Here is a 144,179-nt window from a genome sequence, read left to right as displayed (position 1 = left end):
TACGATCGATTGTAGTACACGTTTATAATAACTCTGCCGATACAGGCCCGATTAACTGCAGCGCCATCCGAGCTGCGGCGTCGGGACGATACATTCATTGTACGGTCACATCACGCACTTACGGGCACGCCCATGGGCCCATGGGCACGCCCATGCATGCATGGGCGAAGACATTTTTTTTTTTTTTTTGGCAAGGAACGGGCACCCACGTACGGGCACGTCCTAGTATATATAGATGATGATATACCAGGTTCCGCCTCAAGGCTAAAGCCCGAAGTACTCATCTTGCTGACCTAGATTTTGACACACACACACACACACACACACACACACACACACACACACACACACACACACACACCTCTGAGCTGTTTAGCCTGGGTTTGAATCCTGCCCCAGTTATAAAATATCTCACGCTATCTTGGAATTATTTCAAGGAATCTTGGAATTTCTTGGAATTCTTTCTTGGAATCTTGGAACTTGGAATCTCCTGGAATCTTGGAATTTCTTGGAATCTTGGAATTCTTTCAAGGACTCTTGGAACTTGGAATCTCCTGGAATCTTGGAATTTCTTGGAATCTTGGAATTCTTTCAAGGAATCTTGGAACTTGGAATCTCCTGGAATCTTGGAATTTCTTGGAATTCTATCTTGGAACTTGGAATCTCCTGGAATCTTGGAATTTCTTAGAATCTTGGAATTCTTTCAAGGAATCTTGGAACTTGGAATCTCCTGGAATCTTGGAATTCTTTCTTGGAATCTTGGAACTTGGAATCTCCTGGAATCTTGGAATTTCTTAGAATCTTGGAATTCTTTCAAGGAATCTTGGAAGTTGGAATCTCCTGGAATCTTGGAATTTCTTGGAATTCTTTCTTGGAATCTTTGAATTTCTTAGAATCTTGGAATTCTTTCAAGGAATCTTGGAACTTGGAATCTCCTGGAAACTTGGAATTTCTTTCAAGGAATCTCGGAACTTGGAATCTCCTGGAATCTTGGAATTTCTTGGAATTCTTTCTTGGAATCTTGGAACTTGGAATCTCCTGGAATCTTGGAATTTCTTGGAATCTTGATGTCAAGCTTTCTTGGAATGTGTTAGAACTCCCAAGATAATCTGAATAACGCAGAAGGAAGCAATTAGGTTTTGTAACAATGTTAACATTTCATGAAGCACAATAAAAACTGATCCCAATCAAACGCACAAACTTCAGCAAAGCGATTCACCTGTAAAAGTATATTCACTGTTACGCCATAAATCTTCTTCTTCTTTTTTACGATTTTGACATTATCATGGAAAAGTTTTAATCTCCGATTGTAATTAGGAAGTGTTTATTTAAATCTGGCGATTTATTTCTCATTCTTTTTGTGAACGAGTGCTGGCACAGCGCAGGGTTCGAGTTCCTCCCTCTTGCTCCGTGCGTGTGAAAAAGGATGCGGACTCGTGACGTCAAGCGGAGCCTCGAAAGGGCGGGAAACGCAGTGTGCGCGTCACGCCCAGAATACAATGGCAACGACGGAGGAAACGCGTGATGGGGGAACACGTACAGACTTTGAGTGGCGGGGATGGAGAGAGTGACAGAGAAAGGAGCCGAAGAAGGAGTGCGAGATAAGAAGAGAGGATGGCGACGGCGTTGACTTTTGACGGTGTGAGGCAGAGTAATGGCGGAGGTACCGGTAGTGTACAAATAAATAAATAAACAAGAGAAGTACCTCTGTCCAGATTCCAGGAGGAAGAAAGAGAAAGTTCGAGAAGCAGGAAATACTTCATGCTGCGATGAAACGGCAAACAAATCACCTTTGCAAAAGAAAGAGCAAAAGGCGAATCGAGGAGAAAAAGACGCGAGTTAAATAACAGGAAGTCTTTTCGTTAACGGCAACAATGGCCACTCACCTGAGGAACAAAAACCCGAAAAAGTAAAATAGTTTAAAAAAACAACAGAAAGCAAACAAACACGGAGCAGACAAAGGTTAGGTTCGGGTTTGTGTGAAAACGTGAAATGTCAACGGGGATCGCGTGTTGCTAAGGATGTTCTTTACGCTTCGGGAGGCTGTCGGCCCGACGGTACGTGAGGAAAAGCGTTTTTCTTTTTCTTATCAAATATTTGAAATCTGCGATTGAAAAGGTTTTCTTATTAAGGATTCTTTTACATTTAGACCTTATTTCTGTCTTTCCATTGGAACTGAAGGTTGATGCAACGGCCGCAGGTTATCAATGACCAGTCAAGGCAACCTGAGCCGACAATACAAAGCTGGACCCACCAACCTGGAGTCGACCAACCCAGGACAACAAATCGGGGTCAACCAATCCGGGCCCACCAATTGGGGTCAACCAATCCGGGCCCACCAATTGGGGTCAACCAATCCGGGCCCACCAATTGGGGTCAACCAATCCGGGCCCACCAACCCAACAACCTGGGGAGTATTCACCTTTGCAAACGTATCATTAGGTCTTCAATACGTGCGTAGAAAGACCTTAAGATTTCACTCAGCAGGAATCGACAAGCCCCCAAGCACTTGCCCAAGGAAAGAGATTCCTGGGCCACGACCATTTTGCATTTCACGAACCCAGAGAGGATGTAACTGCTTTACGAATGAAGTCCCGAGTGGTCTCATCAATTCACTGCTCACATGATGCGTAGTTCAGAGTTGAAGGTCCAGTCCCCCGAGAATTTGCGACAAACCTGTGGAAAGGTTGAAGCCATCCCATCCCGTCCCATCCCATCCATGTGTGTAGCTGTCCAGAGTCTGTGGCGCCGGGAATGTTCTGTTTCAATTTTCGAAGCATTTGTTTTATTTTTTTCCCTTTTTGTTCCTCGTTCCATGTTTCCAAGGCGGGAAATGCTGGAGGTTTCCCACGACAGGAGCATCCAAGTCGTTTGTACCTCGTGGCGCCAATTCCTCCATTCTCAACAAAAATCAAGGATTACCTTTTAAAATCGCCCTTCGCTTGTAATCACCTGCAACCAACAGTGGTTTGTATATATATATATATATATATATATATATATATATATATATATATACATAACACAGGTATATACATATATACCTTGAACCAACACTGGTTTGTATATATATATATATATATATATATATACATAACACAGGTATATACATATATACCTTGAACCAACACTGGTTTGTGTGTATATATATATATATGCACCTGGCGTTGCCCAGGTTCTTTTTGAATGAATTTACCACTATAATTCAGCTTTTACCCACGGCCGCAGAAGATTGACTACTGTAATTCAGCTCAGCTTTTAATTGCGAAATGGGCCCAGAGCGGCCTCGACCGGCCTCGCCACCAAGCCTATAACCTTCCCGGGGCCCGTCCCGACGTTTTTGGTTGTTTTTTAATGAATTTACCACTATAATTCAGCTTTTACTCGCGGCCGCAGAAGATTGACTACTATAATTCAGCTCAGCTTTTAATTGCGAAATGGGCCCAGCCCGGTCGAGGTGGGCCTCGACCGGCCTCGCCACCGAGCCTATAACCTTCCCGGGGCCCGTCCCGACATTTTTTGTTTTAGAGGAGGTCCTCCTATCTTTCACCGTTCAGGAGATTAGCGTGTGCAGACAAACAAACAAACAGACAAACAAACAAGCAAACAAAAACTTTCTTTTATATATAGATAGATTGATATAAGATAGATATAAGATATATATATATATATATATATATATATATATATATATATATATATATATATATATATATATATATATATAATTATCATTCTTTGTAATCTTTCTTGAATTAAAGCATATAAAACACATAATACAGGATTTCATTGAATTTAGTGGTGATGGCCGTGCAGATGGGGGAGTGGAGGGTTGGATGTGATGGAGGGGTAGGGTAGGGGTGCAGAAAGTGTGGATTTCGGGATGGGTGGATGTGGAGTCAATGTGCTGGAGAGTTGGAAGTGAGATGTGTGGGAGAGATGGATCAATTTGTGGAATGAGTGTGCAGGAGGAAGGAGATGGGCCGGATGTGCAGGAGGGGTGGATGTGTGGGAGCAGTAAAGTGGAGGTGGGATTGATGCGTGGGAGGAGTAAAGTGGAGGTGGGATTGATGTGCGGGAGGAGTAAAGTGGAGGTGGGATTGATGTGTGGGAGGAGTAAAGTGGAGGTGGGATTGATGTGTGGGAGGAGTAAAGTGGAGGTGGGATGGATGTGCGGGAGGAGTAAAGTGGAGGTGGGTTGGATGTGTGGGAGGAGTGGAGCAGAGGTGGGATTGATGTGCGGGAGGAGTAAAGTGGAGGTGGGATTCATGTGCGGGCGGAGTAAAGTTGAGGTGGGATTGATGTGAGGGAGGAGTAAAGTTGAGGTGGGATTGATGTGCGGGAGGAGTAAAGTGGAGGTTGGATGGATGTGCGGGAGGAGTAAAGTGGAGGTGGGATGGATGTGCGGGAGGAGTGGAGCGGAGGTGGGATTGATGTGCGGGAGGAGTAAAGTGGAGGTGGGATGGATGTGCGGGAGGAGTGGAGGTGGGATTTATTTGCGGGAGGAGTGGAGGTGGGATTTATGTGCGGGAGGAGTGGGGGTGGGATTGATGTGCGGGAGGCGTGGAGTGGAGGGTGGCAATGTGGGCTTGAAATAAAAGCGATAACTTCTGAAACACCTGTGTCTTCCTGTACCGTACATACCGTATACAGTACAGTAATATAATATTGTGATGTACACAATATCTTTCCCTCCGTCACCAAAGGTGGATGGTGGTTATGTTTTCACCCCTGTCTCTGTTTGTCTGTCCGTTTGTCTGTGAACAAAATATCTCAAAAAGTTGTGGACGGATTCGGACGAAATTTGTCAGAAATGTCGCGTATGAGACAAGGACGAAATGACTAGATTTTGGTGAAGATCCGGATTGGGATCCGGATAGTATAATTTTTAAGTGATTCTTCACCATTGGGAGATAGGGACAAAAACGGTACATAGCAGGATGTCTCAAAAAGTTATGGATGGATTTAGACGAAACTTGTTGGACAGGTTGTGTGTGTGACAAGGAAGAATCTATTCAATTTTGGTGAAGATGCGGATCCGGCTAGTAGAATTTTAAAAGTGATTTTTCACCATTGAGTGATATGGCGAACCAGGTGGAGGTATGCTCTCGACTAAGTGCCGTGCTAGTTTTGTATATAAACTAGGGCATGCCCGTACTATATATATATCTAAAATTATATCCCCCCCCTCTATTTACATGAAATGGTTTGGTCCATTCGCAAAGCCAAAGCGAACGGCTTGCGAGTACGGTAGAACCCCCCCCCCCCCTCTATTTACATGAAATGGTTTGGTCCATTCGCAAAGCCAAAGCGAACGGCGAACGGCTAAATCGCCATAGCTCGGTAGCTCGCTGCTCTCTGATTGGTCGAATCGTTTTTTGGACATAGCTCGGTAACTACTTGTCCGATTAATTTCAAACCTTGAAAAGGCACATCCTCGGGTCCCCAGCAATATACCTGGCAAGTTTCAAGTATATCGGACCGGTAGTTGTCGAGAAACAGCGGTCGCATACACACAGAGATTACTGGAATTATAGATAGACTAGGGCATGCCCGTACTATATATATGCCCGTACTATATATCTATCTAAAATTATATCCCCCCCCTCTATTTACATGAAATGGTTTGGTCCATTCGCAACGCCAAAGCGAACGGCGAACGGCTTGCGAGTACAGTGACAATCCCCCCCCTCTATTTACATGAAATGGTTTCGTCCATTCGCAACGACCACAGAACCCCCCCCCTCTATTTACATGGAATGGTTTGGTCCATTCGCAACGCCGGCACACGCGATCGTTCGCTGCTCTCTGATTGGTTGAATCGTTTTTTGTACATAGCTCGGTAAGTAATTGTCCGATTAATATGAAACCTTGAAAAGGCACATCCTCGGGTCCCCAGCAATATACCTGGCAAGTTAAAAGTATATCGGACCCGTGGTTGTCGAGAAACAGCGGTCACAGACAGACAAACGTACAAACGTACAAACGTACAGAGATTACTGGAATTATAGATAGATGTCTAACCCTAACACACAAATGGAAAATGTGCAATATGGTCGAATAAACATGCTATTGTTTGTTGTACAGTATTTACTATTTAGTTTGTGAATGTTTGTTATTTATTTTCACGAGTCCGCGCGCGAAACGTAAAACAGAGTTTAAATAAATAAATATTGATTTACTTTGTCGACCTCTATGTATACCAGTCAGTCTGTTCATATGATCGAGGAAATAATTAATTTAAATTGAATTTTATATTTTAAACAATAGAACACCAACCCGCAGTATATGTACTGTACGTGCTTTGGCTGAGTTTGGCGAATTGTACGAATCTCGTCCCGATCGCGCATGCGCACACAGGGGTACGGTAATTGCTTGTCTGTCTGGGAGTCAAACAACATTTTAAATCATTCCAAACTATTTCACTGTTTTTGTTTGAAATTTTGAACTGTTTGAAATTCACTGTTTTTAGTGACGTCATAAAGGACACAAACAGGCACGAATAACTAATGTAACGTGCTAACTAAGGCGGTGTAAAAGACGGTGCATCAGCGGCGATAAAATTTGATTTAATGTTGTTGTTTTTGTGGAAATGTTTTCTTTTCAGACTTTAATGTTTGTTTGTTTTTTCCATTGAATTAAATGTTTGAACATGGTAGAACAGAAATTGCCTTGTTGACACTTCCATGAATTCCCATTATAGTAGTACTGAGGAATAATTTTACACTGTCTCGACCAATCAAATTTGCCGCACGCTCTGAGCGGAGTAACAGTAAACATGGCTGCGAGTAGCGATGCGGCCGCGCAGGTAACCCCAAAAACATCTGTTCGTTTAGTTTAATGCGTCTTTTTCTCCAAGATCGATCCAAAATCGTCAGTTTCTCTGAGAAGAGTTGGCAAAATGTTCAGCTCTTGAATTTTCCGTTTGACCCATCAGATTTGTATTGTTACCATCGCATCTGTTATTCAAAGTTCACACACAAAGCTAATAGCAATTCTAGAGGGTTCTAAAGGGTCATTTTTTCCCCCTCCACCAATCTATCCCTAGATGACGCTCAAGAAATTTCATCTTGATCCGAAGAATTTATGTACTTGTCGTTTTATGACGTCATAATGGAGGCACCTGTGACATCAGCATTAACATGTTATTTCACATGGAGAGTTCTTCACAAGGAGCCATGTCCCAATTTTTTCTATGCAGCACTTTTGGAGATAGAGGTGCAAAGTTTTTTGGATTTACAAGATGTCGCCTGTAGCACGTGACCTATGACGTCATAATTATCATTTAAAAAATTATACAGGTGGAGTTTCACCTATAGTGAAAATTTCCTGTCAATCGGACCAACGGTTGCAGAGAAAATCATATTTATTCTGTGCGGACAAACAAACAAACAGACAGACAAACAGACTCAAATGCAATACCTTCTCCTCAGGCGACGGTAATTATAGTTCATTGTATATCATGACGATGATGATGATTATGACGTATAATTTGCCATTACGTCATCTCGGTGAAATGACCTTATAAAATGGCTCGTGATGTCCGGATGTCCGTTAACTTTTTGCTATTTTTGCTCCTCCTCCCTTATCATTCGACTGGTTGTTCTGATACCTGACAAATGAATACCAGATAGTACCCCCCACAATCAGTCAGGCTTCGACTTTTCGATTTCAGATCATGGGGGCTCCCAGGTGGGAGTTCCCGCTGAAACTTCAGATCGCTACTTGTCCCGTATTTATCAAGCAATTCCTCTGAAACCCGAAACAGCTCTTCTACTCAATGGTCTAAAAGATCCCTCAGTCCTCGGTTTCTTTGATTTCGGATCAGGGGGCTCCCAGGGGTTTCCCCAAAATCAGCAGCGGTCTGAACTACAACCTCAAGAGACCGTCAGCCCACTCGGGCCTATTTTATATGATATTGGTACATATACACCAAGGGGTGCGTTCCCTTAGCAAGCACCTTTCGATCACCTGCCAAGCGGCTTCATTGATTCAAAGCAAGAACTCCAACAGAACGGAGTGCTCAGCACCGCCTAACAACATGGCAGTCTCTCTGGGCGCAGCGGCAAACAGGCTCTCTCTCTGAGTGCAGCGGCAAACAGGCTCTCTCTCTGAGTGCAGCGGCAAACAGGCTCTCTCTCTGAGTGCAGCGGCAAACAGGCTCTCTCTCTGAGTGCAGCGGCAAACAGGCTCTCTCTCTGAGTGCAGCGGCAAACAGGCTCTCTCTCTGAGTGCAGCGGCAAACAGGCTCTCTCTCTGAGTGTAGCGGCAAACAGGCTCTCTCTCTGGGTGTAGCGGCAAACAGGCTCTCTCTCTCTGAGTGCAGCGGCAAACAGGCTCTCTCTCTGAGTGCAGCGGCAAACAGGCTCTCTCTCTGAGTGCAGCGGCAAACAGGCTCTCTCTCTGAGTGCAGCGGCAAACAGGCTCTCTCTCTGAGTGCAGCGGCAAACAGGCTCTCTCTCTGAGTGTAGCGGCAAACAGGCTCTCTCTCTGAGTGCAGCGGCAAACAGGCTCTCTCTCTGAGTGTAGCGGCAAACAGGCTCTCTCTCTGAGTGTAGCGGCAAACAAGCTCTCTCTCTGAGTGCAGCGGCAAACAGGCTCTCTCTCTGAGTGCAGCGGCAAACAGGCTCTCTCTCTGAGTGCAGCGGCAAACAGGCTCTCTCTCTGAGTGTAGCGGCAAACAGGCTCTCTCTCTGAGTGTAGCGGCAAACAGGCTCTCTCTCTGAGTGTAGCGGCAAACAGGCTCTCTCTCTCTCTCTCTCTCTCTGAGTGCAGCGGCAAACAGGCTCTCTCTCTGAGTGCAGCGGCAAACAGGCTCTCTCTCTGAGTGTAGCGGCAAACAGGCTCTCTCTCTAAGTGTAGCGGCAAACAGGCTCTCTCTCTGAGTGTAGCGGCAAACAGGCTCTCTCTCTGTGAGTGTAGCGGCAAACAGGCTCTCTCTCTGAGTGCAGCGGCAAACAGGCTCTCTCTCTGAGTGTAGCGGCAAACAGGCTCTCTCTCTGAGTGCAGCGGCAAACAGGCTCTCTCTCTCTCTCTCTCTCTCTGAGTGCAGCGGCAAACAGGCTCTATCTCTCTCTCTCTCTCTCTCTCTCTCTCTCTCTCTCTTTTTTTTTTTTTGTATACTGAATCGAGGCTCGTGAAAGAGCTAACATTTATTTCACAAACAAATCAACCAGACAAACAAGATATATAAAAAGAGGGAGCGGAAGACAAGATGGGGAGAGAAGGGGAAGCACACAAACACAACATTTGAGAGCAGGGAGAAGTGTGGGAGGGAGAGGGCTTGGGGGAGGAGGCGTGGGAATGGGGGGGGGGGTGGGAGAAGTATAGAACACAAGGACACCAAGAACTTCCAGGACAGAAGTTGGTATTTCAAAAAAGTGGATTTGGGGTGAAATTAGCGGGAATAGAAAAGATCAAGGTTTTGGATGGGGGAAGATAAGAGATGGTGGTGAACAGCTGTTTTAAAGACCTGGAGGGTGGAGTGGGATTGAAGAGAGTGAGGGAGTTTGTTCCAGACTCTCTGAGTGCAGCGGCAAACAGGCTTTCTCTCTCTCTCTCTCTCTCTCTCTCTGAGTGCAGCGGCAAACAGGCTCTCTCTCTCTCTCTCTCTCTCTGAGTGCAGCGGCAAACAGGCTCTCTCTCTCTCTCTCTCTCTCTCTGAGTGTAGCGGAAAACAGGCTCTCTCTCTCTCTCTCTCTCTCTCTCTGAGTGCAGCGGCAAACAGGCTCTCTCTCTCTCTCTCTCTCTGCAGCGGCAAACAGGCTCTCTCTCTCTCTCTGAGTGCAGTGGCAAACAGGCTCTCTCTCTCTCTGAGTGCAGCCGCAAACAGGCTCTCTCTCTCTCTCTCTGAGTGCAGCGGCAAACAGGCTCTCTCTCTCTCTCTCTCTCTCTCTCTCTGAGTGCAGCGGCAAACAGGCTCTCTCTCTCTCTCTCTCTCTCTGAGTGCAGCAGCAAACTGCCCTACTTCAGCGTTTCCTGAGGCTGCTCTCAAAAGGGAAGAGCAGCATTGGGGTCTGACAGTACAACAGTACAACAGTGACAGTACAACTCCTACCCTATTCTAAATTGGCATGAATGTTGTCAAAAATTTGGAGATGTGCGGGATTTCTTTCAAAAATTTAGGCCCATGGGACACTGACGGTTATTTCCCCATATTTTCTGAGAAGATTTAAAAATACGTTACCTGAATTTGAGGCGAAACCCCCGTCTGGGGCACAACTCCTCTTTTAACCCCTTTAAATGGGTGGATCCAGATGGGGAGCACAATCCCATGAGACTGTCTTGGTGCATAGTACCAAATTTGGTCCGTATCGCTCAGGTAGTTGTGGAGAAGATGTTTTTAGTAAAAATGAGGTATTCGGTATGGGGCCCATAGGCCTTTTCCGGGGGAGATACCGCCATGCGGAACACAACTCAAGGTTAGGGCATGGTCCCGATGCCCTGTTGTGAGTTTGGTCTGGATCTGTCTGGCTGTTTCTGAGAAGATTTTTGAATGAAATACCAATATTTGAGGCAACCCCCCCTTATTCCTCCTTTTTAGGGGGCGCATCCAAATGGGGAGCACAAACCCCATAAGACCTTGCTGCCCTGATGCATCGTAATAAATTTGGTTCATGTCGGGCAGGTAGTTTGTGAGGAGAAAACATTTTAATCAAATGTGAACGTACGTACGTACAGTGCTTTCAGAAAGTATTCACACCCCTTGACCTTTTTCACATTTTGTTTTTACAGCCTGAATTTTAAATGGATTAAAATGAGATTTTTTTGCCACTGATCCACACATAATACCCCATAATGTCAAAGTGGATTTTTTAATATAAATTTTTACAAAACAATTAAAAATGAAAACCTCAAAAGTCTTGAGTCAATAAGTATTCAATCCCTTTGCTATGACTAAATTGAGTCCCTGGCTAAGTCTAAATTGAGCTCAGGTACATGCAATTTCCTTTACTCATCCTTGAGATGTCTACAACTTGATTGGAGTCGATGGCCAATTCAGGTGATTGGACATGATTTAGAAAGATACATACCTTTCTATATAAGGTCCCACAGTTGACAGTGCATGTCAGAGCAGAAACGCTACCATGAAGTCCAAGGAACTGTCCGTTGAACTCCAACGTATAATTGTGAGGAGGCATAGATATGGGGTGGAAGAGATTACTTGGTGGAAGCACCTTTGACAGCAATTGCAGCAATCCAATATTTGCCCATTCTTCTGTACAAAACTGTTCAATCCCACTCAAGTTGTGTGGGGATAGTTTATGGACAGCAATCTTCAAATCATGCCACATGGTTTTCGATTGGATTTAGGTCGGGGCTCTGACTGGGCCACTCAAGGACATTTATCTTTTTGTTCCTCAACCACTCCAGTGTAGCTTTGGCTGTGTGCTTCGGGTCGTTTTCATGTTGAAAGGCGAACTTCCGTCCCAATTTCAGCTTTCTTACAGAGGGCAGCAGGTTTTCCTCTAGGATTTTTCTGTATTTTGCTCCATCCATTTTCCCTTCTATCCAGACAAGTGCCCCAGTCCCTGCTGATGAGAAACATCCCCACAACATGATGCTGCCACCACTATGCTTCATAGTAGGGATGGTGTTCTTTGGGTGATGTGCTGTGGTGGATTTGCACCAAATGTAACATTTTGCATTTTGGCCAAAAAGTTCCATCTTGGTTTCATCAGACCTCAAAACTTTTTGCCATGTGGCTTCAGAATGTCTGGAGTGGTATTTTGCATACCTCAAATGGAACTCAAGGTGGGCTTTTTTGAGTAATGGCTTCCTTCTTGCCACCGTACCATACAGGCCAGACATATTGAGTACTTCGGATATTGTTGTCACATGCACACAGTGACCAGTCTTTGTCATAACGGCCTGTAGCTCTTAAAATTGCCATTGGCGTCTTGGTGGCCTCTCTGATCAGTCTCCTCCTTGCTTGGTCATCCAGTTTGGAGGGACGGTCTGATCTAGGCAGGGTCCTGGTGGTACCATGCACCTTCCACTTCTTAATAATCATATTGATTGTGCTCCAAGGGATATTCAAGGCCTTTGAAATATTTTTTATACCCATCCCCTGATCTGTGCTTTTCCCACAATCTCTTATCCTGGAGGTTTTTTGAAAGCTCCTTGGTGCTCATAGTTGAGTCTTTGCTGTGAAATGCACTACCCAGCAGAGGAAATCTAAAGGAACAGTTGATTTTATTTTGAAATAACCAGACTCACTACAATTTAACACAGGTGGAGGCCAATTAACTTGGTGTGTATGATTTTGAAGGTTACACCTGAGCTAATTTACAATTGCTATTATAAGGGGGGTGGACATTTATCTAACAAAGATAATCTAGTTTTGTATTTTTAATTAATCTCCCGAAATTTGTTTTTTCACTTGGAAGTTGTGGGTTACGATGTGTAAATAAAGGTGGAAAAAAGCCTGATTTAATGGATTTTAATTCCAGGCTATAATGCAACAAAAGGTGAAAATTTTGAAAGGGGGTGTAGACTTTCTATAGGCACTGTAAGGTCCCACAGTTGACAGTGCATGTCAGAGCAGAAACTCTACCATGAAGTCCAAGAACTCGGAGATAGAATTGTGAGGAGGCATATATCTGGGGAAGGGTATAAACCAATTTCGAGAGGGTTGAAAGTTCCCAATAGCACATTGATCTCCATCATTAGGAAATGGAAAGAATATGGAACTACACATTCTTCCTAGAGCTGGTCGTCCGACCAAACTGAGCAACCGGCAAGAAGGATCTTGGTAGGGAAGTGACGAAGAACCCAATGACAACCCTGACAAAACTACAGAGTTCCTTGGCTGAGTTTGGAGAACCTGCCGGAAGGACAGTTTCTGCAGCATTTCACAGGTATAGGCGTTATGGGAGAGTGGCCAGACGGAAGCCACTACTGAGAAAAAGGCACATGACAGCATGCCTGGAGTTTGCCAAAAGGCAAGTGAAAGACTCAGAGAATGAGGCAAAAGATTCTGTGGTCTGATGAGGTGAATATTGAACTTTTTGGCCTGAATGCAAAGTGCTAGGTCTGGTGGAAACAGAGCACAGCTCTAACACAATCCCTACCATGAAGCATGGTGGTGGCAGCATCATGCTATGGGGATGCTTTTCAGCGGCTGTGACTGGGATACTTGTAACGATAGAGGGGACAATGAATGGAGCCAAATACAGGAAGATCCTTGAGGAGAACCTGCTTCAGAGTGTGAAAGACCTTGTACTGTGTTCAAGATTTACATTCCAACATGCCAATGACCCCGCGAAAGACCTTGAGTGGCCCAGCCAAAGCCCAGACTTGAATCCCATTGAGAATCTGTGGAAATACTTGAAGACTGCTGTTCACCAAAACTCCCCATCCAACTTGACAGAGCTTGAGCAAATATATACGGAAGACTGGGAGAAATTCCCCAAATTGCAAAGCTGATACAGATATATCAAGAAGATTTGAAGCTGTAATCGCTGCCAAAGGCTCTTCTATGAAGTATTGACTCAAGGGGCTGAATACTTATGTAAATTAGAAAATTCTGTATTTCATTTTCAATACATTTGTAAAAATTTCTAAAAGCGTGTTTTCACTTTGTCATTATGGGGTATTTTGTGTCGATCTGTGACACAAATTTTTAATATAATCCATTTTTTGATTCAGGGGAGAAGGGGGGTGGTTAAGGGGTCAAATTTAGCTTTTTTATTCGTTTTCTCCTCAACCACTGTGGCGGTTCACATGAAACTTTCAACATAGGATCGCATACCCATTGATATTTTTTTCACAAAGTTACATGATGTATGGATTCCAAAAAGTCTATTTTCTGCAGGCATGGGTTGCAGGGTGTTTCATGTCTCAGGAATAAACGGCCTCGACCTCGTTTTGTTCGGCCTCGGACAAATTAAAAGTTCAAATTCGAACCTTAAAAAACCACAGGCCACAGGCCACAGGCCCATTCAAGGCCACTGCAAGATTTAAGATCTGCACAAACGTTTAAATCCGGAAAATATCCAAGACCGGTGTCTCCATGTCTGTTGGAAAGAGAATTGTTTTATGTCCATAATAAACCGTTTTCACAGCATCAATCCTGCTGCACATTCCCATTGAATCTGGTTGTGTCCATCTTGTCTCTTATTCTCCCTTTATTGTCTGCTCCATATTTCACGCAGTTCACGATGATGAACATGTTCTTGCAGACCAATTTGTGAGAACTCCAGTACAGTCTGCAACTACTTTTTTTTTCTTTTGTATACAAAGTCGAGGCTCGTGGAGGCCCGAGAACGTTGAATTGGTCAGGAGGTGACAGAACGAAGGGAACCATAGGAGAGAGAGAGGGAGAGAGAGAGGGGTGGGTTTACCGGGGGTGGAAGAGAACACGATTTGGATGGGGATGACCTGAGATGATTGTGAACAGCTGTGTTGAAGATCTGGAGGGAAGAGTGAGATTGAAGAGAATGTGGAAGTTCATTCCACAGGTGGGGAAAAAGAGGAACGAATGAGTGGAGGTGAGTAGTGGTCCTGGAGTTTCACCAGAATTGGGTTGATGGTGGACCGTGTGTGCCCTGCAGAAACCTGGAGGGACAAAGCACGGAAAGAACAGAGGGTGCAAGATGAGAAAGGAGGCGGAAGAAGACAGAGAGACCAGCTACCTGTCTGCGATGGCGAAGTGATAGCCTCATAGACTCAGCTTCATCACGGGAGATTCCAATGATCTCGAAGGCCTTGCTTTCCACAGGGTCAAGCTGAGCAATATGAGAGGCAGGGGAGCCAGCCCATAGGGGAGAGCAGTACTCCACCATGCTATGGATGAAGGCCTTGGAGGTGGATAGGAGTTCAAGTGTGCCAAGGAAGGACTTTGCATGACGGACTCGTTGACTGGCTTTGGGGCTCAACTTAGAAATGAGTTTTCCCAGGAGAGATCATGGCTGAGAGAGACCAAACATTTTCAGTAACTCGACTTCTTCAAGATGAGAGGATTGTTGAGAAATTAGTTGGGGGTAGATGGAGGGGTTGCCCAACCGGCCGACCTTTCTACTCTTAATGGCCCAATTGTTCTCACCTTTCCGTGGGTCAGCCAGGGAACGTTTTTGGCTGAAATCCTCCAGGAACCGGCTGGTCAGGCCAGACATTTCATTGAAGGTGATTGTGGCGAGAACTTGTAATTTGGTCATCGTGCAGGTACATAGCTCGCCTACTCTCCGCAAAAGACACCGTAGGATCTTTAACGTCCACCACCTATTGCTAGTAGACAGGAAACCAGACTTAATATCCGAGGGGTCCGAGGGGACGGCACACTTTGCTCTGCAAATTAGCGAAACACCAATCCCACAGTTTAGCGTCGGTTCTGATGAATCGAAGCCAAACTCGGTCAAAGGTTTAAATGCACGACCTACCTGTCGGACTCCCTTCCAGCTGGTTCTCTACTTTATAGGTTTAAACTCCAAGAATGGAAACATTTTGGGGATATTTGACGGTTTGCTATGGTTCTGGACATGACCGGTCTTATTAGCTAAGCTATTGTTCTTTACAACAAGGAATGTTTCTTTAAAACAAATATGGGAGTTCCTGGCAGGTTTCACTTCCAATATAGATCCCCTCACAGTTCATGGAGTAGCGGAAGTTGTAAGTTGTCCAAACTGAACATCATCCGTTAAGTTATTGAGTACGACATGGCACGACCTCGGTCACCATATGAACCCGTTACCTATTAGTAATCATACGAACCCGTTACCTGACATATTAGTAATTCCATTGCCTGCCAGGGAATTTCCCATTCGTTATTGAATCCCTAACCGTGTTCAGTGTTCTGCACTGAGTCTGCATCTTACTGTCAACGTCATAAATAAACGGCAACAACACACAAGCGTCAACGTCATAGTGAAGCCGCTTCGTCAATACACGAGTAAGAAAAATAAACGCTTTTCTCCAATGTTCTCCCTCTTTCCGCTCTACATTCTGGCTCTGCCCATCCCTCCCGGAGAAGCAGCTACATAAAGGGCTGGAGGCAGGGATCCGCACAGACGAGGATCTCCACAGGCCACGACCACCGGGGAAACACCACGAGGAACGTACACTGACGACTGCAGAACACTTTTCTGGAGCAATTGCAAAGCCTCAGGTGCACCAGGTACGTCCATGGGTGTTCTTGATTCGGGGGTGGTGGGAGAGCGCAGGTGGATACAAGCGCATGCGCAGCAAGCATTGCATTGTTGCATGTTGTGGCGAATATCGATTCGAAATCGACATCGTGGATGTAAAACCGATTTTCAAATATTGAATAATTATATAAATATTGCACTTCATTAACCTTGCAATTCCGACAGGATGGTGCAGAGGTAGCGCACCTGTAGCTTTAGAGTTTTCAAGTCTTGGTTCGATTGCCAACTCGACTCTAAACTGCCGGATTAGTGCTCCGCAGGTAGCGCCCGTTGCGCCATGAGGTATGCCGTCCCTTCCCGTGGACGTTAAGCCGTTAAGTTGCGCCATGAGGTATGCCGTCCCTTCCCGTGGACGTTAAGCCGCTAAGTTGGCAGACGTTAAATATCCCACAGTGTCTATTTGCAATGAGTGAGCAACTTATCACCGGCACGCTGAGCAAATTGCAATTTCGGGCCTGTCCAGCCAGTTCGTGAAAGACTTGGACCAAAAGTTTTCTCCGACCGACTCCGCAACATGCTATATGCGAATAATTGTGGTCATGAAAGTCGTCGTAGTAGAGTAGTAGTAGTCGGAGTGGTAGTAGTCGGAGTGGTAGTGGTAGTGGTAGTAGTACGGAGTGGTCGTAGTCGGAGTCGTGAATCAACTTGCAAAAGAGTGATTTTTTTTTTTTTTAAATAAGCGAGTTATGGCAGCTTACTTATAAATTTATCAACAATTGAAAAATGAGACTTTGTGTAATTGCACAGGGTCATTGAATGAGTGTTAATCGTAATTCCACTGGTAATCCATATTAGAGAAAGCAGGAGACATTTTAGAATTTGTATCTTTTATTTTTTGCAATTTTGCATCTATATTTTTGCCTTTTGCATCTTTTTTTCATTTTTTTTTCATTTTTTGCATTTCTTGCATCATTTATTCATTGTTTGCAAGTTTTTGCATCTTTTATTTGTAATTTTTGTATCTTTTATTTTTTGCAATTTTTGCATCTATATTTTTGCGTTTTGCATCTTCTTTTTTCTTTTTTTTTGCATTTTTTTGCATTTCTTGCATCATTTATTCATTGTTTGCACGTTTTTTGCATGTTTTATTTGCAATTTTTGCATCTTTTTATTTTTTGCATTTTTTGTATCTTTTTTCTTTTTGCATTTTTTACACCCTTTTTAGCATTTTTTGCTTTTGTTTTTTGCATTTTTGCACCCTTTTTAGCATTTTTTCTTTGGTTTTTTTTGCATTTTTTTCACCGTTTTTAGCATTTTTTGCTTCTTTTTGTTTGCATTTTTGCACTGTTTTTAGCATTTTTTTGTTTCTTTTTGTTTGCATTTTTGCACCCTTTTTAGCATTTTTTCTTTGGTTTTTTTTTGCATTTTTTTCACCGTTTTTAGCATTTTTTGCTTCTTTTTGTTTGCATTTTTGCACTGTTTTTAGCATTTTTTTGTTTCTTTTTGTTTGCATTTTTGCACCCTTTTTAGCATTTTTTCTTTGGTTTTTTTTGCATTTTTTTCACCGTTTTTAGCATTTTTTGCTTCTTTTTGTTTGCATTTTTGCACTGTTTTTAGCATTTTTTTGTTTCTTTTTGTTTGCATTTTTGCACCCTTTTTAGCATTTTTTTGCTTCTTTTTGTTTGCATTTTTGCACCCTTTTTAGCATTTTTTTTGCTTCTTTTTGTTTGCATTTTTGCACCCTTTTTAGCATTTTTTTGCTTCTTTTTGTTTGCATTTTCGCACCCTTTTTAGCATTTTTTTGCTTCTTTTTGTTTGCATTTTTGCACCCTTTTTAGCATTTTTGCACCATTTTAGCATTTGTTTCTTATTTTTTTGCATTTTTGCATCTTTTTTTTAGCATCTTCTTTTTATTGCATTTTTTTGAGGCATTTATGCACATTTAAATAAATATTAAACTTGCTCATTATATGCTTACTCTTCTATATTATTGATATTGCATTTGTTCATTCAGACACACAGGTATCCATGTACTGTATTTACCTGTATTAGCATGGTGCAGTTTGTCGAGAGAGAAAGTTCGGACGCATCTCCAAACTTCCCTGTGATGACGATTGGGATGTAGAAATTCCCTGTGTTGTGCATTTTAAAAATGACGCTTTGCATTTTGGAGTCTCGTAGTTTGCCGGATATATTTAAGAACCATCTATTTATTATGTACGAAGAATTATCAACAATATTGAACTCTCCCTTGTCCACTCGCCTTGCCTCCCTTATCCTGAACCTCAAATTATTAAATGAATTTGAACCTTCCTAATTTGCTAGGGTAGAGTTATACACACGGTTGAGGCTCATGGAAAAGCTCATTTCTCTTGGTGGTTTCCCGTTAATACTGACTGACCAACCTTATTTTGTTACCTGGCCCACAGGTTACACCGAAATGACGACTCTTCTGCTGACTTCCTGTTTCGCTTTCGTCGTCCTCATCTGTCCGAATTTTGCTCGACCTCCAACATCCGTGGATTTGACCTCTGAGCTCGCCATGACCTCTTCACAGGAAGCCAGTGGAGCTGGTAACCTCGAAAACGAGTTGCTGGCAGCCATGCTGTTACAACCGACCAATCACAGGAGCCATTTTATGAGGTGTGTTTCATGTACCTTTTGGTTTCTCCGTGTCTCTCTATCCATGGCTTTGATGCTATTTGCCCATTTTCAATCTTGATTGTGAGATGAGAGAAGACTCCAATGTAAGATATATTTGTTGGCGGGTCAAAGGGTTAAAGGATAACACTTAAGTGAGTAAAGGGAGATGTGTTGTCCATGGTCCATGGGTCCTGACCCGTTGCCTGATCTCGTCATCCAGGAAGCGAGCTGTTGCGGAGCCACATCTCGTACGAGCTCGTACCCGGGCAATGCACGACCATGCGAGGAGGCTCTGGCTGGAGGAGATGCTGCGGAATATCCACACTGGGTCTCAGTTTCCCGTCTTCCCGACTCCCAACTCTTAGTCCTTTTTTTATGCATTTTTAAAAAGTCTTTGACCGACACCCATCCCTTTGGTCCAATCTCTCCCACATTTCCCAACTTCACCACTTCCTGCTTTTAATATATACACACACATGCAGTCGAGGCTCATGGAAGAGCATGCCAAACGATAAAGAACGAAGGAAAGGGGGTGACGAACAAGTTGGGTGACGGTATTTTTTCTCCCCAAAATGGCGGCACTTTTTTCATCTGCCACTGCAGAAGCGTCGCTGGAAGACGTGTGCACTCTTCGGTTATGCACTTCACTTCGTTCCGAACAGAGTCTGCACTCTTAACGTTCACCTATAACATGGAGTACTATTATTTATGATGTTATTTATTAAAATATTTAATGCTTTCTGGGTTTTTTTCATTATTATTTATTTGCTGTCCTTCAAACCGGGCAGCCAATTGGCCCATTGGCCAGTATGACGTAACTTCCGGTAGAAGCACCATGATGACGAGAAGAGAAAATTTTCGTTTGGGTTTGATACTCAGGAAGAAAGTTGTTACAAGTTGAAATGTTGTCTGAATTATTTATTACTGATTTTATTATTTGTATTTGTGGAACGAGTGAAATAAAAGTTCTAAACTCTGAGAACTCCCATTGCATCAATCGGCCTGGGTGAAGACCCTTCGACCTCCATCCGTGGGGTGAAGGCAGGTAAGGGATTTGAGGGAAATAAAAGGTCACGAAGGGTCAATGAGGGTGTGGTGCATATGTCCGCCACAAGGGTAATAAAGATCGTGGTTCAGGGTGGGGCATGAGATGAGATGGTGCGATGCCTAATTGAAGCTCCGGAGGGAAGAGTGGGAAAGAACCAACTTCTGCAAGTTGGTTCCATAGACGGGAGAAGCGAGTAATAAAAAGGAGTCGAGATGTGCAGCCAGCCTGGGTTTTGGAAGTTTAACCACGATGCGGTTAATGGCGTTAATGGAAGAACATGTGGATCCTGGAGTTGCTGGAGGGTCGGAGGACAGAGGGAGGAATGTCGGAGAATCGACTGTTAAAACGAGAGACCATGCACCGTGCTGCCCGTTATGACGAAGCAACAAACCTTGTGCTTCAGCCTCATCACGAGAGATTCCAATAATTTTAAGAGTTTCAGATTCCACAGAATCCAGCAGAGACCGATGCAATGCTGGTGCGCCAGCCGATAATGGAGAGCGGTACTCCATTGAGCTACGGACAAAAACCTTGTAAACTGTGGAAAGAGTTGGATTTACGGAGGATGCCCAGTCTGAGGCTGACTTTGGAGGACAGTTTTGCTATGTGGTTGGCCTAAAAGAGATCATGGTTGATGGTGAGGCGAAGATGAGGCTGACTTTAGAGGACAGTTTTGCTATGTGGTTGGCCTAAAAGAGGTCATGGTTGATGGTGAGGCCAAGAGGTTCAAGAAGTCCTTGGGGACAAAACAAGCATTGCCCTCCTTCTAACCAGCCCTGACCCATGTGGGTGTAGCTTTCACTGACTAATTACAGTTGGAAATGAGACTTCGCTACCAGGGAAACGGAACACAATACAATGATATTCCTGAAAGAAAGGGCACGGTTTTGGATGGTGGAAATTTAAGATGTAATGTGTTGAGCTGTGTGTTAAAGGTTAGCATCACGTGATGTGGAGAGGCAACCCAGGGAAAATTCTCAGCTGAAAAACTTCACGAGCAGGTTGTGGAAGTGACAAGACATCCCACCACTGTAGGTAAGTCCTAAATTCTTATGATTAATGTATTGTGAACTTCTGCAGCAAATATTCCTTCATACAATCTGTGTCTCCAGCACATTTTCCCTCCCTATTTCATCTCCTTCACCCTCCTCCTTCCTCCCCCCCAATGAGGCAGTGGAAGTCTGAGATCCTCTGCATCAATGGCAACTGTGCACCAGGAGGCCGAGTCCCAGGGTCTGCTTCTCGTTCAACATGGGCGCAAGTTGGTGCTGGGCTGGCGGACAGCCTGGAGGTACACACACTCGTCTTGGAGTTGTCTAGCGTGGGTTTTAGTCCCGACCCAGATATAAAACTGCCACACTGACGTGTCATAGGCAGGGCGTGACATCAATGTGTGCGCTGTCCCTCGGATAGACAATAAACTGGGCGTCATGTCTGCTGGCGTTCGTTGATGGACGCTAAAGATCCCATGGTGTCCTTTGCCAAGAGTAGATGAGCCAAACAGTACGTAATTAAGAGACATAGTCACGTGGGTTAGTGGCTGGACATACTCCTGCTCCATTATAGATAAATAAATTGATGTCTCACTCAATAGTTATTAGCCCCCATTGGACTTGGTCCGAAACGGGGCTTATGAATTAGGTCTTGTCCGTGAGTGCGTCCGCAACCATATCTCAGACATCTATGAACCAATTTGATTCATACTTGGCACAAAGACAATACATGACAATATACATAAGCACATCATTTTGTTTCACAATGTGATCAAAGGTAGCCGACTGGCGGCCATTTTAGTTGTAAAAAACCCGATGTTGAAGACGTCCTCAACAATTTCTCAGACATGCATGGACCGATTTTGTTAAAACTTGGCAAATAGAAAATTAACGATGGCTTACATATATGCACGTTATTTGTTTTTCGACATCAAATCCAAGATGGCCGACTGGCAGCCATTTTGTTACCTAAATGTGTTCCCAACCATTTCTCGGACATGCGTGGTCCGATTTTGTTCAAACTTGGCACAGGTATGGTACATAATGGCATACACGTGCACCTCACTTTATTTTTCAATCTCATCAAAGATGGTCGACTGGTAGACTAAAGAAAATACATGAGTATACATATGCAGAGGATTTTGTTTTGTAATCCGACCAAAGATGGCCAACCTTTTACTCTGTACAGCAAAATTACTAAAACCACGGGGGTTATGACATTTTATGTATTTTTCACCTTGTTTTAAGTTAATTTTCTTTTTAAAAACTCCCTATTTAATTCTCCTTTCCTGTGGTATACAATTGTACTATTCATCAGTACTATTCATCAGTTTCATCATCAGTTTGTTTTTTTCCTCCTTCTATCCCCTCATTCCTTGTCTCTTTCTTTGTGTTCATTTCAAGTTTTGTGCCATGCCCAAGTATCCACTCTGCGACATATAGCCGGAAACATTGTTTTCATTGTGCTGGCACTTTAAATATTGATGCGGTTCAACTTTATGTGAATCAGTGGAGCCTCCATGAAAGACTTGGAGGGTAAGGGGGACTGGTACTGGGTGGACATTGTGAGGTGGTTCTTGAAATGATAAAATAATGGAATAATAGAATGAATGGCGGTTGGTGAACAAAACAAGATTGCATGTAAAGAGGACGCAAGAGTAATTGATGAATGAGGAGAGAGAGAGGGAGAGAGAGAGAGGGGGAGAGAGAGACAGAGCGAGAGAGAGAGAGCGAAAGAGAGCGAAAGAGAGCGAGAGAGAGAGAGAGAGCGAGAGAGAGAGAGAGAGAGAGAGAGAGAGAGAGAGAGCGAGAGAGAGAGAGAGATAGAGAGAGAGACAGAGCGAGAGAGAGAGCGAAAGAGAGCGAGAGAGGGCGAGAGAGAGAGAGCGAGAGAGAGAGAGAGAGAGCAAGAGCGAGCGAGCGAGAGAGGGCGAGACATAGATAGATAGATAGATGTCAACAAAGAAACAAACAAACGAGAAAAAGAGTTAGAGTAAGCAAATAAACAAGTGAAGAAAGAGGAAAGACATCATGCAAAGCACAATACTTGCAAAATCCAACCCCCCCCCCCCCCCCAAAGAGTTGCAATGGAGACATTAAATTGTCCACTTCATTAAGATTAAAACTGGGATCGTAATCATATCTCGGGTCAATCGGATGAAAATTGATTTTCAGATGAAAATTGATGATTGTAGAATTTTGACCGTGAGTTGACCTTTGACCTTTTAACTTCAAAAATAGTTGTTTTCCCAAATCAGTGATGCACTATGTCATTGCTGTTTATTTTTCCAGTTAATAGGATGAAAAATGACGATTTTTCAGATGAAAATTTATTAGAAGTTTGACCTTGAGTTGACCTTTGACCTTTTCACCTCAAAGATAGTTGATTTCCCAATTTAGTGACTCAATATGCATATGCTGTTGAAGGGGAACAAGAATGCACAGGTGCACCTCAGCTTAAGGAAAAGAGTACAGGTGAAAGGGGCTAGGTCACTGGGGAGGAAGGGGGGGGGGGGCGGAGGTTGGAGGGTAGAAATAGTGGAGGGAAGAGTATGAGCCGATAGACTCAGGTAGAATGTTCCGCATAATAATGAATGGAGGCGATTGTTAGGGTTAGACTTGGAACGGGTAACTGCAATGTAAGAGTTTGATATAATGTGTGTGACCTGGAGTGAACTAGGCAGAGATGTGAGAGCTGCCTAGCCTGGGTTTGAATCTCGACCCAGCAATAAACTCTCATCCTCGTGTTTCACAAGCAGGTGATTCATCAGTATATGTGATGGACGTCCCTCGGATGGACGTTAAACTGGACGTCACATCTGCGAACATTAGTTGGTTGATGCTGAAGACCCCGGTGTCCTTGGCGAAGAGTAGGCGAGCTATCACCGGCACCCTGAACAAATTACAAATTGCTGTCCTAACTATTGCTGGGAAGGAAATGGCAAACCACCTAGCATAACCCTTGCCAAGAAACTGCTTTGGCAGAACCGACGCTCTGTAACAGAGTAGGGCCCATCAGAATCAAAATTTGAAATTTTGAAAAAAAAAATCTGAATAAGATAATTATCTTAATCAATATATTTTGTGGCACAGAAAGAACATGTACAGATTAGGAGTTCGGTACAGAAAAGAAAATAAATGATCCATGTTGTCAATTTAATGCCGTTCTCCAATGTAATTTTAAAAGATTTATTCACATCCATAGAACACCTCCATTCAAATGTTTCACAGAACAAAATCCTGCATATGGTCTAGCTGTTACCAGCAAAGGCATTAACTTATGACATATGTATGATGAGGATTGAGGATAAGAAGGAAAGGAATGCAGGGTACTTGAGGAGGACTGGGCACACAACGAAAATATTATTTTCTTTTTGTATACTAAGTCGAGGCTCGTGTAAGAGCTAACACGTAGAAACACATAATAAAGGGAGCAGGAGACAAGAGGGAGAGAGGCAGGGAAACACAACAGTAGAGAACAGGGACATCAGGAGATCTGTGGAAGGGAGAGGGCTTGGGCGGGGTACACGGGATAAACATGCAAGATGGACACTACAAGGACTTTCAGGAAAGAAAACAGAATTTGAAGGTGTGTTTGGGGTGAATTAACGGGGGTAGAAAAGATCGAGGTTTTGGTTTGGGGAAGATAAGAGATGGTGGTGAACAGCTGTTTTGAAGACCTGGAGGGAGGAGTGGGACTGGAGAGAGTGTGGGAGTTTGTTCCAGAGGTGGGAAAAAGAGAGGAATGAAAGAGTGAAGGTGAGCAGAGAGTCTTGATTTTGGCAGTTTCACCAGAAGAGGGGTGCTGGCAGATCTTGTGCGTCCTGCAGCAATATTTGGGGGGGGGGGGGGGCAGACTGCAGATAGAGCTGGGGGAGCTAGGCCCGAGAGGAGTCGGGAGAAGACAGAAAGACCACCTACCTGCCTGTGGTGAGTGAGTGATATGCCTTCAGAATCAGACTCATCGCGGGAGATACCAATGCTCCTAAAAGCCTGAAGTCGAGAAGTCGAGCTAGGTGTGAGGCAGGAGCACCAGGCCAAAGGGGAGAGCAGTATTCCATCAAGTTGCAGATGAAAGCTTTGAATGTGGTGAGAAGCTCAGTAGTGCCCAGAACGCACTATAGAGGATGCCAAGTCGGCGACTGGCTTTGGAGGCCAGCTTGGAAATGTGGTTTTGGTACTAGATAGGAGTAAGGAAAGGAAAGGGTGTAGGCCTATGTTTGACTGTTTGTATATATATTGTTACGTTTGTGGGGGTAGGGATACTTTAGACCAGGTAGATTTGTGTAGGTAGCATGCTCCGATTGTCGTTAAGAAGAAGAACCACCACCATGTAATAAGTAGAGCACCTGTTTAGGCCGGATGTCGGATGAAGTTGTATATTTGTCCCCATCACGAGGGGGCGGGGCATGTTATTTAGCTCAGGGATTAGGTTAAGTAATTCCCTGTTCGTCGTTCCCTAATATATGTGATTTATCCTTTACCTCTTTTGGCACTGCACCATAGACACTAACACAGGAAGTGCCCGTTAAATTGCACTAATAGCAATAAAAACCAACCGGAAGCCAATTCTGAGCATTACCGATGGGACACCACCATCTACATCACCACGAAGGCCGGGCAGGCCGAAGACATGCCCAGAAGGACAGTGATTGGGTGGGAGTTGACCAACAGGAAGGCCGGGGTAAGAAGATATTCGACGATTGGTGAAGAGAAGGGCGAGCAAGAAGCAACTCGCTGATTGTTAGAAGGAAGGGTGAGTCGGACTGCATCACGAGAGTGGACTGCGTGTGGATTGGTGGAGAGCTGGACAATGTAGCGGTGGCCTGCAGGCATTGGTAGAGAGGCACAGATGACGTCATGAGACGATCAATAAAAGAAGACTCGGACCGACATTTTCTCTCTTCTTCTTGCCCCTCACCTCTCTCGCTTATTGGTTCTACTTTTGGCTCTTTGCTCTGACGGTGGTCCTTTGTTCACAGGAAAGGCTTCGTCACGGCCAGGAGTTTGACGCGCAAGGACGGCGAAGACAGGCACGGCTGGGAGAGCGAATCGCATGCCTGCTTGTTCGCTTCACGCACCGGGCCGGGAGTAAGTGGACCTTGCAGCGCTCGATTTTATTATTATTTTTTAATATACATAATCGAGGCTCGTGAAATAGCTAACATTTATCACACAAACAAATCAAACAGACAAACAAACAAAGTATATAAAAAGGGGAGCGGTAGACAAGATGGGGAGAGAAGGGGGAGCACATTTGAGACATTTGAGACATTTGAGACAACACAACATTTGAGAGCAGGGACATCAGGAATATGTGGGAGGGAGTGGGCTTGGGGGGAGGCGGCGTGGGAAAGGGGGTGGGGGGGGGGAGGCGGCGTGGGAAAGGGGGTGGGGGGGGGGAGGTGGGAGAAATATAAACACAAGGACACCAAGGACTTCCAGGAAAGAAGTTGGTATTTCAAAAAAGTGGATTTGGGGTGAAATTAGCGGGGGTAGAAAAGATCAAGGTTTTGGATGGGGGAAGATAAGAGATGGTGGTGAACAGCTGTTTTAAAGACCTGGAGGGTGGAGTAGGATTGAAAGAGAGTGAGGGAGTTTGTTCCAGAGGCGGGAGAAAAGAGGAATGAAGGAGTGAAGGTGAGCAGAGAGTCTTGATTTTGGCAGTTTAACCATAAGAGGGTTGCAGGCAGATCTTGTGCAACCTGTAGGAATATTTGGGGGGCAGAGCACAGAGAGCTGGGGGAGCAAGGCCGGAGAGGAGTCGGTAGAAGACAGAAAGACCACCAACCTGCCTGCGGTGATTAAGTGAAAGGCCCTCGGAGGTAGCTTCATCACGGGAGATTCCAATGATTCTGAACGCTTTGGTAAGAGCGGACTGTGTGTGGTCCTTTTGATTGCCTTCCGTGACTCTCCCGGTGTTAACTGAGAGCAGTCAAACGACAATATTTATGTATGTATGTATGCATCTATGTATATGGTAGGAGAGCTGGAAGTGGTGGGATTGGGGGAGGGGGGGTTGGATTATGGGTCGGGGTGAGTTAGAAAATTAATAGATTCCTTATGGATATGTATGTATGTATTATGGATAGCTTGGATTTCAATGGACATGTATCATAGTGTAAGTGTCCTGACAGGATGGTGTGGAGGTTGCATACCTACTTCTGAGCTTGGTCTGGATTCAATTCCCAGCCCAACTACAAACTGTTGGATTGGTGCTTCGCAGGCAGGAAGTTGCATCTGAAAGTTTTCCTTCTGTCGGATGGACGTTATCCATCTGCTGGATGTCCTGTCCCTCCCTCCACTTGCCAGCATTCGTTGGTGAACGTTAAAAATCTTACAGGAAGAGTAGGCAAGTTATTGCAGGCACCCTAAACTACTGGTAATTACAAATTCCAAGTCAAATGTCAAGCCCGACCAGCCTGTTTTTGAAAAAACTTGAACGACCACACAAAAATCGTGGCATAAGGCCCACGAAAGAGGGAGTATTAGGACCAGAGCAGGAGATCCAAGCACACATTTGATCCTATATTATCAAGCAATAGTTAAAACATTGAGATGAAAAAAGATTCCTCTTCTTAAAGTATGCAGGACACACTTCGAGGATTACGAATACAATCTCATAAGTGCATCATTTATTTAGAAAGGAAGATCTCTACAGGCCATTACTACCAAAAACAAGGTCGTGTTAACTTGACATCAACACCATTCATGAACAATGCAGTTTTCCTGTTGAGAAACATACTTTTTTTTTTCCTTAATTTTTTTTTGAAGAAAAGGTTTTTAAAAATCCAAACGTCATGGCCAAGCTGAACGTTATGACCACGAACAACTTGGTACTTTAACCTCAAGAGCTCGTGGTAAAGCTTGTCCAAACAATACACGTGCACCTTGACCCCCTAAGATCAAAATGTTTTGTAGCGTTACCACAAAGTTAACGTTAAACACATCATTTTAGTCTGAAAGACCAAAGTACACGATCATACAGAGTGTGTCAAACCAGTACACCTGCGTCCTGGCCATTAGAGCCACAATGCGTGGTCACACAACAGGTGCTTGCTGTTTCCGCCTGAAGATTTCATAATCTTGACAGAAATGGTGACTATAAAGTTTATGGAAAAATACCCTTAACCACAAAAGGAAGGGTGCCAAAAATAAAAAAATAATTCCGATAAAGTCAGAAATAAAAATATAAAAAGAAAAAGGAAGTGGGCAAATTAGTGGAATAGAAGAAGAAGAAGAATATATTTTAATAAGCAAAAAGAACCAGCAAAGAAATATTTTTATGGCTCGTGCATATCATTCGAGTAACGAACGAATTAACACGAGAGGTCGATTTACATATTGTAGTATTACTAAGTGCACAGTGCTGTAGATTAGGCACAAGGTACCATAAGTAGATGTCATCTGGGAAACCGGGAAGTCCATGGGAGTCAGTGCAGGCACACCTAAAGTGGCCAAGGTAAATCACTGAAGTCCACCGGTCCACCAAGGCCTGCATCAGCCTCCAATAGGCTCATGATGACTGCCATGGCTGCCTCGTCACTGCTTGGGCTGCTTGCTCCACCGGCGATGAGGTCTTCTAAAGGAGGACGATCAGGGCCTATTGGATAGATCGGAGAAACAGTGGTTGGGTGGCATTATTACAATTGGGATTTAAAGTTAGAGAGGGAGAATGGTGGGTATGGGATAAAGAAAGTCTGGGGGGAAGTTAAAGCAAATGGAAAAGTTGACAAAGAGAAGGAACATGAATGATGAGGTGACAAAAGGAAAGAAATTGTGACGGAAGTTTAATTTGACACAAACTTACTTAGGCTGCTGTTGTATGCCTCCGTGTTGGGGCTTTGAGCAAGCTGGGACAATGAGTCTAGTGCGACTGTGCATCCCTGAAAGGAAATAAAACAAAAGGTGATAAAACAGGGAAATTGTGAAAGAAAAAGAGCATTTCTGTCTCTCCTGCATTTCATCCAGCCCTGATTGGTCCCTCTAGCTTCTGCCATTTTACAATTATTAATCACTAGCAAAGGTACCCGTAAATGATGGGGGTTAGTAGATGTCTCAACTGAAATGAGCAAATTTTTTTTTGGAGTATGCAATGGTAGAAATGGGAATTCAGTGTAAATATTCAGTGAGCAGATATCACAGTGGGTGTAGCTGGTAACCACACCAACCTTGTTCCATTTCATCAGCAAAGATTTCCAATCCATGCTTGTTGTACCTCCGAAGTACGGCTCGGGAGTGAAGATGATGTTATGAAAGCTCAGCTGGGAAACCTGTTTAGGCATGTTTTGGGCCTACAGCTTGACGGAAGATCACCAAAGTTCTTTCCATACCAACCGACCACCTCCAGGCACTTATCCCTCTCCACATTGTTCCTTCAGCCCCCAAACCGCCCGCTCTCTCTATACTCCCGATAGCTTTGCTTCCGGCAATTTTCATTCGGTATGTCTCACAGCATTTCATTGTGGTTTACCATTCAATGATCCATAGATCAGTCGTTTCAGTTTCACTTTTCAACATCAGTTTTGCTTTGAAATATCCGTTTCGATTCGTCATTGACACTTGTGATGCGACGCAAATAGTGCACGGAAAGGGTCGTCAAAACCGATTTTGGGAGGATTTTTTTTGTTTTTATAAGGGTTCTATAGTGGTTTAAGTGTCTTAAGGATCATAGATGGGTCTCGAGTATTTAAAGGGTCTAAGGCTCTTAAAAAGGCCTAATGGGGTCTCAGTGGGTCTAAGGGCGAAAGAGCAAGAGGGGTCACAAGTGTCCAAAGGGTCTTAAAAAATCTATAGGTCTGAAAAGTGTCAAAGAAGGTGTATATGCTTCAATGGGTCTAAATAGGTATGAAGGTGTCTAAAAGGTGTAAAAGAGTGAAGTGGTAGTAAATAAATTGCATTGGGTTCATAAAGAGATTAACTTGGGAGTGCAACACCGCAATAACAGGCCAAATGACATCCGCATTGTGAAAGAAATGCAATAACAGGCCAAATGACATCCGCATGACTATATAAACCCCTATTCAAGTGCATCGTGGTTAAAAATCTGATCATAGAAAGTTTTGTTGCGATTACCTTTGGGAGCTAAAACCAGCAAGGTCACAAACAAAGAGCAAAGAGCATAAGCATAAAGAGCATAACATAACAAAGAGCATAACCTCCATCCACCTCACCTTATTGTGAGGTGTTTGTTGGAGGGTTACACATTGGCATGTGGCAGTTTGGCGATGGTGGCACGTGGGTTGCGTGGCAGGCTTTGTGTATATGGATCTACCCTAGCTTATGATGGCACAACTGCCCCACGAGTGCAGTAACGACTCCAAATGTCGTTTTTTCGCCCTTCTTACCTGTATCATTGAATGTGTGGCTGATTTAGCTTTTATCTAATTAATTTGTTTAATATCTACAACTTGTAATTTTTAAACTACAGGCTATACAACATATGGGAACTTATAATGGCGTGAGTTAAAAACGCAACAATTATCCCAATCACACTAGATCATTACAACTTAATTAAATGAGATATTCAAAATCTCTTTTGTTGTCAGACAATGTTTTGCACACTCAGACAAAGGTTGGCCATATCACCATACCAACTATATAGTTATACGGATCAAAATTGCTTGCTTTAAAGTTTAAACTATAGGATGCATATTTGTCGTGTATATTTGGAGGTGTATATTTTTTGAAGGTAGCTAAGGTGGTAACCTTTTTCTACAAACTCTTTCTTCACCCTTGAGAGTGATATTGTTGTTGTTGTTGTTGTTGTTGTTGTTGTTGTTGTTGTATAGCTCCAGACAGTTCTTTCAAACATGCTTGCAGCATGGAGACAGCCGATTGATCATGCAGGAGCGACCCAGAGATCCCCCACATACAGGATGGTGTACCCTCGCCTTCACAACGTCAGGGACATGGCAGAATTAGAGAGAGAGAGGGAGAGTGAGAGAGGGAGAGAAATTAAGAGAGCGAGAAGAGACAGAGACAAGAGGGGAAGGACTGGTCCATGGGGACCGAATTCCTAACCAGCAGAGGGCACTGCATCAGCAGCATAGCTGCACCCTCAGCTATTTAAGCTACCCCGCAGCCTTGTGCGACATACGAAACTAGAACGGTACTCAGTAGAGAGCATACCTCCGCATGGTTGGCCATATCACTCAATAGTGAAGAATCACTTCAAAAATTCGAACCAGCTGGATCCGGATCTAGATATTCACCAAAATTGAAGAGATTCTTCCTTGTCACACACACAACCTCTCCACCAAGTTTCGTCCAAATCCGTCCACAACTTTTTGAGATATCCTGCTATGTATCGTTTTTGGCCCTATCTCCCAATGGTGAAGTCACTTAAATAATTAAATAATTCTCATATCCGAATCCACATTCAGATCTTCACCAAAATCTAATCGAATCGTTCTTGTCAGACACCTAACCGGTCTATCAAGTTTCGTCCAAATCCATCTACAACCTTTTGAGATATCCTATGTATCCTTTTTGGCCCTATCTCCCAATGGTGAAGAATCACTTTAAAAATTCTCGTAGCCGGATCCGAAACCGGATCTTCACCAAAATCGAATCATTTCGTCCTTGTCACATACGTTACATTTCTGCCAAATTTCGTCCGAATCCATCAACAACTTTTTGAGATATTTTGTTCCCAAACGGACAGACAGACAGACAAATGGACAGACAGACAGGGGTGAAAACATAACCTCCATCCACCTTTGGTAGCGGAGGTAATAAGAAGTTGGTGGACCTTAAATATCCCATGGTGTCCTTTGAGAAGGGAAGGTGAGTCATCATGAACAAATTTAAACAGACCCGGTGGTGTAATGGTGGTGTAATGGTGGTGTAATGGTGGTGTCATGGTGGTGTAATGGTGGTGTCATGGTCGTGTAATGGTGGTGTAATGGTGGTGTCATGGTGGTGTCATGGTGGTGTAATGGTGGTGTAATGGTGGTGTCATGGTGGTGTAATGGTGGTGTCATGGTCGTGTAATGGTGGTGTAATGGTGGTGTAATGGTGGTGTAATGGTGGTGTAATGGTGGTGTCATGGTGGTGTAATGGTGGTGTAATGGTGGTGTAATGGTGGTGTCATGGTGGTGTCATGGTGGTGTCATGGTGGTGTCATGGTGGTGTAATGGTGGTGTAATGGTGGTGTCATGGTGGTGTCATGGTGGTGTAATGGTGGTGTAATGGTGGTGTAATGGTGGTGTAATGGTGGTGTCATGGTCGTGTAATGGTGGTGTAATGGTGGTGTAATGGTGGTGTAATGGTGGTGTAATGGTGGTGTCATGGTGGTGTCATGGTGGTGTAATGGTGGTGTAATGGTGGTGTAATGGTGGTGTAATGGTGGTGTCATGGTCGTGTAATGGTGGTGTAATGGTGGTGTAATGGTGGTGTCATGGTGGTGTAATGGTGGTGTCATGGTGGTGTAATGGTGGTGTAATGGTGGTGTAATGGTGGTGTCATGGTGGTGTAATGGTGGTGTCATGGTGGTGTAATGGTGGTGTCATGGTGGTGTAATGGTGGTGTAATGGTGAAAACATCTTCTCCAAAGAGTTGTAAAATGGTACGAGTGGCTTACATGCTTGAGGGTCAAAATTTAAGAGGATAGAACACGGACAAACAACCATTGGTTGGCAATAATAACATAAGCTTTGATGGGCCTAATGGCCTCCTCTTGCATTGATGTTTCTTGTTCTCATACGTTATAAATTACTAACTCCTGCCAGGACTGTGGCCTGGTCTTCTCGTACTCTAAATGACTCCACGTTACATCACTTCCTGTGTCAGAGTACGGTTGTGGAGGAGGTGTGTCAGGGAGATCAATATATATTCATTTATCATTTGAATGCGTGATGTCCTGGGAGGACCAAGTGAAGTATTTTTGTTTTTTATTCCGAGTAATCACGCATCGAGCTAAAATGACAATAAGAACATTAACAAATTAAAACATTAGCCAAGTGCGTGATTTATTTGTTTTTAATTAAGTTGAGGATGCACATTTTAGTGCAGCAGATAAACACAAAAATTGTGCATTTTATGAGAAAAGCATGAAATTTCTGACATAGTTAGTGCATACCATAAGGTTTATTTTCAGATGTGGAGGGAAGTCAGATTTGACCTCTGAGAACCGCGAGAGGTCAAATCCAAAATGGCCGCCAGTCCACCGGGTCTAATGTTCAAACGCGCTTAATTTTGGAACCAAATAGTGTAGAAAAATATTATAGGTGTCATTTCCAACTAAATTGGGGATGCCCAGAGGTGAATGATGCTTTCAATGAACTCCTAGGCATGCCAAGTGAGGTCAGTGAAGGCTCAATGTTACTGCTAGAGCGATTTGTGGTGCTGATGTACGATAGAACCAGTGAGAGCACGGAAGTGAATGATGCCAGGAAACAGCTCTTCACACAGAAGTGTAGAACTCTAGAGAACATTCCTCCAACCCAGGCAACACTCAAGCAGCACATCAAGCGCACTTGCTACCAGGCCAACTGTTGTAACCAGGCATTGGTCATGGATCCAGTGATGCCAGACCCACCTGACTGGGGCTGGACAAAGGAGACAACTGGGTGGCAGCCTCTTTGGACCACTCTTCCTGAAGCATCAAAATCGTGCCATGAATTGAACCACTGTGGCTGCAAGAAAGGACGCACTGGACGCTGCAAGTGTGCCAAAGCTGCATTCAAGTGCACTGCACTGTGCTTCTGTTCTGGAGACTGTTAGATTTAGATCATTACCAATTTTCATCATTGCACTTGATTTAATGTAAGCTTTTGTGGACATACTTGGTTAACTACAGTTATTTTTTCAGGGGTTATTGCATCATTCCTTGCAGTGTAAACACTTTTTTTTTCATCATTTCTGGTCTTTGGGTGTTCTGTACCTGTCCCTGTACCTGAAAAAATAAAATTTTAAAAGTTCAAATGAACTTTTTCCAATAGCAGTTCCAACTGCAGTATCATAAAAATAGATATTTAACGTAATTTGACCTTGACCGTGACCTAAGTGCATGTCCTTGAGTTCTGGCGATCTCAAAAGTATCACCAAATGAATGGGCATCCCAAATTTACTTGGAAATGACACCTATAAGCGCGTTTGAACATTAGACCCGGTGGACTGGCGGCCATTTTCGATTTGACCTCTCACGGTCCTCAGAGGTCAAATCTGACTTCCCTCCACATCTGAAAATAAACCTTATGGTATATACTAACTATGCTAGAAATTTCATGCTTTTCTCAAAAAATGCACAATTTGTTAAAATATGAGAGCTTATCCGCTGGACTATTTGTCTTACCTTGTGAGGTTCCGATGATGTCGCTTCAGGAGGAGGAGTCAACTGCAAGGGGGAGGATCCACAACTCGAAGGCGAAGAGCGATTCCTGGAAATCGATAAAGGGAAAACAAAAATTGAGAATTATCCATAATGTGGAAGTAGAACTATACCTGTAAATGCAGCAGGACAACAGCTGGGAGCCAGGTATCTGAGCATGTTGAATTAAGCATCTCAGATGGGGGAACACTAAGGCAAGGCAAGTTCCTTCCCAAGAGAATAAATCGGACAGCTTTAGTAATGGGGATGTTAAGTTAGATCAAATTAACATGGAGAATGGGGGTCAGTGGGCTGGCAGGATAGCCTAGAGGCAAGTTATCACTGGCACCTTAAACAAATTACTAATTCCTACTCTGACTACCATTGGGAAAGCCAAAGCAAACCACCCAGTTTGCAAACCAACAAAGCAACCCACCCAAACCACCCAGAAAGCCAAAGCAAACCACCCAAAGCAAACCACCCAAACCACCCAGTAAGTCAATGTGGTGTGGATACGCTGAGGCATGATAGTCCAAACGGCCTCCTGTAGTCTTGTAGTTATTGGCACAGTATTTGATAACTTACGGTGTTTATAATAATAACCCTGTTGGGCACTCAAAGATGACCTGCTATTAAATGTCCATGGGCACTAAATACAACGATGAAGCACAACATAGTAAAAGTAATAAAAAATATCACAAGATCAGCTGGGATAATCAACCATGAAATATTATAAGTTGTTCTGGCTTTGTGCAGACAAACAGAGAGTACTAGATCTTGCTCAGTGGTGCTTCCCTCTACAGGAGAGGTCATACTGCTGGGCCAAAGGTAGGAGAAGATTACATTCTCGACATTTTGGACCAGCTCGCCCGGGGTAGAGATTCGTACATGAATACATGTTTTAAAATTAATATTATGTCATCAATATAATTAATAATTATAAATTACTAAATTAAAAATTATATATTATTAATTTAATAATTTGATAATAAGTATTTTAACGTTCATAATTTATGAGTGCTATAATTTAAACGCTCTAACCACAAAATCATGGAGTATTACAATTTGCTATAGATGCTCTAATTGTGTTAATTAATAATTTTAGTAATTAATAATTATTTATTATTATATAATTACACAATATATAATTATATAATAATAAATGAATATTACATATTATTAAATTAATAATTATATGTTATTAATTTAATAATTATTAATAATTTAATGTTAATAATTTATGAGTGCTATAATTTAGACGCACTAACCACAAAGTCATGGAGTATTATAATTTGCTATAGACGCTCTAATTGTGTTAATTAATAATTTTTGTAATTAATAATTATTTATTATTATATAATTACACAATATATAATTATAAAATAATAAATGAATATTACATATTATTAAATTAATAATTATATGTTATTAATTTAATAATCTTACTATAATTCACCAAACATCCGTCCGTCTATCTGTCTGTCTGTTTGTTTGTCTGTTCGAAGGTACCGTAAAAACTGCTGAACCGATCGCAAAGATATTTTGGGTGGATAATCCTGGGATCTCCAGGAGTAAAATAGGCTATTTAGTTTTCCCAATTTCAGCTTTAGTCTCCAGCATTCTCAGGTTTGGACTCCCGCATAACATTTGTGTTCGCATAACGTTCATTGTTCTCATTGTGACGATGTTACTTTCCCGGGTGCCGCGCGATCGGTGCAGCCGTCTGTGCGGCACCCGGGAAAGCAACATGTCTCCATCGATTGCTAACAGATCGCTGTCTCCATCGATCTTGCCAAGGCCGTAACAGCTATCGGCTCAAAATCCTTTTAACTGTTGATTTGGTACAGTTACACGTATCGGGAATTTGGTACACGTATCGGGAGTACATACGACATAGCGATTGTGAACACGATTCACGATCACGATCATCACGATCATAGTGTATCGATCACGATTTGAAACACGATGGAATAATATTTACCGATATGAACAGTGATGTGGCTTTTATTGAAATTCTAAAGATAGTTTAGATTTTGATGATTTGCGTGTGATATGATTCAACGGATGTTTATATGAATCGTTTAAAATAAAATAAAACCTTCAATTTCTGATATTTTGCCTTTTCATTTGGGCCTCCCAATTGAAGCCCCGCCCATAGGGCAGGTACCGTTGCTAGTTATTAATAATTTAATCTTACTATAATTCACCAAATGTCCATCCGTCTGTCCGTCTGTTCGTAGGTACCATAAAAACTGCTGAACCGATCGCAACGATATTTTGGGTGGGTAATCCTCGGATTTCCAGGAGTAAAATAGGCTATATTGTTTTTCCAATTTCAGCTTTAGTCTCCAGCATTCTCAGGTTTGGACTCCCGCTTAACATTCGCGTTCGCATAACGTTCATTGTGACGATGTTTTCATTGTGACGATGTTGTTTTCCCGGGTGCCGCACAAACGGCTGCACCGATCGAACTCGGTGACCTCGGACAAAGACCTTTTATAAGGACACGGGTTGAATCCCTGCTTCAGAGAATTCTAACCCATTTCAAATGAAGGAATCACGTATCGGGAGTACATACGACATAGCGATTGTGAACACGATTATCGATCAGATCCACGATCACGATCACAATCATAGTGTATCGATCACTGTGGGACATTTGGTGAATTATAGTTTAGATTGTTTAGATTTAGATTGTTTAGATCTATGTTTAGATTTTGATGATTTGCGTGTGATATGATTTAACGGATGTTTATATGAATCGTTTAAAATAAAAAAAACCTTCAATTTCTGATATTTTACCTTTTCATTTGGGCCACCCAATTGAAGCCCCGCCCATAGGGCGGGTACCGTTGCTAGTGTTAATAATTTATGAGTGCTATAATTTAGACTCTCTAATCAAAAAGTCATGGAGTATTATAATTTAATATAGACGCTCTAATTGTGTTACTTAATAATTTGATAGTTATTAATTAATAATGATATATTATTATAGAAGGAAAGAAAAAATGCCCAAGCAATTGTTTTCTTCTTCTTTAGAACATGTCCCAAAGTAAAGGATTGGCAGCTCATTGGTGATGTAAAGTTGGTCCAAGTCTTTCATGAACTGGTTGACCAGGCCAGATGTTAGACTAGAACTGGTTAGGTGCAGGAAATTGTAACTCGTTCAGGGTACCAATGACAACTTGTCTACCATTCATCAAAATACTTTACTGGCCACCAACTAATACGAGCAGAGCCAGTCCTCGGCTTAACGTGCGCTACGTCTTCTCCATTCTGAAAGGATGATCGGGACTTTGTCTGGTGGGTGAGAGATTGAGTCCCAATATCAGGTGATATGAATTTCCGAGCCCTGGTAAGGAGTAGTTAGGTAGAGTTAGAGCTATTACCGTTGTGTGGCTTCCAAAAACTCTTCTGCAATGATTCGTCCAATCTTTCCAGCTCCCAGGCGTGTGCCAGCAGCTCCACTGGGCACCCCGGCTGAACCACGGCGGCAAGTCGTACCTGCTCCACACAATACGCAGTTACATAGATCCCATTTCAGCGCTATTTCTAATGTAGCACCTGAACTTGAAGGCTATAAGCATTTATTCTGGTGTTCTGACCCTTAAGTCCCTCACTGCCTCTGGATTACCTGGGAAGATCTTTGCTGCCACTGTATGACTGCCAGCTGTTCCCTAAGAAGAAGAAAATTCCATTCAGGTGAGCTGTTATTTTACAATACAACAGAGCTCATGTCCTTCAGTGAACAAAAGCTGATTGCCCAGAAATGCCCGAGACAAGTATGCTTTGGGCCACCTTTACCTGTTGATTTGGAAGCGGACCCAAAATGAACGCCATCACGGCAGGAAAATGTCGACACTCGTGGAGAAGCGAGAACGTAGAATGGACGAGGATATAATAGAACAAAACGGACAAACAACGTAGAAAGTAGAAAGAGAGTGGGGTACACACCTACAGCAGGGTTGAGGGACAAAAGAGAGGGAGATATGGACAAATAAGGGATGTGGGGAAGAATGCTGGGTAAAGGAGGACACATGGAGTTCACAAGATGGATAGAGAAGCAAACTCTCAGGAAGGAAAAACTCGAAACTTGGAAAGAGGTGGGTTTGGGGAGGGTTAACGAGGGTAGAAAAGATCATGGTTTTGGATGGGGAATGATCTGAGAGCAGGGGGTGGAAGACAAGAAAGAAGGAGGTAGAAGACAGATTTACCAGTGACCTGTCTGCGATGTGAGAGTAAATCAGGTTGTTCTTTGGTTTTTTTGGGCTGGCAATATGGCCTAGACATACGCACACTCACCTCTGAGCTGTCAAGTCTGGGTTTGAATCCCGACCGAGCTATAAACTGTCATCCTGGTGTTTCACAGTCTGGGCGATTCATCATTGTGTGTTCCGTCCCTCAGATTGGCATTAGTTGGTCGACGTTAAAGAGTAGCTGAGCTATCATCTGTACCATGGTCAAATGACAACTTCTTTCCCCAACTACTGCTGGGAAGGCAATGGCAAACCACCGAGTATAACCCTTGCTCAGGAAGCTGCTTCGGTGGCAACGAGGAGTATGTTACTTCAGAAAGAGAGAGAAAGCTCATTAACCCTAATATAACCCTAACAACCCTAACCCTAAACATAATCCTAACTCTAACCCTAACCCTAACAACCCTAACCCTAAACATAACCCTAACCCTAAACATAACCCTAACTCGAACCCTAACCCTAACCCTAACAACCCTAACCCTAAACATAACCCTAACCATAAAAAGTTATGCCGTGGAAAAGTTATGCCTTGGTTTGGTCTCCACATTGGTTACGCAAGATCGCTGTTCAGAGTTCACTGCAGTGCCATCATAAATGCCGTGTAAAAACATGGGTTGACATGTACGTACAGTATGTGTCTTTCCACTTCTTACCATTAACCACGGCCTAAAGCTGGCGATGAGAAAACTATCTCACATTTCAAAAAAGAAAAAAGAACAAACTTTTGTTTGAGCGTTCTGTGTTTTCGACAGTTCATTTATAAACCCAAACTCGCTCCTCCATGAGCAAGTGTTGTCACCTCTTATTTGTCAAATTATAAAATAATCCATATTGTTGTTAAAACAGCTCGACAATACTGACAATAATTGTATTCAGCTGAATGCTAAATCATCCGTTTGCATGCAGTTTCCTTTGTTCAAATATTGATGCATTCGTGTTTTTCCTGATATTTTTGAAAATCCCCCGGTGTTGCGACCCCTGATAACTGCTGAATTTGTTTTTACTAATTATGATTATTTAAATATGTAGTACATCAAAACATTCGCTTCCTCCAACTGTCCCTCTACCCTGCTGGTGCTCGGCCGCTGTGTACCATGTCTTTCTGTTCTGGTTTGTGTTCCAGCTGTGAGTATTTCGCGAGCCTCGACTTTGTATACAATTTTTTTAATGCACGTCATTTACTACTCTGCTAATTCCGAGACAGTAGATGGACAAATCCTGTCAATGTCTGTTTAGTATAAATGGATGTATCCACGATTCATTAAACAAAATATCATGACACCATCCAAAGTTACACTTCAATCCAAAGTTACACTTTGGGTGGTATGATGATATTTAGTTCTCCACAATTCCCCAAAAGTTAATATAACCATATCGTCACACACACACACACACACACACACACACACACACACACACACACACACACACACACACACACACACACACACACACACACACACACCCAAACACTCAAACACACACACACAACTAAACACTCAAACATATACAAACACACATACACATATACAAACACACACACAACCAAACACTCGAACACACACACAACCACACACATATACACAAACACACATAGACAAACACACACAAACAAACACACAAGCACACACACAAACACAAACACACAGACACATAGACAAACACACACAAAAACACAGACACATGGACAAACACACACAAACAAACACACAAAAAAAAACACACACACACAAACATATACAAACACACATATACACATGGACAAATATACACAAACAAACACACAAAAAAAACACACACAAACACACACACAAACACAAACACACAAAAACACACACACACACACACACACACACACACACACACACACACACACACACACAACCCAAACACACACACACACACACACACACACACACACAACCCAAACACTCAAACACACACACACAACTAAACACTCAAACACACACACACACACACAAACATATACAAACACACACATACACATAAACAAACACACACACAACCAAACACTCGAACACACACACAACCAAACACTCGAACACACACACAACCACACACACACACACACACACACACAACCAAACACATATACACAAACACACATAGACAAACACACACAAACAAACACACAAGCACACACACAAACACAAACACACAGACACATAGACAAACACACACAAAAACACAGACACATGGACAAACACACACAAACAAACACACAAAAAAAAACACACACACACAAACATATACAAACACACATATACACATGGACAAATATACACAAACAAACACACAAAAAAAACACACACAAACACACACACAAACACAAACACACAAAAACACACACACACACACACACACACACACACACACACACAACCCAAACACACACACACACACACACACACACACACAACCCAAACACTCAAACACACACACACAACTAAACACTCAAACACACACACACACACACAAACATATACAAACACACACATACACATAAACAAACACACACACAACCAAACACTCGAACACACACACAACCACACACACACACACACACACACACACACACACACACACACACACACACACACAACCAAACACATATACACAAACACACATACACATAGACAAACACACACAAACAAACACACAAAAACACACAAACACAAACACACAGACACACAAACAAACACACAAAAAAAACACACACACAAACATATACAAACACACATATACACATGGACAAATACACACAAAAAAACACACAAAAAAACACACACACAAACACACACACAAACACACACAAACACATCTTTTGGAAATGAACTATCTTAAGTTATAATCCAAATGTTTTTTGATTCTAGACAATGGAAAATAAGATGAAGGCAGTTATACAATTCATGAAACAAATGAGGTTGAATAAACTTGGAAGGAACTCATACGTTTTGATTATCATGGAAATGATTTTCGTTTCACCTGCCGAGTTCACCTGAAAACCCCTCATTTTATAAACACAAATAAAACGTCTTACAGTTTAAAATCGATGATTACATCAATAAAACCTCAATCTTGAAGTAAAGCGAGTTAATTGACAGGAAAGTGTCTCAACAGGTAAGTATATTGGGCACAGGTTCATTGCCCAACCCTTACAGAAGGTAGATCCACATTCACATACAATGAGGGCAACACTCAATTTCCAGACATGTATTCCCATCATCATCATCATCATCATCATCATCATCATCATCATCATCATCATCATCATCATCATCATCATCATCATCTGCCTTTGGGACAAATTTGGATGTTCTTTGGTTGCCATCTGCTTGGTTCTCACCTGTGGAGAAGAAGTTGTGGGTTGTTCCATGGATAGAGGGATGGGCCCAGATTGAGGTGTTAGGGAGGAAGAGACCTCAGATGGGCTGAGCAGGTAAAATGACAAGAAAACCATCCAAGTAACTTAGAACAGGCGGCAGATTATAAATGTGGATGAATGAATAAGTGAGGGAATGAATACATGAACAAGAAAGTGAGTACAAGTACAGAGTTTTTAGCTCTTACATGAGCCTCGATCTTGTATACAAAAAAAAAAGTAGAACGAGAGGGCATAGACTCGCCTCGCGTGTTCATACTGAACAAAAATACCATCGTTAACTGAGGCCGCCACGATTATGGCCCATATACCCATATCATCCATGCACCCTATTATATCAGATAGTTCTTGGTATGGGCTTGGTATAACATGCAATTTGGTGTTCATCGACAGTCTGTCCGTCTGACGTCGATGTATTCGGTCGTTACTTGTGCAATCTCAACCAAGTAAACCTGCTAAGGGGACTATGGGTCATATGGAAAAGGTTGTAGTGACTTCATTTCCCCCCCTCTCACCATGAGTACCGAACGTGGGATGATGAAAATTACTGTATCTTCGTAAATGTGTACAATGTATCTCCACTCCTGGTGGTGGTGGCAGAGGGTATTACGAGTGATGCTTCAGAACTCTCATTGTATCACATGTGTAATGAGCCAGATCCCAGATAAGAGGACTCTATTATTTTCACACTCGCTTAACCTTCGTTGTTTTAGACTTCACTTGACTGCAAAAAACCGGAGGAATTTCCATGTTTTATTGCCCTTTTCCCCCCTTGGAAAGGTGTGTATATAGCAGCTCGAGCGTCGTTCCACCTTATCACGGCATTTTTCCATGGCACTTCCCTTTGCACTGAGAGGGAGGCAGCATTCCCTTTGCGTTGTGTTTATCATTATCACCACTCACAAGTTGATATGTTTTGTAGGAAAAGCGAGACCAGACCCTCAGTGGCCGTCTCAAAAGATTGTGAACCACGATCGGTAATGTGTGACCCTAAAGCGCGGCGTTACGCGCGCTGCTTGTGAGCAAGGAGGAAGCGGACAAGCGGTAACATATAAACGCCTTTATTCAAGACTACACTGTAACACTGTACCGCTCCGGGCTGGGCGCCCGGTGTCTCTCATGAGGCCACGCCTACCCCTCGGACGTGGCCACCGCCCACTTGGTGCGTGGAATGATGTCACCACGCCAGTGGGCTTTTGTGTCCGCCACACGCGCCCCCCCCCAGAATTCCCGCGCACCTGGAGGGCCAGTTTGCGGGGCAGACGAATGACCCGGCCGAAGCGCCCCCTGGCGATCGGCGGCGTCCGGGGTGCAGGGATGCCAGGTGGGATGCCCCTGGCTGCTCCTGGGATGGGTGCAGGACCGGGGGGCGGCGTGGCGGCGGGGCTGGGCGGTGCCGGGGGTCCGCCCGCAGGAGGGCGGCCCCGACGTGGGGGTCGGGCCACTGGCGGTGGATGGTCCACATCGAGGTGGGCCGGCTTGAGGCGGTCTACCGAAACGCGGTCAGGAGTACCGCCGATGTCCAGGGTGAAGTGCTTTGCCCCGGTCTCCAGCACGCGGAAAGGCCCGTCGTACGGGGGCCGCAGTGGTGTCCGATGGGCATCGTGGCGGACGAAGACGTACTCCGCCGTGCGAAGCTCCGGGGCGACGTGCGTCGGTGGGTGCCCGTGGCATGCCGTTGGCACCGGGGCGAACCTCTGGGCGGTCTCTTGCAGAGCGGAGCGCTGCTGTGCCGCGGACCATGGTGCCGTGGAGTCGGGGAGGAACTCGCCCGGCACCCGCAGCGGTTGCCCGAAGACCAACTCCGCCGCGGATGCGCGCAGGTCCTCCTTGGGCGCCGTCCGGAGGCCCAGCAGGACCCAGGGGAGCCTGTCGACCCAGCCGCCGTCGCGGAGGGTGGCCCGGAGCGCGGCCTTCAATGAGCGGTGAAATCGCTCACACAGGCCGTTAGCCTGGGGGTGGTAGGCCGTGGTTCGGTGCAGCCGGACCCCGAGCCCCTGCGCAACCGCCCCCCAGAGCTCCGAGGTGAACTGGGGGCCGCGGTCGGATGAGATGTCTGAGGGGGCGCCGAACCGGGCGACCCAGGTGGCGATGAAAGCCTGCGCGACATCGGCCGCCGTTGTCGACGCCAAGGGCACGGCCTCCGGCCACCGGGTGGTGCGGTCCACCATGGTGAGGACGTGGGTGAAACCCCGCGAGGGGGGCAGAGGTCCCACCAGGTCCACGTGGACGTGGTCAAACCGGCGTTCCGGCACCGTGAACGGGGCCAACGGGGCCTGGGTGTGCCGGTGCACCTTGGCGCGCTGGCACGCGAGGCATGTCCTGGCCCAGCCGCGGACGGCCTTCCGGAGGCCATGCCAGACGAACTTGTCGGCGATCAGCCTTTGGGAGGCCCTCGCGCCCGGGTGGGACAGGCCGTGGATGGCGTCAAACACCTGGCGCTGCCAGCCCGCGGGCACAATGGGGCGAGGACGCCCGAGGGAGACGTCGCACAAGAGGGCCGCGCCCGCGCCGTCGAACGGCACCTCGGTGACGCGGAGGCCCGTGACGGCGGTCCGCAAGGCCTGGACGTCGGGGTCAGCGGCCTGGTCCGCTGACATCCGGGCATAGTCGATGCCGAGGTGGACTGCGTGGGCGACGGCCCGGGAAAGGCAATCCGCCACCGGGTTGTCCTTTCCCGCGACGTGCTGGATGTCCGTCGTGTACTCGGACACGGCCGAGAGGTGACGCTGCTGCCGGGCCGACCACGGCTCGGTGACCTTGCCCATCGCGAAGATCAGCGGCTTGTGGTCGACGAAGGCAGTGAACGCCCGGCCCTCGAGCAGATGGCGGAAGTGCCTGACCGCCAAGTGAAGTCCGAGCAACTCGCGGTCGAAGGTACTGTAACGGCGTTCGGGCGGGCGAAGCTGCCGGCTAAAGAACGCCAGCGGTTGCCAAGCTCCACGCACCCATTGCTCGTGCACCGCGCCCACCGCGTAGTCCGAGGCATCGGTGGTGAGGGCGATCGGTGCATCGGGCGCCGGGTGCGCGAGCATGGTGGCGTTAGCCAAGGCGAGCTTCGCGCCCGTGAACGCCGTGTGCATCTGCTCGGTCCAGGTAACGTCGCCTTTGCCCGGCTTACCTCGGAGAGCTTCGTGCAGGGGGCGCAGGAGCTGGGCGATACGGGGCAGGAACCGATGGTAAAAGTTCACCATGCCCAGGAACTCCTGCAGCCCTCTGATCGTGCGGGGGCGCGGAAACCCCTTCACCGCCTCCACCTTGGCCGGCAGGGGGACGGCTCCGTGCCTGGTGACACGGTGCCCCAGAAAATCGATTGTGGCGGCGCCGAACCGGCACTTTGCGGGGTTCACAATCAGGCCATGCTGGCCCAGGCGTTCGAAGAGCGTGCGGAGGTGGCGTAGGTGCTCTTCGCGGGACGCGCTGGCGACGAGGATATCGTCCAGGTAGACGTAGACAAAATCCAAGTCGCGCAGGACGCTGTCCATCAGTCGCTGGAACGCCTGAGCCGCATTCTTCAGACCGAAGGGCATGCGCAGGAACTCGAAGAGTCCGAATGGCGTGATGACCGCCGTCTTCGGGACGTCCTCCGGCCTGACGGGGACCTGATGGTAGCCGCGTATGAGGTCCACCTTCGAGAAGAAGGACCTGCCCGCCAAACGGGCGGAAAAGTCCTGAATGTGGGGGACGGGGTAGCGGTCGGGAGTCGTGGCGTCATTGAGACGGCGATAGTCCCCGCACGGTCGCCATCCCCCGCCGGGCTTCGGCACGATGTGCAGCGGCGACGCCCAAGCGCTCTCTGAGCGCCGAACGATGCCGAGTCGCTCCAGGGTAGCGAACTCCGCTTTTGCCACCGCCAGCTTCGTCGGCTCGAGGCGGCGTGCCCGGGCGTAGACCGGTGGCCCGACGGTGGGGATGTGATGGGCCACCCCGTGCTTGACGGCCCCCGCCGAGAAGGTGGGCCGCGTGAGGGCCGGGAAACCGGCGAGGAGGCGGGTGAATGCGTCCGCTGCCGGAAGCGTACAGACCAACGTGGCCGGAACCGAATCGTTCGGCAAGCCGCTTGGCAAGCCGCTCGTTGAGCTGGGCAACGCACATGCGAGCGAGCTGAACGTCTCGGCCTGGACAAGCCGTCTGCGCTTGACGTCGACCAGGAGCCCATTAGCGCACAGGAAGTCCGCGCCAAGCAGTGCCATGGGCACGTCGGCGGTGACGAACGTCCATCGGAAAACCTGCCCTCCAAACCGCAGAGAGAGGCAGCGTTTTCCGTACGTACGGATGGGCGTCCCGTTCGCAGCAAGCAGCGCGGGGCCCCCACCCGCGGCGTGCTTGTCTGACATGCCGGCGGGAATGACACTCACCTGTGCTCCCGTGTCGCACAGGTAACGGCGCCCGGAGAAGGTGTCCGTTATGAACAGCAGGCTGCTCGAACGGCCGGCGCTCATCGCCACAATTGAGCGCCGGCCCGGGCGTTTCCCGACCCGTTGAAGGAGCACGGCGGATGACACCGCCGAGCTTCGTGGCCGAACTTGGCGTGGAACCAGCACCAGGTGGTGGAGCTGGAGGAGCGCGGCTGGCTCCGCCAGGCCGGTGGAGTCGACGGGTTTCCCCGCGGTGGCGGTTTTCGCCGCGGCGGTGGGCGGGGCGTGGCGGCGTTCACGAGGTGCGTATCAGCATGCTGCTGAACCACAGCGTGCTGTAGAAGATGATGCTGTGGAACATCAGCGTGCTGTAGAAGATGATGCTGTGGAACATCAGCGTGCTGTAGAAGATGATGCTGTGGAACATCAGCGTGCTGTAGAAGATGATGCTGTGGAACAGCAGCGTCGAAGGCCGTGACGGCCACGCCAACGCTCGCCCGCGTGTCCGAAGCGGCGAAGTACTTGTCCGCCTCGGCCGCCAATGCTCGGGGTTCCGTTAGCCCGGTCCCGGCCAACGCGAGGCGAACCTGCGCTGGAAGTTGGCGACGGAAAAGCGCCCGGAATAACGAACCGGGGGCTTCGTCGCCCAACAGTGACAGCATATGGTCCATTCGGACCGACGGGCGCGTCTCACCGAGCTCGGGGAGATCCAGGAGGCGGTCGGCCCGTGCGTCGTCCGTGAGGCTGAACGTGGCTAGGAGTAGCCGCTTGAGTGCCTCGTACTTGTGGCCGTCCGGTGGGTGGCGAAGGACGGACACAACTCGAGCGGCCGTGCCGGGCCCGAGGGAGGCGACGACGTGGCAGTAGCGCGTGTCATCGCCGGTGAGGTGCCGAAGCTGAAATTGGGCTTCGGCCTGGACGAACCAGACTTCGGCCTGAGCCTCCCAAAATTCCGGAAGTTTGACGAAGGCGGCCATGGCGATGGCGTCGCGTGTGGAAGGATCGCTCCGGCAGATCCAACGTCGAGGGTCACCAATAAAGCGCGGCGTTACGCGCGCTGCTTGTGAGCAAGGAGGAAGTGGACAAGCGGTAACATATAAACGCCTTTATTCAAGACTACACTGTAACACTGTACCGCTCCGGGCTGGGCGCCCGGTGTCTCTCATGAGGCCACGCCTACCCCTCGGACGTGGCCACCGCCCACTTGGTGCGTGGAATGATGTCACCACGCCAGTGGGCTTTTGTGTCCGCCACAACCCCTTGTTATCTGGGGTGCCCGTGAAATTGCATGGGATGCATACCCCTAGTGCCGCCTCTGCGAATGGGTTATAAATATCATAAATTTAATTCGTCACTCACATCGGGTCATATATCAGATATCTGAAATTTCAGATTTTATAGATAATAGTGTCAATTAAACCAATTATGGCTGGAATATAATTGGTTGGAACAATTTTTTAATTGGTTGGTTGACTGGAACACCATTTTTCCGATGACTTCATCGTTATCACTATATACACCCCATGGGGAGTTGATGACATATGCCAAGTTTCAATTTTTTTTGTTGAGCGGTTTCGGAGAAAATGATGTCCAAATTTTTCCCTTTAATCCAATATGGCTGCCATACCATGATGTCAGAGTTAGCAATACAATATCATGCATGAGTAGTCCCTCCTATGTTTAAAATTTTGCCTCGATCGGACAAGCGGTGGTAGAGAAAACCATTTTTAAAGCGAAAATATATAGAAGCGGACACGCAGATAGACAAACAAACAGGGACATTGCAAAACTCTTGCATCCCCTTCGGGGCGAAACTAATAACAGGAGATGAGGAAAAGAGTGAAAGCAAGATGAAGAAAACAATTGCGGATGATTTGAGAAAACCCAGCATAAGAAAGGTGAAGAGTAAGATAGTTACCTAATAAGAGTATGCGTACACACAAGATACTCCACTTCTTTGGTCCAGGGATTAACAAAACTGAGCCACGTCCCCTTGAGAGTCTGGAAACCTCCGTCCCTTGCTCGCAACCTCACAGGCTTTCCGACGACCTTCTCTTTTGACTGCAGCACTGCAAGGAAAGAAAGGATAACGGAAAGAAGTCTGGAGAATTAATTCAGCGTACATGGAAAAATTGTTGTTTCTGAATCTACTTACAAATTGTGAATACTAGCGTGACTCGGCATGCTCCGCGCACCTCACCACATGTCGTTTCAGAGGGATAGACATCTTTGACCATGTCTGCCTTCTCAGGGAGTGAGGAATGGTGGGAATGGTGGGTGAGGCATGGCGGGAATGGTAGGAGGGGGATGGGGTGCATGGTGCTGGGGGTGACGGTGATGGGTGTATGGGGAATGGGGGGGAGGTCGGCCAAATATATTTTGTGCTCCGGATGAATATATACTGTAAATCAGAAATTAGAACCCAACACGTTTAAAAAAGGCGCCTGGTGTTGGCTTAGCAGTTAGGGTGCCGGCTTGGGATCCTGAGTTTGAATCCCGGTCATCACTGAATTAATGCCAGGGGGGTTGACTCAGCCTTTTATCCTTCAGAGGTCGGCAAATTGAGTACCAGCTTGCTGGGATGAATGATCTCGGTGTGTACCCCGATCTAGAATAGGGACACTGCAATCCCGACGCATCGCAAGAGGCGACCAAGGGTGGGCGTCAGGAAGGGCATCCGGCCATAAAAACATTGCTTCAAACAGGGAACCATGACAAGGCTCTTGCGGGGAACATGGCCTTAAAACGATCATTCATTCATATTCATTCACGTACAAATAAAAAGGAACTGAGAACAAATTTATATTTATTGTAAATTATCAGTTAGACCTGGAAGGAAAGGTCAACAGAAATTTATCAAAAAATGGATGGGAAACTCGAACTTCCAGCTGGCTGGGCTTCCGGCTGGGTTTTTACGACGTATCTTTTATTTTGCCCATATCACGATCTACATCTCGATTAATCAAATCAAAGTAAGAAAAAAAGTAGCGCTGATGAACACCGATAAGTCATGAATGTGTTTCTTAGGTTAGCTTTAAATATATAAATAACACAACAGATGGCGGATGCGTTGGTTTGGCGGAGGCGATGGTTTGGGGGAGGCGATGGTTTTGCGGATTCGTTGGTTTGGCGGAGGCGTTGGTTTGGCGGAGGCGTTGGTTTGGGGGAGGCGATGGTTTTGCGGATTCGTTGGTTTGGCGGAGGCGTTGGTTTGGCGGAGGCGTTGGTTTGGGGGAGGCGATGGTTTTGCGGAGGCGATGGTTTGGCGGAGGCGATGGTTTTGCGGAGGCGATGGTTTGGCGGAGGCGATGGTTTGGGGGAGGCGATGGTTTGGCGGAGGCGTTGGTTTGGCGGAGGCGTTGGTTTGGCGGAGGCGTTGGTTTGGGGGAGGCGATGGTTTTGCGGAGGCGATGGTTTGGCGGAGGCGATGGTTTGGGGGAGGCGATGGTTTTGCGGATTCGTTGGTTTGGCGGAGCGATGGTTTGGCGGAGGCGTTGGTTTGGCGGAGGCGTTGGTTTGGCGGAGGCGTTGGTTTGGCGGAGCGATGGTTTGGCGGAGCGATGGTTTGGCGGAGGCGATGGTTTGGCGGAGGCGATGGTTTGGCGGAGGCGATGGTTTGGCGGAGGCGATGGTTTGGCGGAGGCGTTGGTTTGGCAGAGGCGTTGGTTTGGCGGAGCGATGGTTTGGCGGAGGCGTTGGTTTGGCGGAGGCGATGGTTTGGCGGAGGCGATGGTTTGGCGGAGGCGTTGGTTTGGCGGAGGCGATGGTTTGGCGGAGGCGTTGGTTTGGCGGAGGCGATGGTTTGGCGGAGCGATGGTTTGGCGGAGGCGTTGGTTTGGCGGAGGCGTTGGTTTGGCGGAGGCGATGGTTTGGCGGAGGCGATGGTTTGGCGGAGGCGATGGTTTGGCGGAGGCGATGGTTTGGCGGAGGCGATGGTTTGGCGGAGGCGATGGTTTGGCGGAGGCGATGGTTTGGCGGAGGCGTTGCTTTGGCGGAGGCGTTGGTTTGGCGGAGGCGATGGATTGGCGGAGGCGATGGTTTGGCGGAGGCGATGGTTTGGCGGAGGCGATGGTTTGGCGGAGGCGATGGTTTGGCGGAGGCGATGGTTTGGCGGAGGCGATGGTTTGGCGGAGGCGTTGGTTTGGCGGAGGCGATGGTTTGGCGGAGGCGATGGTTTGGCGGAGGCGATGGTTTGGCGGAGGCGATGGTTTGGCGGAGGCGATGGTTTGGCGGAGGCGATGGTTTGGCGGAGGCGATGGTTTGGCGGAGGCGATGGTTTGGCGGAGGCGATGGTTTGGCGGAGGCGTTGGTTTGGCGGAGGCGATGGTTTGGCGGAGGCGATGGTTTGGCGGAGGCGTTGGTTTGGCGGAGGCGTTGGTTTGGCGGAGCGATGGTTTGGCGGAGGCGTTGGTTTGGCGGAGGCGATGGTTTGGCGGAGGCGATGGTTTGGCGGAGGCGATGGTTTGGCGGAGGCGATGGTTTGGCGGAGGCGATGGTTTGGCGGAGGCGTTGGTTTGGCGGAGGCGTTGGTTTGGCGGAGCGATGGTTTGGCGGAGGCGTTGGTTTGGCGGAGGCGATGGTTTGGCGGAGCGATGGTTTGGCGGAGGCGTTGGTTTGGCGGAGGCGTTGGTTTGACGGAGGCGATGGTTTGGCGGAGGCGATGGTTTGGCGGAGGCGATGGTTTGGCGGAGGCGATGGTTTGGCGGAGGCGATGGTTTGGCGGAGGCGATGGTTTGGCGGAGGCGATGGTTTGGCGGAGGCGATGGTTTGGCGGAGGCGTTGCTTTGGCGGAGGCGTTGGTTTGGCGGAGGCGATGGTTTGGCGGAGGCGATGGTTTGGCGGAGGCGATGGTTTGGCGGAGGCGATGTTTTGGCGGAGGCGATGGTTTGGCGGAGGCGATGGTTTGGCGGAGGCGATGGTTTGGCGGAGGCGTTGGTTTGGCGGAGGCGATGGTTTGGCGGAGGCGATGGTTTGGCGGAGGCGTTGGTTTGGCGGAGGCGATGGTTTGGCGGAGGCGATGGTTTGGCGGAGGCGATGGTTTGGCGGAGGCGATGGTTTGGCGGAGGCGATGGTTTGGCGGAGGCGATGGTTTGGCGGAGGCGATGGTTTGGCGGAGGCGATGGTTTGGCGGAGGCGTTGGTTTGGCGGAGGCGATGGTTTGGCGGAGGCGATGGTTTGGCGGAGGCGATGGTTTGGCGGAGGCGATGGTTTGGCGGAGGCGTTGGTTTGGCGGAGGCGATGGTTTGGCGGAGGCGATCGTTTGGCGGAGGCGATGGTTTGGCGGAGGCGATGGTTTGGCGGAGGCGATGGTTTGGCGGAGGCGATGGTTTGGCGGAGGCGATGGTTTGGCGGAGGCGTTGCTTTGGCGGAGGCGTTGGTTTGGCGGAGGCGATGGTTTGGCGGAGGCGATGGTTTGGCGGAGGCGATGGTTTGGCGGAGGCGATGGTTTGGCGGAGGCGATGGTTTGGCGGAGGCGATGGTTTGGCGGAGGCGATGGTTTGGCGGAGGCATTGGTTTGGCGGAGGCGATGGTTTGGCGGAGGCGATGGTTTGGCGGAGGCGATGGTTTGGCGGAGGCGATGGTTTGGCGGAGGCGATGGTTTGGCGGAGGCGATGGTTTGGCGGAGGCGATGGTTTGGCGGAGGCGATGGTTTGGCAGAGGCGTTGGTTTGGCGGAGGCGATGGTTTGGCGGAGGCGATGGTTTGGCGGAGGCGATGGTTTGGCGGAGGCGATGGTTTGGCGGAGGCGTTGGTTTGGCGGAGGCGATGGTTTGGCGGAGGCGATGGTTTGGCGGAGGCGATGGTTTGGCGGAGGCGATGGTTTGGCGGAGGCGTTGGTTTGGCGGAGGCGATGGTTTGGCGGAGGCGATGGTTTGGCGGAGGCGATGGTTTGGCGGAGGCGTTGGTTTGGCGGAGGCGATGGTTTGGCGGAGGCGATGGTTTGGCGGAGGCAATGGTTTTGCAGATTCGTTGGTTTGGCGGAGGCGATGGTTTGGGGGAGGCGATGGTTTGGCGGAGGCGTTGGTTTGGCGGAGGCGATGGTTTGGCGGAGGCGATGGTTTGGCGGAGGCGATGGTTTGGCGGAGGCGTTGGTTTGGCGGAGGCGATGGTTTGGCGGAGGCGATGGTTTGGCGGAGGCGATGGTTTGGCGGAGGCGTTGGTTTGGCGGAGGCGATGGTTTGGCGGAGGCGATGGTTTGGCGGAGGCGATGGTTTGGCGGAGGCGATGGTTTGGCGGAGGCGATGGTTTGGCGGAGGCGATGGTTTGGCGGAGGCGATGGTTTGGCGGAGGCGATGGTTTTGCGGAGGCGATGGTTTGGCGGAGGCGATGGTTTGGCGGAGGCGATGGTTTGGCGGAGGCGATGGTTTGGCGGAGGCGATGGTTTGGCGGAGGCGATGGTTTGGCGGAGGCGATGGTTTGGCGGAGGCGATGGTTTGGCGGAGGCGATGGTTTGGCGGAGGCGATGGTTTTGCGGAGGCGATGGTTTTGCGGAGGCGATGGTTTTGCGGAGGCGATGGTTTGGCGGAGGCGATGGTTTGGCGGAGGCGATGGTTTGGCGGAGGCGATGGTTTGGCGGAGGCGTTGGTTTGGCGGAGGCGTTGGTTTGGCGGAGGCGTTGGTTTGGCGGATGTGTTGGTTTGGCGCATGTGTTGGTTTGGTGGATGTGTTGGTTCGGAGCATGTGTTGGTTTGGCGGATGTATTGAGCCACGGATCCTGGTTCGAATCCAGGTCGATCGCTGAATTAACGCCAGGGGGGTTGACTCAGCCTGTCATCCTTCAGAGGTCGGCAAATTGAGTACCAGTTCACCTGTAATTCCCTGTGTGTCGTAAGAGGCGACTAACAGGGTTGGTGGCAGGAAGGGCATCCAGCCATAAAACATTGCTTCAAAAAGGGGACCAAGGTGCCCGAAAAAGGCCAACCCCCGCTCTGCGGGGGAAATGACCTGTAAAGGTGGTTCTTTTTTTCTTTTTTCCTTGTCACCCTGCTCATTGTTCTGAAATTTGACAAATTAAAACAATACGCTTGCCCGCACAATCGATCGAGCTTCGACTTTTCGATTTTGGAACATGGGGGATTCCAGGGGGGGTTAACCCCTAAATTTTGGATCCCTACTTGTCCTTGATTTACTACTTGAAATATCCGACCATGAGCCATGGTTTTGTTCACAACAAAAGCCTGAAGGTACATTCTTGAATTGCATAGCAGTTATTCAGGTTCTTTGAGCTCACCAAATCACTCTATATTTTCAAATTCAGGTCAAAGGCTCACCTTGACGATGAATATCGGTCAACAAATTCAAATCATCCTGGTGGCAAAATTCATAACAGGACGAACCAAGTAGTTCCTGAGGAAGATAACCCAGGAGTGCTGTCGCTCTGAGGAATTCCAGACATGGATGAATGAGATGGGAAGGAGGAAGAAGGGAACAAACACCATACAGAAAAAGCTGAAAACAATCGACTAGAATACAAGTGCGACAACATTTCTCATTTTGAGTAATAGAAAAGTAAACACATTGCACTCCTGGTAGCTAGGTATTCTATCAAATTCACTATCAATCATAGGTATACAGTCACGTGAAAAAGTAAGTACACCCCATGTAAAGTTTTGACTTTTTCAACATATTTCAACATACAGCTATTTGATCTTCATTTCAACAATATTGATAGATAAAGGTGATATAATATAACAAATATGAAACATTTACATTTTGTAGTCCATTGTATAATTTAAATAAACATAAATACAAATTTCGCATGTGGAAAAAGTAAGTACACCCTTGGCTCTAATAGGTGGTATTGCCCCCATTGGCAGAAACAACCTGAAGTCGGCGTTTCTTATAACTGTCTACCAGTCTCTGACATCGACTGGGAGAAATTTTTGCCCACTCCTCCATGCAGAATTATTTCAGCTGTGCGATGTTGGAGGGGTTTCTTGCATGCACAGCTCGTTTCAAATCCCCCCACAACATCTCGATGGGATTTAGATCCGGGCTTTGACTTGGCCATTCCAGAACCCTCCATTTCTTTCTTTTCAGCCATTCCTTGGTGGATTTACTGGTATGTTTAGGGTCATTGTCATGTTGCAAGGTCCACCTTCGGTTGAGCTTCAACTTCTCCGACAGATGGCCTCACATTATCCTCAAGCACCCTCTGGTACAATGAAGAATTCATAGTGGATTATATGATGGTGAGCTGCCCAGGCCCTGATGCAGCAAAGCTGCCCCAAACCATAATATTTCCACCACCCTGCTTTGCAGTTGGTATCAGGTTCTTGTGGTCAAATGCTGTCTTTGGGTTTCGCCAAACATGTCTTCAGGTACTGTGGCCAAAATAGCTCTACCTTTGACTCATCTGTCCAGAGCACATTGTTCCAGAAGTGCTGGTCTTTGCCTAGGTGTTCATTGGCAAACTTTAGTCTTGCCCTGATGTTCTTTCTGGACAGCAAAGGTTTTCTCCTGGCACACCTCCCATGTAGATCAAATTTGTGCAGCCTCTTTCTAATCGTAGACTCGTGCACTGACATCAACAGTGGCAAGAGTTACCTGTAGGTCTCGTGATGACATTCTGGGGTTCTTCGAGACTTCTTTCAGCATCTTGCGGTCTGCTCTCGGGCTGAACTTGCTGGGGCGGCCTGGCCTGAACAAGTTGGCAGTTGTTTGGAATCTTCTCCACTTGTAGATGATCTTCCGAACAGTCGAATGATTGATTTCAAATTGTTTGGAGATCTTTTTAAATCCCTTCCCAGACTCGTAGGCATCTATAACCTTCTTTCTGAAGGCCTCAGAGAGCGCTTTTGATCTAGGCATGGTGACGCCGCACACTTCAACAACAAAGAGGAAACCAAACTAAATGTCCGAGGTTTAAATAAGACAGGTTCCTCCAAGATCCTCTCTAACGATGTTCTAATCATTTGCACCTGAGCTGGTGCACCTGATTCTAATTTTAGGTATTTGAAGTAGTGATAAATGTAGGGGTGTACTTACTTTTTCCACATGCAAAATTTGTATTTATGTTTATTTAAATTATACAATGGACTACAAAATGTAAATGTTTCATGATCTATATTATAATAGCCGTAGATGATTGTCTGTCTGTCTGTTTGGTGTCTGTCCGGGGTGTGGCTTACTCGGTTTGCAGAGTAGCTCCACCCATAGCTCCACCCATTCTGGGAGTGGCTTCATATAATTATAAACAAATATCCACCATTTTATTAACTCGCATAGCTTTGAGGCCTGTTTTGTGGGCCCGTGGTGTCTTGCTCTCTCTCCCAGTTTTATTTCAAATCAAATTCGATATATCATTTCATTTTTCACAGTCGCTAACATAGTTTTAGACTCGGTTGAAAAAAAACGGGAAGAAAATCCGATGAAAGTTGCCCTTTATAGAACGAAATGAATTCTCAAACGCCTGTAACTTCAAGCCCATTGAGTCTCTCTCACGCCTTTATCTCCAATCTAACTCATCATATGATTTCATTTTTATCGATGGTTTCAGACTCGGTGTCAGCAATAATTGAGAACATTCCACACACGCGGGAAAACGCAGAGATATATTTTTAAAAATCGCGTCATGGTGCATCATACACCGCCCAACATGACACCGACGGCAACGTGTCAATATATATTTAAAATTCGCTTTTGCTTTTCCGTTAAGATATATTACTTTTTCGTTTGATGACAGTCGTCACAAAAACGTCAACAATGATGCCGACATATATTTCTTCGTTTTTATTTCGTTCAACATTATTAGCCGGAAGTAAAATACGTTTCAGGAAATTACCGATATTTCTTCGTTTTTTAAATTAGTTTTGTGCGCATACACTTTAAATAGGTTTATTTGAAATCTTTAATTTTCCACAAACATTCCACACACGCGGGAAAATGCAGATATATTTTTAAAAATCGCGTCATGGTGTATCATACACCGCCCAACATGACACCGACGGCAACGTGTCGATATATATTAAAAATTTCGCTTTTGCTTTTCCGTTAAGATATATTACTTTTTCGTTTGATGACAGTCGTCACAAAAACGTCAACAATGATGCCGACATATATTTCTTCGTTTTTATTTCATTCAACATTATTAGCCGGAAGTAACCTATGTTTCAGGAAATTACCGAGATATTTCTTCGTTTTTTTTATTAGTTATGTGCGCATACACTTTAAATAGGTTTATTTGAAATCTTTAATTTTCCACAAACATTCCACACACGTGGGAAAATGCAGAGATATATTTTTAAAAATCGCGTCATGGTGTATCTTACACCGCCCAACATGACACCGACGGCAACGTGTCGATATATATTAAAAATTCGCTTTTGCTTTTCCGTTAAGATATATTACTTTTTCGTTTGATGACAGTCGTCACAAAAACGTCAACAATGATGCCGACATATATTTCTTCGTTTTTATTTCATTCAACATTATTAGCCGGAAGTAAACTATGTTTCAGGAAATTACCGAGATATTTCTTCGTTTTTTTTATTAGTTATGTGCGCATACACTTTAAATAGGTTTATTTGAAATCTTTAATTTTCCACAAACATTCCACACACGTGGGAAAATGCAGAGATATATTTTTAAAAATCGCGTCATGGTGTATCTTACACCGCCCAACATGACACCGACGGCAACGTGTCGATATATATTAAAAATTCGCTTTTGCTTTTCCGTTAAGGTATATTACTTTTTCGTTTGATGACAGTCGTCACAAAAACGTAAACAATGATGCCGACATATATTTCTTCGTTTTTATTTCATTCAACATTATTAGCCGGAAGTAAAATATGTTTCAGGAAATTACCGAGAGATATTTCTTCGTTTTTTTTAATTAGTTATGTGCGCATACACTTTAAATAGGTTTATTTGAAATCTTTAATTTTCCAAAATATAATTTACTTGCCATTTATCATTTGATGATTACGAGACACTTCCTCTTGAGGATCGTGACAATTCATGCGCTGCGTGGAAACTTCTATTTCCAAAATGAATGAGACGATCGATGAAGAACGCAGACTTGAACAGGATGTAGCAAGAAAGCGAATGAGACGGGCGAACGAGTCCATCGACGAACGTCAATGCAAACTTGCGGGGTCACCCGTGGGAATCCCACGGGCATGGATGTGTGTGACATTTCGACATATTGAGTTAGATGCTGCACATTCATTTTTACAAAATGGTTACTGGCAAGTCAGATCCAGAAATGGTGTAATGAACACAATTTATTTACGCGCAAGCACGAAAGCAAGACGGGCCGATTTCCGATTCCGACGGGCCGACGGGCGAGACGGGCCGATTTGGAGCAAGAAAAAGAATGACACAGGAGAAAAACGAGAGAAGCGAGACGGGGAAAGCCGATTGGAGAGGCGAGTGAGGAGCGATTGGAGAGGCGAGTGAGGAGCGATTGGAGAGGCGAGTGAGGAGCGATTGGAGAGGCGAGTGAGGAGCGATTGGAGTGGCGAGTGAGGAGCGATTGGAGAGGCGAGTGAGGAGCGATTGGAGAGGTGAGTGAGGAGCGATTGGAGAGGCGAGTGAGGAGCGATTGGAGAGGCGAGTGAGGAGCGATTGGAGAGGCGAGTGAGGAGCGATTGGAGAGGCGAGTGAGGAGCGATTGGAGAGGCTAGTGAGGAGCGATTGGAGAGGAGAGTGAGGGATTGGAGAGGAGAGGAGTGTGAGGGATTGGAGAGGAGAGGAATGTGAGGGATTGGAGAGGAGAGGAGTGCTAGGTGGAGAGAGGAGAGTGTCAGGTGGAGAGAGGAGAGTGTCAGGTGGAGAGGAGTGAGGGGTCACATATTATGTGAAATAAATAAATTTCAGCTCTTTCACGAGCCTCGATTCAGTATAGAAAAAAAATAAATAAATAAATAAATAAATAAATAAATTGTGTTCATTACACCATTTCTGGATCTGATGAATTGCCAGTAACCATTTTGTAAAAATGAATGTGCAGCATCTAATAGTAAGGGAAACATATGAAAATCTGTTAACTAAATTGTTACCAAAAAATTTCTTCACCAATATGTTTGTAAAGGTGTGTAATAACATGTGTTAAAATGTTGAAGGTCAACTCCTGTGGGAAACCCAGAAAAAAAGCTGTTGAATTCGGGTACCGAAAAATTATTTTCGAGAATTTTTATTTTTTTTAATCGGCCCTTAAGTAACTTATGAGGGGTCAAATAAGGGTTTTTCATGATTCTGAGTTGATTGTTAACATTTATATTTCACCACAGACACTCCTTTGTGGAAAAATAATTTCTAAATATATCTCATTTTCTACTTTGCAGGACATGGAGTCTAGCAATATGGATGAAGACGTTACTCCACCTGTGCTCAATTGCTTCATCTGTGCACGCTCGGATACACCAGCTGAAAGGCTCATACAGGCAACTCCAAAGGGATACTCAACTTTATTGAAACAAGCAGAAACTGTCGAAAATGTTACTGTTGTGGAACGTATGAAGGAGGCTCAAAAGGAAGGAAAACTGAGGTACCACCAGAAGTGTAAAAATGATCTGTACAACAACTTTGTTGCAACCACCTATAAGTCAGCTCAAGCATCAAAGGCAGAGAAAGAGTCATCAAAGTTGAAGAGAAGACGCACTACTTGTGAGTTCAGTTCATCAACTGGCTGCAGTTCTAGAAGATCACAGTCAGTTGACCTCCTGTATAAGGATGTATGCATTCTTTGCAACCAACCAGCCCAGCTCTACAAAAATAATCCAGCACAAGCTAGAAAGAAATACAGAGTGCCAGATAATTTGACTGCAGATACACTGAAGGCAAGCTTGCTGAAGACAGCACGGAGTCGCGGGGATGACTGGGGCACTGAAGTCACTGGACGCCTGGAAGGGATCAACGACTTGGTAGCAGAAGAAACACTGTACCATTTGCGATGCAAACTTATGTTTGCGAGAGGTGACAGTTTGTCCAAGACTGATGAGGAAGGAAAAAGGAAGAGAGGACAGAGGGGTATTGATGAGGAGCGAGAGGCAGTTTTTATTGAATTCTGCGAATGGTTCGACTCAGAATTAGAGCATGGGGTAATGAACATGGACCAAGTCCATGAAAAGCTGCAGGAGTTTGATCAGTCACCAGAGAAGAGCCTTTCTTATTCAAAGCATTGGCTAAAGATAAAACTTCTAGAGAAATAAGAAGACACCTTGTATTTCACAACACAGGAAAGAAGGGCAGATGTACTCTGTCTCAAAGATGGCACTGACAATATTCTGCGAGGCCATCATGCTAATCTTGACCATGGAGATGAGAAGACTCAGATCATAAAGACGGCACTCAAGTTCATATCCAATGATATTGCCTTGATTGATTTAGGTCCAAAGTCATACCCCACCACACACAGTATGACTGACATCGATAGTCAGCTGACACTTGTTCCTGCAAGCCTTCAGATGTTCTTGAGACCGATTGTCAAGACAGACGAAAGAGTTGCCGTTTGGGGGCAGAATTTTATTAAGGCCTGTCGACCTCGGTCTGGAGTATTGCCACACCAAATGGGGCTTGCCATACAACTTGATCATAGATTTGGGTCAAAATGGATGCTCAACAAGTTCCACCGGCTGGGATACACTGAGTCTTACACGGAGACACAAAACTACAAATACTGCTTCCTTAATAGTAGGAGTGGAGATGATGTTCCAGATACTTCTGGCACTCTTGACACCATTGTGGAGGAAACCGATGAACAGATCAATGATGAGGTTGCGGTTGATGCTGCGCTTGAGGATCAATCAGTGATGACAGCCAAAGTGCCAGCCAGTGAAAGTGAATTGTCAAGTAATGATCAGGTGGTCTTTATGGAGGTTGGGGAAACAAACAATGCAGTCACTCAGTTTGTTGGAGACAATATAGATTTAAACATTGTCTTTATTCACGGAAACACTCCCTTTCACTCAATGGGTTGGATCAAAGTCACCTCTCCGGCACCACCTTTGCCAGATCCACAGACAACAGCAGCTTTCCCCCGGGTGAAGTTGAAGGCACTCGACAAAGCTAAGATCCTGAGAGGAACTGAAGTAAAGATTATTCCATTTACGAACAGGAAACAGATAGGAACGAACGCGATCATGTTTCTCCCCCTCGCTGAGCTTTCCTCCTCCCTGGCTCATGATCAGCCACTCCTCACTCCAGGTGACACACTCTGGGCAGCGGGGTGGGTGATCAAAGCCAACGATCCTGAGTTCCCACACTCCAACTGGAATGGCTGGATGAAGAGAATCCATGCTAATGATGCAAAGCAGAGCACACAGATCGAGTTCCTCCCAGTTATTGAAGGAGTCCCTAATGACCTCAACACCATCTTCACCACTCTGAAAGAGTGCATACGGCACGCTGGGGTCGCTATAGTGACCTTTGATCTTCCGATTTGGCTGAAGGCTGTGAATATAATAAAGCAGGCAAATCTACCCGTCATTCCAAGGTTGGGGTCACGTGCATCTCGGCCTGTGGAGTCTGTAATGGCATTACATGCAGAAACTGCAGTCATGATGCTGTTGAGTCTGAAGAAGACATAGACAATGACTGTTGAAACTTCTGACATTGTGAATGAGAAATAACTCTTGAGTATTATATATGTATGTGAAATAAAAGCTACTTTGTGTGTAAATGTAAAAGTGAAAATATAAATGTTAACAATCAACTCAGAATCATGAAAAACCCTTATTTGACCCCTCATAAGTTACTTAAGGGCCGATTTAAAAAAAAAAAAAATTCTCGAAAATAATTTTTCGGTACCCGAATTCAACAGCTTTTTTTCTGGGTTTCCCACGGGAGTTGAACTTCAACATTTTAACACATGTTATTACACACCTTTACAAACATATTGGTGAAGAAATTTTTTGGTAACAATTTAGTTAACAGATTTGTGAAATATCTCATAAAATGCCCTTACTATAACTCAATATGTCGAAATGTCACACACGTCCATGCCCGTGGGATTCCCACGGGTGACCCCACTATATTTCTTCGTTTTTATTTCATTCAACATTATTATCCGGAAGTAAAGGTTCACATGTTCATTTCACGTGTGCAAAAACAAACTCCATTTCACGTGTGCATGGACATGAAACACAGACGGGAAATTGCTTAGAGATATTTTGTTCGAAGCAATTATACACCGCCCAAATAAAATATTTCACCGATACACCGAGCGAATTTCAGCGAATTTCACCGAGTTTCAGGAAATTACCCAGAGATATTTCTTCGTTTTTATTTCATTAGTTACTAGCAGAAGTACTCAGCGTTGCCGGGCGGGGGAGGGGGGAAGGGCACGTACACTTTAAACATGTATATACATGTGGGATGTGGGATATATACATGTGGGACGTGTGTGTGTGTGTGTGTGTGTGTGTGTGCGTGCATATATGTGTATGTGTGTATATATATATGTGTGTGTGTGTGTGTGTGTATGTGTATATATATATATGTTGTTACGGTACGCGATTAAGGATGGTATGTTTGCCGAGCGGAGGCTCCGCGACCGAACAGTTGTTCCCCGACTAAACCCGATTCACCCAAACGTTGGCCGTATCGCGCCACCGCTATTCAATCGGGAAAAGACTAAGACGACGAATGCAAAGAGGAAGAAGAAGACGTACAGAAGAGTAACGGGGTTTATTATTATTTACACACATAAGCAAAAAGAGCAGTCACGGGTATTTACAGCGGACATGAAAACGCAGGTGACACAGTGAAAATTACTAGCTTATACAGACTTAGTTACTACCCAGGACAGCACGAACAAAACAAACTCACGTACGCAAATGGGGAACTTGCAGGCAGGAATGGCTGGAAAGGATGAGCAGGTGGGATCACAGGGCACAGCGAGCAGGTCCACTCCGGGCGGGAAGCGGGGAGCCGGCAGCTCCTTGTATCCCGCTTTACAGCGCACACCGGCAGCTCCTGGTGTTCGGCTTTACAGCGCACGCCGGCAGGGTCACTCGCTGCCCCGTCAGGGCTTCACGCAGCTGGTTGAAACGGGGCTGGACTCATCTGCCGTATCTCTTTGCAACTCGTTCGTAAAAGTTCCTCTGCTTTCTCTTGGACCCTTTCTTTGTCGTGTACCTCTCCACGCAGCTCAGCTCGTATTCCCTTCCTCTCACTTCTCTCCAGCGCGGGACTGACACGCCCTCTCCGGTTTCAGTACCGCCCTCCCCCCCCCCCCCCCGTGCTCTGTTTCGTGACCTTGTATGGTAATCCCACGGGCTTGTCTCCTTATTTGGGCATGGCGCCGACGGCACGCCCTTCGTGGCGAGCCACGGGCTTGTTTCCTTATTTGGGCATGGGGCTGAACAGCCCCGCCCTTCGTGGCGCGCCCTGGGCTTGCCTCTCCTGGGCGACCCCGACCCCGCCCCTCCTGTTCAAACAGAGCACGGAGCACATATTCACTATAGCAGCGAAATGAGAGGGCGCGCACCCCACGCTTGTGAACTGCTTTACCCGCAGATGGAGAGTTTGGCTGGGAAATGGGAGTATTGAAGGGGAGCTATTCTTAATTGATTCGGTGCAATGGAGTGTCATTCTAATGGAAGACAAGGCCTTACTCTAAAACACATAATAAGATATAAGCTACTGAACAAGGGTTTTATCGGGTCCTGCAATGTGGTGTTTATGGAATTAACTACCGAGACGCCCTTTTTATCTTTACACAACTCCGGAGGCAGGAGGGGCCATATCCAAACAATGTTCATCACCATTTCCAATACAATACAACACAATCAAAAAAATGCAATCCTCATATCCGCAACAATATATATATATATTGTTACGGTACGCGGTTAAGGATGTTATATTTGCCGAGCGGAGGCTCCACGACCGAACAGTTGTTTCCCGACTAAACCTGATTCACCCAAACGTTGGCCGTATCGCGCCACAGATATTCAATGGGGAAAAGACTAAGACGACGAATGCAAAGAGGAAGGAGAAGAAGACGTAAAGAAGAGTAACGGGGTTTATTATTATTTACACACACATAAGCAAAAAGAGCAGTCACGGGTATTTACAGCGGACATGAACACGCAGGTGACACAGTGAAAATTACTAGCTTATACAGACTTAGTTACTACCCAGGACAGCACGAACAAAACAAACTCACGTACGCAAATGGGGAACTTGCAGGCAGGAATGGCTGGAAAGGATGAGCAGGTGGGATCACAGGGCACAGCGAGCAGGTCCACTCCGGGCGGGAAGCGGGGAGCCGGCAGCTCCTGGTATTCGGCTTTACAGCGCACGCCGGCAGGGTCACTCGCTGCCCCGTCAGGGCTTCACGCGGCTGGTTGAAACGGGGTTGGACTCATCTGCCGTATCTCTTTGCAACTCGTTCGTAAAAGTTCCTCTGCTTTCTCTTGGACCCTTTCTTTGTCGTGTACCTCTCCATGCAGCTCAGCTCATATTCCCTTCCTCACACTTCTCTCCAGCGCGGGACTGACACGCCCTCCTCGGTTTTGGTACCGCCCTCCTCCCCCGTGCTCTGTTTCGTGACCTTGTATGGTAATCCCACGGGCCTGTCTCCTTATTTGGGCATCGCGCCGACGGCACGCCCCTCGTGGCGAGCCACGGGCTTGTTTCCTTATTTGGGCATGGGGCTGCACAGCCCCGCCCTTCGTGGCGCGCCCTGGGCTTGCCTCTCCCGGGCGACCCCGCCCCTCCTGTTCAAACAGAGCACGGAGCACATATTCACTATAGCAGCGAAATGAGAGGGCGTGCACCCCACGCTTGTGAACTGCTTTACCCGCAGATGGAGAGTTTGGCTGGGAAATGGAAGTATTGAAGGGGAGCTATTCTTAATTGATTCGGTGCAATGGAGTATTATTCTAATGGAAGACAAGGCCTTACTCTAAAACACATAATAAGATATAAGCTACTGAACAAGGGTTTTATCGGGTCCTGCAATGTGGTGTTTCATGGAATAACTACTGAGACGCCCTTTTTACCTTTACACAACTCTGGAGGCAGGAGGGGCCATATCCAACCAAGGTTACACAACAATTTACCACTACAATACACACAATCAAAAAAAGGCAATCCTCATATCCGCAACACTGCACCCTCCTCCTCTTAGGCACGTCCCGGGCCTATAACCTTAATTTAGTGTGACACGTAGGTGTAGTTCCCTCTACTTTTAACCTGACCCTGAGTGCGACAGTTTTAAAACATAAATAAATGTGTCCCGCTGCTCCATTGCACCCTGCCTAACAGACTCACGCCCACAGTTAACCGAATTGCGGAATGGTCTTCAAACTACACACTGACGGTGGGCATTATTTACAATTGACGCTACTTTTATTTACAAAACTAACCCAGGACCTGTGATCGTTCTTTCTGGGGGGGAGACAGTCTGCTCTGCATCAATGCACCATGAAAGCACCCAAAAACGCACCAACACACCCTCAAGCACCAATCGGTGCAGTCACCATAGTTCATCAATGTTCAATGAATAAAAATAAAATCAACAACCCCTAACCCTGCAGGTGATCTCTTGCTCTTTGGCTCCCTCTGCTGGCTATTATTATTTGTTCTTCCAGATGTTGTCTTTTCCTTTGCTGGCGGCCGATTTGTCTTAAAACTTGCACCCAACGTGTCCATGTTATTTTCTTTATTTATGGCCCACAGGGGCCAACTACGTGTGGTTCACCTGTGGGGCATCGGTGCCCTGTGGCCAAGGTCCGCCAGCAAGATTTCGGGCCCTCATGGCCGGTTCCAGCAGAGGGGCCATGCCCCAACCCATGGGGTCCATCAGTGGTGCTCGGCCACAGACATGTGGTCCATAATGTGGTGCATCGATGCAGACAGCTGGTTCTGGGAGTTCCGGGCGCACAATGGCCGACTCACGCACGCTCCCCTCGGCGCCCAATGGCGCACAGGTCATGTGGGAGACAAAAGGGGGGAGAGACAGATGAGCGAGGGGTAAGGTCACAAGGGTACACATCAATAAGGCAATGCAAGGCGAAATGCGTACGGAGGGCGAAGTGAGAAAGCTCGTCCCTACCGTACGTCACCCCCCTGTCACCTACACTACCCTTGCCCTTACCCCATATGTACAAAATCTACACATTACAAATTCGTCGCTACTGTCACGTCTTCCCCATATTTCCCCTACACCAAATTCGTCTCCACAATCCCTCTATCCAAAATTTGCCATCACCAAATTCATCATCAATCCTCATAAGGAGGAAGAGATGGAACATCAAGCACAATGTCACACCCACATCATGATGCATCTCACAATCCAAAACATTTGCACATAAAAATAATAAAAACAACCTGGCATGGTGTGGAGGTACGTCATCTCAGGTGAGTGGATGCAGATGGTGCGAGGAGATCCTTTATCCTATCTACCCTCTAAATGACATTAACACACTTTACACTACCCGGGGTCTCTCCCTGCCAATCCATTGGCCAACTTACACTATGGGTTCTAAAAACCAATTCCCATTGACCAAACTGTGGTGCTTCTCAATTTGGGGTCTCACTCCCCCGATTCATCTCCCGGTGCCCTTGCACAATTTCTGGGCTGAGACGTGTAGCTCTCCCAGCAGGTCTACCCACCTGCACACCTCCACCACTGCAGTTGCCACCCGAGCTTACCTAGCTCCTCACCCTAACCTAACTAACTGGGGAAGGCCCCTCCTGGCTCTGTCACCCCTTGGTGTCCTCTGGCACTGGGCTACCCGGGTCAGTCCTCCGGATCCTCGGGCCCCATCCACAACAACTCTACCGGCTCCCAGAGCCCACCTGCGGCCTCACCTGGCCGACATCCTCACAGTGGTGGAGTGCCCAAACCAACTACACACACTAACAGGCTACACGCCCAGCCATTTCCACAACACTAATGCACCCATCCAAACATCATTCTTCCACCCGCACCACAGATGCCAATATCCAACCACAATTTACCTATACCCTCTACCTAACACTTACACTACTCTCCCCGGGTATTCGTGATGGGGGTCCATCCTTCCCCTACTCACACCTTCGCACCATCCACTCCACTCCATAGTTTCCACCATACTCACTCCACGACCATCCATTCCAATACTCCATATACTCCACACTCCATGTATTCCACATTCCATGTATTTCACACAACCATTTATTACATACACCTGTTGGTGCACACCTGTGCACTCACACCTGGTGCCACCTGCACCCTCCTTCCTTCCTGGACCATTTGGTCAACACCACATGCAATCACCACTACTCCCTCATACACTGCTCCATACACCTGTTCAGTTGCACACCTGTGCAATCACACCTGTTCCTCACACAGTTTTCACAATACACTTCCAATCCTCAAACACACGGCATCATCTCATCTAACTACTCCCCTCTGAAACTTGCGCTTCCCAGTCATCCCTTTAAACTATTGCGCTCCCTCGTCATTATCATCCACACTAATCTACCTGCGTCCCCACTACAGGTATCAGTCACTACCTAACCTTAACGTTACCTCATGTCATCTCTAGGGCCCTACACACGATATATCCTAACCCACCCGGGCTAGTTTTCACTGCCATAAACCCCATAACTAGTGCTCCTTTGCCCCCCGCTGTGAGGGATGACAGAGTTGCCATCCCACCACATCGGGGACGTTCCACTATCATCCCCCCAGTCCTCTGACGCTACGAGCCCCCGTCGCAAGAGGTACTGGGTCCTGCCTCAGCATCTAAAGCCGAGGCGATCCATGAGGGCGCTTGCTCGCTGGCATAAGGTCTTATCCGGTCGGCATGGACGATCCGAGGGGGGGTCCGTGGCCCCATCTTGATCTTAATGACCACGTCACAGATTTGCGACAGGACAACTCCCGGGCCTTGCCAGGGGGAGGTGAGTTTTGGGCACCTGCCCTTCCGCCTCTGGGGATTAAAGAACCAAATCTTCATCCCCGGAGCGTATTGACTCCCCTGGCTCCGGTCGTCGTACCTGCGCTTCATCTTGGCCCCCGCCAGATGGAGCTGGCGGCGGGCGAAGGCATGGACCCGCTCCATGCATTCCTCCAAGTGACGTGCGTAACCCTCCCTCGGCGGTGTATCCGTGGTGTCTGGCACGGGACCGCACAGCAAGTCGGCGGGAGCCCGTAACTCCCGCCCATACATAAGCAACGCTGGACTGCATGCGGTGGCCCCGTGCTGGCTAGTTCGGTAGGCCATCAACAGGTACGGGAGATGTTCATCCCAGTCATCCTGACGGGTGGTGGTGAACAATGCCAGTTGTTGGATCAATGTTCTGTTGAATCTTTCCACCATCCCGTCAGATTGTGGCCTCAAGGGCGTGGTTCTGGTTTTCCGAATTGACAGGAGTCTGCACACATCTTTTAGCAATTGACTTTCAAAATTTCGACCCTGATCGGTGTGCAGCTCCTGCGGAATCCCGTGCCGACATACAAATCCTTCTACGAAGGCCTGCGCCACAACCCCGGCTTCTTGGTTGGGGAGGGCGTAGGCCTCCGGCCACTTGGTGAAATAGTCCATTACAACGAGGATATACTTATTACCTTGGCGGGTGCGGGGCAGCGGTCCTAGAATATCCATAGCCACCCGCTCAAGGGGGGCCCCCACCTGATGTAATTGAAGGGGGGCCCTCATCCTCCGTGCTGGTCCCTTTTTGGCAGAACAGGCGTCGCATCTCCGACACCAGTCCTGTATGTCGCGCCCCATATTCACCCAATAGAACCTCCGGCGGACCCGAGATATTGTCTTTGTCCTGCCCAAATGGCCGCCGGAGCGGGTACCATGCACCTGTTGTAATATGACGTTCTTGAATTTGTCAGGGACTATCACCAGCCAGGAAGTTCTATCAGAGGGAACCCCCACCCACTTGCGATATAAGATGTTGCCTTTCAACTCCAGGGTCTGCCACTGAGCCCAATACGCCTTTGTTTGCGCCCCGAGGGGGGTGACCTCTTCCCCCTTTGGTCTTTGCCCCAATTTGACACATTGGAACACCGGCCCCAGAACAGGATCCTCCTGCTGGGCCGTGCTCCAAGCCAACTCTCCAAATTCCTCGTCCGCGGTTAGTGGCAAAATTGGCCCTCTCACCCGGGTTGCCCGGACGACGAGAATCGGGGCAGAATCGCCCAATTGCTCCCTCTCCTCGTGTCTCGCACAAAATTTGCAGTTTTTCCCCAGACAAGGACGCCGAGAGAGTGCGTCTGCATTACCATGGGCCTTCCCGGCCCTATGGGTCACATTAAAATCGTACTGCTGCAACTTTTTCAACCACCTTGCAATTTGGCCCTCCGGTTCCTTGAACCGAAGGAGCCATTGCAAGGAGGAATGGTCAGTTCGAACCGAAAATTTCCGCCCGTACAGGTACGGGTGGAAATGGTCCATGGCAGCCAGCATGGCCAATAACTCTTTGCGAGTGACACAATAATTTCGCTCGGGCCTACTTAAGGCCCGACTATAATAACCAATCACTCTCTCCACGCCCTCCTGTGTCTGAGACAAAACTGCGCCCAATCCTTCCTGGCTCGCATCCGTGTCCAGGGTAAATGTCCCGTTACTAGTGGGGTAAGCTAGAAGGGGTGCGGATGTTAGACACCCCTTCAATTTTTGGAAGGCCTCGTGGCACTCCTGTGTCCAATTAAATCGCGTCCCCTTCTCCGTAAGCCGGTGGAGGGGACGGGCCAACTCCGCAAATTTCGCCACAAAGCGCCGGTAGTAGGAGCAGAGTCCCAAAATCCCCGCACCTCCTTGATGGTACGTGGTGCGGGCCACTCCTCTACCGCTTTAATTTTGTCTGGGTCCGTTTTAACCCCCTCGCAGCAGATCACGTGACCTAGATAGGCCACCTCTCTGGCAAACAAAGTGCACTTACTCGGGTTCAGCTTTAACCCTGCCTGTCTGAGGCACCCGAACACCTGGTCCAAATTAGCTAACGCCTGGGGGAAGGTCTTGGCATGTACCAGGACGTCATCCAGGTATACCAGGCATGATTGCCATGGCATGCCGCCTAGCACATGATCCATTAACCTCTCAAAGGTGGCGGGGGCGTTACACAAACCAAACGGCATCACAGTGAACTGATACAGCCCCTTACCTGTGGAAAATGCCGTTTTCTCCTTCCCTGTCCGATCCATCTCCACCTGCCAATACCCACTCTTGAGGTCCAAAGTTGTGAACCAATTTGAGCCCGCAACGGCATCGAGGGTGTCATCAATCCTTGGCAGGGGATATGAGTCCTTGAGTGTCACGTTGTTTAGCTGGCGATAGTCCACGCAGAACCGCGTGGTCCCATCCTTCTTTTTGACCAGCACAACGGGTGACATCCAAGGACTTCCCGAGGGCTCGATCACGCCTGCGTCGAGCATTTTTTCAACCTGCTCGTCAGCTTCCGCCCTCTTGCTCCGAGGGAGCCGTCGGGCGGCCTGATGAATAGTCCGGGCCTCACCGGTGTGGATCAGAGGTTTCACCAGGCCCGTACGTCCAATATCCTCGGTGGACAAGGAGAAGAGGTCCAAATGGGACCCAACCAGTTTGTGTAAGGCCTCCCTCTGGGTACCTCCCAACTCTATGCTACTCCGATTTACCATCTCGCAAATGGGATCGGGCCAATTCCTAGAACTTATTGAAGGCTCCCCCTGGGGCCGGCTCGGCTGGATGTTCTCGCCCCTCACTGACGCGACTTCTCTAACTGGGGTGCAGCCAGCTATCTTCGTGCCCCTTACTATAGTGCGTGGTTCTGTGCTAATATTAATTACTCGGACGGCCACTACCGGCCCGTCCGTTTTTACAAGGGTGCGGCCCATGATTAAACCAGGTATGGATCGCGCTGCCACCGGTTCGACCAGGCCGCAGGATTCCTGCCATGTCGAGCGGGCTGACCATCGGGCCGGCACTATGGCCTCGGCCCCCGGAGGGATGGTCACGGCCTCAGGAGCCTCCAGCTCCACCCTCTCGGCCGTGCTCACCCCCTCCAATGGTAGCTCTTCCACCCCCCATTGCAGGATCCCCCGGCCCAAGTCGATTTTACAACCGCCGGCAGTCAACAAATCCAACCCTATTAAGCACGGGTCGCACACCTCCGCCACCCAAACCTCTATCTCTTGCTTTACCGATCCCAACTTGAGGGTCACAAAACCACGCCCTATGATCGGAGCCGTTGCCCCGGTAGCCAGCTTCAAGCTATGATTTTCCAGACGCTGGATTTTACCCCAGCCGTCTGCACTCGAATTAAGGACCACGGGGCTGATGATCGTGGCGCTGGCTCCCGTGTCCACCATGGCGTCTACCCCCACGCCGGCAATTTTGCACCGAATTGTCAAACTACCCGTTCCAATTTGGCCACAATGAATGACCTGTCACGTCAACGAGGGCTTCTCCCCATCCCCTACTGCCGAACACCGCCCTGCATGCCCGGCACGTTCTAGTTTCCCGGGCCCTGGCGGGGGGGTGTCTGAGGTCGGCTAGGCCGATCGATACGGGGCGGAGTTGAGGGCATCGGCTGGCGGGGAACGTCCCGGCGCGGAGCTCGACACTCCCACGCACGGTGACCCATCCGAGCACAATTATAGCACCTCACCTGGTAAGGTGCTTGCCTCCGGTATTCCAAATTCCCCCCCCCCCCCTGTATGTCCGAATTGGGGTACTCTGTCGGGGACTACCGGGGGCCACCACTGGAGCCGCCTGCCATGGTCCAGGTCCCGCTAGACGCCGATCCACCAGCCTCCGAACCATGCTCTCCAGGTCAGGGCCCCTGTCGGGGGCGGGCCCCCTTAGGGGGCCGCCCCCCATCTCAGGCCCCACCTGACGCACCGCCACTGCATGGCGCTCGCCTCCCCGGGCCAGGGGCCTCGCTACTTCCCAACGGGCTGCAGCGTCGGCCGCCTGACTCATGGTCTGCGGGCGCCACATGGCGAGCTGTTGTCGGAGCTCCAGATCCGGAAGGGCCTGAATAAAGTGATCCAGCGCCAGGCTTTCCTGGGAACTCGCTGCCATGTCCGCGTGTGCAATCCCTACCGCGCGGCGAATATCGTGAGCAAGTTCCCCGATGGTCTCCTGGGGCTTGCGTTTACGCTGCGCAAGTTGAGCTTTAACAAGCTCGCTTTGCTGCTCGATACCGAAACGGTTAATTAAAGCCGCACGGAGAGCTGACAGGGTGAGCGCACCCGGTGGTAAAGCTGTCAGCACCTCCGCCGCCGCACGGCGCAGCGCCCCTACCAGGTGTACTCCACCTTCGTCCGGACTCCAACCATTGCCTCAGCACACATACTCAAACTGCGCCAGGTACGCCCTCAGATCACTCTTGCCGTCATACGGCGCGAGTGGTACCTTGTGGGCGCCCGAAGGCCGGACCCCGCGCGTCACTCCTGGCGGGATCAACGCGGGACCAAACCTTTCAGGCTCTCACAGTGCGCTTTTCCCGGGGGGCTCCCGCGCGTCCCCCGTCCCTCCAAACACTACCCCTCTTGGTGTCGATGCCTGGGTCGCCCTTCCGCAACCCGCTACCCACTCCATACCCGCACATCCTTGCTCACCAGCACCCCCCTCACTCCCCATAGCCAGACCTCCTTGCACACCTCCTCTTGCCACACACTCCGGACCAGTCACGCACCTCACCATTGGTCCCTCACGAACACCCGGGTCTAAATCAACCCCCAAGCCGACTGAAGCTCCCCTCACATCATATACATTTCCTCGTATATCGCCACTCACCTCGGTACCTCGTCGTCGCACCTCTTCTGCCACCTGCAAACTCTTTATTTGGTTCATGAGCATATCATCATGATTTGAACACAGACCTTGCACATACTCCATCAACAGTATGTGCATCAACGGATGGAGTATGTGCACAGTATGTGCAGTTCCTCCCTTATCTCCTTTTTTGTTTCCCTCTGTCTTTTCTTAATTTCACTCACCCCTTCTTCCACCTCCTCTAATTTTTCCTTTCCCTCCTTCATCTCCCGGTGCGCCCCCTCTATCTCTTCCTCTAGCGCCACTTTAACCGTTTCTATGTGCGTCCTCACCTCTCGGTCCTTCGTCTCCATTACTTCTGTCACCTCTTCCAACTTCTTCGTCAACCCCTCATGTACCATCTGACATTCCTTCTGTGTCGCTATTAATTCGTTCTTAATGTCTTTTTGTGTCGCTTTTAACCCCCCGATTATTGCAGTGTTCTTTTCCACTTGGTCCACTAGTTCCTTTTGTCCCACTGTCAGCTGTTCTACTCCCCTCGTCAGACCCTCTATTCCCCCTTGTAACCTCGCCGTATTATTCCTCATTTCTTTCTCCATACGCTTTTCACCTCGCTTTACCTCCTCGCGTACCCCCGAGACCTCCTCACTTACACCTCGTCGTATCTCCTCTTTCATCTCCTCCATCTCTTTTGTAGATGCCACCCTCATCTGTCCCAATTCATCCCTCTGAGCATCCAATTTACTTTCTAACCCGATTTTCACCTCCTCTATCTGGTTCCCCATCTGTTCGATTTCCCGGGCGGATTGCTCCCCTATTGCCCGCAATTTGTCTTCCATCCTATTTTCTAGCCCCATTAACCCATTTTTCACCCCCTTTATCTGATTCTCCTGGGCAGCCATTCTATTTTCCACCCCCATTAACCCATTCTTTACCTCTTTTATCCCGTTGTCTAACCCTTCACCGGTACCCCTCGCTTCGTCCCTCATTACCCCCAATTGCTCACCCTGAGCATCCATCCGGTTCCCCATTTCGCCCCCCAATCGCTCACTATCAGCCCTCGCGTCGTCCCTCATTGCCCCCATTTGCTCACTCTGAGCATCTATCCGGTTCCCCATTTTGGCTTCTAATCGCTCACTATCAGCCCTCAATCCCACCATTTGGTTTCCCATTTGTCCCATTTTGGCTTTAGTCTGGTCTGTTAGGGGAAAAATTGTGCAGATTTGTCTACAAGCATGACATTTGGCACACTTGTAGTTTTTGACATGCTGAATTCAAATCTGCCGGGAGCCAAAGCCAATTCTCAATGGGAGCGCCATATTTGACACTTCAAAATGGCCGCCACTCAAAAACTGACTTTTCCGTTACGAGCCAACCAAAAGTCACATAATTACAATTAAAAGCACTTTTCTAGGGTTTTGGACCTCACTGATTCTAAATCTGATGTCTGTTTGACAGTAGCCTTGACAGGAAATTTTACATTTTTTAAATTTAATGTTTGACAAATTTTTTTTTTTTAACTTTTTTTATTTAAATTTTATTTTATTTATTTTATTTCAGGTGCCTGTCATTCTGCTGTGGGAATAGAAGAATATAATAGAAGAATAGAGAATAGAAGTCCTAGCTGTACTGGTGGTGGATGGCAAGGATGGATGCCATCAACTGGGAGCTTTGCTGTGTCTGCCAAGAAGAAAAGGATGAACGGTTGCAGACGCCAACGGAAGAGGGCCTTGCTTCAATTGAGAAAGATCTGAATGGTTTTAAAGCCATTGGTGTCATGCCTTCTTGTTTGAAAGTGTCATGGGCTCAGCTTGATGAGGGCCAGGGCATTGCTAAGACGCTTCAGACACACAATGCCAAATATCACAAAGTTTGCAGAACCTACTGCAGTAACTCTCGCCTGAGAAGGTTCACTGAAAAAGAGGATCCTAGTGACCAAAACTCACCTAAGAAACTACGGTCCAGTTTTGCAGTGTCTTCTGCTCCTCAGAAGTCTCCTTGTTGCATAATATGTGAGGGACAGGACCAAAAGAATCTACGTAAAGTTGAAACATTTAATGTAGACACAAACTTAAAGACCTGGGCTCAGAGCACCAACAATTTCAATCTTCTGGGCAAACTGATTGCCCACGCAGCTGATGCCCACGCTGGTGACACTTACTATCATGTACAGTGTTACTTGCACCTGAGACTCAGCTCGTGCTGAGGATCGCAGATCATCTGCAGGTCCTCCTGCCCCTCACTTCAATTCAGTTGCCATTGCGCAAATTGTTGCTTTAGTCGAGGACTCTGACTCAGTCTTCAAACTGTCTGCTTTGCGACAGTTATATAGAACACTTGTGGAGCAACAGGGATTTCCCTGTTCTGATACCAGGGAACCACATGCCACACGGTTCAAGGAGTATCTTCTGAAGCTGCTTCCTGAGTCGACAGAGTTCTCCCAGGGCAAGGAAGTCTATATCTCTAGCAACCAGAACGTTGGAGATCTAATAGCTGAAGCCCATAAGTCCCAGATAGGTCAGGATGATGCTTTGTTGTTGATGCGAGCAGCAGTAATACTTAGGAAATGCTGTCTCCAGAGGCAAGAACCATTTACTGGTTCTTTTGCCTCTGATTCCCTGACATCTCCCATCCCTGGACAGCTGAGAAGCTTCCTCAACATCCTGCTCCAGGGCCCCTCAATCTTGCGTGAACAGAGCAATGAGGAGTTGCAGGCGCAGGTACAAGGCAGGGCAAGAGTTGCAAGCGCCATTGCCCAGCAGATTATTTATAATACCTGCAGTGGTTCACATCATGCCACAAAGTCCAGCAACATCCGTCACAACAAAGAACATGAGACCCCTTTCCCTTTGTACCAGGGCCTCAAGCTGCATGGTGAGGGTAGGCGGAAGAAAGAGATCAATAATGCCAATGCCTTTGGGGTTTCTGTGTCTTACAGTCGTGTCTTGGAGATCAGGTGATCCATGGCACGAGCACACGTCAAACAGTTTGTCCAGGATGGAGTTGTGCTGCCCACAAACATCCATAGTGGGGTCTTCGTGACCTTTGATGTAGACAACTTGGATAGCAGCAACCAAGGTAACTTCTCCCATGATGAGTTCCATGGGACAGCAATCAGCGTGACAAACCACCTGTCTTGGGACAACCAAGGAGTACAGCGACCCTCTATCGAGCTGGATCCTACAGACACTACTGTACCACAACTTCCTGAATCTTACACAGTGGTTCAGCCAGCTGAATTCTCAAGCAATGATTTGCATGTACCATGTACTCCAGATCTCAATTCTCGGCCATCTCATTAATCTGCTACATGGAGCCAAATTCAAGGATGAGTCCTGGATGGCACATGTGTCCACAGTGCTGAAACAGGACACATTGCCAGAAGGTGAAGTCATCATCTGGTCAGGCTACAACTCCCGACTCATGAGTGATGACTCTGTGAAGCCTAAGGCATTGATAGGGGTTCTACCTCTGTTCCCTGACAAAGCAGCCACACCTTCTATGATGAAACATGCAATGCATCTCACAATGCAAGGCACAGAGGCCCTCAACCCTGGTCAAACTCCTGTGCTTGGTGGTGACCAGCCTCTGTATGCCATCGCTAAGCAGCTGCAGTGGTCATTCCCTGACACAATAGGGGAAGATAAGATGGTCCTGATGATGGGCGCTCTACACACAGAGGACAAAATGCACCAGATGATTGGTAAGTTGCTGCGGGACTCTCGGTGGAGCAACATTCTTACTCAGGCCCAGGTCCTCACATCTGGCCGTGCCCAGTCTGTGCTTCATGAGCATCATATAAAGCGCACTCGCTATGCTCACCAGGTCTCTGTCATGGGTCTGTATCTCCTCAGACAGAAGTCATACTCCAATTACTGCTCTGGTGTTGAGGGACCACCTGAGTCTCTAGAGATCTGGGCTCAAAGGTCCAGAACTCACAATCCCATGTTCATGTTCTGGTCTACCATCGTGGACCTGGAGCTCCTAATGTGCCGCTTCATCCTTTCTCTCCATGAGGGAGACTTCCTGCTGTATGTGCAGGTCTGTAATGAGCTGTGCTCCTGGTTCCATGTGATGGACCACACAAACTATGCTCGTTGGCTATCAGTGCATGTGCGGGATATGGTCCAGTTGCCTGAGAAGCACCCACAGTTGTATGCTGAGTTTCTCAAGGGGAACTTTGTTGTCCAGAGGTCACCTCACAAGTTCAGCCTCATTGGCAAGGACCAATCTCATAAGCAGTCAAACAAGAACCTTCAGGCCCATGGTGGTGCAGTTGGTCTGTATGAAAACCCTGAGGCCCTCACTCTTTTCATGCTAGCAGGTCCCGACTGCTCTCGATGTATCGAGGAGTTTGAGACTGTGTTGGACACTGCAAGCTCACGCACTACCCATCACGAAGAAGCAAGTGCTTTGCAGACTAAGTACAAGAAAGATGTTCTGTCATTTGTGGAGATAGCTGAACAGCTAGGTAATCCCTTTGCCAATGGCCATGAGCTTGTGGCTCTACACACACAGGACGTCATGAAAGATGAAGTTGTTGCATCGCTTGCCCAGCTTCATAACCTTGGAAAAGATCTGCATGCCAAGTTTGTAACACAGACTCTAGACCAGGACACTTTGCCAATAACAAACACTCTCAAACGCCAAAATGTCCTCACATTTGCCAATCGCCCTGTTACCACCAAAAAGGGAGGCACATCAGGCAGTGCTCAGAGAAACTCTTCCCTCATAACCAAGCTTTTCCTGTCCTTGCAGTCTCGACCTGATGCAGACATGGAAGAGTTCTTCCGGTATGAGAATCAGAGAGAACCACCTAGTCTCTCAAACCAAGGATCACTCAGGTCTGGCAAAAAGTCGGACATTCTAGAGCACCTAAAGGCACCCACTGGTCGCTCAGCTGCAGCCAAAGCAGCCACAGTTGTGGTACTTGACATGGCAGCTGTTGTTCACATGGTGCGGCCGACCTCAGCACACACATTCACTGATTATGTGTCACAGCATTTGGTGCCATTTGTGGAGTCACAGGTAACTCCAACTGTCACACGGGTAGATGCTGTCTGGGACACCTACCCAGAGGACAACCTCAAAACCCTGACACACCATCGTCGTGGCTTAGGCCCATGTACCAGGATTGGGGATGGCCAGACCCATATTCCAAAGAAGGACTGGAACACTGGGTTCCTCAAGAATACTGACAACAAGAGGGAACTGTTCCCCTTCGTGAGTGCACAGCTTGTAAAGCAGGATCTGGGTGGGAGACTTCTCCTCAGCACCAACAAGGAGAGTGTTCTCTCCAACAAACAACATGACGTGTCTGGTCTTCAGCCATGTAACCACACTGAGGCTGATACCAGGATACTGCTCCATCTTGCCCATGCAGCACACCAGCGCCACCAGGTTGCCTTGGTGCGCACAGTCGACAGTGATGTGGTCATCCTGGCCATTCACTTCTTTTCATCACTTGGGCTGTCCCAGTTGTGGGTCTGTCTCGGCAGTGGGAAGAAGATGCGTGACATTCCTATCCACACTCTCTCTGCCCAGCTGGGACCATCAACGTGCCTGGCACTGCCACTATTCCACGCGGTCACAGGCTGTGACACTGTGTCACACTTCCTGGGATGTGGTAAGAAGTCAGCCTGGTCAGCCTGGCAGAGCACACCAGGACTGACGGACACCCTTGTTGCCCTCACCAGTGAACCCCAAGAGCTCAGCCCACAGTCCCAGCACATGCGCACTCTAGAGCGCTTTGTTGTAGTCATGTACAGCAAGGGCTGTGGTCTGGAAAGAGTCAATGAGGCGAGGCTTCAACTCTTCACAAGTGGGAAGAAGACACTAGAGGCCTTACCACCAACACAAGCTGCTCTATATCAACACATCCGCAGAGCAATGCTGCAGGCCAGCTTCTTCTGGAGTCAAGCAACGTCTGTTTACCAGGACATCCCTGACTTCCATGACTGGGGGTGGCACAAGGACAGCAGTGGTGGGTGGTTGCCCTTCTGGACAACCCTTGAGGACAGCAGCAAGGCCTGTTCCATCCTTTTGCAGTGTGGCTGTGCGAAGTCATGCACAGGGAACTGCAAGTGCTGCAGAGCTGGCGTTCGTTGCACAATTTTGTGCAAATGCGAAGGTGGATGTGTGAACAATGACAATTCATGAATCAGTGTGACACCAGTCACAGCACGTGATATGATTGATACATTTATTGATTGATTGATTTACTATTAACTAGGGCATTGCCCGTACGTGGGTGCCCGTTCCTTGCCAAAAAAAAAAAAAAACGCTACCCGTACGCTCTACCCCGCCCGTACGCCCGTAAACAAAAAATAACAACGCTCTTCGCTTCCGCCCTTCGCTCTGACTGAATTGGGAGAAATAATGCGCATAAGAAATCGAATTACGTACCGTAATGGCGGTCAGCTCGTAACGCGCACACTGTCCGGAAGTTCGCATATCGCATATCTATCTATCTATCTATTAATGCCCAATTATTCAATTATCGCCAACGTATTTTGGCTTTTTGCAATTTAATCGCAAGGAAAAGTAGAAAGAGAAGAGGGAAAAAAAGAAAAGCCTTGCCTTGCTGCAAACAGCTGCTGCAAACAACAACAACATGGAAGGCTGCACTGTCCGGAAGTTGGCATATCGCAGTTACGATTATTTTAGTGTTAATGGCCAATTATTCAATTAGCGCCAACGTATTTTGGCTGTTTGCAATTTAATCGCAAGGAAAAGTAGAAAGAGAAGAGGGAAAAAAAGAAAAGCCTTGCATTAACGCATTAACGCTTGCATTGCATTAACGGTTCGGCACACGTGATAGCTCGCTGCTCTCTGATTGGTTGAAGCGTTTTTTGGACATAGCTCGGTAGGTACTTGTCCGATTAATTACAAACCTTGAAAAGGCACATCCTCGGGTCCCCAGCAATATACCTGGCAAGTTTCAAGTATATCGGACCCGTGGTTGTCGAGAAACAGCGGTCACAGACAAACACACAGACACACAGACAGACACACAGAGATTACTGGCATTATAGATAGATATAGGTAAATTAATTAATTAATATTAACATAGTGCTTAATGGTTATTAGCCTGATTTTGTTGATCAATAAAGGATACCTTGATCTCTTGGTTTTACTTGTTTTACTTCCTGATTTATGACTTTAAGTGTCAAAGTTATGCAAAATTTATTATAATATTCACCGGCGGCCATATTGGATTTTCCAATTTGGCGATCCCTGTCAAGGCTACTGTCAAACAGACATCAGATTTAGAATCAGTGAGGTCCAAAACCCTAGAAAAGTGCTTTTAATTGTAATTATGTGACTTTTGGTTGGCTAGTAACGGAAAAGTCAGTTTTTGAGTGGCGGCCATTTTGAAGTGTCAAATATGGCGCTCCCATTGAGAATTGGCTTTGGCTCCCGGCAGATTTGAATTCAGCAGGTCACAAACTACAAGTGTGCCAAGTTTCATGCTTGTAGACAAATTTGCACAATCCCCCCTTAAAATCCCCCTAACAGACCAGACTACTTCTAGCCTCTCCATAAGGGCCCCCATTTGTATCATAAAAAGGTCCGAATCCACCGGTGGCGCTGCTACGGTCGCGGGCGCTGTCGCCGCAGCCATGTGCGGGGCGCCATTTTGCGCGCCCGTAACCTCGTGCGCGAGAGTGCCATTTTGCGCACCTGGAACCCCCTCAACCACCTCCTCCATATACATTTCCCCGAGGTCCTGGGTCGATTCTACCCCGACTATTTCTCCCACCGACATCCCGTCGCCTTGATCAGCCATGGCGTGATTTCAAAATTCGGGTTTTTGTAAAACAAAAGCAAATTTCGGCTACTCCAAATTTTGACCCAATTTTTTTTTTTCTAGCTGTTTTAAAAATTTGGTTCGGGCCTCGTATCTCACTCCCCGACACCAATTGTTACGGTACGCGGTTAAGGATGTTATATTTGCCGAGCGGAGGCTCGACCGAACCGAACACATTATATTTGCCGAACCGAACAGTTGTTCCCCGACTAAACCCGATTCACCCAAACGTTGGCCGTATCGCGCCACAGATATTCAATGGGGACAAAGACTAAGACGACGAATGCAAAGAGGAAGGAGAAGAAGACGTACAGAAGAGTAACGGGGTTTATTATTATTTACACACACATAAGCAAAAAGAGCAGTCACGGGTATTTACAGCGGACATGAACATGCAGGTGACACAGTGAAAATTACGAGCTTATACAGACTTAGTTACTACCCAGGACAGCATGAACAAAACAAACTCACGTACGCAAATGGGGAACTTGCAGGCAGGAATGGCTGGAAAGGATGAGCAGGTGGGATCACAGGGCACAGCGAGCAGGTCCACTCCGGGCGGGAAGCGGGGAGCCGGCAGCTCCTTGTATTCCGCTTTACAGCGCACGCCGGCAGCTCCTGGTATTCGGCTTTACAGCGCACACCGGCAGGGTCACTCGCTGCCCCGTCAGGGCTTCACACGGCTGGTTGAAACGGGGCTGGACTCATCTGCCGTATCTCTTTGCAACTCGTTCGTAAAAGTTCCTCTGCTTTCTCTTGGACCCTTTCTTTGTCGTGTACCTCTCCACGCAGCTCAGCTCGTATTCCCTTCCTCTCACTTCTCTCCAGCGCGGGACTGACACGCCCTCCTCGGTTTTGGTACTGCCCTCCTCCCCCGTGCTCTGTTTCGTGACGTTGTATGGTAATCCCACGGGCTTGTCTCCTTATTTGGGCATCGCGCCGATGGCACGCCCCTCGTGGCGAGCCACGGGCTTGTTTCCTTATTTGGGCATGGGGCTGCACAGCCCCGCCCTTCGTGGCGCGCCCTGGGCTTGCCTCTCCCGGGCGACCCCGCCCCTCCTGTTCAAACAGAGCACGGAGCACATATTCACTATAGCAGCGAAATGAGAGGGCGTGCACCCCACGCTTGTGAACTGCTTTACCCGCAGATGGAGAGTTTGGCTGGGAAATGGAAGTATTGAAGGGGAGCTATTCTTAATTGATTCGATGCAATGGAGTATTATTCTAATGGAAGACAAGGCCTTACTCTAAAACACATAATAAGATATAAGCTACTGAACAAGGGTTTTATCGGGTCCTGCAATGTGGTGTTTCATGGAATAACTACCGAGACGCCCTTTTTACCTTTACACAACTCTGGAGGCAGGAGGGGCCATATCCAACCAAGGTTACACAACAATTTACCACTACAATACACACAATCAAAAAAATGCAATCCTCATATCCGCAACAATATATATATATATATATGTGTGTGTGCATATGTGTGTATGTGTGTGCATGTGTATCGATGTACATTTGTCTGTACGTGTGTGTGTGCGTGTATGTGTGTGTATATATATGTGTGTGTGTGTGTTTTTGTGCATGTGTATATATGTGTGTCTGTATGTGTATATGTGTATATGTGTGTGTGTGTGTGTGTGTGTGTGTATATGTGTGTGTGTATGTGTGTGTGTGTATGTATGTGTGTGTGTGGGTGTACATGTGTGTATGTGTATATATATCTGTGTGTATATGTGTGTATGTGCATATGTGTATGTGTGTGCATGTGTGTCGGTGTACATGTGTGTGTTCACGTGTGTATGTGTGTGTATATATGTGTGTACGTGTATATATGTGTGTGTCTGTATGTATATATATGTGTGTCTGTATGTGTATATATATATGTGTGTGCATGTGTGTGGGTGTACATGTGTGTGTACGTGTGTGTGTGTGTGTGTGTGTGTGTATGTGTATGTATGTATATGTGTGTATGTGTATGCATGTGTGTGTGTGTGTCTGTGTGTGTGTATGTGTATATGTGTATGTGTCTGTGTGTGTATATGTGTATGTGTGTGCATGTGTGTGTATCCATATGTGTATGTGTATATGTGTGTATGTGTATATGCATGTGTCGGTGTACATGTGTGTACATGTGCGTGCATGTGTGTGTGTGTGTGTGTGTGTGTGTGTGTGTGTGGATGTGTATGTGTGTTTGCATGTGTGTGTATATATGTGTATTAGGGTGGTGCTCAAAATAATTTTTTTATAAATATTTACTGGGACATGGCTTTATGTTGTTCCTTTTGTTCCAAAATGAAAAGTCACCAAATATGAAAGCAATCTGATTTTATTTAGGGGTGCCACATCAGCCTTCAAACTAAAGGTGTCTACAAAACTTTTCTATATATGGATCGAAAGCAAAACCAGAAGTTTGTTTTATGAAAATCCACCCTCCACTCACTTTCTTTGTATTCTAGCAAACACAAGTTACAATAGCTGCACAAATAGCACTATATTGCTATGAAAACTCAAATTCAATGATAACAATCCAAATGTTCAGTTCATAAAATGAAGAGACACCATATCACATAATATTAAAAAACCCAAATATAATGAGAAATGTAACTCCTATTTCTGGGCCTGTTTCACCACTGTTGCCTTCTTGGCATCGGGGTACATCTTCCTGTGAGCAGCAACAACTTGGAGCAGAGCTTGCTTTTGCTCTTCATCCTTTGTAAGGAGCTTATTGTAGTCTTGTATCAATGCGACACCCCTTTCTGCCCTGTCGTTCACCACGACTAAGCCACTGGCGGCTTTCTTTGCTTCCTGAAAGCTGGTTTCTTGCTCCCATGAACCAGGATCCTTATCCATCCAATCAGTTGGGGTCCCTAGGATGCTGAAGAAATGCTTGGTGTGTTTTGTTATGAGGCCAGCGATTGACAGGGCGGTTCCTCGTTTGATAGCTGGTCTCTTTGGAGAGGGGTTTTCACCGTCATTTTTCAATGCTTCAATCATATTGATCTTGCTTTCTTTATCAATTCTGGTGTCAAAGAATGCAAATGCCACTAGTACTGGGCTCATGTACCACGTGTGGCGGCCAAGTGCCTTCAAGGCTGCCTGAGCCATCTTCTGATTGATTTGTTCAAACTTTTCCAACTTCTTGAAGAGGTTAATGTCATTCAGGGGAGCCTCAATAGCTTGTGGAGCCCGAAACCAAGCCTGTACATACACAAGGCAGACAAAAATGTTGAAGGCTCGGAGTTCTCTCGCCTCTCGAAGTGTCAAGTGGAACTCTGACCGAAACATGAATACCTGTAGTGAATATAGTGCTGTTGCCATCCATCTGGCTCTGTGCATTGCTCCTGGAGCCATGATCCGGATTCCACGAGGTGGGATTCCTCCCATGTAGATGACAGTCAGTTCTAGGAGTTCACGATAATCATCTCGTGGCTGCTGATCTTTCAAACACACAAGAGCAAATTCCAGAGCTTCATCCATCATGTCATTGTTCTGTGCAAACTCAGCTGCCGTATCAGGATCTGTGAATCCATTTTTTGGTTGGTGATGGGCAATGGACGGCCACTCCGCCTGAAACCGCTTAAAAAGCTGGATGTCAGGGCCTGATGAAGGACCGAAAAGAGTGGTGAAAACATCTCCCAGAATGATTTCATGCGCATGATGGCGGCAAGCCAAATGAAGTAGTTCAGTCTGTAGCTTCTTTTCAATGAGGACAGCAGCCCCTCCACGAACACCTGAATTGCTGGCCGTTGTGTCAAAAGACAAAGCCTTCACCTTGCCCACAAGGTTCCAGCTCTTCAGTGTGTCCACTACAGCGGTTACCATAGCTTCTCCTCCCCCGTCAGGTAACTTGGGAACATTCAACAGCTGCTCCATTCCATGGTACTGGTTGGACACAAGGATTGGAAGACGATCCACCTTCACATGCACAAAATCTCCAGTGACATCGGGAAGAAGCTTTCCATCCCAATGGACCACTAAAGGACCCTGCACATTATGATGAAATGCTTCTTTTATTTCGTCCATGGTTTTGCATCGATGCATCATGCGATTCCGCCGCACTGTCCATCGGTTCAGTGCCAGCTCTGCAGGATCCCATCCTACTGCTCTACAAATGGATGCCAAGTTGTGGACAGCCATTCGGTCACTTGTTTTCGTACGATCCAAAGAAGCTGCGACTTCAGGAGTGACAATGTTGATAGGCCTTCTTTTCTTGGGACGAGATATCCCACCATCAGATGATGAAGAACCAGCCTGTGCCGTGGTCTCAGAGTCAGAGTCTGAGTCTGTGACTTCCATAGCAGTAGCACCCTTCATGACCATTTCCTGTCTCTTATTTTCCTTCTCTGCCTTAGTCTTCTCCTTTTCTTCCCTTTCTTTCTTTCGCTTCGTTTTTGCTTCCAACACAGTGTCTACAGATCCCATTGAAGCCTTCCTCTCTGAGAATTTATTATTATTTAATGTATATTTACTATATATTTATTTTTAATATTATATTTAATGTATATATATAGTTATGTATTTATTTTGTGTATATACAGCCCAAAAAATGGGAATTCCTATTTTTGCATGGGGGAAAATTCATCACTGATGTGGCACCCCTAAATATTATTGGATTCCATTCAAAATTTGGTGTGGTTTCCTTTGACACCAAGAGGAACAAAAATAGACCATGTCCCGGAGAAAATCTGCATTTTGATTTTTTGAAGCCCACCCTAATGTGTATGTGTATATGTGTGTATATGTGTATGTGTGTCGGTGTACGTGTGTGTGTGTGTGTGTGTGTGTGTGTGTGTGTGTGTGTGTGTGTGTGTGTGTGTGTGTGTGTGAATAAGAGAGACCGAATTGTGAGATACAGAAATGAAAAAACGAGGTGTGTGTGTGTGTGTGTGTGTGTGTGTGTGTGTGTGTGTGTGTGTGTGTGTTATTGTGAAACAGGTGCAGCATCTAACTCAATATGTCGAAATGTCACACATGTCCATGCCCGTGGGATTCCCACGGGTGACCCCACTAGTATTTGTTATATTATATCACCTTTATCTATCAATATTGTTGAAATGAAGATCAAATAGCTGTATGTTGAAATATGTTGTAAAAGTCAAAACTTTTCATGGGGTGTACTTACTTTTTCACGTGACTGTATCTGGGCTATTCAGGGGAGATATAACTGAAAAGGGGAATACAGTTCAACCTACCTCTGATCTACAAAAATGAACTTTCCATCAACAGCATGTCTTGTTACAAACTCCGTTGGTCGCACGCGTACGCCTCCAGGACTCCCGGAACCTGGAAACTCGAGCCCGGCACAGGCTGGAGGAGGGTGTAGTTGTGCGATGGCCACTAAACAACTGAGGGTCCAGGCATCTGCGTCTGGCTCAGATGCTACGTTTCCCTGTGCAGGTGGCCAACTCTTCAGGTAACCCGTACAGTGGATGGTGCAGTAGTTACGGCGCTCTGTCATGAACAGCGTATCATTGCATGTTATTTATTATATTATTATTATTTTCATTATCTATATAAATAAGTGAGATGTTGCACATGACGTCATTATATCGCAAGTGCAATGTCGTCCGCCATGTTGAGAAGGTGGTATATGTTTAGCGGGTGGAGTGCAATGAAACACGGGTCGCTCACATTGAACATGAGACTCACATTATAGATTGGACATGATACTTGACCGGCCTTTCAAATTTCACTGCACATGTATTGTATGTGTATGCACACTTGGTGTGGCTCTCGCTGTATAAAAATATCATACCTCAAAACGCCAAATTACATTACTTGATGTCGTCAGTCATGGGAGAGGAAGGGAGATGGGAATATCCTATTTTAGATTTCGAGATATTATCGCCCACCAGGACTCTTGAATGATTTAAATCATATCTTATAGATCGTACATTCACTGTAAATAATTCTTGTGATTTATCTGACCACATTAATCCACCTGTCGTTGTTACCATGTGCTCGCAAAGTGAAAAGCGAGGTTAAGCGATCGGGTGCATGCGTTTGTGTGGCGTACGTACGTACATGTCTGCATTAAAAAAAAAAAATTCTCAGTAAACGTTGGTCCGATTGACACAAGATTTTGCACCATAGGAGCGACTCCTCCTGTAGAATTTTCAGTGATACCTATGACGTCATAGGTCACGTGGTACGGACGCCATCTTGGAAAAATGTTGCACCTTTATATCTCCGAAACCTCTCAATGGGAAAAATTGAAACACGGTTTCATGGGGAATAAGATATGTTCAAGAGGTTTTCATCGGTGCCTTCATTATGGCGTCCTAATAATTTGACAAGTACAACGCTTGATCCGATCAGTATGAAATTTTTATTTTCTTTGCAACTGTTAGTCCAATGGACGCAAAATTCTCACCATAGAAATATAACTCATCTATTATGTTCATCATCCTGTAGAATTTTTTAAATGACAATCATGACGTCATATGTCACGTGGTACTAGCGCCATCTTGGAAAAAACGAAAAACGTTGCACCTCTATCTCCGAAACCGCTCCATGGAAAAAATGGCGTCATTGGTGCCTTGATTATGACGTCATAATTCGACAAGTGCAACGTTTAGTCCGATCAGTTTGAAATTTATTTAGTTTGATCTACACAACAATTATATTGGAGATAGTAAACATATTATATCATTGGTCACATGGTCTGGCAGCCATATTGGATAAAATAAAATAAAAACCTTAAAAAACAAGAGTTGGCTGACACCAAGTTGACTGTGTGGGATAAGTATTCTGTGAATACCATCTATTCCTTAGGGATCAATAATTGATCCACTATCGATCTCTCATTATCTGCATCCACTTGGTACAATCTGATGAAATCACTAAGTCAATTTTTATTGTTTCGCAGATGAAACACAGATCTACCTGTCCATAAAACCTGACGATGTGCTGTCTTCTACAACTGTGGATTGATGTCTCGCCAAAACTCCAAAATGGATCTTCATGAAATTCTTTAACCTCCATATTGTCAAGACCAACATGCTGATCTGTGGGTCTTCATCAGTACTCGCAAAGCTTGACACCTCAGATCGTGAAACTTGAGGATGATCACCTGATCACTGTTACTTTGGTCTCTAACTGAAGATGTCCCAATGAACCCAAGTAAATCCCTTATTCCACACATCGCTAAAATCTGCAAATCTGCTTTTTTCCATTTGCACAATGTTTCCCAAATCACATCATGCCTGAATCATGAGAAGACAACTGAAACTTTGGTTTACACTCTCATAACATCACGTTTGAACGATTGCAATTCCCTGCTTGGTTGTCTGCTTCTTCTGTCAGACATTCGCAACACGTACGGCATACAGCAGCCAGGCTCGTGGTTCAGGTTGGGAAATTCAACCTTCTCATGTGTGACCTATGACGTCATGATTGTCATTAAAAAAATTATACAGGATGATGAACATAATAGATGAGTTATATTACTATGGTGAAAATTTTGTGTCCATCGGACTAACAGTTGCAGAGAAAATAAAATTTTCATACTGATCGGATCAAGCGTTGTACTTGTCAAATTATTATGACGTCATAATGAATCATTACACTTCTCACGGTACTCTACTAGCTTCAGCAGATCAAGGAGATTTGTGCTCTACAGTGTTCAAGTATATAATTCAATTTAAATAAATTAAAGATTTTAAATGTCGTATAAATAAATAAAATCCGGAATTTATCGCCATTGTTGCAGTGTCTATTAAACCACCTTATCTGACACGTTACATTAGTTCTCCGTGCCTGTCGTTTGTGTCCTTTATGACGTCCTTAAAAACAGTAATTTCCTGTTTGGAATAATTTTTCATTTTGTTTACCTGCCAGACAGGCAAACGACCTAAATAATTACCTTACTCATCTCAATCTAATTTTGCACATGAGATGGGGGTTCACATGGTCAGGTCATGGGCATGACAAAATAATTCAGTTCTTCCCAACCCTTCCACCTCCTAACCCCCCATTCCCATCCCCATGAGGATGGGTAGATTTAGATTTTTGAATTTCGCCTGTGGACATGGCACAGTGCACATGATTTACTTACCCCTGCCAGAGAAAGGGGGTATTACTGCGTCGCAGGTTGGCGTTTGAAGTTTCGCCACATTTGGCGACATTTGGCCACCCACACACAAACCTTCTTTTATTTTGTTTTTCATATATTGTTTGCATCATAATCCTTCCTGGGGAGTTCCCTGAATCCACCGTTTATGGTTTCATTGAAATCCGCTAATCTTTTCTCAAGTTATAGCATGACAAACAGACAGATAGATAGACAGACAAAGCTCATTTTATAATACAGATATAATCATATTTATATGAGAAAATATAATCGGTATTTAAAATTCCAAAATAACAATGTTTTTTATTTTTACCTTCACCACCTAAGGTGGATGTAGGTTATGTTTCCATGCCTTTCTGTCTATCTGTTTATTGGTCTGTCTGTGAGCAGGATATCTCAAAGTTATGCACGGATTTGGACAAAACTTGGTGGACAGGTTCGGTGTTTGACAAGGACAAATTGATTCGATTTTGTTGAAAATCCTTTCTTTTTTTTTTAAAGAAAGAGGATTTTAGTGAAATTTAAAAAAAGTGATTCTTCACCATTGAGTGACGGCGTCAAAAACGATATATCGCATGATATTTCAAAAAGTTGTGGACGAGTTATGACTAAACTAGGTGGATGAGTTGGTTCGGTGATAATAACAAGCGGATTAGATTTTGGTTCAGGTCCGGATGTAGATCTGCCCTATCAATGGGATACAAAATGTACACTGTACATCCTCATGGAGATATGTGCACTACTGAGTGCCGTTCTGTTTTTTTTATTTATTGTTTTTGAGTTCTTCTGGTAGGGAAACATGGTTGTAAGGTGAGGAATGAACAAACACAGACATTTACCTTTTGACGAGCCCTTCAAACAGACATCACAATCATGACACAGGTATCCAATCACCGATCCATATCTCAGCTACATAGCATTCCGCCATTCCTATCAATATCCATATCTCTCTCCATCCCCTTTAATTCTAGATACCTACAGTCACGTGAAAAAGTAAGTACACCCCATGTAAAGTTTTGACTTTTTCAACATATTTCAACATACAGCTATTTGATCTTCATTTCAACAATATTGATAGATAAAGGTGATATAATGTAACAAATATCATGAAACATTTACATTTTGTAGTCCATTGTATAATTTAAATAAACATAAATGCAAATTTCGCATGTGGAAAAAGTAAGTACACCCTTGGCTCTAATAGGTGGTATTGCCCCCTTTGGCAGAAAACCTCAAGTACGCGTTTCTTATAACTGTCTACCAGTCCCTGACAACGACTGGGAGAAATTTTTACCCACTCCTCCATGCAGAATTCTTTCAGCTGTGCGATATTTGAGGGGTTTCTTGCATGCACAGCTCGTTTCAAATCCCCCCACAACATCTCGATGGGATTTAGATCCGGGCTTTGACTTGGCCATTCCAGAGCCCTCCATTTCATTATTTTCAGCCATTCTTTGGTGGATTTACTGGTATGTTTAGGGTCATTGTCATGTTGCAAGGTCCACCTTCGGTTGAGCTTCAACTTTCCGACAGATGGCCTCACATTATCCTCAAGCACCCTCTGGTACAATGAAGAATTCATATTGGATTCTATGATGGTGAGCTGCCCAGACCCTGATGCAGCAAAGCTGCCCCAAACCATAATATTTCCACCACCATGCTTTACACTTGGTATCAGGTTATTGTGGTCAAATGCTGTCTTTGGTTTTCGCCAAACATGTCTTCTGGTACTGTGGCCAAATAGCTCTACTTTTGGCTCATCTGTCGAGAGCACATTGTTCCAGAAGTGCTGGTCTTTGCCTAGGTGTTCATTGGCAAACTTTAGTCTTGCCCTGATGTTCTTTCTGGACAGCAAAGGTTTCCTCCTGGCACACCTCCCATGTAGATCAAATTTGTGCAGCCTCTTTCTGATGGTGGACTCGTGCACTTTGACATCAACAGTGGCAAGAGCTACCTGTAGGTCCCGTGATGACATTCTGGGGTTCTTAGAGACTTCTTTCAGCATCTTGCGGTCTGCTCTCGGGCTGAACTTGCTGGGGCGGCCTGGCCTGAACAAGTTGGCAGTTGTTTGGAATCTTCTCCACTTGTAGATGATCTTCCGGACAGTCGAATGATTGATTTCAAATTGTTTGGAGATCTTTTTAAATCCCTTCCCAGACTCGTAGGCATCGATAACCTTCTTTCTGAAGGCCTCAGAGAGCTCTTTTGATCTAGGCATGGTGATGCCGCACACTTCAACAACAAAGACAAACCAAACTAAATGTCTGAGGTTTAAATAAGACAGGTTCCTCCAAGATCCTCTCTAACGATGTTCTAATCATTTGCACCTGAGCTGGTGCACCTGATTCTAATTTTAGGTATTTATAAGTAGTGATAAATGTAGGGGTGTACTTACTTTTTCCACATGCGAAATTTGCATTTATGTTTATTTAAATTATACAATGGACTACAAAATGTAAATGTTTCATGATATTTGTTATATTATTTCACCTTTATCTCTCAATATTGTTGAAATGAAGATCAAATCGCTGTATGTTGAAATATGTTGAAAACGTCAAAACTTTACATGGGGTGTACTTACTTTTTCACGTGACTGTATCTAACTGAAATTTAAACCTATCTAGTGTGTCTACTGCCACATCCTTTCCAGGTAGACCTGTGCATGCATTCACCACTCCCAGACAGAAAGACCCTTGCCTTGCTTGCCCGAACTCTGATACTTTGGCTTCTGGGCCTGTGAATTTGTGCTGAAAAAACTCCTTTGTGCTTATTTTGTCTACACCTCAAACACCTTTGATCCTTCCTCCACAGTGTTGGGTTGTTCCAGATCTACCTGATCTTCAATATCCCGATGTCAGTGTGTTTATCATCTACCTTGTAACATTTAGCTCTTTCGTAATCCCAAATAACTATATTTAAATTATGCTATACAACACAATGGGTCACCCTACCTTTTTTCTTTGAAGTGTTTGGGACAAAATCTTTTTCTTCAATCTTTATGGATGTTGGAGGCAGTTGAGGTGCAGGAAGAGGTGATGGTGGAGGGCCAAGCATTAATGAGCTGGGAGCTGGTGGGCAAGCACTTGATGGGCAAGAAGCTGACGGGCCAAGAGTTGGTGTTCCTGATGCTGGAGAACCGGTGACCGGAGGCAGAGGTCGTGGGGGGCCAGGTACTGATAGGCCAGGAATCAAGGGGCCAGGATTCCTACCACATTTCATACGGCAAAAGAAAGATCGACGAGCACCAGGTGAGAGACGGCCAGGACCAAGGGGTAGATCATTATGAACAGGAAGTCCAGCTGTGGTGGATGGTCGACATAAAAGGCAAAGATAAACAAGCTAAGTTTGGAACATATAAAGCAACATTATGAAGAAATGGAAAGGTGGAAAGTGAATCACAGGTAGAAAGTATGGCGAAGGAATGAAAGCTTGGAGAAATATTTACTTCTTCAATTCTATTTCAGCTCCTTCATGAACCTTACATAATTGTATATTTAAAAGCTGCAATATATTATTAATTTATATACCCCCAAAAATGGTATCTAACCATTCACTTACTCACTCACGATTCCGGAAAAATCCCAAAACTGTCCATAAATGAAAATATTCGCAAACAAAAGTCAGCCGGTGGATCCTCACTCTTTCGGCAGAAATAGGGGCGGAGCCTGGACTGCACCAGTGGTGCATCACTCCTTCAGCCGAGAGAGGGTGGAGCTTCGGCTGCGCATAAATTAAGAGCTCATACTGCTCACTCATAGTGTAGCAGCATAGCAAACCTGTTGTGCATTTTGTGATACAAGCACCAAATTTGGCACAAATGTACATTAATATGTTGCGAACATTTTCAGATATTGGGCCACTTGAAATTCTCTCTTTATGTCCGCCATATTGGATTTCAAAATGGCCGCCACTTGAAATCTACATTTGCTATTATCTCTGGACGTAATGCAGCTATTGACTTGATTCTGGTATCTAAATGTATGTTTTTGGGGGCAAGGAATCCAATGGTACCAATTTCAACTTAATATTATCTATCACAGTCTGTTATATAATTTTATTTGGAAATTATCTAGGCAAATATTGGATTCAACACAATACTTTGAAAAGAATGTCTTAGTTCTGTAAATGTCTTAGGTATAATACTGACATGCTACATGGTCTAGTATTTGAGGCTAGGTGTACTGGTATCTGAGGCTAGGTATATACCGGTACTGAAGATACGTGTACATAAACAGTGTCATGTAACAAGTTCAGCATTGCCACAAGTACATGTATGTTGTTGACTCATCGTCATGTGCAGTCCCCTTCACACACACAGAGGGCTGTGCACTGAAGGGCAGCCTTTTTGCACTTGCAGCGCCTCACACACCCTTTCTTGCACTTGCAAGAAACCAGCTCAATGCAGCTGTGAGCTGCCTCAGTTAGCCTGGTCCAGTAAGGTGTGTACTGTCCTTCTCCAGTCCTTGACCAACCCCAGTTGGTTGGTGGAGGGAGCTCTGGTGCTGGCAGCAGTATCTGACCCCACACATGTCCACCTTGATACACTGCCCTCTTGACATGTTCCTCCAGAGCTGCCTTCGTTGGAGGGATGAGCTGCACATTGTTCTTCCTTGCGAAGAGTTTCCTCCTGGCCTTGTCAATGTCTGTGCATTTGCTGGTTCGATCATACAACAGGATCACGAACCTCTCGATGATGCGCATTGCATCGTCTGGTATGTCACGAGGTGCAGAGGACAGCAGCAGCAGCGCCTCAGTGAGTTCTGGCAGTACCGTCCAGACTGCCCACGCAGTGTTCTTGCCATGTCTATGAAAACTAGACACAGTGTCGCATCCAGTTAGAGCGTGGAACATTGGCAGTGCACGAGCCTTCTCTCGTCCCAATCCAGCTGCTATTTCGTGTGCTGCTAGGTATCGGAAACTCTGGCCTGTTCCGAATGCCAGCCACAGTTTGTCTTCTGGTTGCAACTCCTGTGCCAGGGACACTGCCAGCACCACAACATCGGTGTGCATGAGCATGCAGCATCATCCCTATGTATATTGGAAGTGGGGTCTCCTGTGCAACACTGTGCCTGACACTGGTGGATGATGTGGTGCCACGTGTTCGCTTGTGTTTGATGCTGTTGAACTTCAGTATCTGAGCTGTGGCAATTGCTGCAGGGTTAGTGTCTGCCATCTGTTCCTTGATGCTGGGTCCCTCTAGGATCATACTGACTAGGGCAAGCAGCAACGGTGGCACAGATTCTTCTTGACATACTTCAGGGAATCCTGTGAAGGGCTTGGCTTCTCCAAACATGTGACGGTGAACAATCTGTGCAGCATGGGCAAGATGGACTGCATCACTATCACTGTCCAGCTCGCAGGCTTTGGCAAGAGCAGCACCGACATCTTCTTCAAATGCCATCAGGATGTCTCTCCCCTTGGTGTGTGCCCGCATGTCAGGAAACTGAGCCAACAGTCTCTGTTTCAGTCGTGTGGAGTGGACTCTCGTGTCGAGCTGGACTCCTAGCTGTTCCATTCTGGACTGATAGAGCTGGACAAGGTCAGCCAATCTGAATACTGGTGCCGTCTCCTCATCTTGTCTGGTTTCTTCAATGTAGAGGACGAGTTCAGCGAAGACAACTGCCGACATTGCTCGCTCTTGTTTTGTGTCCTGTGATCCTGTTGACTGGGCCTTTCTTGTGTGATTGTAAAGTCCTATCAAGCACCGTGGGTGATACTGGGCGTCCAACGCTATCATGTCCCCACCACTGAGATGGCCCAGCAGTTCTGTATCACCAAGAAGGGTTGCACAGGCACGCACCCGTTTGTCCATTTGGAATGTTGCAGCTTTCCGAAGACTGTCAGCCCCAGCAGGTTGTTCACAGAAGAAACAATTTTCTGGGACCTTCTTCTCTGTACTCGATGAGCGTGAATGTAACCTGGTGCGTTTGCATGCAGCTTGTTCCTCATCGCTCTCACATTCTTTCTTGAGTGCTCTCTTTTGTGCTCTCTGCAGTTTGGTGTTGTTGTACTGGAGCCTGCATGTCTGATGATATTTTGCACCGTGTGCAACCATCGCAGCTTCAATGCCATGACCATCATCGAGTCTTTCCAGGTGAAATGATCCTGGAAGCTCTCCAAGTTCACTGAATTTGACCAAGTTCTCTGCGAGTGAACTGTACCCACTCCCAATGTCTTTTCTCTTTGATTGGTCAGGTTTGGTCAGTGTCTCCGTCTTGTCCTCTTGACATATAAGGCATAACTTCCAGTCAGTTGTGGTGAGGTGCTGTGATGTTGATGGTGAAGTTCGCTCAACATCAGCTAGTCTGAAGCTCTTGGACATGGTGGAACTGTCTTCTGAATCTGCAACGATACAATGATATAATGTTAACATTTTGTTATATATATAATAGAGGGGTTTCCTCCGCCATACTAATGGAGAGGAGGATAATTCCTCTATATCGTAGAGCATTTAGCTTGGCACACTTAGGGAATTAGTTTTGTGAGATTATGCCGGAATTAAATTTTCACCCATACCGGAGGCAAGAAGAGAAATAAAATCACATGAGATTCTTTAGTTAAAAAATATTCCCAAATTTATTGAATATTTACAAAACATTTGAATTCATAAATTCTTACAATATTTACACAGCCAAGATTTAAATATAAATCAGTCTAAACTCTTATTAGGTTGGACAGTACATTTTCCAGACATACCCCGTTCTGTTAATTACAGCCTTCGTGTTAAATTCAGAACATGTCAAAACTGTCAGTGTGGAATACACACTTCACTCAAAATACTACTTTATATAAAACATTTCTAATTTAAAGCCTTATAGTAAGAATTTCAGATAAACCCCAAAAAAGTAAGACCAGGTTGGCTATTAGACAACCTGCCTCTGTCGTGCCCACCAGACAAGTGGTTTTAGCCAGCACACATGTGTATCAGGTAAGCTTGTGCTGAGTACATCATACCTGAACAACTCAGTGAGGCAGAACACAGCAGTGCACACCAGGGTGACCCCTTCAGTGCATAAACCAATTAACCTGTCCACTGCAGGGCATATAGAAATGAAGTTATTTTCTGCATATAATAATAATATAAGTTCAGTTCTATATAACAATTTCTGTTATCACCACTACCACTACAACTACCACTACTACAAGCTTTGTCTGGAATTTTGTGGACTAACAGACAAACAGACATACAGACAAGCTGGGATCAAAACATTACCTCCTTCCACCATTGAGTGTAGAGGTAAACATCATGGAAATTATATCATGCCCTAGATTTAATTCATGCTTACCCGTGTATTTGCTTCACTGGTTCACAAGGTCTTTTGCATCTATCTATAATTCCAGTAATCTCTGTCTGTCTGTCTGTACGTCTGTACGTTTGTTTGTTTGTCTGTGACCGCTGTTTCTCGACAACCACGGGTCCGATATACTTTTAACTTGCCAGGTATATTGCTGGGGACCCGAGGATGTGCCTTTTCAAGGTTTCATATTAATCGGACAATTACTTACCGAGCTATGTCCAAAAAACGATTCAACCAATCAGAGAGCAGCAAACGATCGCGTGTGCCGAACGTGGCGGGCACACTCTGCCTCGGATGGCACATTTGAGAGCGTATTCATTTATTTCACGTTTGCAAACTATGTTGGCGTTAAACTATGTTTTACAACTAATAAAAACGAATTTGCGATTCATTCGCTTTCCTGCGCGTTTGTGCACGCGATGGCGATTTCTTTACCAAACTCCGGAAGCCGTTCGCTTTGGACCAAACCATTGCATGTAAATAGAGGGGGGGGATTGTCACCACTCGCAAGCCGTTCGCTTTGGACCAAACCATTTCATGTAAATAGAGGGGGGGGATATAATTTTAGATATAGATATAGTACGGGCATGCCCTAGTATTTGTAATTCAGACTCTCGTCTTCATTGCTGACCACACAATGTTGTCTAGCTGAGCCCAGATTGTATGTAATTAACTCATTTATGTGGAGTCACAAGGTGATTTAAACACAGCCACACACAAAGAACACAGTTGATGTGGGTCAACACACATGCAGCCTCTCTACTCTTTTATTTGGGTCAGGGCTGTGATTAAAGACATGTAGTGGAGTCATGTTTGTAAACATTGTTAAAGACATGCTACAGTGCATTGTTAAGGAAACAAGACAGATGGAAGCCTATACAAGAAATTTCTGTACTCTAGAAACACAAAAGATGGCTTAAAGGGTCTAGGAAAAGGGGATTATGCATGTTTGGTATTTATTGACAATATGAATGTAATGTTACATAAAATATGCATATGAAAAACACAAATGAATGGGTCACTTTGTTTCCTAATGGGATATGAATTTATATTTTAGACTGCCAGTATATATGAGCTTGTCTGAGTTGTTACTAGTGATTTAGTATAGTTTATTTATTTATTTATATTTACAGAACTAAGACATTCTTTTCAAAGTATTGTGTTGAATCCAATATTTGCCTAGATAATTTCCAAATAAAATTATATAACAGACTGTGATAGATAATATTAAGTTGAAATTGGTACCATTGGATTCCTTGCCCCCAAAAACATACATTTAGATACCAGAATCAAGTCAATAGCTGCATTAAGTCCAGAGATAATAGCAAATGTAGATTTCAAGTGGCGGCCATTTTGAAATCCAATATGGCGGACATAAAGAGAGAATTTCAAGTGGCCCAATATCTGAAAATGTTCGCAACATATTAATGTACATTTGTGCCAAATTTGGTGCTTGTATCACAAAATGCACAATTCTTTTGAATATTTGGGCTAAGCCGCCCCACTATCATTCCTTATTTAATTGATTGATTTGTCTGCTTTGCAGAATACAAGCACAATCCACTACTAATGTATATTCTTTCTGAACAATTTACGCTCTCCGGCTTAATCTCACAGCGCCACAGAAAGGCGACAGTCTGTGGTAGTTTTGCATTGCATATAACTTTTAAAACTCCAACAATTAACAACCTTTGCGACCTGTATGGCATCCAATAAATGCGTAATCCTTTTTCTGTATTTATTCTTTCAATTTACTTTTTGCGTCTATCAACCTCTCCCTTGGGGCTCCGTCAGACGCAGACAGCTGTTCCTTGACCTTCCCAATATCCTTAGGGTGTAGAAAGTCAAACAGGCTCTGTCCGATCAATTCACCCTGATGGAGACACATATTGAGGGACATAAATAGATGCAGACACAGAGACCAAAATACAAAATCCACTGAAGAGAAATATGAAATGCACAATACGACAAGAAATATCGACAAGGGGGATACAATGCATTCAATAAATTTCAATTGTTCAATAAATTCAATAAATGGATTCAATAAATATTATAAATAAATAAATATTATAAATATTTATTATAAATAAATATTATAAATTTAAGAATAAATATTATAAATAAATTAATATTATAAATATTTATTATAAATAAGAATAAATATTATAAATAAATATTATAAATTTAAGAATAAATATTATAAATAAATAAATATCAATAAATGAATTCAATAAATGAAAATTCAAAATAAATTCAAATAAATTCTAAATGTTCAATAATTGGGTTACGTAGCTTCGATCTCTTATCAGCTTCTTTCCCCCATTCAAAGCTTCAACATGACTTGTCATAGACTCCATGAAGTTCGCTAAGTCCAAGGAATGTTGCTAACATTCCTTATTATCCAATCATGCCACCTGGAGCTTCATATGAACTTTCACCATCTTGTGCCCATGATCCAATCTTATTCCAGGTGACCTTCATTTATTTCATTTCCTTCTCGACAGTGCATCACCAGGTCTATCTTGGCCGTCCAACCCTTCTCTTCCGGTCAGTTGTCCATCATATTGCCCTTTTCGGCATATCTTGCTCCTCTATGCTCAGCACGTGACCAATCCATCTCCACCTCCTAATTTTGATCTCTTCTATGATGTTTTTAACTTCCTGTTAACCTTTCAACCTCTTTTTACTAGCCATGTCAGGCCAGAAGAGTCTCAAGATTTTCACATGGCTGCTGTGGATGAAAGACTCCAGGTTGATATATTTCCTTGGTGATTTTCCAGGATTCACATCCAAATAGGAGGAATCACTTCACGTTTCTGTCAAAGATCCTCAGCATAGTTTTGGTGTTATAATTATTTTATTTCCATATTTTCTTGAGTTGGATGAATGCACCTCTTGCCCTTTGAATCATCGTTGTAGTACAACTTTTGTTGGTCCCGTGAACGACATTGTCTGTTCTGAGTTCTTGCTCTTAAATCACAGTGCATCACAGTATTGAAAGTTGTTTATCAAAAGTTCAGTGTAATCGTTTACGAATCCAGGCCGAAGCATGATGTTGTGTCCATCATTGCTCTAATGGAGACCTGATTGACGAATGGAGTTAAATCAACACTCTAGACTCTAGAGTAACTTATGTAGGCGTTTCAGGCCTGTTTGTTCCCAACTAGAGGACGGTGTGAATCATGTGATACGTAATTGTGTTATTATTCAGATTCATTGACCCACATAATTGTGTTATTGTACAGATTGCATGTCCGTACATAATTGCCCTATTATTGGGGCAGCCAAGCCAGCTTTTACTTTTGACGAGAATAATAAAAGTGAGAGGCAAACCTGAGTGTAGTTGAGAATACTGGAAACTGATTTCGACACAAACAGGATCTTTCCACGATCACATCCCACCACAAATAAAAATCCATCTGCTGCCTGAACGGGTGAGAGAGAAAAAGACAGAAAGCTGCCAAAGTATATTTCAAACAATAGTTAGGAGCAATAAATAAATAAATAAGCAAACAAACAAATAAATAAACTACAAGAGCACTTGGTGGAGCTCATATCTCCGCCAGGCTGAACAGTTTACGTTTTGTATCCCACTGATAGGCTGGATCTGGATTCGGATCTCAACCAAAATCGAATCAGCTGGTTCTTGCCATCTACCCAAATCATCCACCAAGTTTTGTCACAAGTCAGCCACAACTTTTCATATATCATGCTATATATCGTTTTTGACTCCATTTCTCAATTGTAGAGAATCAAATCCTTTTTTTTTTAATTCTCGTAACTGGATCCAGATCCGGATTGTAACTAAAATCGAATCATTTTGTCCTTGTCACACACCCAATCTCTCCACCAAATTTCGTCCGAATCCGTCCATAATGTTTTGAGATATTCTGTTCACAGACAGCAAACAGACAGACAAACAGACAGCAAAGAGACAGCAAACAGACAGCAAACAGACAGACAAACAGACAGCAAAGAGACAGATAACCAGACAGACAAACAGACAAGGAGACAGACAAACAGACACAGTTGTGAAAAATGACCTTCGTCCACCTTCGGTGACAGAGTTTACACGTAGAGAGGGAAGAGGAGTCCAAAATAAATAAAGAAGGTGTACTTTGGGAATAAGATCACAACAGGAAAATGAGGGATGGAAAAGAATACTAAACTGGGTGGATTGGAATGTGGAAATGAGCAATATGGAGGAAATCATGAATAAGGAGGCACATATTTATTACATTGCATTGGGTGGGGATGGAGAGGTGGTTAAATTGATAGGATCAGGAAAAGGAAGAGAAGGGGGCATGATGGGAGAGGGAAAGTAGGTTAAGGAAGTGAGGGAGTGGTGGGGAGAGAAGGTAAAGACGTTTCAGAGTTAAGAGAAGGGGCGTACATATGGCAGGGGTCAGACATTCCAGGATATTTGCGTACATAATAAATATATGACCCAAAGATGGAAAAAGACAGACTTTGTAGTACGTTACCCTTAGGATAAGATGTTTCAGCTCTTCATCTGACAGAAAAGAAGGTTTGTAATTCACTTCAATGTATGCCGCACTCACACCTGCAAAGGAGATTTTCAAGAAACAATGGCAATGTATAAAACATTCAATAAGATGGCAATGTACAAAAGAGTGCGCACAGCTGCAAGGACGAAGGACGGGAACAGTAGTGAGTTTGAGGTGAAGGTGGGAGTGCATCAGGGGTCGGTACTAAGTCCACTACTATTTGTAGCTGTGATGGAGGTGCTGGCTCAGAACGTAAAGGAGGGTTTACCATGGGAGTTGTTGTATGCAGATGATCTGGTGTTGATTGCAGAAAGTATGGATGGACTGAAGGAGAAGATGAACAAGTGGAAGGAATGTATGGAGACAAAAGGTCTGAAGGTGAATATCGGAAAAACGAAGGTGATGGCAAGTGGTAAAGCATGTGGTGAGGTGGAAAGAACTGGCAAGTGGCCGTGTGCTGTGTGCAGGAAGGATGTCGGAGTGAACTCCATTCAATGTACAATGTGCGCTGAGTGGGTTCATCAAAAATGTAGTGGTCTGAGAGGGTCATTAACCAGTGTGGCAGCTACATTCAAGTGTAAGGTGTGCACAGAGGGAGCTGCAGATGGAGGAAATGTTGAGTTGGATCTTGGAGATGGCGTGAAGCTGGAAGGTGTGAAAACATTTTGTTACCGAGGAGACATGCTGAATGGAGAAGGTGGATCAGACTCGGCAACGGTTGCTGGAGTGAGATGTGCATGGAAGAAGTTTCGGGAACTGAGTGGCGTGCTAATGAGGAGGGGAGTGTCGTTGAAGCTGAAGGGAAAGGTGTATGCTGCATGTGTGAGAAGTGTTATGATTTATGGGAGCGAGACATGGGTAAAGAACGTAGAGCAGCAACGAAGGCTGGAAAGGGTGGAAATGCGAATGGTTCGGTGGATGTGTGGAGTATCGTTGAGAGAGAGGAAGACAAATGATTAATTGCGAAATATGATGAGAATAGAGCCTGTGATGGATGCTGTGAAGAGAAACAGGTTGAGATGGTTTGGTCATGTGTTGAAGAAGGATGAAAGTGACTGGTTGAGAAGAGTGATGGAAATGAATGTAGAAGGAAGTAGAGCATGGGGAAGACCGAGAAAGACTTGGCTAAATGTGGTGGAAGAAGAAATGCGGGCAAGGGGGTTAACAAGGGGAGATGCAGAAAATAGGGCAAAATGGAGAAGATTGTCATGGGGACCGCAAGGATAACCCCCGCTCTCGCAGGGAAAATGGCCTTAAAATGCCTGTTGTTGTTGTTGTTGTATATATATATATATCTATATATATATATATATATATATATATATATATATATTATTTAGATATTTATATATAATATTTCTTATTTTATTCTATATTATATATGGAATTATCCCTTTTTCTCCAACCCTCAGGCCTGATGGCATTTTCCCCCTTCTCTTTTTGCTGTTCCTTTTGTTATGTTGCATCCTGATTCATTTTGTTTTATAGCTCCTCCACAAGCCTCGACTCTGAATACAAAACAACTCCATCTCCTCCAGCACGATTCTATGTGCAATATGCACATGGTGAGACGCAAGGTTGCTGCCGAAGTGCAACTCTGTCAACTGTAGCTCTCCAGCACATCCATCTCCACTAATAACTTCAACAACAATACACTGGGCTACACCACCTCCAGGTCTCCAAAGCAACCGGTGATACTCGTCGTTATCCCATGCAGTACCTTTGTGATCCAATCAATGAAATTATCCACTTGTCGCATCCTTGTCATGAGGCACACCGTTTTCCCTTCTGGTGAGTCCTGCACTGTCCACATGGTTTTTGGCTTATCTCTGCAGAGTAATCATGGTGGTAATTAAATCAAGGTAACTCTGCAATTTGCTGTTCCTTTTGTTCGCATCCCTCACTGCATGTACAACTTTATGACAAACCTGCCTGTTTCATACATCAAAACGTCATACAAACTATGCATTAACTCGAAATTATACGAATATTCACAACTTCAAACATTACACAGTAAAATTATAAATTACTAACTCCATGGAAACAAGTATGTATTTAAATAATTCATAATAAGACAAAACACAGCAAATAAATTATAATGAAAAGGAAAAACAAAAAATCAAAACTCAATTTAATTAACCTCATCGATTCATGGATTTGTGTGCTGTCCCTCGGATCTCCCCCCCACGGGCAGCTCGAGGAAGAGATAGACTGAGCGTCCCATCTACCGACATTAGTTGGTGGCTGTTGAAGATCCCACCGTGTCCTTCATGAAGAGTAGGCGAGTTATGTCCAGCAAGTTACAAAATTCGTCACAAAATATGAATAAGTTACAGAATTTTGGAACAAAATACAAACAAGTTACAATTCTTTGGTCTGATGGGGCAAAGCATCAGTGACAAAGCTGCACCCCCAGAAAATGATGCTACCTGCATAAGAAATAAGATGTAAAAACAAGATTAACTCTATGTACGTATGCACGTACGAATGTATGTACAATGCCTACAGAAAGTATTCACATCCCTTGGATTCCAGTGTTGCTTTGGCGGTATGATTGGGGTCGTTGTCTTGTTGGAACGTAAATCTTTGCCACAGTCTAAGGTATTTTGCACTCTGAATCAGGTTCTCATCAAGCATTTGCTTGTATTTGACTCCATTCATTGTTTCCTCTATCCTTACAAGTCTCCCAGTCCCTGCCACTGAAAAGCATCCCCATAGCATGATGCTGCCACCACCATGCTTCAGAGTAGGGATGGTGTTAGATGGGTGATGAGCTGTGCTCGGTTTCCACCAGATGTAGCGCTTTGAAGTCATGCCGAAGAGTTCAATTTTTGTTTCGTCAGACCACAAGATATTTTGCCTCATGCTCTCAGAGTCTTTCACGTGCCTTTTTGCAAACGCCAAGCATGCTGCAATGTCCATTTTTCAGAAGTGGCTTCCATCTGTCCACTCCCCAATAAACCCTAGATTTCTGAAGTGTTGCAGAGACTGTTGTCCTTCTGGCAGGTTCTCCCATCTCAATCAAGGATCTCTGTACTTCTGTCAGAGTGGTTATTGGGTTCTTGGTCACCTCCCTGACCAAGGTCCTTCTTGAGCGGTTGCTCAGTTTTGTCAGATGGGCAGCTCTAGGAAGACTCTGGGTAGTTCCATATTCTTTCCATCTCCTAATGATGGAGCTCACTGTGCTCTTGGGAACTTTCAACACTATAAATTGTTTTATACCCTACCCCAGATCTATGCCTCCTCACAATTCTATATCAGAGTTCTACAGACAGTTCCTAGGACTTCATGTTGGAGTTTCTGCTCTGACATGCACTGTCAACTGTGGGACCTTATATAGAAAGGTTTGTTTCTTTCTAAATCATGTCCAATCAATTGAATTGGCCACAGGTGGATTCCATTCAAGTTGTAGAGACATCTCAAGGATGATCAAAGCTGGCCTCCAAAGCCAGTCGCCGACTGGGCATCCTTTGTTGTGTGAAGACCTTTATTGGCACTACTGAGCTCCTCACCACATACAAAGCTCTCATCCGCAGCTTGATGGAATACTGCTCTCCCCTCTGAGCTGGTGCTCCTGCCTCACAACTAGCCCAGCTTCACGCTGTAGAAACCAAGGCTTTTAGAATCATTGGTATCTTCCGCAATGAAGTTGATCTGAGGGTCTCTCACTCTTTCACCGCAGGCAGTTTGGTGGTCTTTGTCTTCTACCGAATCCTCTCCGGAAAAGGGGTTAAATACTTATTGACTCAAGACATTTCAGCTTTTCATTTTTAATTATTTTGTAAATATTTCAGAAACAAAAATCCACTTTGACATTATGTGGTATTATGTGTATATCAGTGACAAAAAATGTTCTCTCATTCTCTCAGATGTTCTCTCACCGCGCAAAGAACGAAGATGCTGCACGGCCATTCGGAGCACAGTGAGCTTGTCCAGACGCCTGGCCATTGCATTGCAAGTGGGCACCATCGCTGCCAGCTCCTCAATAAGCCCATTCATCTTGTCTCTCCTTCTCTTCTCAATCTGGCTGTGCGCCTCCCTGTGTGGGGCACACGTAGCGGAAAGTAAGACTGCCGAGTGGATGTACCGAGTCATAAATGAGAAGATGCAATTAATCGGGGTCATTTGCAATAAAGGAATAAAAACATGACACTGACGATCCAGAATGGAGAACAGATGTGACGTCATCATCGAACTGGGATGTAAAGGAACAAATATTTCAGAGCTTTGTTACTCCCCAGTTAAACCCCAAAGAGGTAAATGAAATAGGAAGCAAGATACCTGAATGAGTAGTGATTTATGTCTTAATGTGGAAGCAAAATCTGAGATGATTTTGAATATTTTTGTTTTTATCATGACTAGCCGTGCCTACCTGTCGCTTCGCTGTCGGGTTTATTCAAAAGACAGCATGTTGTACTTCACAAATGTATTAAACGTCCATTTGATGTCTATTATTTCACGTCTACATGTCTATTATCTCAACGAGGATGTAAAATGAAGTGAAACACTCGAAAAAGGATCTTTTATAATATTGTTGCGGATATGGGATTTGCATCCATCCATATCCGCTTGTAAATATTCCCCTATTTCCTCAATACTTCCCAACTATCCCCAATCCCCCATTCCCTAGTCCCATTTTCTGTAAACAACACTCTGTAGACCCGACCTCCCCCTATTTCCCCCATTAAATGTCGTGCCCAGGTTCACCGCATCTCATGTAAGACAACTATAGGACATCTTGCTAGTTATTCTTAGTCTATGTCAGTTAAGGACTCGTTTCCATTAATTCTGACCCTTCGTTGCACCAGAATGTGATTGTATGGCACCGTTAGGAAGTTTAGGACCTCCCAATACCTCCCCGCAGCTCTTCCTCACGGTTCAGCAACAACAACAACAACAACAACAGCAACGGCGGCGGCGTGCACAGGGAGTGCGCGTCCTCACTCCGGCTTGGTTGGTAGGGGGTGTTGGGAGGGCATGAGGCCTTCCCAGCGAGCCGCCATCGAACATGTGCTCGACGGGGTTACCAAATAGGGGCTCCCTGTCAGCTCCTCATCAAGGGCGGAGCCCGGTAACCCCCGCACCCAATGGGAGCGGCGGACCGGTCTCATCTGGGGCGGAGCCAACCAGTCGAGGGCGTGTCACTCCCCGCTGAGCATGCGCAGGAAGAGGGAGGTGACGTCAGATGCGCGCTGAGCTTGGAGAAAGAAAGACGCCACCTCCGAGCGCTGTGAGACCTCCCTGCATCTCTTGGACCGTGCTTGATCCTGTCCCCGAGCCAAGGTGCACCTTGTGCTATCGACTACCTGTCCCTTCCTGCCATCAATCCCTGTGTAAGTCAGCCTTGTCCCGTTTGTCTGTGGTCTGTCTGGGATAAAATAAGATTGTATTTAAGTGCCTATCTCTTCTGTGTTTTTACCTCACTCTACCTTGTAATCTACCCCTTTTCTCCACCACTAATTATACCCTCCTCCGGAGGTCTTGAGAACTGTACCCCTTGCGTCGTTTCATTTATCCCAGTCGTTGTGTCCTTTCCAATCATTGATTTAGCGTAGCGCGATTTGGCCAACGTTCGGGTGGAATCGGGTGAGTTGGGGAAGAATCGGGGGAACTGTTAGGTCGCGGTAATACACCACCGCTCGGTCGAAATAACATCTAACCGCGATCCGTAACAATATATTGTTGTTGTGGTTGTTGCTGCTGCTGTTGCTGTCATCATTGCTGTTGTTGTTTGTGTGCTCCTCCATGTAGGCTACTGTTATATATTTTTCTATTGCTTTGAGGTATTACTATATACTAGCCGAAACCCGTGGAACATCCACGGAAGGGAGGATGTGGTGTATGGATAGAGTGTACCATTATAGATGGCATAGGGGATTTTCTTGTCCGAGTAAGAGTTAGGAAGAAAGATGAGAATGAAGAGTGCGTATATGAACAACGATCGCCGACACCGGCACAAATTCATGCTCTGGATTGTCCACTCAGTGGACGGCTTGCTGTCGCCTTCGCCTGTCCAATCAGCGGACGGCTTGCTTCGCCTTCGCCCAGCAGACGCCAATACGATGGCGTCGTAAGATGGCGTCGTATCGGCAGTTAATCGGATGCTTTTTGGCCCCAACGTCGGCTAATTCAGATTTTTCGAGTATGGCTGTACGTGATAAACAAAGAGAGCGGTTCGTAGATCGTAAATCCATTAGTGCTGTGGGCAACGGGTCACTGGGTGCGGCGTAAAAGGGATAACAAAGTCGAGTCCTTATGCTATTATTATATAGATTATTACATAGATAATTTTGTGTGCTCCTTCCATGTCTGTCACACTTTATTCGAAAGGGTTCCTGCTGTCGTACTATTGGAATTGCCACAATTGCCAGATACCACTTCTTCTTCTTCCATCACAGAAAGACGGGCTTGTAAAAGCTAGGCAACCTTATGATTAAACGGACACTAATTTTTGTTCCAAGTACATCGATTATTGGTTTTCCATTGGTAACATTTTTATTACTCTATGACAGCAGGAATCCTTTAGAATAAAGCGAGACAGACGGAAGGACAGACGGACAAAAACATGGATGGATGCTTCTCCTTTTAGTAATATATGAGATATGCAACATGCACATTCACATAAATAAACTTTACTCCTGGATCTTTGCTGCATTATAGAGGCTGCCATCAATGAGGATATTAAGCTGATTATCCATTGTACTAGCACTAGCCTGTGTATGTGAGCAGGTCCATTATTCCACAATAAAAGGGTAAGTCATTGTGTGCTGATATCCTGGACAAATTCTAAAACTGCTTTGAAACTGTGTTCTTGACATTTGAAATGAATAAAATCCTTAACAGGCAGTACTCGCCGAATAAACACACCCATCACCATTGTTTGTACAGTATGCACATGCTCTGAGCCAATCAGCGCTGTTTACTCCGCCTCCGTTTTGCAGCAGGATGGGCCTCCTCTCATTGCTGCCATGTATGAGTAGGAGCAGAGTAGGAGCAGAGTAGGAGTGGAATAGGATCAATGGAAATTATTTTTATTGATGTTTGTACATATTTATGCTTTTTTTTCTACTTACTGATGATATAATAAAATGTATTATTTTTATTTATTTAATAATGTGTTTACCATTTGTATTATTATTGTTACGGCTATTACCGATACTCAAATGAAGCCCTCATATACCCCTCATGCGTAAGAAACAACGTTGTCGGGAACGCATCTCCATAATATAAACAATGGTATAATGACCCCGTTTAGCGCATTTTCGATTAACGCTCTCTTCTCCAGGAACACATCCTGAGTACTAATCGAGGTATTACTGTACGTGGTAATTCCAAATGGAGCATTGCGGGTTGAAAAGCATAAAATGGATCACACTTTGTGGGGATTCCTGCATTGTGAAAGAAAGAGGAGGGCGCAAAGTCGAAAAGATCAACTGGAATGAAGTGCATTAAGAACCTAGAGGGACTGAGCTACAGGTAAAAGAAAATGGGAAGAAATGCATGAAGTGAAGGTGTTAAACTGAGCCTATATGTGGCTCAGCAGGTGGGAGGTCATCTACATAATTATGTACTCAATATTGCAAAAACATGTACTGCCCCATCAAACCTGCCCTGTTCCCTCTTCCTTTTATCTCTTTTCCCCCTTTTATGTTGTTTTTTGACCCTCCTTTTTATCCCTTTCTTCCACCCCCCATTCCCAACCACCATCACCTCCTCTACACCCTCCCCAACATGTAACCCTTGTTTTCCTTTTCACATTTTCACAAAGATTATGCAATAGTTGAAAAAGAGTAAATCTATAATGTGCAATAACTTGAGAGCAATGTCCCAAAGACGGGACAAAACGGAGTACAGAGACACGCGCTGCGTTACTTGGAATATTTGGGCCTCATCTGTTGGTTCCCATCGATTCTGAAAAGAGAGTGAGAGAGGGGGGGGGGGGGGGGAGGAAGAGACACATGGATTGAGAGCATCAAGCAGATACACGTTTATGGTTTAAAATTAGGAATGAAGTCGGATAAACGATAAATAAAATATCTTGTCGACGTTAAAATATAATAATACTAGCAGAAGTACCCGGCATTGCCGGGCGGGGGAGGGGAGGGAGAGGGGAGGGGAGTAGTGTAATAATGTTGCTTCTGGGACACCTCCGTTTAACATGGGAAATCCCTATCTAATGTCATTTACCCCCTTGTCTTTTTCAAAAATCATAAACACCTCTATTTCTCCCACCCTCATCTTTATGAACCTTTTGTCTGTAGTACCTATCCTTAATGTTGTTCATTAGACCACTCAAACACTACAAATATTTGTTTTCTCTTATAGACCTATCATCCTTCTTCTACATATCATCTGGCAGATTAATCTTTGACCCATTCACTTCCATATTAATTCTTTCCCTCCCTCATTGACCCTAAACACCTATATTTCTCTCACCCTGTTCTTTACGAACCTTCTAACCTTTTGACATGCTATCCTTATTCATTAGACCACTTAAACACCTGTGATCCTTCTGACCTTATGGACCTTTTAACCTTTTACTCTTAATATCATCTGGTGAATATAACCCACTCAAACAACGACCCTACAAATATTTGTTTATGCGTGGGAAATAATTTAATTCTCTTGCCACTCTCTTCACCATCTAATATATTAACAAAAAAGATGATTGAGTTTGGTTCTTTATTAAGATATTTTAACTGAGCTAAGATAAAATGGTAAACCTCCCTCAATGTTCTTGTTTGAGCACCTCCAGTGCCACATACCATTTTTAAATTAAAGTATATATTTTCCTGACAACCATCAAAGTTTTCCGTCCACTCAAAAATATTTCCATCTTTTTTACCCAATTCACCGGTATTTAAATTAATTCTCTTATTTGTTTTGTGAATTTTTTTACCAGTTGCCTTTTCAATTATACCTATTTGATATTTTTCACATTCATTATGTTTTCCATTTATATACCAAGGTTGATTACACCTCCACTCTTTAGTCTGGTTGATACTTGGTTCTATCATTTATATAATAGTAAAAAAGGCGGCGGTAGCCCGTTAAAATCCCCAACCCCCCCTTTTTAACTTATCACTTATATATATCTTATCACTTATGTATATCTTATCACTTATATATATCTTATCACTTATATATATCTTATCACTTATATATATCTTATCACTTATATACTTATATAACCATAAGGGAGACTATCAATTCCATTTTCTAAAATAAACCTCTTATCATCAAAAGCCCCCAATGCTTTCTTATTCACCTCTTCTGAATATAATTGATGTTTATAACTTCTTATTCCATTAATCTTTCTAAACTCTTCTTTCTTTGTTGTTAAACAGTTATAATAATCCTTAAAGTTTATTGTTTCTTTAATGACATTTTTCTTTACACCTTTTAATTTCTTATCAGTTTTTTCAACGTTATTCACAATGTATTTATAAGCATAAGCCTTAGACCTCAATCCCACAAATTCACTCATGACATTTCCTCCTAATTCATCCTTGAACTTTCCAATCACCTTTTTATTTTTAGAAGAGAACAACTCACTCTCTGGACTGTAATTACTCGTGTCATAGATATTAATGTCTCTTTTCATGTCTGAATAAACATCGTTGGTATTAATTTTCAAAATAAAACTATCTGTATCCATATAAAGTAGATTAACATCATTTTGATATTTCTTCCTCAAGTTATTATAAAAGTAATCATACATTAATGACTTTGATAAATCAAGAATTGTTGTCCCAATATAAATAGGTTTGTTCATTTCAATACTCTCTTTAATCAAATGGATCGCACAAAAGTTCTCAGTAAAGACCTCAGCTCGAGTAAAACTCGGTCTATTAATTAATTTTGATGCTTGTTCCCAAGATGTTGATAATCTGATATTTTGTCTTTTCCTCACATTCTCCATAGTCTTACCAAAGACCGCATTATTCATCAATTTATAAAAGTCTTTCTCAAAATCTGTTTTTGACTCTGTTCTTCTTTGTGTATTAAAATCAATGTACCCCTTTAACCAATGACTTTGATTGAACTTTAGAACCCTATGGATCTTCTCTACTCTTAGACCTTTTGATAAATATTGTCGCAAATTTCTTTGGTGTAGAACATAATTTTTCTTGTTATATAATGTAGTAAGTAATTTTTCTGTTGATTCACCTATATCAAACGATCGTTGATAATCACTCAACCATTCTTTCTTTGGACTTTCTTTCTCACAAGCAAATGGGAGATCTTTGTGTAGGTTATGGAGTTCCTCTGGATATTTTAAATCAATTTCAAAATAATAACCAACTTTTTCTTCATCCAATTCTTTTTGTGTAGAGATACATACATCTTGTAAAACGTTTTTGTAGTCTTTTTCCTTTACCCATCTAAGTTTTCCATAAGGAAGAGCCTGAGACATTGCCCAGCCATACAGGTTGTTTGCGTCATAGTACATCAAGTAAGAACTCTCTTTCGTTGGATCATAATTTGGAAGATATTTGTTATTTGCTTTTGCGTATCTACTCGAGCAGACTTGTGAAATTCCACCTCTTTTTGCCTTTTCAATCATCAAAAGCATATCAACATCGGTTATCAAATCCAAATCTTGTTTTGTCATTTTCAACATCGCACTCCAGGCCAATCCAGGTGCTGTGTAGTAGTGAGCAGGATCCAATCCATATCCAGTGCGACAAACAGATCTAAAGGCTTCAAATACATCGGCCAATAAAAGCACATCAGTTTTGAGATACAAATCGTGATACTCGCCAAGATTCTTGATGTTATATTTTTCCCAAACATTTTGTGCGTGTACATAATCTTTATCAGATATATGACTATTATTTAATTTGTTATAGAAATTTTCTTTTGAAGGAAGTTGTGTTTCATTGAATCTCTCAAATGAGTCCATATAGTCATAGGGGTAAATTCCCTTTTGTGTTAGAAAATCTTTATCTAAAAAATACTCTGAAAGACATGGAAACTCTTTTAGATTTTGAACCAAGTTAACCAATGGACTTGCCATGAATTTAAATGTATCAAGAAATCTGATATGAGTAATAGGAGATGTGTGAATTGTTTTTGTGAATGAAATGTATTTCTGATCCGTGTTTGGAATTGCTGAGATACTTCCAGAAGTCTTTGAGAGTTCCTTGATAAATAGATGTGTATCATAATGAGCGTTGTTATGAAGAAAGACAGGAATGAAAGAGGGGAGTTGATAATTAATATTACAACTTTGATGAGCCGGACCTCTATATTTACCAGTGAGATGACAATGGTCTCTAACCTTTAGACCTTTACCAATTTTCTCCTCACAAATATGACAGACATTGTTTTTTATAAATTCCCTTTTTTCTTTACTTGTTAAGGACATTGGTTTATTGGTTTCTCTCATTATCTTGGTTAATCGAACACAGTCTTTTTCTAGTCGTTTCACAAACTCCTCTGGGGTATTTGAGCCTCTATACATCTCTAACTTGTTATATTTATCACCAACGGATGATTTGATATAATAACAAAAACCACAAGGAGTATGTTTTTGATATTTATTTGTGTATGATTCTTTTGGATCTTGAGAAGCAGTATCAATTTTTTCTAAAATACTTTCAAAATCAGCATATATAACAAATGGATGTTTGATCTTTTTATTTTCATCTTTGAATGTGATCTTTGAGCCTTCTTTAGGCATATTGATTACCGTTGATTTATGTTCGCCACAATAATTTGAATGTTTATCTAATCTTTCTTGTGAATTGAAGAAGTTAAGACAACGCAAACAAATATATATTTTATTTGTTCTCTTACAGACTTGTGGTTTTATTAATTTAGCAATATCTTTGATGTATGTATAATGTGAATTTTCGTCTGAATTAAAATATAGAAGATTAATATGAGTCTGTTTACAATTGTCAGAAAGCTTTAAAACCTGAATGTTGTTTGTTTCTGTTAGACCATAAACATTAACTGATAAATTATTCATCTTTTCAAATTTAGGAATATCATTTAAAGTCATCGGAAACTTTAGATCTTTCGTATTTAATGTATTCTCATATTTTTTATAATGAGATACTCTTTCATCATGAAAATGTGGAGGATGTAAGTGTGCTAAAATAGACCAGAGAAAACATTTATTGTCTTTATTTTTGATATTGATAACTGCTTTTCTATTTTTGATAACACTGGGTAAATCAATGTAAGAAGAAGCTTTTAGAGGATCTGATTTAATAATATGAATGTCTATGTAAATAATTTTTCCTATATTGAATCCACTTCCTACGATTGAATTATCCACATCTTGCTCTTGTTTAATAAGTTCATCATAGACTCCTGATGTTTTAAAATCTTGATATGAAGATATAAAGTGTGGCTCAGTTCTCATGTATGGTGCATCTATAACTCCTTCATCCTTTGTCATTTCTAATTTTACTCCCATATAAAATTTAAGTGGTTTCATTTCCTTTAGTGTTTTTTCAATCAACGTTTGAACAGCAGGTTTAACTATTTCTACAGCATCAACTATAGACTCTGGTTCAGGAGGTTTGAAGTTAAAGACTCTTATTTTAATATGTCCTTTGAATGCTCCATCAGAGTTTTTAGTTGTGATAAAATTTGATAAATGTAGATTTGTTTTAAGATGTATTTTGAAGCCTTTCTTGAGGATATTTTTATTACATGTAGAACAGTGTTTTGTTTCAGGTGGAAGAGGGGAAAGTTTGTTTAAAATGTTGTATGTATGTTTTGCGGTGAGAATATGTTGTTTATAATATTTTACTTCCTTCTCGCAAGTATCACAATAAACCATATTTATAGCGTGAGAAAACGTGGTGTTTTATATATATCACTGTGCTTAAAATAAAACACTTTTGAGCTTTACAGCTCCGTTTTATATATATCACTGTGCTTAAACTAAAACACTTTTTCACTCAGAATCATCTAAGTCATAACTATCACATGAATACTCAGAATCATACTCAGAGTCATCAATAAAGCTACTCTCATAACTATCATTTGAGCACAAACTATTAGTATCATAACTATCATCTGTGTTCAATGAAATACTATCATCACCATCATCCAAGTTCAATGAAATACTATCATCACTATCGTCCGAGTTCAATGAAATAGTAAAATCTTCACTGCTGTATTGACTCATATTTAATTAGCAAGAAAAATATTCCCATCAATATCTATATACTTTCTTTCATTAACAGATTCAATCTCTACAATTTTTATATCAAAAGTTATCTTTAAATAATCTCTAACTATCATAGAACGAAATGACATTTCACCAGAAATATTAACATCATTCATTTTACTTAGATCTACACCCTTTGGATTATTAAAGAAAATACAAATGTCTCCTCTAGAATTATTAATGGTCTTATCATTCTTTTTCAAAGTATCGTGCTCAATCACTTTTTCAAGCTTTGAATAAATTGCCAGGAGTAGAGGAGAAACTTTTGTTAGATTTACTTTAATGGATGTCTTTCCAGGTATAGTTAGAGCTCTTCCTTTAAATGAAATAGAGGGGCTCATGTTATTTTCCATAACTGGTTTTACCCAAAAATTTCCATATTTATCTTTGTTCAATTTAACATCTTTGACATATTTTTCTATATCTTCCACCGAAGTAGAGATTGATTGAAATTTGTCTTTTGTGCTTTGAAACATTGTATTTATTAATGAATAAACTTGCGTTTAGTTTAAGTAAAAATTTACCACATAAATATGATAAGTTCTGAAGGATATTTAGAATTTCCAGACTCTCCATATGATAAATTAGAGAATTGTCCGGCTTGTGATAGAGTGGGGCTTAATGATGAGGATTCATATAAACAATGTTTATTCTGTGATTATATTCTAATTAATGATAATAAGAAATATAAAAAAACATATAACTCTTTTAAATTAGAACCAAAAATGAATTACTTTACAAGATTAATAAGAGAGATGAATGTTAAGCATTATGGTGATAATACACCATTTCTTACAAGGAAAGAGACTCTTTGTATTGAGGAAATGTATAAGGGTTTAATGATATTTATTATTCAAAATAATTTTAATGGAAATGTTAATACAAGATACTACATAAATAAAATAATGAATTATTTTGAAATTAAACCAGAACTCAGGATAAAATATAGAGTTTCTAAAATAGCTCAAAAAAAGTTGGATGACTTGTTTTCCAAATATATAAATGAATGATTTTTTACCCGTTTGGGAAAATAAGATAAAATTTAATAACCATAAAAACATTCCAAATTCATTGAGATGTCTAATAGTTGGTTCAAGCGGATGTGGGAAAACCTGTTTACTTTTAAAGATGCTCCTTGGTCCTAATTTTTTAGATTATGATAATTTAATAATTTTTACAAAGTCAAGTTTTCAACCCGAGTATCAACTACTCTCACAGGGTTTTAATGCAGGTCTTAAAAAGGAAGACATTATCGGTTTATTTAAACTTCAAAACAAACTGAATGATTATAATATTGAAGATATAATACAATTATTTTGTGATACACAGAAATCAAAATCGAAACCCATAACTTGTATTCTCAGTGATAATACGGATGATATACCTTCACCTCAAGATTTAGATAAATCAAAAAAGAACCTCGTCATCTTTGATGATTGTGTTAATGAGAGAAACCAAACAGTAATGGATAGCTACTATACAAGAGGGAGACATTCTTCTTGTAATTGTATATATCTTAGTCAATCATATTTTCAACTCCCTCGACGCTCAATAAGAAACAATGCCAATACTTTTATTTTATTTAAGTTAAATTCAATAGATGTAAATAATTTTTGGAGAGATAATTGCTCTACGTTATGTAGTAAAAAAGAATTTGAAAATTATATGAAACACACGATTGGAAAATATAAATATATTGTTGTGAAACAAGATGAGATACTAAATGATATTTTTCAATAAATAAATACAGAAAATGAATACCGAAGAAAGAGAAAGAAAGTTTAAGGAACATCAACAATTAGTTTCAAAAGTTGTTAAACAACAGGAAGAGATAAAGAAGAAACGGAGACAGAAACTAACTGGTGAAGAAGCCTTTGAAAGAAAACAAGAGAAATTCTTTAAACCACTTTTGAAAACTCAACACTCACCTACAGTTCCCACGGTAGAATTTACTCCGAAAAAACTTCAAATGCTCAAAGATTTTAGTCAGATAACAAAACAAGAACTTGGTGAATTAGAATATGATGACGAGGGATTATTTCGGAAACTTGAGCAGGTAAATCAACCCCCTAATTATGTTGTGGAAGCTCTTCAAAACAATGAATATTCGGCGGGTTCAAAAACCAGAGCAGGTCTCATTCCAACAGAAGAACCAGCAGTGTTTCATCTTGTGGAAGAAAAGGTATTGATATTTAATGATGAATTGATGTTCTTGAGTTCTACTCAACCAAATGTTAAATTAACTCCAAGATTAATGTTTCTTCTAACAAACCCCGGATTCAGCGGTTCAAAATATTTTGAGGAACCACTTGATATGGAAAGAGAGGAAGATAGGGTATATATTGAGTTGTTAAATGCACTTGATTATGGAGTTTCTGTTGCTGGTAAAAGTAAGAAGAATGAGAAGGAGAAACATATTATTGATGCTTTAAGTAAACTTGGTTCAGGTGTTAGTTTTCTTCCAAATGACCCATCACAATTAGTTAATAGGCTATTATTGTTGTTAGGTAGTAAGAAGGCTGGAAACAACAATTGTTTTAATGAATCCTCAGCCATTTTAGATCAGTTGATGAATATGAAAATAATTAATAAATGTCAATACAAAGATATTTTATTAGATATTAAATAAGATGAGAAGCACAATTCTTAGTTTTAATTTCACAACGAGCGATTACACAGCTTCATTCCCTTACCCACTACAACTTGACCCCCTTACCTCATATGAGGCATCTTTATTGTCGATGGAAACTTATAATACCTTGTTTAATATCACAGAGAAAAACAGCAAGTTTAGTTATAATCCAGGAAGTGGATATAAAACTATAACTGTTTCACCTGGAGCTTACGAGATTTCTCAAATATCTTCAGAAGTCTCTCGCCTTATGAAAGAAAAAGGTGATGAACCAAAAAATATTGTAATAGATATTCAAAAACACACTTCAAAATCAACTATTAAACTTAAAAATAATTATAAAGTTGATTTCACGATTGAAAATTCGTTTAGAGAGCTATTGGGTTTCTCTTCAAAAAAGATTGAAAATAACGGGACGTTTTACAGTGATAATGTTATCCAAATATCCTCCGGTATAAATTCAGTATTAATTCATTGTGATTTGATTGATGGTGCTTATAACGATGGAATAAGAACAAATACAATATTTTCATTCAGTGCATACTCAACCCCGATTGGTTATAAATTTAATATGGAACCAAAAAATCTTGTCTATTTACCTGTGTCAGGAAAAACCATATACAGAGTAAATTTTAGGATAACCGACCAAGATAATCGTATGATATCCTTTAATGATGAAATTATATCCATCAGAATTCACCTACGTGAAGTTTTTCAATAAATAAATAATGGTTATTGTGAGAAAACACGAGTTGGGAAAATATAAAATAATTACAGGGGAGGGCATGTTCCTTTCACCAGACTATACAAGGTATGTGGGTAGAGGATACTATAAACCTAAGAGACAACGAGGTGTAGGTCATCAATTTCGAAATAAAGGAGATGGGATAATTGATACTCTAATGGGTATTGGTTCAACCATCCTTAAACATAAAGACCTAATTGGTTCAACTGCTTCTGCCGTGGGCTCCGTTGCGGGTGCTATAAAGAGTATAAAAGATGCTCAAAAGGAGTCTCATAAATTACAAGCAATCAAAGAAATAAAAAAAGGTAAAACTCAACTATCTTCACAAGAACGACAAAAAATCATTAAAATACTTGGGTCAGGGTTTCAACAATTTTAATGCTATATAAATACAAGTATGGAAGCGATTGATAGTATCTATGATTTGGATGATACGATTATCATTTCAAACTCCACTAAAAAGGAAGACTATTTTAAGGTAAATGCTATAACAGGAACAGACTGGAATTCAAACGGAACAAAAAGTTTTGAAATAAATAATCAACAAACTTACTTGAATATAGCTGATAGTTTCTTGCTGTGTAAATTTAAATTCACTAAGGCTGCGAATAATACTAATGCTACACTCGTAAATGATTTCTTCTGGAAAATGTTTGACAGTGTCCGCCTGTATATTGGAACACAAGAGGTTGAAGCGGTTGATTATGTCTCTGCTACATCTGAAATGATGAAATTTACACTATATTCGTTTAGTGATAGAATGGGTAAGGGAGCTGTTGAAGGTTTTATTCCTGATATGTCAACGGGTACAAACGCAGACCCTGGTTATAGTCAAAGGAAGTCAATGTATAATGATGAAACAAAAGCAGTGAATAGTTTTACCGTAGCAGTACCTCTTAAAGGTATATTTGGATTTTGCGATTATGATAAAGTTTTGTATGGTCTTAAAATTAGATTTCAACTACAAAGGAATGATAATGTAAATAGGTTGCTTTTTGGGGATGAAAATGCTTTTGGAGACAACAATAAATTTGTTATTAATGATTTGTGTTGGTATATCAGTGAATATACTCCTAATCTTAAAACGGAAGAGATGTTAAATAGAAGACTTAACTCAAAGAAACCGCTAAATGTATCATACCTTAAAAGAAGATGTCAACACGTTAAACTGGAACACACTACCTACACTTGGAATTTGGGTGTTCTTCAAGGAAAGCCACGATACCTCTGGCTCATTTTTAAAAAACCAGATGGAGAGGACGGTACTAATAAGAATAATGCGCTGAGTGATAATGCTAAGGTGAAACAACTTCGGGTTTCTCTTGATGGCACATTTTATCCGCGAGATAGATTGGAAATTGATTGGGAAAAAAATGATTATGCGGAAGCCTACAAGTCCTACCAAAAGGTGTGTGAAAGTAATGGTAATAATGATCCTATTTTGGATATGGTTGCATTTAAAGGTTTATATACAATCTACGCAATTGACCTGAGTTCTCAAAAGGAAACTATAAAGTCTAATCGAGTGGATACTTCTCTATACATTGAAAGAGGGGAGAATGAAGAGGTTAATGCATATTGTTTGCTTTTGGAGGAAACAGAATTACAGATTAATACAGATAATGGTGTTATGATTAATATCACATAGGTTTTTTCTCATAAATAAATGGTTGGGGTATATGTTAATCAAATCAATCTTAATAAATTAACATCTTGTATTCAAAATCAAAAGCCTTGTATTATTAATGTTAATACAATTCAAAGAAAAGGAGCTGTAAGAATTGATGTTTTACTCACACACACACAAGTAAAAACACTAAATGATGTTGGATCACTTAAAATTAAAATGACGAAACCTATGTTAAAGAAATATTCAATAGATGAGTCAAGAGGAGGATTTCTCCCGTTTCTAATTCCTTTATTTGCTGGTTTAAGTGCGGCGGGAGCATTGACTGGTGGTATTTCAGCAGCGGTAAAAACTGCTAACGAAAGGAAGGCACAACTAAAAGCTCAAAAAGAATTGGAAAGACATAACAAGGAGTTGGAGAAACAAATTAGTGGAAGTGGTGTAATTGTAGATTTTGCTCAAAAACTTGAAAGTCTACCTGATAAAGCTAGATTGTTGGTTGGAGATATGCTTTCCTCTATCGCTCAAGCGGGTGTTAAACTAACTAAACGGGGTAATGGATTGTATCTTTCTCATAAATAAATGGATAAATGGTTTAAACAATTTGGAAAGAATACAACGTCAAATATAGAACTAGCTAAATATTGTAAAACACTAAAAATTGATAATGTGGTTATTTGTATGAGAGATGAATTAACACATATAAATAAGAATACAAAGAATATTATTATGAATTTAGACACACAGAATGGTTCTCATTGGGTTTGTATTCATAATAGTCAGGATAAATATTATTTTGATAGTTATGGTATGCCACCACCTGTTGAAGTAATACAATTCTTACAGAATGGTGTTTATCAAACATTCCAAGTTCAAGAAATTAATTCTAAATGTTGTGGCCAATTATGTTTATATGTATTATTTCAACTCAACAATAATGAAAATTTTTATGATATCATTTTTTATCTAATATAAATGACCTATGTTGGAAAAGATGGTTCTATCTTTGGAAAATCCTCTCAGGATATTGATTTATCAAATTATTATACAAAGGCACAGGCTGAACGACAAAAATATAGTGTAAGTAAAAATATTAATATGAAGAATACTTATAAATTAATCAATTATCCAAACCCTACAGATGCGAATGACTTGATTAGATTCAGTGATTTATCACAATATATATCTTTAAAGAAAACAGCACGTTTTGTGAAACAAGTAAAATTTACAACCACAACACCTGGTTATACTGACCATACACCTTTCCTCATTGAATTTAACTACCTGCTTACAATTAAATTTTATAAAGAAGGACATTTAGTTAATATGCGAATTAATAAATGGGGGTATGATATGCCTGATTTAGGGTATAATTGGTCTTTTTCAATAAACATAGAAGACCTACATGATTTAAATCAGTCTCGTAAAGAAGAATATTATCCACTTGGTGAAGATAAGGATTTATGTGGAAGTACAATTAGTAAACAACAAATACGTGATTTTAAGAAAATAAAAATATATGATAGTATAGCGATGGTTCGCATGACAAAGAAGGAAGGTAATGAGATAAGGATAGAAAGCCGAGGAATACAAACCGATTTGGTAGTGGGAAGATGGGGTGGTATTACCTGTCATAATATTAATCTCACATATATTTCTGATACATAAATGGCAGGAAGAAGACTACAAGAGAATTATAATTTTTGTATTCAAGGATACCTACAAGAAAAGGGTGCTCGGTATTACATACCTTATGATTTGGAGCATATACATGGGAATTTTGTCATAAAAAACTGGCCTTATACTGATATTGTTAAACCCACAAATAGAGACTTGTTTAAAATATTAAATAAAAATGAACTTCTCAAAGTTATGAAATATAAAACTCTTTTAGAAATCGTCAACAAATCTTATTGGTATCCTATTATGAGAAAAATAATTATAGATACAAGAATATCTCAAAATCCAGATGAGTATATGTATAATATTCTTTGGGGTTCAAACTCAAGGGTAGCAAGGGATGAGGAAGGAGTTGAAGAAGAGAAGGAGGAAAGAGAGAAAAAGGAGAAGGAGGAAAGGGAGAGGGAGGAGAAGGAGGAGAGGGAGAAAAAGGAGGAGAAGGAGGAGAGGGAGAAAAAGGAGAAGGAGGAAAGGGAGAAAAGGGAGAAGGAGGAAAGGGAGAAAAGGGAGAAAAAGGAGAAGGAGGAGAGGGAGAAAATGGAGGAGGAGGAGAGGGAGCAAAGAGAGAGGGAGGAAAAATATAAAAAGATGGAAATCACTGAGATTCATAAAAGATTGAGTGTATTAAAGCAAATAAATCAATCTCAACGCACCGAAGAGGAAATTAAAGAATTAACAACTCTTATGAAGATAATGGTTTCAAAAATAAGAACGTCAATGTCTTCAATTTCAGAGATTTAAACGAGAAAGTGGTGAAGAAGAAGAAGAAGAAGAAGGAAAAGATTATGTGATTGATGATGTTGGTGTCATTGACTTTAGTTAGTTTTTATTTGTAAATAAATGGAGGAGAGAGTGAAGGCATTCCTTAGGATTCTTTATGTTTTAAAAATAAAGATTGAAATGTATATGTTGAAAACCAAAAAGGTTTTGATACTCTGTCGGAATTTTTCTGATAAATAAATATGAGTTATTGTCTCAAATGTAAAAAGAAAACTAAATCTAAAAATATCTCTTATGTTAAAGCTAAAAATAATAGAGTTTATCAAAAAGGAATATGTCAAGTATGTGGCTCTAAAAAGTGCCAATTCATCTCTCCTAAAAGAGGAGGAGACATACAAAAGTTTCTGTCAGGAAGTAAATTTACAACAACTGGAATTCCAGGGGAATTACACCTTCCAGGGTATTCTTTCTGTGGTCCAGGAACAAACTTGGATAAAAGATTAGATGAGGCTGACAATCCTAAACCTTGGTCTAAACCTACAAATAGGGTTGACGAAGTGTGTATGAAGCATGATATTGCTTATGGGAAAACCACTACGTTGACTGAAAAACATAAAGCCGACAGCGAAATGTTGTATAATTTGTCTTTGATACAAAATCCAACGTTGAGAGAGAAAGTTGATAGGTTTATTGTGAGAAATTTGATAAATGCTAAATTGAAACTTGGTCTTGGTTATTCCTCAAAAAACTATTAGGCTCTAATGATGCCATCAAGACTGAGGAGCTTTTGGCTGAAGAATTACACAAACCTATAATCACAAAGTTTAAAAGAAGGAAGGTTTATTCTAAATACACTGACCACATATGGTCCGCTGATTTAATTGAATTGAATAATGACAGGGGATACAGGTATGCTTTAACCGTTATTGATTTGAGGAGTAGATTTGCCTGGGTTGTCCCTTTAAAAAATAAAAGGGGTGATACTTTAATGTTAGCCTTTAAGCTAATATTTGATCGGGATAAAAGGAAACCAAAGAAGTTATGGACTGATGAGGGAACAGAGTTCTATAACAAAATATTCATGAAATTTCTTAAGGGGAAGGGTATTAAATTATACAGCACCTTTAATGAAGGAAAGGCAGTTGTTATTGAGCGTTTTAATCGTACTTTAAAAGAGAAATTATATAAAAAATTCACACAACTCGGTTCTCAAAAATGGGTGTATTTAATTCAGGATATTGTAGATAATTACAATAATACAGTTCATTCATCAACACAATCAAAACCATCAGAAACATTTACAAAATTAGAATATGAAAAGGAGATTAATTTGAGAAAGCCCAAGTTTAAAGTTGGTGATATTGTAAGAATATACAAATGGAAAAGTCATTTTGAGAAAGGTTATACACAAAAATGGACTCGTGAATTATTTAAAATCATTGATGTAATGGATACAGTCCCTTGGACCTACAAATTATATGATTTAAATGGAGAAGAAATCTTGGGTTCATTTTACTCACAAGAATTACAAAAAACACAAGTAAGCAGATAATACCCTTGAAAATAATAAATAAATAAATAAAATGTAATGGGGATACGTTTTTAAATCTGTGAACCCCAAACACAGAATCCCACAACTTTTTAGTTGGGGCTTAACTTTTGTGTGTGTATAATGGGGATACGTTTTTAAATCTGTGAACCCCAAACACAGAATCCCACAACTTTTTAGTTGGGGCTTAACTTTTGTGTGTGTATAATGGGGATACGTTTTTAAATCTGTGAACCCCAAACACAGAATCCCACAACTTTTTAGTTGGGGCTTAACTTTTGTGTGTGTATAATGGGGATACGTTTTTAAATCTGTGAACCCCAAACACAGAATCCCACAACTTTTTAGTTGGGGCTTAACTTTTGTGTGTGTGTGTATGTGCGAGTGAGTCATAATAATATACAAACCCTAACCCAACCCCATCCCTAACCCAAACCCATCCCTAACCCAACCCATCCCTAACCCAACCCCATCCCTAACCCAACCCCATCCCCAACCCAACCCCATCCCTAACCCAACCCCATCCCTAACCCAACCCCATCCCTAACCCAACCCCATCCCCAACCCAACCCCATCCCTAACCCAACCCCATCCCTAACCCTCACATTCAAAATCCCAACCCTAACCCAATCCCATCCCTAACCCAACCCCAACCCTAACCCTCACATTCAAAATCCCAACCCTAACCCAACCCATCCCTAACCCAACCCCATCCCTAACCCAACCCCATCCCTAACCCAACCCCAACCCTAACCCTCACATTCAAAATCCCAACCCTAACCCAACCCCATCCCTAACCCTCACATTCAAAATCCCACCCAAACCCTAACATAATCTTTCTTTTCTTCTTTTTTAAATACGTATTTCTTTTTTTTTTCCTCTTCCTCCAATTCTGTCTTTCAAGGCTTTTAAGTTTGAAGAAGTAGAAATGGGAAGAAAGAATTTTCCAGCATTTTCTTCCTCGAACTTTCTTGATATTGCTTAAATCAAGCGTCATTAAATAAAGAACATTGTTCATTGCTTTAGAATCCAAAGAGTCTCCAAGAGGAACCCCACAGGTAGAGTCTCCAAAATAAAACCAACTTTCCAAGTTCCCAAGGTATAACCACATTCCTGTTGAGCCTCCAAGATAGGTATCACATTCCGAGTCATCAAAACAAAACCCCCATTCCGAGTCTCCAAAACGAAACCAGTTTTCAAAGTCTCCAAGGTAAAACTCTTTTCCTAATTTTATGAAATTTAGTGAGTCTCCAAGGTAGGCTCCACAGTTAGAACCATCTAGGCAGACCTCATAATTAGTTTTTCCCAAATTTAGTGAGTCTCCAAGGTAGGCTCCACAGTTAGAACCATCTAGGCAAACCTCATAATTTGTTTTTCCCAAATTTAGTGAGTCTCCAAGGTAGGCTCCACAGTTAGAACCATCTAGGCAGACCTCATAATTAGTTTTTCCCAAATTTAGTGAGTCTCCAAGGTAGGCTCCACAGTTAGAACCATCTAGGCAAACCTCATAATTTGTTTTTCCCAAATTTAGTGAGTCTCCAAGGTAGGCTCCACAGTTAGAACCATCTAGGCAGACCTCATAATTAGTTTTTCCCAAATTTAGTGAGTCTCCAAGGTAGGCTCCACAGTTAGAACCATCTAGGCAAACCTCATAATTTGTTTTTCCCAAATTTAGTGAGTCTCCAAGGTAGGCTCCACAGTTAGAACCATCTAGGCAGACCTCATAATTAGTTTTTCCCAAATTTAGTGAGTCTCCAAGGTATAACTCTTTGGCTGGGTCATCAAGGTAGAACTCGTTCAGTGGGTTTTGTTTTGATAACTCACAATAAGTATCATCATGGTAGAACTCTTTTTCAGGATTTTGTGGATCTCCAAGGTATAACTCTTTGGCTGGGTCATCAAGGTAGAACTCGTTCTGTGGGTCTTGGTTGTTCAAAAGATCTTCAAACAAAAAAATAACTTTATCCCAAGTTGTGTTAAAAGTAGAATTTTCATTTCGTAGCTCAGATACAATTTCCTCCATCGACAAGAGGTTCGAGTCCAGTTCATCAATCTGAAGGTTGAGCGCTACACAGGTAGTAGGACTCCAAGGAATAGCAAAGTTATCCCATTCCATTTCGGCATAGGAGTCCATTCTCAAGTGAAGCAGAAAGCGTGTTTGAAAAAGCCTGTGTGGTCGGTGCCTTTTATAAGAAGGGCTGGGTGTGTGTCATTTCCTGTGGAAATTCCCTGGGCGTGTCTTAACTGGAAATGATGTGATGGAAATTCCCTGAAAATGATGTTATGTATTACCTGGAAATGATACAATGCTGAAGAGTTTATAAAGTGGGTGGGACTTAGCAAAAGTGGGCGGAGCTTAGCAAAAGTGGGCGGGGTATAGCAAAAGTGGGCGTGGCTTAACAAAAAGTGGGCGGGGCTTAGTAAAAGGTGGGCGTGGCTTACCAAAAAGTGGGCGGGGTTTTTCCAAAAAGTGGACGGAGCTTAACAAAAGGTGGGCAGAGCCTACCAAAAAGTGTGTGGCACTGGAGGCGCTCAAATAAGAACATTGAGGGAGGTTTACCATTTTATCTTAGCTCAGTTAAAATATCTTAATAAAGAACCAAACTCAATCATCTTTTTTGTTAATATATTAGATGGTGAAGAGAGTGGCAAGAGAATTAAATTATTTCCCACGCATAAACAAATATTTGTAGGGTCGTTGTTTGAGTGGGTTATATTCACCAGATGATATTAAGAGTAAAAGGTTAAAAGGTCCATAAGGTCAGAAGGATCACAGGTGTTTAAGTGGTCTAATGAATAAGGATAGCATGTCAAAAGGTTAGAAGGTTCGTAAAGAACAGGGTGAGAGAAATATAGGTGTTTAGGGTCAATGAGGGAGGGAAAGAATTAATATGGAAGTGAATGGGTCAAAGATTAATCTGCCAGATGATATGTAGAAGAAGGATGATAGGTCTATAAGAGAAAACAAATATTTGTAGTGTTTGAGTGGTCTAATGAACAACATTAAGGATAGGTACTACAGACAAAAGGTTCATAAAGATGAGGGTGGGAGAAATAGAGGTGTTTATGATTTTTGAAAAAGACAAGGGGGTAAATGACATTAGATAGGGATTTCCCATGTTAAACGGAGGTGTCCCAGAAGCAACATTATTACACTACTGAGGGGAGGGGAACGGGGGGGGGGGGGGGGGGGGGAGCGAGCCCCTTGGCAAAGCGAGCGATTTTTTTTTTCATAGCGTCATAGCGTTTCATAGCGTCATAGCGTTCATAACGTCATAGCGTCATAACGATTTTTTTTTTCATAGCGTCATAGCGTTCATAGCGTCATAGCGATTTTTTTTTTCATAGCGTCATAGCGTCATAGCGTCATAGCGTTCATAACGTCATAGCGTCATAACGATTTTTTTTTTCATAGCGTCATAGCGTTCATAGCGTCATAGCGATTTTTTTTTTCATAGCATCATAGCGTCATAGCGGTCATAGCGATTTTTTTTTTCATAGCGTCATAGCGTTCATAGCGTCATATCGTTCATAGCGTCAGCGTCATAGCGTTCATAGCGTCATCACGTGATCGCTCTGAGCGAATCAGCGCCCACCTGCTCTGATTCCGTTGATTCCGTGCGCTGAAATGCGCTGAGGTAAATATGAATAAAAAATATGGATCGTCAAATATTTTGAGTTCGGCCATGTTCGTCCCACGCTCAATGGCCATGTCTATGTCAAATATCAAGCACGTAAGCCTCGCCGTTTAGGAGTCTATCGGTAACATGACACACACACACACACACACACACACACACACACACACACACACACACACACACACACACACACACACACACAAACTGTGTTTTATATTTATATATAGATATAATAACTATAATATAATATAATATATTAATTATAATATAATATATAGTTAATTATTATATTAATATATTACAATATAATATACGTATTATAATACGTTTAATATAATATAATAACTCTATACAAATCGTGTTTTAAGAGTTGTATGAATCTCAATTGAAAGGTAGGTGCATGGTGGAGTCATTTGAATAATCAGGATCAGGTACAAAATTACAAATTGGATCCAAAGACGAGTCTTTCCATGATTTAATGCTCCTTAGCGAAACAAAGCATCTGATACAATTAGAAACAAAACCATTCCATCAGTTTGTTCACATCGATACCACTCTACTGTAAGAGTGAAGAAGGAAAACTCTATGGATAAAAAAGAACATTTAACGGATCCCTACCTGTTGTCCTCGTCATCATCATCGTCGTCATCATCATAATCATCTCCTTCCATGTAGTCCCTGTGAAGAACAGTTTATTGCAGACTATCTTTGGCAAGGCCTGCTTATATAATCCTACTTGGAAAATTTCAGTCATGTAGAAAATTATGCATCAGAAAATGCTGATGTGTGTGGGGATTTTCCAGGGCTAGACTCTTCTTCTTTTTCTGTACCCAGGCTACATGGCTCAGAGGTTAGTGGTGCATACCTCTGTGCAGAGTTAGGAAACTGAGATTGCATGGGAGAATTGTTGCCCCACTTTTGCATGAATTCTTCAGTCTCGTCTGTGCAGTCATTACCCCGCGCACACAAAGTGAAAAGCGGGGTTAAGCAATTGGTTACGATGCGCAGGGATACAGTGTACCTATTCTAGATCGGGATACACACCTAGATCATTCATCCCAGCAAGCTGGTACTCAATTTGCCGACCTCGGAAAGATGACAGGCTGAGTCAACCCCCCTGGCGTTAATTCAGCGATCGACCGGGATTCGAACTCAGGATCCTAGGATCCCAAGCCGGCACCCTAACCACTCAGGATCTCATCAGTTATGGGGGAAAAAAATTCCTTTGCAAGTGTTAGTCCGATGGACACGAATTTTTCACAATATGAGCAGCCTCTCCTGTAGAATTTTTTAAATGATAATTATGATGTCATAGGTCACGTGGTACAGGCGCCGTCTTGGAAAAATCTAAAAATGCTGCACCTCTATATCTCTAAAACCTCTCCATGGAAAACTTTGAAACGTGGCTCATTGTAAATAACTCCACATGGGGAATAAGTGTTTTAAACGATGGCGTCATTGGTGCAGTAATTATGACATCATAATTCGACAGGGACAACGCTTTGTCTGATCAGTTTGAAATTTATTGTGCATGATCTATGCAACAATTATATTAGAGGATATAAATGTATTACGTCATCTCTCAATTGGTCTGCAAGGGTGAACCGGCTAAGCTGTTCTTGCGATTGGAATTGCAAGGAATGAGACATTTTGGACCATCGGGGCCATTGCGCACGCTTCTTCAGTGTACGCTTCAACAATGGCCTAGCAAACTAATATTTCGTTCTAATAATCTGTGTCTGTTGGCTAATCGGGCTAATAATAAAGATAACGTTTCAATTTGTAATTATCCAATTGTTTTGATTGTTACGTTTTTGTGTTTGTGGTAGCTCAAACGCCTTTGAGGCATCTAGCCTGCATTCTCTTCCTGACCCGACTGTGACCCATCACGCCTGGTGCGTCACAGGCAGGGTGTTGCATCTCGGGACTACACAATCCTTCACAGGAACGTTACGCCAAGGGTTGCATCGGTTGGCATTCCCTGGTGCAATTCCATGCTGCCTTTTGAAAAGGGTAAGTCATTAGGTACCGGTACCGTCAACAAATCCTAAATACCTCCCCTAATCAACAGCACCCTACACCAGAGTGGGGCCTACCCAGGATTGGTTTTCAGCAAAGGAAGTGCTCACAGCTTGCTCTATTCCTCCCAATACTCCGTAAAGGAGTCTGGGACTTTGATGATTGGCAATGTCTACCTATTATAGAGTTGCAAGCAATAATTACTTATTTCAATATAAAAAATAGCTAACTGAAAGTACACACAATATAATTACAATCATTGTCCCCACCAATTGGACTTTATTTATTTATTACTTGCAAAATGGAAGATTTTTCAAGTATATTGGTTGGTGTTGTGCGTTATTGTGTCTGTCTGTCTGTCTGTCTGTCAATCGCCTACAGGTCACAATTTTAAACCAATCTTCACAAAACTTCACTATATGGTAGAGTTGGTCATAATGAAGAAGCCTAGTAATTTTGAGGTCAAAGGTCAAAGGCCATCCTGAGGTCAATTTTCCAAAATTGTCATTTTTTAAATCTAATTGACTTGAAAATTGAACAGCATTTGCATATTGAGTCACTAAATTGGGAAGCCAACTATTTTTGAGGTGAAAAGGTCAAAGGTTAACTCAAGGCCAAAATTCCAAAATCAACAATTTTCATCCAATTGACTTGAAAATTAAACAGCAATTGCAGAGCACCTCAATGAAATAGGAGACCAACTAGTTTAAGGTGAAAAGGTCAAAGGTCAAATAAAGGTCAAAATTCTAAAATAATCAATTTTCATCTGAAAAATAATCAATTTTAATGTGATTGACCTGAGCTTTGATTAAGATCGTTAATTTTAATCTTAATGAAATGGACAATTTGATGTATCCATTGCAACTTTTTTATTTTGGGGAGAGGTGGATTTTCCAAGTATCATGCTCTGCATGACGTCTTCTTGTTTATTTATTTTTATTTAAAAAAATTAAAAACTTTATTTTTTAACGACAGCAAAATGTAAAAGCTTTGTAAATGCACTTTCAATCATATAAAGAAATATATAATCCTAATTGCTTTGTTTCGTGGTTACTCAAAATAATGCACCACACGGTACTTCCATTTTCCGTCCAACTATGGCCAGTTAATTGCCTTTTCATGTCAAAACCTTCATTTCGGGTGCACACTCAGGTTTGTACTCACACAAAGAAGTCCAGGCTGTGAAAAAGGAGATGGGAAGATGAAAATACAATTACTTTGGCATTCTGAAGCAACCCTACGATGTGTCATTTCAAACATAGGGTGACACACACAAAGTCAAAGAATGCTTTTCTTTGCAAGTTGGGAGGAAGCGATGATTGTTAGCACCAAACTTCACATTGTATAGCAAGAGTGCAAACATCTATTGAGGGCATTTTTTAAAAAACCTTGATGACTAATAGGAGTCTTTGAACAGAACAATATTCATCAAAGAGACAGTGTATATTTTATCCCGGTATTTTATATTTTATCCCGCCATGCTTCAAAACAATTCAATCTTGCCCGTGCTGTGGGATAAAGGCTTGGACAAAGGGCACACAACTTGATTCATGCATGATGATGTAACTTCCCAATATTGTGAGAGTTGTCCTTGACATTCTCCATTACAACTTTGGAAAATCACATGCAGTAGTTTCTTTCAAGTTTCCAGGCAGCATTTGCGTCCAAACGACATATCCTTTCGTATCCCCAACTTAAATCCGTGGGATTATTTCCTACTGGGGACATTTAAGGAGTCGAATCTTTAAACAAGGGCAACAACTCTCACGAGGAGCTGAAGGTGGGATTAGTGGGATTTTGCAACTCGATCGACGGGGGACTCATGCTGCAGAGCGCTGAATCATTCCATTGGTGGCTTAGAGGAATACCAAAAGCAAAGTGGTATCACCTCAAAAGTGTTGATCACCACAAAGCAATCTTCAAATAAGCTAAACACAGTCCCTTCAGAAACTATTCACACCCCTTGACTTTTTACACATTTTGTTGTTACAGCCAAAATTTAGAGTGGATTAAATATAGATTTTTTTTTGTCAATGATCTACACATAGTACCCCATAATGTCAAAGCAGAATTTTTAAAAAGAAATTCTAACAAAATTCTTAGCTTGTAGGCAGGAAGCTGTTTTCATACCTGCAATCCGAAGGCTGTCCTTTTCTCTTGCGTGAAAATTCAGAGGGAAGAGCAGGTAGTAGAGACGGAGGAAAGGAGGGAGAAATTGAGGGTTGGAGCGTGCAAGAGTTGGGTGGAATCAAATCTTCGATCGCAGATGCAATATCCATTATCTGATCTGCCATGGAGCTACCTGGAGTTACAGAGAGGAAACAAAATGGATAGTTCTGGGGGTTAGGGGAGAAGGTGACTCTGATGTGGTAAGGTAAGATAAGGGAAGGGGAAGGTGTGAAGGAGAAGGAGATAGGATTTGAAAGTGGGGATGAAGGCAGTTAGAGAAACTGCACAGAGCAGGGTGTGGTGTTTAATTAGTGACGAGTTAGGACAGGATCAGAGAAGGGCAGTTTTTTTTATGCAAAGGTTATTAGAGTGAGAAATAGGGTTAACGTAGAGCCAAGCCGCATGATGTGTGGTCAGGGAAGATTCGTATTTGATCTCCAGTTCATACTGATCAATGCTTAAATGTGGATAAAAATACACAAACACATGTGAAACTAGAAAGAGCAATCAGAGATTGCAGATCCTCACCAGGAGGTGTTTTCGGTGGTTTTTAAGGCTTTTGTGTTGAAACAAATATGGCGGCCGAACCACGTGACCGATGGCGTCATCATTAAAAAAAATTCTCCACCAATTTATCCGGAGATGATGCTCAATAAATTTCATCTTAGATCAGATGAAGTTTTCTACTTGTGGAATTATGACGTCATAATGGAGACACCTACGACATCATCATTAACATATTTTATTCCACATGGAGAGTTCTTTACAATGAGCCAGGTCTCAATTTTTTCGATGCAGCACTTTCGGAGATATAGAGGTGCAATTTTTTTCGGTTTTTCCAAGATGGAGGCTGAGCCACGTGACCGATGATGTCATAATTATAATTTATAAAATCCTACATGTGGAGTTGCACCTATGGTGAAAATTTCCTGTCAATCGGACCAACGGTTGCAGAGAAAATCATATTTATTCTGTGCGGACAAACAAACAGATATCCTCTCCTCAGGCAAGGGTAAAAATACTATCATATAAACAAACCCACAAATCAAATACAGACAAGACCACTCAAATGTGTGTTCTGCAATAAATATTGGAAAATGTTTTTTATTTTAAGAAAGCCAAGATGAAGATATGTGTCCTGTATAAATGTTTATATATATATATATATACTGTATGTATATGTTTCGTCTTGATGAGACAATATGACAAAGTGTTAGTGTCATGACTTTAATGTCAAGAAGGAGGTTTTTAAAGGTTAAGTTTGGTACAGGCCACAATATTGATAGATAAAACAATGACCGCATTGCAAATCGATCGTCTTCTGGCCTCCTCATCAATCAAAATGGAATTAATCTCATGGCCTCCACCAGATGTGGAATAACACCTTTTTATTCCTGTTTTATGACTTTTGAACATTTCCCTACGGTGATATCTAAACTTCAGTGTGCAAGTAATATGTTATATGTATGACATATAATGTATGAGGACATACGATTTGATATTTAAGCCATATGGTACAGCTTGCCGGCTGAACTCTTCTTTTTTTTTGTTTTGTTATGTGAATAGTTTTTCAATCCGATTCCTATCTATTGTGTTCTTGAGTTTGTATCCTTTGGATTTGTGCAATCCAGTCTGCCTTTCCTATTGTCAGTCTCTGTCAGGGACCTTTTGATCGTGTGTCAATCCATGTCGTTTGTATTGTCTTTTCCATCTTATATGTTGTTACATGGAAGACTTGGGGGAGGGAATACATAGATAGATTGCGTTAATAATAGTACAGGCTGTGTGTTGGAATAGGTCAGCATTACCCTTGTATTAGGGATCTGGAAGGTGTAAGTCATACGTAATATGTGCACTGACGGGGCAGCAATAGAGCAGAATAGGGTGAGGTTGTGTTGGGTGAAACCTCTTGTGCAGGCAAAGCCAGGTGCAGGACTTGGGTACAAAGGCGCATGGGAAAGCGCTACAAACTTTTAATGGGACATCCAGGCCGCTTGACCAGAGGACAGCAGGCCATGGTGGCAAAGTGCAATCTAGAGCCCTGAAGAGTGGTGGAACACATGCGCGTGGCAGATTACATTTGATACCAGAGGAAAAGACATCCCCTTCTCTGATTGGCTGCCTCTCTTGTCTTCAGGCCTCCTCATCGCCATCCCCTCGTCTCCTGGCCTCTTAACCACCATTTTCTTGCCGGAACCACACTTCGCCCTGTGCCATGGCAACCTGCACGACACCAGCCCAAGACCAGCTTGTGCCTACCTAAAGAAAGTCCTTGCCTCCTCTCTTCGTTGTGTGAATTGGGTATTGTCGGCACCATAGCGGGTTATTTATTTTATTTGTACATTAAACCGTATTTGCTCCTCATTTTCATTCCTCTGTCGATTCGCCAGATCCATCCCGTATTTATTGGTTGTCCTGTCCTCCCTTATCCCCCATGTGTTTTTTAAAACAAACATTTATTCAACGAAAGAAACATATTCCCACATTTTACGTCCATGCATGCAACCTGCCGTCAGTTTTTGCTGCATGTGAATCCTTAGGGAATCGTGAATGGGAGTCGTAATTCTGAACGCAGAATTAAAATTCAGAAAACATTGTTTCAGTCGTTCGCGGACGTCTTAGCCCTGCGAATCAGAATGCCTGTGTTAGCTGAGCATCTGACGCGACAATATTGTCGTGATCAGCGCTGATTAACATCAACCACTAAAAGTATAGACAAAACTGGTTGTTACTCCCTTGGACCTGTCAGATTAATGCCGGCTTTGCGCTTGTGGGAAATCGCAAAAGCACACGAGGATCTTAGCTCTTTTTGAAAACTAGTGAGATACCCGTGCTACGCATGGGTGGGAGGGCAGAAGCAAACAGGCAATGCAGACATCGCGAATGCTAAAGCATGAAACCAATAAATTCCACATTCCTGTAGCACCTTCAATCGCACATCATGGACAGCAAGTCGCACATCATGGACATCAGACATGGACAGTAAGTTCGTGAATGACTTCCATGAAAAACGTACCCGTTCGCAAACAAACGGGTACGTTCACGCATAGAAACATCGATCGTGGGTTCGTTGCGAATCTGCCTATGGCGATCCATGAAGTTCACGTTCAGAAAGTAGAAACCATCACGGCATGTCGTCATACACTTGAACTCGATATCTCTTTTTTCATTCCAAACAACATATCTCCAATCACAAATTAATCACAAAATAAACTTTTAACAACATTGTTAATGTTTCCTTCATTGTAAAAAGTACCAAATTAACAGTTAAAAGGATTTTGAGCCGATAGCTGTTACGGCCTTGGCAAGATCGATGGAGACAGCGATCTGTTAGCGTATACACCGCCCAAATAGCTATGTGGAATTCTCTCATGTAGAGATTCAACCCGTGTCCTTATAAACTATCCATGGATATCCGTGTCCTTATAAACTACCCATGTCCTATATAAACTGTCCTACGTTTGAACTTTCGCCGAGGTCATTATTTACTTTTAATGATGTTTATATACGAATCGGAAAGAAGATAATTGGTTTTGGGTCGTCCTTTCCGCATATCGTGGGATTGTGAGTTGGAGAAACGGCCGTGATGGTGGGGAGGGGGATGGAATTCTTTCAAGCAGGGATTCAACCCGTGTCCTTATAAAAGGTCTTTATCCAAGGTTACCGAGTCCGATCGAGTCCGTGCATCGTCACAATGAGAACAATGAACGTTATGCGAACGCGAATGTTATGCGGGAGTCCAAACCTGAGAATGCTGGAGACTAAAGCTGAAATTGGGAAAACTATATAGCCTATTTTACTCCTGGAGATCCCAGGATTATCCACCCAAAATATCTTTGTGATTGGTTCAGCAGTTTTTACGGTACCTTCGAACAGACAGACACAGACAGACAGACAGACGGACGGACATTTGGTGAATTATTTTTTAAATGGGTTATTCCAAAACAAATAACATGTGAAGACTGAATACTGTGGGGTGGGGGAGGGGTAGGGGGAATACGACAGCAGAATGGGAGGGAAGAAATGGAATGCAATGAAGAATTAATTGTATACAAGAGGATATAATCTAAGGGGCCTCACACCAGACTGAAGCATAGACGGGAATGGGAAACGAGCAACTGGGTAAGGCCTTAGCTTTGTTGGTGGAGTTGTCGAAGCCGGTCCATGAACAAACGAGGCAGGGCGCAGGATGATGATGCAGGCACGACGAACCAGGGACGACGAACAGAAACAGACAAGAGGACAAACCAGGCACACAAAGCAGGATGAGGCAAGGAGAGGAACCCAGCAGTCACACTAAGCAGGAACAGGGTGGATGACCAAACCAGGCAGGACACGAGCAGGCAGACCATTCCTCTGCTCTCCACTCTCAGTGCCGAACCAAAACTACACTCTCCTATCCTTTTTCTTCTGAGACAATTCACCAACTGTCCCTTGTCAGACACTGTAGCGACCCATGGGTCCGCCAAGCAAGACCAGCAGCAGAATCTCCTTGCTCCAGGCGGTGACGTCACCGGCGGACAACCTCGGAGCCGGGGTGGCTGGTCACGTGACCACCAAAGCGTGCCGCGCGTGCGGTTATAATCCTTTGCACCTGTCGGTCACGTGACCACCGAAGCACGCCTCGCCTGAGAGGCGTGGTTTTCGGTTTCGGTTATGCTTTCTGGTTTGGATATATATGCAGCCCGATAAACGGGCTTTGGAGAGTTCCCGAGTTAGTTTTTACAATAAATATCTTCTCGGACGAGTTTGTGCCTTGCCCGTCATTTTGTCCGTCTCATGCTGGAGCACGGGCTCCTTCACTGGTGACCCCGACGTGATCTGAACACGCAACCTTCTGATGGTGACCTCCGACTCCGACCTGGTGACCTCCGACTGCCCCCGAACGGATTCTGGGGCTGCGAACGGACACGGCAAGTGCGCCCTAGCCAGGGAAGCCACCTAGGCTGGTGACGCCGGCTTCTCCCGCACCGCTTCGGGCGCAGTTTCGACCACGGTTTCGACATGCCGGAGTTTCGGAAACGACGACGGCCATGACTATGAGGTTCGCGCACCGCGCTTGGCTCCTCCTCTACGACGGGAGGGGCGAACCTATTCCAAGACCCTCCGAAGGCACGGCTGCTTCGTCACCTTCGCGCGCACTGACGTTGGCGGAACGGCTGCTTCGTCACCTTCGCGCACACTGACGTTCGCGGCACGGCCGCTTCGTCACCCTCGCGCAACTACAACTACAACCGCAACTACTTCTCCGACCCTGCATCCTCGGGAGGCCCGCGAGGAACCTCGGCAGCCTCCCCCGAGGCCTTGACCAGCCCCTCGGTTGGCTCACCCGCTTTTCGCGTGCACCGCTCGAGCCTTCTCGGCACTGCACCCACGAACTGCAACCTCGGGAGGCCCGCGAGGAACCTCGGCAGCCTCCCCCGAGGACTTGCCCGGCCCCTCGGCCGCCCCCCGTCCTGCACCCCCCGTCCGACCACCCGCCACCACACCGGACCCCCCCGGACCCCCCCTGCCTGCACCCCCCGTCTGACCACCCGCCACCACACCGGACCCCCCCCCCCACCGCCCGCGACTGGCCAGGGGGTCGTTTCGGTCGGGTCATCCGGACCCCCCTCAGGTTGACCTTCCTGGATCAAGTCCATTCTGGGGGGGTGTGTGTAGCGACCCATGGGTCCCCCAAGCGAGACCAGCAGCAGAATCTCCTTGCTCCAGCCAGTGACGTCACCGGCGGACAACCTCGGCGCCAGGGTGGCTGGTCACGTGACCACCAAAGCGTGCCGCGCGTGCGGTTATAATCCTTTGCACCTGTCGGTCACGTGACCACCGAAGCACGCCTCGCCTGAGAGGCGTGGTTTTCGGTTTCGGTTATGCTTTCTGGTTTGGATATATATGCAGCCCGATTAACGGGCTTTGGAGAGTTCCCGAGTTGGTTTTTACAATAAATATCTTCTCGGACGAGTTTGTGCCTTGCCCATCATTTTGTCCGTCTGATGCTGGAGCACGGGCTCCTTCAACACGATCATAAACTCTGCACTCTCGGGAGGCAATCATAACTCCTCCCTTCTCTCTCTCTTTTCCTTCCACAAACATCACCGCTTTGCACAAAAAAGGTGCAAAAACAGATCCTAGCAACTACAGACCAATCAGCCTTCTCCCAATTATCAGCAAAGTCATGGAATCCATCATTGCTTCGGATATGAAATCTTTCCTCTTCTCCAATGGCTTGATCTCTGATCATCAATTTGGTTTCAGACCAGGTCACTCTACTCTGGACATGCTGCTTCTGCTGTCTCAACAATGGATGGAGGTCCTCAATGCCAAACAGGAAATTAGAGCAGTCTCCCTTGACATATCACGTGCCTTCGATACGGTCTGGCACCCCGCTCTGCTCACCAAACTCTCCTCTTTTGGTATCCATGGAAATCTCCACGCATGGCTGGCGGACTTCCTCTCTCGTCGTAGTCAACGTGTGGCCCTGAATGGGTTTCTCTCATCTCCTCTTCCTGTTCAGGCTGGAGTTCCCCAAGGCAGTGTTCTGGGCCCTGTGCTTTTTCTGGTCTTCATCAATGATCTCTCTGACTCTATTGAAAATCCTCTCTATCTCTTTGCTGATGACTCCACTCTCTGCTGCTCCATTCCTCATCCCTCAGATCGGCAGTCTGCAGCCTCCTCACTCTCTGCAGACCTGGACAAAATCACAGACTGGGCAAACAAGTGGAACATGTCTTTCAATCCTGACAAATCTCACACTCTTACGATGTCTCTCCGAAAAGACCGACTGGACAACCCTCCCATCTACTTTCTGAATAATCCTCTCCAAGAAGTTCTGTCACTCAAGCTTTTGGGTCTCACTATCTGCCATGATCTTTCCTGGGAAAACCACATTTCCAAGCTGGCCTCCAAAGCCAGTCGCCGACTGGGCATCCTCCGTCATGCGAAGTCCTTCCTTGGCACACCTGAGCTCCTCACCACATACAAGGCTTTCATCTGCAGCTCAATGGAATACTGCTCTCCCCTCTGGGCTGGTGCTCCTGCCTCACACCTAGCTCGTCTTCACGCTGTTTAAACCAAAGCGTTCAGAATCATTGGAATCTTCCGCGATGAAGCTATCTCCGAGGGCCTTTCACTTACTCACCGCAGGCAGGTTGGTGGTCTTTCCGTCTTCGACCGACTCCTCTCCGGCCTTGCTCCCCCAGCTCTCTCTGGGCTCTGTCCCCCAAATATTCCTGCAGGTCGCACAAGATCTGCCTGCAACCCTCTTATGGTTAACTGCCAAAATCAAGACTCTCTGCTCACCTTCACTCCTTCATTCCTCTTTTCTCCCGCCTCTGGAACAAACTCCCTCACTCTCTTCAATCCCACTCCTCACTCCAGGTCTTTAAAACGGCTGTTCACCACCATCTCTTATCTTCCCCAATCCAAAACCTTGATCTTTTCTACCCCCGCTAATTTCACCCCAAATGCACTTTTTTGAGGTGACTTTTGTCTTCTTTCCTGGAAGTCCTTAGTGTCCTTGTGTTTTGTACCTATCCTGCCTCCCCCCAGGCCCTCTGCCTCCCACACATCTCCCGATGTCCCTGCCCTCAAATGTTGTGTTTGTGTGCTTCCTCCCCTTCTCTCCCCATCTTGTCGACCGCTCCCACTTTTATATACTTTGTTTACTTGTTTGTTTGATTTGTTTGTTTGATAAATGTTAGCTCTTTCACGAGTCTCGACTCTGTATACAAAAAAAAACGCCCCCTTTCAGAGCTCCTTCCTCTCTCTTTCCTGGATACATTTCTCTCCCAGATTTCATCACGTAATATGAAGCATAAACAGCACAATCTGTATTTTCAGCTTTCCTTTTGCATCTCTTTCCTCCTTGCTGAACGTTGCCAACCGCTTCCCTCCACCAACCCTGCTTGGCGACTCACCCAATTTATAATGTGGGTAATTTTGTGATTAAAAGTCAAAAACTTTTTTTCACGATTAGCTATGACGTTGCACCAGGAAGTCAACCGCCATATCCGTACTGTCTATGGGTTACATCGCGGTACGACTCAACTCAAACAGCGAATTATTTTCGATTTTCCACAAATATGCCTAGTTCATGCGTTCTTGGTGGTTGTAGTAATTCAAATCGAGATGGTTTCAGTGTACACCAATGTCCGAGAGATCTTAAGATTGCCAGAAATTGGACGAGGTTTGTCCAAAATAACCGAGTGTAGATCAGGCCTACAAAATATTGACTTTTGTGGTCGAAACATTTTACAGAGCACTGTTATGAAACAACAGAGATGGCTAGATCTTGTGTTTATCCGCCACAATCGAGAGAAGAAGCCATCCCCACGATTAAGCAGAAGAAACAGCCGTCATGCAAAACTGTAAGACCATCTCTACCCAGATACCAGCACAGGTGCATGGGCGATTTTCAATGGTTTTCAGAAGAAATAAAATTGCGTTTGTGTTCTGCTTTAAGATACCGACTCTTGAGGGTAATCCACTCCATGCTAATGATGGTGAGTGAGCCAGAAATGTGTCCATGGATTGATTCACAAGTGATTGTCTGGCATTACAAAAAAAAAAAAAAAAAAAAAAAAATGGACAACCCGAAAACATAATCCTCCGGCGACTTTGTCGGCGGAGGCATAACAAAAAAAGTTGGAAGGTTTATCTGCAGACTGCAGTGCGGCAGGTGAGGTTTTTTGTTTTTTTTGATGGACATTTGCGATGAAGTAATTAAATTACCTTAGGTTTATCCACGTACCTGACAAATATGACATATAAGTTATAAAATAGTCTCACTCAGTTTTCCCATCCATTCACAGCCAGAAATTAGTGTATCAAGTGCCTCGTTAGATTTCCATGCACACTGCATTGCTCAGCTTATTGTATGCATGATTAATTGACTCAATATCCCTTCCACGGCATCAGTGCTGCCCAAGCACTGCCAAAGAAGTTTCATGGTAAGGATTACACCATGGGGTTTGCCATTGCCTTCCCTGTATTACTTAGGGGAGGATTTCAAACTTGGTCAGTTGGAATTTGGTCAGACCTCCATCATATAATACCCTACTCATTGCAATCATTGATGCCTGTGAGGAACCAGGGCGGCAGGTTTATTAATCAGGTCAGGAATCGAACCCAGGCTCGACAGCTGAAAGACAAGTACACTGAAAAATATAACCCTTCTGACGATGGATTTCTAAATTCCAGGAATTGTATATTTTAATAATTATTCCCGCTTCTCCTCCCCTTTCCCCACAAACACACGTAATTGTAAACATACACACACACATACACACACACACACACACCCAAACCCACATACATGTACAGACACTAATGTACATAAACACACATAAACACACACATACACTACATGTACATACACACACATACATACAGATTACACACATACACTACATGTACATACACACATACTACATGTACATACACACACATACACATACACTACATGTACATACACTACATGTACATACACATTACACACATACACTACATGTACATACACACATATACTACATGTACATACACACATACTACATGTACATACACACACATACACATACACTACATGTACATACACTACATGTACATACACATTACACACATACACTACATGTACATACACACATACTACATGTACATACACACACATACACATACACTACATGTACATACACTACATGTACATACAGACACATACACACATACACAACATGTACATACACAAACATACACACACACTACATGTACACACACACACATACACTACATGTACATAAACACACACACACACACACACACACACACACACACACACACACACACACATACCCACACACCCACATACCCAAACCCACATACATGTACAGACACTAATGTACATAAACACACATAAACACACACATACACTACATGTACATACACACACATGTACATACACTACATGTACATACAGACACACACACACACACACACACACACACACACACACACACACACACACACACTTGTAATTTAATTATTCTTCTAAAGATGCTTGTTGTCCCTTTACAAACTATAACAGAGCAGCATCCATTGTTTCTCAAGGCGGTTAAACATTGAGTGTACACCGATCACTACCTTCGTTCAAAGGTTCAGGTAGTAATCTTGACGCCCAAACCACAAAAACCGTGGAATTTTTTTTTAATGCACAACCGTTTCGTTCGCAACAATCCGAGCTTCCACTAAAGTCAAACCACCATTGGCTCAATTCTCAGCAGAGAGAGAGAAAAACAGAAAGAAAAACATTTACTGAAAAATGAAAAACAATGACGTCACACAGGTATTAAAGGTGAAATGAAACTGATTAATTACAAACTAACAATGAAATAATAGAAACATACAATTACCTTATTTACCTTGTTTAAGTGGAGGTAAGCAGCAAATCGCTCCCTATAGGAATACTATTATCCAACTAGATTGATTTTTTGGGATTACATTATTATCATTCCCCGTGAACACACACACCTGCCATGGTGGTTTTAATTGTGAATGTGTCCCAGAGCAGAGGAACTCACCTGCGAGTGAGGAGGGATGAAGATGAAAAGGTGTGCGACGTTCCAGGAGGTGGTGAGGAGGAGGTCGGAGCGGGAATCTGTGTACAACCTGATGATGGAGGCACCGGGAATGTGGGAGAGGATTTGTGGGGTTCGAGAGGTGAGCGACATATATAAATATATAAATATATAATGAGGAAGAAGAAGAGGAGGGGCTAGATTGTGTAAGGTTCGAGGCGGTGTCGAGGTGACTGGGAGAGGAAAACAGCCAATGGGATGTGAGAGTGAGGGGGATGGGAAGGCAGGTAAATGAGGATAGATTGTGGAATTGGGGGGAGGAGGATAGTGGCGGCAATAAAAATATGGGAAAGGAGGCAGAACACGATCACACTGATGGGAGCAGAAGGAAAAGCGAGGTTGGTAATTCTCTCTCTCTCTCTTTGTCTGTCTCGATGTGGAATCCAGGTGTGATGAGAAGAAACGTGGACAGACCTGGAGGAGTGGACACACAGATGGGCGGCCGCTCCCCCCCCCACGTGTCCCACTGACCTACTTTCGAGCTCGTATTTACCGTTTTATCTGCGCATCTGAAAGGTATTATGACTGCCGGACAGCGCCGTCTGCAGGACAGCTCCGTCTTGTCCGCCGAGTGTTTACTTTGCTATAATCTCCCTTTTTCTTGGCATTGGAAACTATAATCGGTGGTGGAAGAGCAAGCTCAAACCAGCCTGGGTAAGAGAGCCGCAAAAATGTCGCAATGGGATGAATTGGTGCTCGTCTTGTTTGTCTTTGCCATCTGAGAACGTCGCTCAACGTGCCGACAATCCAGGTTCAAATCCTGCAGGAGCCACGCACACACCTGTACAGTGTATGGTATACAGTGCCTTCAGAAAGTATTCACACCCCTTTTTCACATTTTGTTATGTTACAGCCTGAATTTAAAATGGATTAAATTGAGATTTTTTGTCACTGATCTACACATAATAATGACAAAGTGAAATTTTTTCATTTTAAATTTTTTACAAAATAATTAAAAATGAAAAGCTGAACAATGAAAAAAGGGAACAATGAATGGAGCCAAATACAGGCAAATCCTTGAGGAGAATCTGCTTCAGAATGCAAAAGATCTGAGACTGCGGGAAGATTTATATTCCAACAGGACAATGACCCCAATCATACAGCCAAAGCAACACTGGAATGGCTTCAGAACAAGAACATGAAAATCCTTGAGTGGCCCAGTGAAAGCCCAGACTTGATTCATATTGAGAATCTGTGGAAAGACTTGAAGATTGCTGTTCACCGACACTCCTCATCCAACTTGACAGAGCTTGAGCAAATCTGCAAGGAAGAATGGGAGAAACTCCCCAAATCCAGATGTGCAAAGCTGATAGACATACACAAGAAGACTCGAAGCTGTAATTGCTGGCAAAGGCGCTTCTTTCTACGAAGTATTGACTCAGGGGGTTGAATACTTATGTAAATTAGTTATTTCTGTATTTCATTTTTAATTATTTTGTAAAAAAATTCTAAAAACATGTTTTCACTTTGACATTCTGGGGTATTTTATGGAGATCAGTGACAAAAACTTTAAAATTAACCCATTATAAATTCAGCCTGTAAGACAAAATGTGAAAAAGTCAAGGGGTGTGAATACTTTCTGAAGGCATTGTGATATATTATGTTCATTTGCCCCTTGCTGTCTTTTTTAATACCTTTGTAAATCATATGAAAGTAAAATCTACGACGACTTCTTCATAGGGGTCCCAATATTTCTCATCTTGTGAGGTCGCCGGGCGAAGGGGCTGGAGAAGGGAGAGCTTTAATTGGTCTGAAGTCTTTCACAAACAAGACAGCAAGGGTTCACCCATCCGAATAAAGGTGACCGATGCAAATGTGTGTAATCTGTCCAGGATGCCGGCGACAAGTCACCTACTCTTCGGGAAGGACACCGTCGCATCTTTAACGTGCACCAACTGATGCTGTCAGATTGGACACCCGGCTTAACGTCCATCCGAGTGACTGCACACTCGGTGATGCAGCACCCTACCAGCGAAGCACCGATTGGACATAAATAACCCTGACCTCAATGCTCGACTGTACCTGTACGTGTTCTACCTGTACACCATCCTGTCGGACTCATGAAACATGTTTCGCAATGTCTGAATAACTCAGAGGATTTAAAAACGATTGCGTTTCAAAGAGAGACTTAAACTTAGATGAACACGTCACAGTAATGACACGTCACCACTGCTGTGAACATGTTGAGAAATTCTTTCTTCATATTTGGTTCAGGGGATTTTGAGATCAGATGTGGACAAGACAAATAGGAAGAGACAGAAAAGCCTTTTAGTTTCTTTTTCACCATTTTCGATAGTGACAGGACAAATGGGAAAAGCTTGGGAATAAATAAGAGGAGAGTCAAGACAGTTGTACTTCACACAGTCACATAAACTTATGGGGATGGTTTTCATGGGTAGGTGGCAGTAGTATGGAAACGGTCGATAGGTTTAAGTGGAATTGGATAAGTACCGAGGAGCAATGGGGATAGAGGGGTACAGGTAGGTAGTGATGGGTGAAACGAGGCTTTCTGAAGCTTTGAACCAATTGTTTCAGAAGAAGATTCACTGTTTCTAAACGCTCGAAACTCCGCACGCTGGCGACGTCTGCCCGTCAAATGCGTATAAACCAGTGGTTCTTAACCTTTTTAAAGGCGCCAAACCCTAAGGAAACCCACCGAACACTCGCGGAACCCCTCAAATTTCACCAAAAAAATTAAGAAGAATGGCATCTTGATGCGTTTTCTGTTCTTCTTTTCGGGAGGCGATCTGGGAAATGCGTGGTTTTGTTTTGGCAAGGGCCACCCTCAAATCATTTTCGCATGCAAGCCTGCTCCTTTTCTTTGTTTTAATGTCCACCAGTTTCGAAAACGCATGCCCGCAGAGATACGTTGTAACGAACGGCATGAGGATCTCAAGGGCAATTTTAGCGATGTGAGGATACCCTTCCATTTGGCGGCACCAAATGTTGAGAGCGTTGTTGTGCCGAAGAGTTGTTGTTGAGTCTGGCTCTGCTGAAGTTCGATGAGGTCGTCGAGGTATTGGTCGGTGACATAAGCCGTTGCAACGTCGAAAGTAAACGGCTGCCGCACCCATGCTGGGTATTGCTCTTGGTCGGGGAAGTAGCCGTCGAATGATTTTCCCAGCTCATCCAAGTGGGTGGCAATCGCTTGCTTCAGCTCCCCCGGTACAGCAGTGCCTCCAACTTCAGATTCATCTTCGATCCCGCTCACGCACTCGTCCAGTAGCGAAAAGTTCACGAAGTTCATGAAGCTTTTCTTCAGATTCGATGACATTCACTCCACCGCCCTGCATCTGGCAATTGAGATGATTGAGTGCATCGAAGATGTCAGCCAAGTACGCCAAGGCGAGGATGAACTCTGACTCTTGGAAGTGCGTTGCATGGCAATGCTGGTGTTCTCGCAAAAACAGGGCTAATTCTACACGCAAGGCAAAAACACGGCTCACTACCTTCCCTCGTGATAACCATCGAACGTTAGAGTGGTAGAGAAGGACTTCGAATTCAGAGACGATTTCATTGCACAGCTCTTTGAAGATGTGATGATTCAGAGCACGGCTTCGCACTTAATTCACAGTTTCAACGACGATTTTCAGAACATTGGCCAGTTTTGGAGGCAGGGTTTTTGATGCCAGCACGTGTCTGTGCAGGACGCAGTGCGTGACGATGATGTGTGGAGCATCGGCCTTCACCAGTGCTCCAAAACCGGAGTTGCATCCCAGCATGGCTGGAGCTCCATCCGAGCAAACTGCAGACACCATGTTCCACGAGAGGCCGTTGCTTCTGAAGAAGTCATCCACAAGCTTCTTCACGTCAGCTGCCTTCGTCGTTGTTGTGAGAGGCTTGCAGAACAGAAAGTCTTCCTTGATCTCGTCTCCTTTGACATAACGCACAAATAAGATGAGCTGGCTCAAATTCGAAACGTCGGTGGTCTCGTCGAGTTGAAGGCTGAATTTCGTCGGGCTCACGACCAAATCTGCAACTACCTGGGCGAGGATGTCGTCGCTCATGTCGTCGATTCTGCATCTGATGGTGTCCTTTGAGAGTGGAACGAGAGACAACTTGTTTTCAGCAGCTTTTCCCAGCATGATGTTGGCCATCTTCAACGCGGCCGGTTTGATGAGTGTCTCGCCAACGGTGTGCGGTTTGCC

At 44.1% G+C, this 144,179-nt stretch overlaps 2 protein-coding genes across 3 annotated transcripts; one reads left to right on the top strand and one right to left on the bottom strand.

The window, feature by feature from the left end:
• The first annotated feature begins 16,008 nt into the window (after positions 1-16,008).
• On the top strand, positions 16,009-19,708 carry LOC144888561 (uncharacterized). Its single transcript, XM_078766968.1, has 3 exons — positions 16,009-16,114; positions 18,515-18,728; positions 18,949-19,708. Exons 2-3 carry the CDS (start codon positions 18,526-18,528, stop codon positions 19,091-19,093), a joined length of 348 nt encoding a protein of 115 aa, XP_078623094.1. The 5' UTR covers positions 16,009-16,114; positions 18,515-18,525; the 3' UTR covers positions 19,094-19,708.
• Positions 19,709-27,348: 7,640 nt separating this feature from the next.
• Positions 27,349-140,147, bottom strand: BMAL1 (basic helix-loop-helix ARNT like 1). 2 transcript variants are annotated; one of them, XM_068134297.2, is made up of 19 exons: positions 139,975-140,105; positions 129,371-129,542; positions 128,405-128,419; positions 125,840-125,899; positions 107,308-107,346; positions 103,317-103,474; positions 99,412-99,491; positions 98,261-98,353; positions 96,683-96,800; positions 90,581-90,928; positions 84,751-85,009; positions 53,368-53,474; positions 48,016-48,166; positions 41,704-41,788; positions 37,715-37,757; positions 37,470-37,584; positions 34,066-34,150; positions 28,579-28,654; positions 27,349-28,371 (listed from the first exon to the last, which is right to left on the bottom strand). In XM_068134297.2, the coding sequence occupies exons 2-19, from the start codon at positions 129,532-129,534 to the stop codon at positions 28,217-28,219; spliced, it is 2,151 nt and encodes a 716-aa protein (XP_067990398.2). In that variant the 5' UTR covers positions 129,535-129,542; positions 139,975-140,105; the 3' UTR covers positions 27,349-28,216. The 2 variants fall into 2 exon arrangements, with proteins under 2 accessions (XP_067990398.2, XP_078623485.1); XM_078767359.1 differs by lacking the exon at positions 128,405-128,419 and having other exon boundaries at positions 125,840-125,923; positions 139,975-140,147.
• Positions 140,148-144,179: the final 4,032 nt, after the last annotated feature.

Source organism: Myxine glutinosa, chromosome 13, assembly GCF_964187855.1.
Source record: "Myxine glutinosa chromosome 13, kmMyxGlut1.1, whole genome shotgun sequence".
NCBI classification, from domain to species: domain Eukaryota; kingdom Metazoa; phylum Chordata; class Myxini; order Myxiniformes; family Myxinidae; genus Myxine; species Myxine glutinosa.
This window is presented reverse-complemented; position numbering and strand designations above follow the sequence as displayed.

Excerpts from the sequence above, each read along its gene's own strand:
- LOC144888561 (XM_078766968.1), top strand. The coding sequence starts at position 18,526 with ATGACGACTCTTCTGCTGACTTCCTGTTTCGCTTTCGTCGTCCTCATC. Across the intron at positions 18,729-18,948 it reads CACAGGAGCCATTTTATGAG|GAAGCGAGCTGTTGCGGAGC; the intron begins GTGTGTTTCATG and ends CTCGTCATCCAG.
- BMAL1 (XM_068134297.2), bottom strand. The coding sequence starts at position 129,534 with ATGGCAGATCAGATAATGGATATTGCATCTGCGATCGAAGATTTGATT. Across the intron at positions 99,492-103,316 it reads GCATCTTCGTTCTTTGCGCG|GTGTGAGTGCGGCATACATT; the intron begins GTGAGAGAACAT and ends TCTCCTTTGCAG. Across the intron at positions 37,758-41,703 it reads CCACAACTTCTTCTCCACAG|GGAACAGCTGGCAGTCATAC; the intron begins GTGAGAACCAAG and ends TCTTCTTCTTAG.